Consider the following 132592-nt stretch of genomic DNA (forward strand, 5'->3'; position numbering starts at 1 on the left):
GCTCCTCATTCATGCTGCAGAGCAGAGCTGACGTTCAGTAGGCCAAACAGCCCGAGTAGCTGCAGGGCTGCACATATCCTCAGACTGCAGTTTCTAGGTGAAGTTGCCTTAAATAGAACTGAAGTAAAAATGTGCTATTATAGCGGAAAGAGGGATTAGTTTTTGTAGATATGCTAAAAAAAACCTCCAGCATTTCTGTACGTATGCGTTTTTATGACTGCTCTTATTCAGCAATGCTCCACCAGCTCCAACATTGGCATTAAACACAAGCATGCATACAATCAACTACTATGAAAAGCCACAAACAGCAGCCCACCCCATGCACAAGCATGCAGCTTGGCAAACATTTTAATCACCGTTGTCGTAATTTCTTTAAAGGATAATTTTGGCTTATTGCAACTCAGGTCTACCATTTTCATAGTTTTAGGGACATCCGTAAAAAGAAGTGAGGCGGGGCGAGGAACATGAGCAGTCACACGGCCATACAGGTTGTAAACAAACCCCCAGGGTTAGTTGAACTTATTCTAAAGAGAGAAACTGAGGGCAACAAAAAAAATATGCAACTTAATGTTTTATCTCCTTTGTTATAGAGTTACAGATAATTCCTTTAAGAAACAAGAAAAGCACTCAGAGAGCGCAGTACTCTTTAACAAATCTGTGGATCCAGATTATAAGCAGCATCGCTATCAAAATCTAATCACTTGGTCCTTGTGCCATTTTTGACCTTCCCTGAAAATTACATCCAAATCCGTTAATCCTTGTTTGAGTAATGTTACGAACAGAAAGACAAACAGATTAACCAACGCAACAATCTAGCTAATCTAGCGGCCATTGTCCTGATTTTGTTGTAACTTCAGTGCCATGTATGAGCACAATGCTGTCAAAGTTAAGAAAGAGGAAAACAAAGCTGGAGAATTATCCATTAACTGAGCTTTATGTCTGTAAATAGACACTATGACAAGCATATTGCATCTCTGGATGCACCTAAGAAAGTCTGTCTGTTGAATAAAGTTTGCAGACAACACAATGTTCATCTGCTTAATCTTAGTAATGAGTCTGCATACAAGGGATTAGTGGAATAGCTGGTTTACTGGTCTGCTCAGCGGCGTAGTGGTTAGCACTTTCGCCTTGCAGCAAGAAGATCCCCGGTTTGAATCCCGGGGTGGGCCTGGGATCTTTCTGCATGGAGTTTGCATGTTCTCCCTGAGCATGCGTGGGTTTCCTCCGGGCACTCCGGCTTCCTCCCACAGTCCAAAAACATGCTGAGGTTAATTGACTACTCTAAATTGCCCGTAGGTGTGAATGTGAGTGTGATTGTTTGTCTATGTATGTAGCCCTGCGACAGACTGACGACCTGTCCTGGGTGTCCCCTGCCTTCGCCCGAGTCAGCTGGGATAGGCTCCAGCACCCCCCGTGACTCTAGTGAGGATAAAGCGGTGTATAGAGGATGGATGGATGGATGGTTTTCTGGTGTAGTTACTGCGACCCGCAACTAAACATACTCAGAACTAAGGAGATGACAGAGGACTTGAGGATCTACATTGTGTCCCCTCTCCATACCCAACAGCACCGTGTTGACTGTAGAAACCTTTAGGATTATTGAATCCATAATCTCCCAGGATCTGAAATGAACATAGACACAATCAGCTAAAAGGTTCAGCAGAGGATGTACTTCTTACACCAACTCAGGAAGTTCAACCATCCCCAGGAGCTGCTGATCTAATTCTGCACTGCAATAATTCAGTCTGCGCTTCAGTTACTGTCTGCTTTCAATCCATCACTAAAAAGGACAGAGACAGACTGGAATAGACAGTCAGGACTGCTGAGGAAGTCTTTAGAGCTAACCTGCCTTCCATTCAGGACATGCACGTGTCCATAGTTTGAAAATGGGAAGATAACATCCTTGTTGACCCATCAAACCTTGGACACAACCTGGCCCGATGCTAATAGGCGCTGCAGACAGCTAAAAACAACACAAGACCCAAAAACAGTTTCTTCCCACAGGCCATCATTACTCTGGTGAACATTTAAAGTCAGGAGCAACTCATCTGTAACCCCAACCTGAGCCACTGTATATACTGTACATAATAATAATAATAATAATAATAATGATAATAGTAATAATAATAATAATAATAATAATAATGGATTAGATTTATATAGCGTATTTCTGGGCACTCAAAGCGCTTCACAATGGATCCATTATTTATTCACTCACACATTCTCCCTCGGGTGGTGGTAAGCTACATTTGTAGCCACAGCTGCCCTGGGACAGACTGATGGAAGCGTGGCTGCCAATCCGCGCCTACGGCCCCTCCAACCACCACCAACATTCACACGCATTCATACACTAGTGTGAGAGCAGCACTGGAGGCATCACATAGTTGTTTAGATTCCATCCCAGCACCACTGCTCTCTGTTCCATTACATACATGAGGTAAGTAATCAACATACTTCACGTACACACGTGGACAAAATTGTTGGTACCCCTCAGTTAAAGAAGGAAAAACCCACAATTCTCACTGAAATCACTTGAAACTCACAAAAGTAACAATAAATAAAAATTTATTGAAAATTAAATAATCAAAATCAGCCATCACTTTTGAATTGTTGATTAACATAATTATTTTAAAAAACAAACTAATGAAATAGGGCTGGACAAAAATGATGGTACCCATAACTTAATATTTTGTTGCACAACCTTTTGAGGCAATCAGTGCAATTAAATGATTTCTGTATTTGTCAATGAGCGTTCTGCAGCTGTCAACAGGTATTTTGGCCCACTCCTCATGAGCAAACAGCTCCAGTTGTCTCAGGTTTGATGGGTGTCTTCTCCAAATGGCATGTTTCAGCTCCTTCCACATATGTTCAATGGGATTCAGATCTGGGCTCATAGAAGGCCACTTTAGAATAGTCCAACGCTTTTCTCTCAGCCATTCTTGGGTGTTTTTGGCTGTGTGTTTTGGATCGTTGTCCTGTTGGAAGACCCATGACCTGCGACTGAGACCAAGCTTTCTGACACTAGGCAGCACATTTCTCTCCAGAATGCCTTGATAGTCTTCAGATTTCATCGTACCTTGCACACTTTCAAGACACCCTGTGCCAGATGCAGCAAAGCAGCCCCAAAACATTACTGAGCCTCCTCCATGTTTCACCGTAGGGACAGTGTTCTTTTCTTCGTATGCTTGGTTTTTGAGTCTATGAGCATAGAGTTGATGTGCCTTACCAAAAAGCTCCAGTTTGGTCTCATCTGTCTAAAGGACATTCTCCCAGAAGCTTTGTGGCTTGTCAACATGCATTTTTTGCAAATTCCAGTCTGGCTTTTTTATGAGTTTTTTTCAGCAGTGGTGTCCTCCTTGGTCGTCTCCCATGAAGTCCACTTTGGCTCAAACAACGACGAATGGTGCGATCTGACACTGATGTACCTTGGCCTTGGAGTTCACCTTCAATTTCTTTGGAGGTTGCTCTGGGCTCTTTGGATACAATTCCAACGATCCGTCTCTTCAATTTGTCATCAATTTTCCTCTTGCGGCCACGTCCAGGGAGGTTGGCTACTGTCCCGTGGGTCTTGAACTTCTGAATAATATGAGCCACTGTTGTCACAGGAACTTCAAGCTGTTTAGAGATGGTCTTATAGCCTTTACCTTTAAGATGTTTGTCTATAATTTTTTTTCGGATGTCCTGGGACAATTCTCTCCTTCGCTTTCTGTTGTCCATGTTCAGTGTGGTACACACCTTTTCACCAAACAGCAGGGTGACTACTTGTCTCCCTTTAAATAGGCAGACTGACTGATTATGAGTTTGGAAACACCTGTGATGTCAATTAAATGACACACCTGAGTTAATCATGTCACTCTGGTCAAATAGTTTTCAATCTTTTATAGAGGTACCATCATTTTTGTCCAGGCCTGTTTCATTAGTTTGTTTTTTTAAATAATTATGTTAATCAACAATTCAAAAGTGATGGCTGTTTTTGATTATTTAATTTTCAATAAATTTTTATTTATTGTTACTTTTGTGAGTTTCAAGTGATTTCAGTGAGAATTGTGGGTTTTTCCTTCTTTAACTGCGGGGGTACCAACAATTTTGTCCACGTGTGTATAACAAGGTGTCAGTATCTTTGTATTTATTAATTGCTGTATTTTATTCGCTTCTCTCTGGTTCACTGGTAAACATGGTCCTTTACACATATCCATATCTGTATGTTGCCTAGTTATTTAAAGAATGGACCCACAAGGACCCAACACACAGACATGGGAAACTGATGTAAAACTGAACAAAATGCAAGCTTTAATCCAAACTGAACCATTGTGAAAAACTGCAATCTAGAACTAACAAAAGCATCAGTAGCAAGCAAAAGATAATCAAGAATCCAAAAACAATGAAGAAACACAAACATTAAAACAAAAAAACACACACAAAAAACAGACTCACTGCTGGTTTCCATTTCGACAAAGCCTAACTTTGTGTTTTTTTGGGGAAAATTGGCATAAAAAAATGGATTTCAAAGCCAATATCTTTTCTCGCTTTCAGGATGGCTTCTGTGTTGCACTGCCCACCGCACATGTGCATTACTCTTTTGCCTGTTGACTTCACAAAAAGAGAACCCACCTCTATCCTGGAGCTGAAGAAGTTTCATTAAAGGCATTATGGAGGATGTTTTTTTTTTTTTTTTTTGTATTTGTCTGATTCACATAAAATGAATATACTGACCTTTAGTGAACTTGTATGTATGGTCTCTAAAAGAATAAAAATAAATAAATAAATAACTGTGGACATGGCAGGACCTGAAAAACATCAGCCAATCAATGTGCTCGGACCGAGGCGTTTGTTTTGCTCCCTTTCCTGTCAATCAAAAATCTTCCGGCTCAGGCCTAGTTACGTAGATTACGTATGCCTTGGACTTACGTGTTTTCTGTATGTGTTGCTTTGGTATAGCTTCGTAGTTAGCTGGCGACTTGTTTTGCTCATCTTTTTTTACATAATGGCAGATAAAGATCCAGGGGGACCCAGCCGTAAAAGACAACTTCACGAGTCCTACGCAAGTTTCTGGAGGGGGGCGTTTCTTCGTAAATGTTAAGAGGGGGGAGGTTAGAGGGGGGTGAGGGAGAGGTTGTATGTGCGCATGCGCATGCTACTTTCAAAGTCGTAGGAAATTAAATCTCCTCTAATGCCTTTAATATAAAACCTCTAAGCTTTTTTTTGTTCCAATATCCTGAGTGACCAGTGGTACAATTGGTAGCAAGGTTGAATAGTGGCACAATATCCTGATTCTTAACATTTCTATGAGATAAAGAGGTAATAACATTCATTTGGTCATAATAGATTATGCAGCTGATAGATTGGCTGGCCAAAACCTTGATATTTTTCTTTGTTTCATATGATACTTTTAGGAAGATACAGTTTTCTCATTGTTCCCCACAAATATAGTATGTTCCCATGCTGCTGTTGTTTATTTCAACGGATGCTGATGCTTCATCGTAGAATTCTAAAATCTGCTTCCATTGCATTTTGCTGCCTTAAAGGCATTATGGAGGATGGTTTTTTTTGTTTAATTTGTCTGATTCACATAAAATGAATATACTGACATTTAGTGAACTTGTATGTATGGTTTCTAAAAAATTAAAAATTAAAAAAAATAACTGTGGACATGGCAGGACCTGAAAAACATCAGCCAATCATTGCGCTCGGACCGAGGCGTTTGTTTTGCTCCCTTTCCTGTCAATCAAAATCTTCCGGCTCAGGCCTAGTTACGTAGATTACGTACGCCTTGGACTTACGTGTTTTCTGTATGTGTTGCTTTGGTATAGCTTCGTAGTTAGCTGGCGACTTGTTTTGCTCATCTTTTTTTACATAATGGCAGATAAAGATCCAGGGGGACCCAGCCCTAAAAGACAACTTCACGCGTGCTACGCAAGTTTCTGGAGGGGGGCGTTTCTTCGTAAATGTTTAGAGGGGGGTGAGGGAGAGGTTGTATGTGCGCATGCGCATGCTACGTTCAAAGTCGTAGGAAATTAAATCTCCTCTAATGCCTTTAACCTTGTAATGATACACTAGCTGTTGAGCAGTTGGCAGTTGGACCAACGTTATCTCCTCAGCATGGAGGATACCAAATTTGTAGAGACATGTTTTGTCATTCTTCAGACACATTTTTTCAGCTGCTCTTTGCTACAGGGGATGCTCAAATGTATTCTATTGAATTCAACTCAGTCAATATACTTGTCCAGATCATGTTTTTCTCTTTGTTGAGAGTTATCATTATCATGCAAGAATATTTCTCTTCTGCCAAACTTTTACAGACCAGAAGTCATCTTGTCAGCATTCAAGGTTCCATTAATAAATGTCATCCACCCAACATCTTTTACATTAATGCAGCACCACATTGTCATATCAGATTTGTGCTTCACTGTTGGGACTATGCTCTTACTATGGTTGTCCAGACCAGGTTCCCTTCAAACATGCCCGTACTCCTCTGAATCAAATAAATTTACTGTGGTCTCAACTGACCAAGAAGGTCAGCCACTATGCCTTTGATTGTTTGCTTATTCTATACCTTACTGCTGCAGCTGTTCTTTGACTGACCCTTCTGTATCCTTTTTTGTTTTTCCTGTGGTGCCATGCTGCTGAGATGTAAATAGACAGCCAATGGGTTATCTACCTTGTGACTCAGAGATCATGGATGTGTTCACTTTTCTTGTATTGAACTTCTGCTATGGTGCTTATATTGGTATTTTCAGTGCAGTCTTTCAAAAGTGTCTGTTTGTTCTTAAGAGAAAATGATCCAAGATGATCCAATTTTGAGTCATTTGACTTACAAGTGATATTGCACATGAGTGTACTCACATCTGTTTGTATACAGTTCGTCATTGAGTTAAAAGTGCCAAAGATTAGTGAAACCTGATGAGGGAATCAGAAAACTCAGGTTTTGCCCCAATCCTGTTCACATTTTCTACTCTTTTCAAAAGAGATGTTTGAAGATAGATGTAAAATAACATTGTGTTCTCAGAGCAGAAAAGCAAACAGCTGAACGGCATTTCTGCTGCGATATTAATCTTCTCAGCATGTCCCTGTTGGGTGTCTGCTGAAATCACAAAGCTCACTCACTTCTGTTGTGAAAATTCACTGTTCATACCTGTTCCAGGCCTCGGGGCACATGCCTCCCTGCCAGATATACTACACTGCTCAAAAAAATTAAAGGAACGCTGAAAACACATCATATTTCAATGTGGGGAAAAAACAAACTGAATATTTACATTGATATGGACTGGTTAATGTGTTAGGAATGAAAAGATGCCACATTGTTTGATGAAAATGAAAATTATCAACCTCAGGAGGGCTAAATTCAAGACATTCCAAAATCAAAGTGAAAAACTGATGTGGCAGGCTGAAATTCCTTGGCAGCAACTCAAAATGGTATTCAGTAGTTTGTATGACCTCCATGTGCTTGTACGCAGCCTGACAATATCGGGACAAGCTCCAAATAAGACGATGGATGGTGTCCTGGGGTATCTCCTCCCAGATCTGAACCAGGGCATCACTGAGCTCCTGGACAGTCTGAGGAGCAACCTGATGGTGTCGGATGGAACAAAACATAATGTTCCAAAAGCGTTCTATTGGATTCAGGTCAGGTGAGTATTGGGGCCAATCAATGCTGTCAATTCCTTCATCCTCCAGGAAGTGCCTGCATCCTCTTGCCACATGAGGTCAGGCATTGTCGTGCACCACAAGGAACCCAGGACCATTGCACCAGTGTAGGGTCTGACAATGGGTCAAAGGATTTCATCCTGATACCTAATGGCAGTCAGAGCGCCGTTGTCTAGCCTGTAGAGGTCTGTGCGTCCCTCAATGGATATGCCTCCTCACACCATCACTGACTCACCACCAAACCGGTCATGCTAAACCATGTTATAGGTAGCATAACGTTCTCCATGGCTTCTCCAGACCTTTCCATGTCTGTGACATGCGCTCACGATGAACCTGCTCTCATCTGTGAAAAGCAAAGGGCACCATTGGCAGACCTGCCAATTCCTGTGTTCTATGGCAAATGCTAATCAAGCTCCACGGTGTCAGGCAGTGAGCACAGGACCCACTAGAGGACATCGGATCCTCAGACCTTCCTCATGAAGTCTCTTTCTGATTGTTTGATCAGAGACATTCACACCAGTGGTCTGCTGGAGGTCATTTTGTAGAGCTCTGGCAGTGCTCATCCTGGTCCTCCTTGCACAAAGGAGCAGATAGCTGTCCTGGTGATGGGTTGAGGACCTTCTGCAGCCCTGTCCAGCTCTCCTCGAGTAACTGTCTGTCTCCTGGAACCTCCTCCATGCTCTTGAGATTGTGCTGGGCAACACAGCAAACCTCCTGGTAATGGCACGTATTGATGTGCCATCATGGAGGAGGTGGACTACCTGTGGAACATCTGTAGGGTCCAGGTATCGCCTCATGCTACCAGAAGTGACAGTGACCCTAGCCAAATGCAAAACTATTGAAAAACAGTCAGAAAACACAAGAAGGGAATAAAATGTCAGTGGCCTTCATGTGTAAAAACAATCCTGTTTTGAGGGTTGTCTCATTGTTACCCCTCTAGTGCATCTGTTGTTAATCTCATGAACACCAAATCAACTGAAGCTGACTAAAAACCCCCTCTTTTACTTACTCGACCAGATCAGTATTCCACATGTTTGACTGATTTGATGCAATTCTTAGATTAAAAAGTGTTCCTTTAATTTTTTTTGAGCAGTGTATTTGCACTGAGAAAGACAAATGTCTGCCAGTAGATGGTGATAAGTTCATTATTACCTCTTCAGATCTAATAGTCACAGCTTCAGTGCACATCTATAGTTGGAAGTTCACTGATTCTGTAATTCTTCTGAAAATTTCAAAGAGGCAGACATTGTTGCTGAGGGTATATAACATTTCCTACTCCATAAATCTTCAATAGTCTCTGTATAGTCCATGAAAACCTGCTTGATAAATAATCCATATATCTTTATTTAAGCTGCCTGTCACCTGCTCCATTTGTGTATTCAGGGGGAACCCATTCATGTGATGCGTTGTGCTTATATTTTAGTCCACTGTAAGTGTTTATTCTTTCTGTGCCTGAATTCAAAAAGCGCCACCAAGGATGCATGTGAAAGAAGTTCATTTAGAGTTCTGAGTCTGCTTTAGATGATCTGTCTCCATAATGACTTGTTATCAATGACTCCATTCAGGCAGTCCATTTTTCACCAGATGGCCAAACTGTTGTTCCTTAAAGACAATATTTTGGAGTTTTGAGGCTTCAGGAGCAGCTGTCACACAGAGTCTCCAGGTAACTGTCCAAACTCAAGCCCAAGTGTCCAACACAGGAGGCCCAAGATGTCTTAAAGGAGACACCTCTGCTTATACTCAGATCCATAAGTGGTAGATTGCTGCACCATTGTGTTCACAAAATAGTTCTACTGCAAACTTAAGCAAAGTCTACATTATGACTTCCCTTCTGCAGAGCGGTCAGTGACAGATTTACTCATGAGTCAGTGGGTGGCACTGATTAATCACTCTGCTTAAAGAGATTGCTTGAAATGTTGGGTTTGGGCAAGTCCTTGTCAACATGATGGAAATGGTGCAGACTGCCACATGGAAAGCTTGTGAGAAATGTATTCCTTACTGATTTAAATTAGAACTTTCGTAAGTTTGTGCACTTGTAAAACAGGAATTTGGAGTAGGTTATTATGAAAATCTAATTCAACTGACAAGAGAGAAACTGCATACTTTTATGTTTTGTCTTTAAATGAGGGATGTTCACAATGAAAAGGCCAAATAAACTGCCCAGTCATTACAGTAATGTAATGTGACATTTTAAATGCTTATTTTGTCTTAAGCTAGAAAGGAATGTACAGACGGGCAACAAATTAGAGCAAAAGCCAAGGTAATGGGCCTTAGCATTGATTCTCAAAGCCTAGGGAACTCAGTCGACGAGATAGAATACCATTCTTCTAAAATATATTTCCTTATTTGGTATTTTGAGGATGATAGGGCAGAGCACTGTCCAACACATAGGCTCAAAGTCTCCCACAGGTGTTTAGTTAGGTTGAGATGTTGATGACTGCAAAGGTCATGTGATTCACATCATTTTCATCAAACGATTCAGTGATCCCTGGTTCCTTATGGATGAGAATTCTGCCATCCTGGAGGATATCACTCACATCAGGAAATAAATGTTTCATCATAAGATAAAAATGGTTACTCAGAACAACTTGATTTGCAGTGACTCTTCCATCCAAGAGGACACAGTGGACACAAACTACGCCCACAAACATAGCATGATAGAGCCACCAGATCCCCTCAGTATCAACGTTTAGTGTTTTTCAATACATTGTTCGCTTATCTGGAAGAGCTGCTGAACCTAATAACTCACTGGTTAATGTGCAAGGATTCCAAAACAGTATTTATACCAAAAATGTCTCTCGCATGATTCCCATTGCATAGAAATAAGTGTAACTAAACATTTTCAGTATTTGTTCAGTTGTTTGGAGCATCAAAATTTTAGCCCATTTTTGTTTTTATGTACAGAACAGCTGCAACTCTGGGATGCTGGTTGGGCTTTCTCACATGATGAAGAAGGCTTTATTGCACTGGATTTGAACTTCTGACATTCTGGTCAGTAGCTGGCTAAAATTATGACTAAAACCAATAAAAATCCATTCGTAAACAAACACTACGGAATGGTGAGCAGTTTAGCATTTAGTTCCTAGAAATGTGTCAAAACAACTGCAAGAGGAAACTTAGTGCTCAAGTTGCCAAGGTGTTGTTATATGGGTGACGTTCTGTATTGCTCTTTCCCTGTTTCAGTAATTGCATCTAACAATTTGCTTGTCATACACCACAATGTTTGTTTTCATTTTTTGTTCAGTCTTTCCCTTAATACGCGTCAAATTGGATTCATCCAACTTTGTTTCCTTCATCAAGATGCCTCCAGTTAAGCAAAGATGGTAATACAAGAGGAATCAGCCAAGGACAATATTACATAAAAAGGTTAGCCTGACCTCTACTGGGCAGATTTTGTAACTGCAACTTCATTATGCCACATAATAATAATAACATTTCAATCAACCCTTTTACACCCGTGGTTCATGTTCCTGTGGCTGCCAACAGAAAATATGCACACCTATAAATTCCTTGTCTCCATGGATTTTTTTATACTAAATTTAAAATTTATAAATAACTTTCTATTTAACAAAACAAACAAACAACACAAACCAACACACACAAAAAAACCCCGCTGTGTGTAGATTTACCACAATTGAAATATGGTTCAAGATGCATATTCCTTTTTTAAGGGCTTCTTTTTGACAGACACCTAAGTTGGCACAATAAAATTTCAGCTCATCCTCTAAACTAAACACACTTGTTGGTCAGGCGACAACAGGTTGTGTAAAATGATAACTTTATCATCTGTTACCAGATGATAACAGATGTGCACCAGAAACAAAGTTATAAAACGCTCCATCCTTCATCAAGAGTTAATTAAAATTTATGTCAGGAAAAAAGCTGTTATGATATGATCTTATTATAAAACATGTAATATTGAAGTGAGCTTTCTATCTATCTATCTATCTATCTATCTATCTATCTATCTATCTATCTATCTATCTATCTATCTATCTATCTATCTGCCTGCCTGCCTGCCTGCCTGCCTGCCTGCCTGCCTGCCTGCCTGCCTGCCTGCCTGCCTGCCTGCCTGTCATCCAGATGCAGCAACCCATACCCAAACCATAATAATATCACCGCCATGTTTCACAGATGGAATAGGGTTACGATGCTGGAATGCAGTAACTTCTTCTCTCCAAACATAACACTTCCCATTTAAGGTAAAAAGTTACATTTCTGTCTTATCTGTCCATGTTGTGTTAAGCCTTCTGATTTGTTCATTTGATTTGTAGGAAATTACAAAATGGTATCAATGTCCTTTTCAGAGTGTGTCTCTCTTTGCAACCCTGCCATGAACTCCACTGGTGTTCAGTGTTCCTGATGGTGAAGCTGGAACATTACAGTTTTGCTTAGTCATTTTGGTACATCCTTCAGATCTGAATTGAAATTGTCAAAACTCAATGTTTAGTTTTCATATCATTGTGTCACCTGTGCACACCAAAAAAGCAGTTTCTCATTTCTTTGAACAAGTTGCATATGCTTTGCTACATCCATGCAAATGATTATGTACAATTCTCTGCTGTTTCCTACATTATCTATTGCTTTTGTCATATTGATCAAAATGTATTGTAATGGGTCTCTGTTGAATAATCTCATTCACCCCCCCCCCCCCCCCAAACATTTAGGCATTAGTTTATCGCGTCAGTCTTTACATGCAAAATGATTGAAGAAGTTGTCTTAATATGTCAAGGATATTTCTATACATTTCTATTAGATTTTTTTTTTTAGATCTGTCCTGAATTGATAAATTGCTCCCAAGTGAACCTTGGCTTTCTCTAATGAAGGGAAATGTGTGAAGGGTAAGAGTCTTCTGAAATCTCTCAAAAGTGCATCTCATGAACCATCAACTGGCAAATATAGCTGGAGCACAACACAATGTTGCAACGTCTGACAATGGAAGGACAAGGAATTGGACAGGATCAACAGCCAGCGAGGAGAAGAAGAAGAAGAAGGAGAAGAAGAAGAAGAAGAAGAAGAAGAAGAAGAAGAAGAAGAAGAAGAAGAAGAAGAAGAAGAAGAAGAAGAAGAAGAAGAAGAAGAAGAAGAAGAAGAAGAAGAAGAAGAAGAAGAAGAAGAGTGAGGCTGCATGGTGAAGGAGTTGGGAGGCAAAACTGAGAAAGAGACAGAAGAGACCGAGGACATATTGTGTTCCTGATGAGATAAGAGCCACACTTGTAGACCATGTTCTCAATCATGGACTTAAAATGGCCGAGGCTGGTCGAAGGGTTTAGCCAAATGTAAGGAGAACAACCGTGTCTTCAATCATTCAGACTTTTCGTTGACGGAACAGGTACGTATTCTGACAATAGGCACTGCACTGTAATACTGTATACTTTCTGTATTGCTTCATAAACATTTACAGTATTCCACAGTAAGTATATTTTATACATTCACATTTTATCTTAATCAATTTTGTATTTTGCATTACTGTGTTTTTTTCCATGTCAGACTGCAAGAGAATTTCACAGGGGTGGCAGAGGGCCCCTTTCACACCTCAACAGGAGGCACCATGGTTGTAGAAAACAATACCATAAGACTAAGGGAGATAAAGAGTGCCATTATGGAAGACAACAACGTCTTAGCCTTTGACAGGGTGCTGAAAAGACACCAAATGAGTATGAAGCAGTTGTACACTGTTCCATTTGAAAGAAACTGTGAAAGCGTGAAGGAGCTGCACTACCAGTATGTACAGGTAAAACATGTATGAGCATGCAGTAACTGTACCTCACAGTAAACACTACAACATCGTATTGTGATGTACAGAACAGTAAGTGTGACTTTTACACATTTGTTATGACTGTAGAAAAGAAGATGCACTATGGTCTTATCCATACATAATGATACAAGGACTTGTCATTCTAATGGCACTGAAAGGTTCTTGGACACATACATGCTTTTGAGAGATGAACTAAGGATTCTGAGCAAGAGACTGGCTTTTGTAGGTAATCTATGGTGTTTTGCTGTTTGTACAAATTGTTTTGAGAAATGCACGTACTCTTGCAAATCTAGAGGATGATTCGAGAAATGTACTAAAGCGACTGACAAAAACTTTAACATTAGTCAGTGTGAAAGACGTCTTTAGTTGCTTTGAAGTTACGTTATGCTCTCCAATGACCTTGCAGACCATTACAGGCCATGTTCGTGGAGTGATCTCTGTTGGTCGACCACTCCAGGTGAGGGTAACAGGGATTTTTCATCTCCTCCATTTGTACACAGTCTGTTTAACTGCAGATTGGTGGAGTCCAACCTAAACAGGACATTCACACCTTAATGTCGCCCCATTGATTGATAATACTGGAGACTAATTTCATGTTCAAACTAGCTGATGATCATGGAAGTACTTTTTCCATTTACAGATGTGTAATACTGGATGACTCTCTTCAGTCAATGGATGGCCAGATACAATACTGTGATCTTATTTGTCTAATTGGGTTATCTTTATCTACTTTTAGGACTTGATGTTTTCAATTTTATTTGTGTAGAAATATAGTTTTTTTTCATTTAAAAAAAGGGTACACAAACCTTCAAGCACCCTGTACCTTAAATTGATATTGGCAGTATACTGGCCTGCATTATGTAGGTCAGTGGTCCTAATGTTGTACTGTGGCCTGTTCTTTTAACTTCTGCCACCTTAATACGACTCTGCTTCTTGAATCATTAGTTTTATATCGTTCAAATCTGCAGCTGCTGATTCAGTTGCTTCTATTTGAGTTATTCTCATTTTAAACAAGATAAAACACTTCTAAGTCTAATGTGAGGTTGAAATCTGTACCAATGCTTTTACAGCTTTTTCCTTTATGTTTGCCAAAGACACTGAGGCTCAGTCCCATCCCTTCCTTCTAACACAGTGGATCATCATCTGACTAATTGGAATGAATGGAAAAAAAGTACGTATTAAAATATTACTAAATACTACTTGCATCAGGTCAAAGAAAAGTTAAAATTGCCTCAATAAGCTGGCAATTTTTGACAATATAATCTGCAGTCAACACAATAAAAATCTGCTCAAACAAATGTTGTGCATCCCATCAATGGATACTAAGTGGTTTATGGTACTTGGTTTAATTGGCTTGCACTAGATTGCACAAGTGTTTTTAATAAAGTGCTCAGATTGCATAAAGCAGCCTGAAACATAAACCAGCATATGACTGTAACTTCCCATTTTGCCCACAGGGTGGCTCTATTCCTTCAGCCTCTGTCGAGCAACAGGTGGGTTTTGTGAAGGATTGAGCCTTAAAGTTACAGGTGATACAGTCAAACATGGAGTTGAAGAAACTTGTTGATTCGAGAAATGCGTAAATACTACTTTTTCTTTTTATTCAGTTGGTGTGCAATGAAAATGTCTGTCTTGTTTGTTGCAATGTGTCAAACAAATACGTGCTCTTTTGCATTCTGTGCTGATTTGACTTTGTTTGACCAGACAGTTATGTGTAAAGCTGAAATTCAAATCCTCACCATAAAACCGGGGAACTGAACAAGCAAAACGGTCTCATTTACATGATGCTTTTTCTCAATGGTAAGAACTTTTTACACACAAATAACGGCTGTTTGGTCACATATTGGAGGCTACAGCTAATATTTAATAGTAATTATTATGTAAGGAGGTCTGTAATTTGGCACCAAATACAGGGAAAATAAATAATCAGGATGATTATGTGTAGTTGTTCTGTTTTTATTTCACTTAATATAAATAAAAAGACATTCTTGTTTGCTAAACTTCCAGAAAATTATTTGAAGACTGTAGACACGTGATGTTTTTACAAGCAAATATGGATTTCAAGAACAAATTTATATACAAGGGTTAATAAAACCCATTGTGCCTATTTTTTCCCACAATTACCACCAAAATATTAATCCTTAAAGAACATTCAAATCATAAAATACAGCCTTTTCCCCACATATGTTCTAATTTATCTTAAATTGGAATTCTTTTTCTTAGAAGTGTACCACTTACAGTTGAAGACAACAAGCCTATTTTCCCCAAAACTCAGAAATGTTTCCAGAAAACTTCTAGGAAATTACTTAGAAATAATTCTGAAATCACAACTCCACAAAATAAAACATATTCATGGTGCCAATTCAACTGCAATAAATCAACTTACTTTTGTTCTTGCTATGTACATAAATACACACAATAAAACAGAAATCTTAAATGACAGGAAAAGAGGAGATTTGCTAATCCACTCATGACTGTGCTTCATTCACTGCGGGCAACAATGGCACTTCTGTGGTCAGACACATTTGAATAGAATTTGTGTTTTGTGCTGCCTTTTAAAAAGCTTGTTGACATTTTGCTTAAATGCCTCCCGTCGGGATGAATTTGCTCTCAACTACTTCCTTTTTTAGCAGTTTATTCTCTGGTGTCAGAGAGATAAGCTGGGAAATTGGCAACGGGCTCTGTGCCGACTGCAGCCAAACCTGTGGGGCAATAGCCTGGCTTGAAACAGCAGAGTGGAACAGGACTGAGTACTGAGTAATCTAATTATTTTTGTCCTTAGAATTTGAAAAATAAAGGGGAAATGTACATTGTTTTTTACATGTGTTTATTTTGAAAAAAGCAAGTCTTGTTAAGGGAGCTTCTGTGTTCAATCCAAATGAGATAAAATTGTTTTGACATCTGTTTCATCCCAATCCTTGTTTGCAAATATTTGTCACACATTCTCTGAAGTGAATTGGGTCATTAACATTCATTACGCTTTCTTCCCTTTGTGTGTGCTTGAACATTTCACATGGCATGCTGTCAGTCAGCAAAAGGGAAAGACATTCTATTGAATCTCTTAATGCCAAACCATTTATGACACTGCCAAAAGTCTGAGCATCAAGTGGAATTTAAATCATGAGTAACTGTGCATGTGTGAAGCTGAAAAACAAGACAAACAGGAGGAAGAGGTGAAATATTCTCCCGATAACTTTGTTATGGAGCTGCAAAACATATAGAGATTCTGAAATTTAAAAATGTGTCACATTTTGGTTTGGGTTTGTCGTCTGCTTCTACCGTTTCAACAAAGACAAGCTACTTTTTATTGATAAATGATAGCAGTTTTGACTTCCATTGTGACGAACAACACATGTACTTCTCAGGGCCCGCTCCCCAGTCCCTGCATCAACCTCCACCCGACATCTCTTTATACTGTCATCCACACCGTGACACTACTCCGCTATTTATAGTTTCTCTGGTTACAGAGATATACTACTGTATGATAACATTCGCTTCCGTTTCTATATTTAAAGATACTTTATTGTTAGTGTTACTCTTTACTGTGTTTATATGTACAAACTGCACACAAAAGCACAGATTTCAGGAAACAGGGATGCAGGATGTAATGAAACTATATATTTGGTAAATTATTATTAACATACAATCATATTTACAATAAATTTGTTTCACTGCACAGAATTCTGACTGTGCGTTAATCATGTTAGAGAGCTGTACTATGCACATGAAATAAATGTAAAAACAGCACAAACATTTCCATGATTTATTCTTGCAACCTAAGGTGTCGTATTGCAAAAATGTTCAGCATATTGCAAATGGATTTTTACAGAATTTAACAGTGTTTATTTCATTTTGTGTTGTATGTAAAGGGACATATGATCAGTATATTATAAATGGCTATTTAAGACAGACCTGCTCTCTTGTTGTAGTATGTAACTTCAGATGTTCAGTTTGGTTGTCTTGTTTAGTCTTGTGATTGTTTAGTTGTACTATTACCTTCGCGTGAAGCTGTCTTTTATGCCGCAATAGTCTTAATTTCAGTGTGATTGTATTTATTGTTATTACTGCTGTATCTTATTTATTGTGCCTTATCTTCTTATCTTATCTTCCCTTATCTATCAATGATTTTGCAGTGTGTTGGTGCCAATATTCATTGTCATGCGTGTGTAGACGCCTTGTTGTGTTGATGAGTTTAAATTGTGTCACTTCTGAATAAATGCATCACTTCTATGTTGAAAAGTTAGATATACAAATTCAAAAACAAACCATTCAGATTTCCTACAGACAAATTAAAATAAAACCAAATTCCAAGGACACGTGATGAAGAGGAATCTTGCAATAACAGGCGAAATAGAAGGGAAGAAAGCAAAAGGACGCCAGAGAATGACATATATTGACAACATCAAAGATTGGACAAATACATTGAATGCTATCACTGTACTACATGCAATGTATGACAGAGAGAAAGTATAAAGGCATGGTCGTCAATGCAATTACGCAAGACCCCTAAGAATATAGATAAAACACAGGCACCATAGTAGAAACTCAATGCAACAAAAGCCGCTTGTTGCTTGGGTGATTTTTTTGTGATTTGGATTCTTATCATGTAAGAATATTCATCCACTGGCAAACTTCTGCAGACTGGCAGTCATCTTGTCGACCACTGTCTAGGTATATCGACAGGCATTCAATATGCATCTAAAGATGTCACCTCCCCATTAGCTTGTGCACTCATCCAGCCTCATATCAACACATTCCAACCTCTGTGCTTCACTGTCAGACTGATGCATTCAGTCCTGACGAGCTTCACTTCAAACATGTTGGAACCTGGAGTTTGTCTTGGTGTCAAATGACAAAAGAATGTGCTTCCAAGATTCATTAGGCTTCTTCTCATGCAGTTCACCAAAGCTTTATCTTGTAGCTTAGTGCTATAAAGCAAGCAAGGGGCTCTACTGGGATGTTGTCTATAATTGCTCATATTAAGTAGTGGTCTTCAAGCCGTCTTAGCAGTCACAGAAACTCTGATTTCTGTCTGTAACTGATGAAGAAAATAGTACACTAGTGTCACGTGACACCCCCTGTATTCCATTTCACATGGTTTTCCACAAATCTTTTATCTTTGTTATTTGTTACTGTCTGTCAGAGCCCTCCCCTTGTTTGCTAGATCCTTGGATTGGCTTACTCTTTGTTCTTTTTCTCTTACCCTCTATTGACCCTTGCATTTACATAAGGCCCCTCCCTACCCTCAAACCCACTCTCTGACCATCCCTATAAAATGGGTACTCTCAAAATGCTCGGCTTACCTTCACAGACTCATGCTCTATGTTGGTAAGCTCATTGTATACAGGAATACCAATAAATGCCCCACTACAGCAAACTTTGCGCAGCTAAGAGTGAAATTTCTTCAGCATATACCAGTTCTTACAGAGTTGATCTTGGTTTTTCAGAAGTTGATTGTGCAAGGAGCACACTTTCTCTGGGTAATTTTAGAAGGACGACCACTGCAGCTCTGATTAGGGGTACTATTACTCATTCTGTACCTTCTCATTATTTATACAACTGTGGTTTGAGTAGATTTTTAGTTGATCGCTGATCTTCCTGTAACCTGTATTATCTCTGTGAAGTCACACAATCAGATTTGTTAACTCTTCTGGCAATTTTTTTCCCAATATGAAGCCATGATGCAGACATGTAGCTAGACAAAATGCATGTAGGTCCAAAACTGAAAAAGGCATGATATTCACATGATTTTATAACCACATTTATGCAGTTAGGTTGATCAGAAATGACAGGTGTGCTTAAACTGTGATCACAGGTGTGTTCACTTTTGTCGCTTCTACTTTGGGGTCATTCTTAATAGAGTGTTTGTTTTTGATCATTCCAGAGATACTTGACTGCCTCAAAAATAGAGGCGATGGAGCCTTTGCAGTATTTGATGCATGTAAGAACAGTTTAGACTTCAGAAAAATGTTTAAAAAGCTGGTTAATACCCAAATTGGTTTGTTAATGTTTGATTTAATAATGCCTGATAGCCTGACTTCATCTATTATTGTGTAGTACTTCTAATTCTTTTAATTTGATCTATTTTTGTACTTTACTGTCACTGTGTTTTATTAGTTTAACTCTACAGCACTTTGGTTCAACTCTTGTGGCTTTTCAGTGTGTTTTTACATAAATTTGACTTCATGTGCTCAACTAACATATATTGATGATGGTGATGCAAGTTGAAATCTTTTGACTTTAAGGCGATTCTGCACATGTCTGTTGCAGTATCTTTTCTCAGTTATTCATTCTAGGTATTAAAGTGTGAGCAGTAATAGCATTTGCATTGCCATATTTTATAAGGGGCTTCCCATGCAGCTCCTGAAGGCCTGATGATTGGTGGTTTAATAAAAAAGCAACCACAAATGGCGCAATGTCCGGGAGGAGCTGGAAGTTTGTTGCAGCAGTTATCGTACTTTGCTGACTGGGACAGTCACAAACATTCCTTTAAACATTCCTCTCGCGGGACTGTCCGGCCTGAAACATCGCGAAGTTTCCGGCTGTTTAGTATTTTGGTGGCAGCAGCAACAGCAGGCGTCAAGGCATCCAGGCAGCCGAGCAGTGGAGGCAAGTCCAAGAAAGGTGGGGACTCCTGGTTAACTTCCTGTACAATAATCTTGAAGCACCACCAAGACGGAGAGCTGGGGAGGCTGCTGCCGCCGCTGCTGGGGCAAGGACGAATGGATACACGGCTCAGTTGACTTGTTTTCTTCGGCAGTCAATCGACAAAACAAGAGACGCTTTGCGGTTGTTTAATACTCGCCTACCTGGCTAGTAGCTAGCTAGCAAAGCGGCTGCTGGACGAGAGATTCCCAATATTCGGTCGCGAGCCGTTCCGAAGGACAGGAATGGGTGAGTTTTCCATGATGTGGCGCTCGTGTTTTCATTTCATTTTTATTTCATTTTGGTCCATTTTCCATTCGACCCACGAAGTAAGTTGAACCCGGTTAAAGCTCTGAAGCCGAATGTCCGTGTCTTAAATCGCGAGCTTTTGCCAGCAGGGAGTTAAAGTTAGCAAGCCAGCATGCTAGACGGTTAGCCTAGCCTTTTAGCTCCTCTAGTTAACTGGATAACGCCACCACCTCCATCCCTTGGATTTGGCAGCATTTCTAGCTAATGTTAACATGAGCTGCATCCGAGGTGATGTCAACATGGCCTCTGCAAAACCAATTACTGTCCTAATTCCACTGTAATAGCTCGAAATTCCCAACTCCCCCCTCTGTACTCAAAGTTGGCACCATGCACAGGAATAGCACCACAGACAGGAAACTTCTGGCAGTAAAGGTTAACTTCCTTCTTTTGGTATTTGATTTAAGGCTGATATAAGGAATCGGTTGTTTTAGTGTGCATTCTGCATCTTAGTGGCTTGTGTTGTTTCCATGACAGTGGCAGACTTGCTGCAAGTTCCCCACCCAAATTGCATGTTTCCACCCAAGTGTACAGTGGACCAAATGAGTTGAAAGTCAAAAGCATTGATTTTTCACATGCTTATTCAGTATGAGCAGTGAAATGCTAAGTACGATAACGGCAATGTATGATAAAACCATTCCTCAAAAGTAGAAGAAATATAAATACTCATAAGTAATGAGGAGTAAAGAGATGTGCAGCTGATTTTGAAGGCGATGGAGTCAGACCTCTGCAAGCATCATAGCCATGGCCAAACTTAAAAACTTCACAGCTCCAATCAAAGATGGTTGCCGTCTGCAGTGGGGGACTTTGCAACGAAGAGCAGATAATCATTTGCTGTGGCTGATTTGATGGTCATACTGCCTTGTTGTCAGCACATGGAGGAAATCCTCTATTCTTTGTATATTACAGAACTTCTGTACTGTATCACGAAACCTGCATACTACTTCTGGGTTGATGTGCAAACTGTGGTTTGTGTGGTTGAGTGCAGCAGGACTTGTTCAAGAAGTTTGCTATGTTGTAAAACAGGTTTAAGTTCAGCCTTGCTAAGCATTCAGCTATTGCAGATTGTGCTTTTGGCATTCTAAGTCACAGAAATGCATGCAAACAAAACTGCTTTGCTCGAACCAAATTGCTGTAGTCTTGTGTGCGTCTCATGAAGCTGTAATTAAATTATAAAGAAAATGTACAGAACACAAGATTGTCACACAACAATCTGGAGAGTTGTTATAAATGTAAACCCAGCTAAAAAAAATAACACTCCATAGGAAGAACCCACCAGCACTGTCTTCTTAACTACTGTTCATTTATAGTGGATTAGGTTCACATGAGTTGATAATACATTGTACCTAGCTTTGGTATGCCTTTCATCAGGTAACTCATTGCTGAGCATATCTCAGCTGTGTTTGAACATGTCCAAGCTGTGTGTGTGAGCCCCTCAACATTCAGTGTTTGCTTTCCCTTAACTCAGCTCAGGCTACATGCAACCAGCCACTGGTTGATTGACTAAATTCCACAAATTGGATTTTGTTTATAAGTATTGCGTGGTTGGAAAGGGTGGTACCAGGTGTGATCCACACCTCTCTGCCAGCAGCCGTTTTTTACTCTTGTGTTTTTGATGCATATTTTTGCCATAAAGCAGCTGAACCAGTGCAATAAATCTCAGTGCAATAACTGTTGAAGCTGTACATTTAGCATGGGCAGTGCAGTTTTGGGTGTGTTTGTGCAATATTTATTTATGTTGTTTATCAATTTATTTTCATACATGTATTATATGTATTTTGCACAGTATGTTATTTTTTATTTACATATTTTATCTTTACCTGTTGTTATTGTTTTATCTCATGAAGGAGATGCACTCAAAGTATCGTTGTACATATGTTAAACGATAATAAAGGCGTTTGATTTGATTTTTGATCGTAGATAATATAAGGAACTGAGGGGAAAGGCAAGAAATGAAGGTCTCCAGATAGGCATGAGCTAAACAAGGTTAATTGTAATTACATTGACAAAAGGTAATTACATTGACAACTGGGCCACCAGGATACTGCATTTGCTTTTCTATTTAGCTTGCTATCTTCACTGTGCGATTCTACTGAACCACTGAAACAAAGGCTGGACTTATGCCACAATGTGTGATTGAATATTAAACTCGACCTCACCTGGTCTCAGCCACTATTTACCAACCTGTGGTTAGTGTTGATTTCCCACCCTGTTGTAAAAGTAACCGTTGAAGGTCAGTTTATCAAGCCCGGTTTGTCTGGTGAGTAAAGTGTGATTATTTTCAACAAAATGCCAAAAAGGATATGGTTTTTAAGAATTATAGGTATCTGCAGTTATATAGTGTTTTATTGTGTAATTTTATACATTTATGGGAAAAAGATTTAATATCAAATGACTAAACTAATAAATAAGAGGTCATGGTTACTGGCTTGTACACCCCAGCAACTTGAAAACATCTTTTTTCTTGTTCTCTGATGTCAAAGTGTGACAGAACTTGTCACCACAGTTATCTTACCCTCTTTCTTTCAACTGTGTAAAACATCAGAGTGGATTATAACAATTTGAAAGCCTTGAAAAACACTCTTGCCTGGTCACAAGGTAGTGCTGAACACATTAGCCAGACTTTTCACCACATCTTTGCAGTTTTACAACCACTTCACTCGAACTTCCTTGTCAATCGCAAACACATTAAGCCCACAACAGTCGTTGGTGTACACAAAAGTTAGAGTGACAATATTTCCATGCCAGCGTATATACTGACATTATCTTGAAGAAGTGACGTTAATATTAACTGATAAATAACAAACACAGCTGCACATACATGCTACAAACTCTCTTGCAGTTTGTCTATCAGAGTGAGCTGTAAAGTTGATGTACTTGTGATTCTAAAAAATCATATCAGCCAATGTGTCTGTTTAATTTTTCTTTGACTCCCAAATATCAACATCAGTGTTGACCTTTTTAAAAGCCTGCATAGTTAGGGGTAAATTATTGATTATTTGATAGATTTTCTTTTGACTGTTATTGTCACTTTTACACTTACCATCTTTAAATAAATATTGCTGCGACTAAATTCAGTATCTCTGGCCAGTCTAACTGCTGACCCCATGATATAACCTAGAAATAAAGTATTCTAAGACATCTTTAGCATGGCAAATTAAAAAAAATTCAGTAGACGCGTGTATTTTACACACGTGGACAAAATTGTTGGTACCCCTCAGTTAAAGAAGGAAAAACCCACAATTCTCACTGAAATCACTTGAAACTCACAAAAGTAACAATAAATAAAATTTATTGAAAATTAAATAATCAAAAACAGCCATTACTTTTGAATTGTTGATTAACATAATTATTTAAAAAAAACAAACTAATGAAACAGGCCTGGACAAAAATGATGGTACCTCTATAAAAGATTGAAAACTATTTGACCAGAGTGACATGATTAACTCAGGTGTGTCATTTAATTGACATCACAGGTGTTTCCAAACTCATAATCAGTCAGTCTGCCTATTTAAAGGGAGACAAGTAGTTCCCTGCTGTTTGGTGAAAAGGTGTGTACCACACTGAACATGGACAACAGAAAGCGAAGGAGAGAATTGTCCCAGGACATCCGAAAAAAATTATAGACAAACATCTTAAAGGTAAAGGCTATAAGACCATCTCTAAACAGCTTGAAGTTCCTGTGACAACAGTGGCTCATATTATTCAGAAGTTCAAGACCCACGGGACAGTAGCCAACCTCCCTGGACGTGGCCGCAAGAGGAAAATTGATGACAAATTGAAGAGACGGATCGTTGGAATTGTATCCAAAGAGTCCAGAGCAACCTCCAAAGAAATTAAAGGTGAACTCCAAGGCCAAGGTACATCAGTGTCAGATCGCACCATTCGTCGTTGTTTGAGCCAAAGTGGACTTCATGGGAGACCACCAAGGAGGACATCACTGCTGAAAAAAACTCATAAAAAAGCCAGACTGGAATTTGCAAAAATGCATGTTGACAAGCCACAAAGCTTCTGGGAGAATGTCCTTTGGACAGATGAGACCAAACTGGAGCTTTTTGGTAAGGCACATCAACTCTATGTTCATAGACTCAAAAACCAAGCATACGAAGAAAAGAACACTGTCCCTACGGTGAAACATGGAGGAGGCTCAGTAATGTTTTGGGGCTGCTTTGCTGCATCTGGCACAGGGTGTCTTGAAAGTGTGCAAGGTACGATGAAATCTGAAGACTATCAAGGCATTCTGGAGAGAAATGTGCTGCCTAGTGTCAGAAAGCTTGGTCTCAGTCGCAGGTCATGGGTCTTCCAACAGGACAACGATCCAAAACACACAGCCAAAAACACCCAAGAATGGCTGAGAGAAAAGCGTTGGACTATTCTAAAGTGGCCTTCTATGAGCCCAGATCTGAATCCCATTGAACATATGTGGAAGGAGCTGAAACATGCCATTTGGAGAAGACACCCATCAAACCTGAGACAACTGGAGCTGTTTGCTCATGAGGAGTGGGCCAAAATACCTGTTGACAGCTGCAGAACGCTCATTGACAAATACAGAAATCGTTTAATTGCAGTGATTGCCTCAAAAGGTTGTGCAACAAAATATTAAGTTATGGGTACCATCATTTTTGTCCAGCCCTATTTCATTAGTTTGTTTTTTTAAATAATTATGTTAATCAACAATTCAAAAGTGATGGCTGATTTTGATTATTTAATTTTCAATAAATTTTTATTTATTGTTACTTTTGTGAGTTTCAAGTGATTTCAGTGAGAATTGTGGGTTTTTCCTTCTTTAACTGAGGGGTACCAACAATTTTGTCCACGTGTGTACATCGCCAGTTTCAGGCATTACAGCTTCACTCTGGAAAGCTAACTTAATGAAATCATGACTGTCACGGTGGTATGTCCTATTTTGTGCAAGATTAAGCATCATGCAAGTGAAATAGCCTGAGACTCTGAATATCCTGACTTTTGGACACCCTAACAGATGGCTTTTAGACTTTACATGTCCGCTTCCAATTAAAGCTGAACATTTAATTGGTCTCATATCAGAACTGAAACTATGCAATGGTTGCAATTTAGGAAGTGTATTATTCCATGTATCTAATCCAGGATTTGGACTGTTAAGCTGTCAGATTCATGCTTTGTCATGTTTCTGATGGTGTCTATGAGTAGTGCTTTACACATTTTAAATATATTGCACTGTAGATATTAAACTGAAATGTGTCGTATAGATCAGCAAATTCACACTTTATGTTTTCCCCAAATTGTTCAGCCCTGCATCCAATCTAAAGTTTGGAATATTGGTAGAGCTACGTACAGTTCGTGTACACTTGAGATATGCCATAAAGAAACTTGCCCTGTAGCTTGTTTATTCAGTCTTAGTGTCCTCCATCCGCTGTCTCATCAGTTAGTATCGGCCACTATTGCAACAGTGGTATGCAGCCGCACTGATGTCCTCTCCTTGTCGGACTTTCATGATATTTTTGGTCTTTCACGTTTGACTGCCATTGTTTGCTCACTTGATGCGGCTCTTTTGTTTGCTCACCAAGCTCTTGGTTATGTAATTTGCGAAGTTGGACAGGTTTACAAACGTATATAATGGTGATAGACACTGTTGAACGCTTGTTTGATTGTCTACTTGCCCGAGCTTAGCTTCCAGGTGTGTAATGTGTGGCAGGGCGTTGGTAGGAAAAAGTACACATATGCTGAGCTATTATCTTCACACTGTGCTGTGGGTACATAAAGGTGAACAGGAGAGTTTAATTTAGTAAAGCAATAACCTTCTCTTTCTCCCGCGCACTGGATTTCTCCTGGTAGCACTTTGCCCTTCATATCAATGACCTCTCAGATCAGTGGGAAGGAATGCAGTTATGAGTTTCCTCTTTACTGATTGTGTGTGATGACTGGAAGAAGCACAGAGAGCAGATTTTAGACAGTCTGCCTGGCAGTCAGCTCGCTTGCGTGGCCTTGTGTACCCCCGCTCCTTTCCCCCGTTTCCTTCCTTTCCCCCCCTCTCGCTTTTTCCCTGTAACATCCTCCTGTCTGTCATTGGCTTGTATAATATCTACATTGTACAAGGTCTTTACCTGGAAGCATTGTTCAAACAAAAACCTGGAAGTTCCTCTCCCATCTGCTGAACCGAAGACCTGGCACACAAGCAGGAAGCTCAGTGGAAATATGCTGTGCCTTGCTTTTAGGAGTTTGACTGCCATATTTTAAAGCAAAGTGATGATAGGAATTAATAACCTTAACAAAAAAGGGTTTGATAATATGTGGGGTCAGACTGAAACCGTCAACTTGAATACACTTGTTTCACTGTGAGTTGAGTAAATGAGGGGAGGGGAAAGGAAGATAAATATCTTCTGATAAGAAGATAACAACTCGAAGCAAGGCTGGACATGATGGAGGTATGCAGAAGACGCAACACACACACAAGTAGACATTCAGAACGGCACACAGGAAATAATAACCCTGTTTGTGTTTGTGTGTTTCAGTAAATTTAGTCCCAATTTAAGGAGTAAAGCATTTTCAAAATCATTATAGTTTAAAAAAAAAAAAAACATGTATAAGACAAGACATTGTTCGAAAAGGTTTGGTGCAGATGCAGGTCTGTAGAAACAGACAATTTCCCACCAAAAAAGAACACAAAAAAATGTTCTTTAATGTAGTAGCTCAGGGGTTTAAACAGTGTTTCATAGTCGAGGTGTCTCATCTTGCCTGAGGTAAAGATTTTTTATATTACATTTAACAACTTGTTTTGCTAGAGCTGGCCGATTATGGTCAACAGGATTAATCGTTCACGTTTAATGCTATTTATGCCATAATATTCATCAACGATGAAATTTAGATTGTGGGAATGCAGCCAAAGAAAACTATTTACAAGCTGGGGAAGTAATGAATAGCCTTGGGCAGTTTCGATTTCTAAATATACTAATAGCTTCCCAGCATTTCATCTGGGTTTAGGGTGGATGAGGATTGAAAGGAGAAGTTTTTGCCAGACATTTATGGTGTCATAATTGGTAAGTAATTGATAAGTAAGATGTAATTAATAAGTACAAAATGACCAGACGAGCAATCATTTAGACTTCCAAATAAGTCTTCTGTTGGCCCTCTGAGAAAAAAGAAATTGTTTCCTTTTTGCCGTTTGTAAAACAATATTTAAATATAAGATGAAAGTCGTACAGCAAAGTATCATATGCAGAAAAAAATGGGTCGGTTATTCAGCCTCACTGAATTTGCTGTATAATCCATCTTAAAAGTGTTGCATCATCCTCTGATTCAGCACATCATACAAGTTTTTGCAATGAAGGTGAGGAAATTTCTTTTTTCTGCTTTCAGTAATTTATGTTGCAGAGTGACTGTATACCTTGCTGTGCTAAATGTTCCTTGTAGTTGGCCAAAGTGGAATGAGTCCTTTTAGCTTCTCTCCCTTTCTCACCCATGTCTCAGCCACAACAAATATGTCAGGAATCCTCAACCACCACTCCCAAAAACCTACCTCACCTAGAATGTGTCTCTTTTTGTCCCGACTTTGCAGCATCATGTCGTACTTTTCTCTTTGCACCCACATCAGAGACAGTTAGCTTTTTATTTACTGTATGTGGATTGAAAACGTGTCGAACATTCAGGGCAATTTGTCAGAAAATAACCGGGCAGTGTGGTTTGTATTCACTGTGAGATATGGTTAAATTTAATAGACATTGCCGGTAGGTCGTAAGAAACAGACAAAACATTTTTTATCTGCGTATCATTTAGCCAAATAAAGGGAGCAAGTCCCTTTAAATGGAAATGTTGTGGTCAGTGTCTGCTACAAGAAAGAAGAAGAAGCTGTCCGCGAGAGAGAAAATTGTCTATTACTCATGTCTGTGTAATTTGTCAATTCTTTTTAAAGATCGGCTATATTTGACATCTTGGACAGTGTTGTTTTTAGGCGCTGTCACACTCGCACCTGTTTACACCCAGTTTTCACATGCTTTCTGCATCTATGCACGGTGGCTGGGTGCTGATTTTGCAATTATCTATATTAAAGTGAGTTCTTGTTTCTCACTTGTGCCACATAGCTAAAGTTACTGCTACTTCCTGTAGCTTTTGACCGGATTTCTTGAGTTAAATCTGGGGTGTGATATCGTCTCAACTTGTGGGACTGTTATTTTTTTACCTCAGAAAATAGATGCACTGTACAGAATACATTTGCTATCATGTGCCATGTGCATGCAGTAAAATTGTTGTGCGAGTGCTCTTGTTATGTCTTCAGTAATGCAAAGAAAATGCTGTAGATGAACACTGCAGCTATCAGTTTCTGCTACCATTACCAGGAAGTGCTACAGGACAGCCATTGTCCTATCGTCTTTTGATTGTATTTCACCCTCCTCAAGTACAAGCTTTTGACTCTTGCTGTAGTCTCATCATCTACTTGACAGCACATCACTTAGTTGATGCACTTTTGGCTATAGCTCTTAGCTTTTTGAGCTATTTCAGCATTTCTAGCAGGACAAAAGAAGAACTCTCGCAATGGGGTTAGGGTGGCTGCTGCCTGACACAGTGTTACTGTCTTTAAGTGCTTGGTAGATGTTTTATTATTCAATGATATCTGTTCTGATTAGTTTGGAATTCAAGGAAAATGTGGTATAATTAATTCTGCATCATTGAGTCTCTATAAATGTTGTGTATGTAACACCACATGTTGCACTTATACATAATCTGACGTCATTTGACCGTGAATCACTATAAGACCTGCTGACCTACATCGGTACAAAGGCAGCAAAAGAGACACGTACAGGCCAGTTACTGTCCTGCTTTAGTGTAAAAAAAAAACTGTTGGCTTCTTAAAAACTCATGTGGTTCATTACCAGCTAGCAGCGAGTGTAAGCTGTGTGCACACTTAAAAGCACATGCACTGCTCATATTTTGTCTAGCAAAGCTTATGATAAGCCAGGATGAATATCACTGTTCAGGCACAGTAGCTGATTCTGGGCCTGTGGCCAGGAATAGATGAACAAAGTAATTCTCCAGTCTCAGGAAAAAAACTCAAGGGTAAACCCTGATTGAAGGCCCTTACACAATCTGACTGCGAATAGTCCAGGTTCCTTCATTGTTAGGAGCCTTTTCTTCACTTTCATTTCTCAAGAAAAGTCTGTTTTACCCTTTGGGCCACTTCATAATTCAAAAGAACTATTTAGGCCGGAATCCTGCTGCTGCCTGACTGCAGTGAGTTGGCAGGAAGTTTTCTCCTGCCACACACAAACCACTTGTACACTGACTGCTTTTGGCCATGTTTAATGTATTTAGAAAGGCATTTCCTCTGAAGAACAAACCAAAAAGACTTTTTCCACATGGCCCACAGCTGGTATTTCACAGGCCAACACCTATCACTCACTGCACTCATTCAGACGCAGTGACCAGACTCTGTGGTTAAAAATGTCCAACTACTACAGAACTGACTGTCAGAGTTCGTCATGGCCTGCCTTCATACAAATCTATGGAAAAGTTACTGACAATCTCCAAAGGAGCGCCTTAAACAAATCTTTTACTTCAGTCTACTTTGCAGGTAAACTTGTATGCCTGTGCATTACAGTTAGTATAAAGGATTTCACTTTTTCTCCTCTACGGAACAAAATTCTGCAAAGCCTACATGTTGACAATATAGTGACCCAATATTCATCAAAATAAAGATTATAATCTGCCAAACATTTAGCGTAATTTAGTTTAGCTTTAGACAATGTGCTTATGCTATTTGGTTGGCTGAAAGATGGTGTGTTAACACTGGACTGCAAGTAATATAGGCAATTTTTTGCATATGTAGGTCTAAAGGCCTTTACACACTGTGCGATTTTAACATTCTTATAAGTTCACAGCTTGCTACGCTGTACGACATGAATCTAATAATCTTTGGCCATGACGTGAAATTTGCTGTGTGCAGATTGCAGGATGAAAACGTAAGCTCAATTGCAGCCTACGATGTATATAAGTCGATGTGAATGCGCAAGAAGCATGGCTCCTCACGTTGCGTCATTCTGCGTATGCTTGGCTCCTCACGTTGCGATGACGTAGCAATGTACACGTTCTGGACCTTTGTCGAGTTGTTGCTTCAAAATGACAATAAAAAGCAAAACAAACAGTGCCTGTATAGCTCAATTGGTTAAGCGGGTGAACCACGGGGTTTGATTCCCGCTCGTGACCTTTTGCTGCATGTCTTCCCCATACTCTTCTCCCCCGTTTCCTGTCAGTCTCTAGCTTTACCTATCACATAAAGCCAAAAAAATAACTTCAAACAAAAATAGAAAAATGTGCTTATTCGTTGTTCCTCCGTGTTGTTGGGGAAAAGAAATGCTGCGGCAAATGGAGTTTGTTTTCTTTTGGTAAACAGGGATACTCATTGTCCAATGAGAATCCTTTCCAACGCCCAAGCGTTACAGCGGAATTAAGGAAGGGGAAAAATGTGCGGTCCATGTAAACCGTAATTTGGAGTTAATATTTCCATGTATACTCGAAGAACAAAACTTTAATTCCAAATGAGTTAATTCCGAACGAAAAACTCCATGACTTAACTTCACAGTGTCGATATAAACTTTTACCTGTCGGCAAGCTCTGCTTAGCCCACTCCTGTACTGTTGCCTGGCTGTAGCTTAATCCTGTATGTTACTGAGAAGACAGTGGTGAGGACTGAGGATTGAATGGAGCCAGATTTCCATGTATTGGACAAACGACGCAAAGACGTTATCTACATGACTCTGACACTCTGGCAGCGTTTACTCTTTTATGACAAATTAAAAATTTGTTGCCTTTTAATTGGCAATACTCCAGCCTATGATGATTATTTTGAAAAGGGCCACAATCGGCCCGTTTAATTAGCCAGCCGAAAAATCGATCGGCTCCTAGTAAAACATTTCCTATGTGTGATTTATTGAACTCAACTCACAGTGCCACATACATTACAGTTAAAATGCTAAAAGTATTTCCTAGTTTGCGCCACTGAAAACCACAACACAATAACTTGAATTACATTTCATCTGGCATCATAAAGAGAAGTTTAGTGGTACAAAATCCAAAATATAATGTATAAGTAAGTGTACAGCAGTGTGCTCAGAAGTGATTTAGGTCACACGGACTTGGCAGACTGGCGTTCCTAAGGCAGGGTGTGTTTGTGTGGTCGCAGAGGTGCTGTAATCTGTGTGGTTGCAGAAAGTCCCTCTGCTTCACATCCAGTCATGTGGAAGATGAGGACTGCCTTATGCGTTGCATTAACTCAGCAGAGTGTGATTCAGTCTGTTGGTGTTGCCTCCCGTTTTGTTTACTGCAGCGGACCATATCTCTTCCTGTGGTTAAATGGACAGATAGCCTCAAATTGGAGTCTGGGGCCTCGGCTGAGCTGTTTGTGGACTGCTCGGCTTGCGCTGTGTGTTTGTTTTTTTCTTTGCTTCGTGTATTGAGACTATTAGTGTAGTGGCTGAGCAAACTAGTTTATATGTGTTTCATCTAAAGTTGCCCTGCAGTGCTTGTAGTCCAATCAGGTTGAAGATAAAGGTCACGGTAAAAAGAAATCGCTGTATAGTCAGGTCAAATCAGAGTTTATGATCTTGTCTTGACCACAGTGGGGCTTAGATGGTCATTTTAAGCTGCTTTTGCTTCGTGAGTGTAGCGGCGATGAGCTAGTGAACATTTAGACTTAGACTTGGATGCCAATGCCAATAAAAGCATTTAATGGACAATATACACCATGGCAAAATACGTTTTAACTGAAGTTGGACCAGTAACAGAGCATGTTAATTAGGGCTGTCAAAATGCTGCTGATTGCCATGGTGGGACAACTTACTAGAATTTACTAGAATGCATGTGAAGTTGCTAGAAATCACTTTGGAAGCAGAAATGTCAAGTTATTTGGAATACTTCAGACTGAATCTGGGATTATTTTGATGAATGATTACTTGCTTTGTCAGTTTCAAGCAAAAATCGAAAGAAAATGTGGTAGCGGCTTCTCCAATGGGATGATTCTTTACTTTTGTCAGTTCCCTCTCATCTGTTTGTCAAACTAGACCTGCGTGATTCCACCACCAACACACACTTTATCAATAGCAATATGAAAATTGCTTGATACAATGTTTTAGCTAAATGCATCACATGCAAAATGCTGTGAGTGCACCTAATGCACACTCCCTCCCTGACAAATGAATATTCACTTCTGTCTGTAGCGTCAGACGCAGTAAGTAAACGGAGGACGGAGCCAAATATTTGGCTCAGCTCTTAACGTCCGAGGGGTGTTGTGGGGGGGGGGTTATTCGGATCTCAAAATTAATATTCGGATACCATCGTCCGATATTCAGGTCCAGCCCTAGCTACAATAGTGAAGGGTTGTTCAGTAGGTCTGGGTAAAATCACCTAAAATATGTAGCAGAGTTAATTGTGGCGCTGATCTCAGTGATGATTAGGGACCAGTAATTATGTGATATTTTAAATGAATGTTAAAATTTGTGTACAGTTTGGGGGTTCTTGATTATTTGTTCTGAACAGTAAACAGAAATTCAGTGACGTTTATTTATCGTTAAATAATGACAACACCTTGAGTTTAGGAAATAATGTCATTGTTTTGGGGGAAAATGAAATCTCTTTTTTAGCCCTGACCTATTGTTAAATGTATGAAAAGCTTCACTAAATGAGAATTGTTATTTTTAATTACTGACTCAGATTCTCCTGTTACACGTTTGCTCGGATAAGAAAATACAACTCTGGGATTTAATTGTCTCGCCAGGCTTTGAGTCTCATTCACACAGTGTTGTCAGAGTGGAATGAACAGGAAAACCTCTGTATATTCTGCTTTAGGAGTGTGAACACCAATTGCCAAGGTTGGTTATTGCTGTTTTTAGCATTGCAGTTGTACAAATTTAGTAGGAGACTGATCTGAATTGGCATAATTTTTCCTGACTGAATAGTATGACGTGAATGTCAAAAGAGCTTTATGCAGGAACAGCAATTGGTTACTCAAAAAATAATCCTAACTGGGGCTTACATGGGTTGCAGCAATGTTGTGTAAAATGAGACCCCCTGCTTTGAGGACTTTTTGTGTGCTTACTGTGCTGGCAGATATGCTTGTTTTTTGTCAGCTAAACGACAAGCTAACAGGAGCAAGTATTTCAGAAAGGCGTTCAAGGAGGCGCTTCCCTTCACTTTCTCCTTTGTCTTGAACCGCGGCTCCTCGTTTCAAAGTGTTTCAGGTAGAAGGGAAAAGCTGGTTTGAGATCACTGGTCAGGGCCAATTTCTCTTTGGAGATTGGCCCAGGCTGCCGTCGTGTTAGTGCCAGGGTTTACTGGAGCCACAGACACAAATACTCAGTTGAGGGAGAGCCAAGTTTTATAGCAGTTAATCTTGTATTGCTGAATGACTCTGCCTGGGGGTGTGCGCGTATACATACTGTATATGTGTTGTGGAATTTGCATCATATGCATGTTTAAGAACGACAAATGTTTGCAGTGTACCCTGCATACCTTTTTTTTGTTTTGACTGTGCTTGGTTTGAAGCCAGTCATGTCAGTGGAGCCTCTCTTCTTTGAGTCATGAGTTAAGGGGTCACACCATGTAGTAAAATACCTCATGAGTCAGTCAGTCCTCTGCAGGCTAGTTGCACTGGATACAGTCAGGCAGTCTGTAAATCCCCTTCGGCTTTCTTATTCATTCACTGTTTGTTGTTCTGCATTTTGTTTTTAAGCCAATCAGAAGATGGCATTCTTTGCATACGTAGATAATGTACAGAACTGTTGGCAGAATCTATTTGTGTAGGCTATGTCTTTCCATGCAGGTGTGCTATTGAGGCTGTTTGTTCAACCAAAGCATTGAATACTCATGACCGACGTCTATGGTTTATATATATATATATATATATATATATATATATATATATATATATATATATATATATATATATATATATATATATATATTAATTGGCAAGACAGTGATTCATCAATATTCATATTGATTCTAACCAAAATTTGGGTATTTTACAGGCAATATACCACAAAGCTGCAGCCTCCATGCTAGTCCTTGTCAAAAAGAACTGTATCATGGTGGTATTTACAATATAAATGTTTGATAATTATGTTAGTGCTGTCAAAAAATGCTTTCAGGCTGACGCTGATTTCAATATTTGGCAGAAAAATTTCCTAACTGATTGATCTGCCGATTAATTTAGAAAATATGTAATGAATAAAATAACTTTTTTGAACAACAAAGTTATGAATTACAGGCAGAACATTTACTGTTTTACAGTGTTTTGTCCTTTGGTATTTGTTTAACTTTACAACAGAGAGGAAACACATTTCATTTTGACTGACACGTGCAAAATGAAAACAATTGATATCAATTAAAATGAATGATATTTAATTGTGATTAATAAAAATTCATCCACAGCAGTCCTGTGATTAATCTGATAAAAAAAAATAATTATTTGACAGCACTAGTAATCATTTTAACTTTGTGTCATTCTTTTGACTGTAATTTAACAGCTTTTATTTTATATCTCAATATTTTTGATAATTTGTCCTATTAACTATAATTTTATAGCTTTGACTTTTTAATCTCATTATTTTGACATTTTGTGCAGTCATTTCGACTTCAACTGAACAGATTTTACTTTTCATCTTTATATCTTCTCTGAAACATTTCCATTGATTGTGGACCAACAAAAAAGTCTTAGTAGCAGGGATGGGTTTCCAAAGACTGGACATAACATTCATAAAATGTTATGTCCAGAATGAAGTCACACTGTTTGCAATGTTATGTTGATATACTGTAGTTTTTTTTTTTTTTTTTACTAATTTCTGTGTCTGCTTTCCTTTTTCTTCCCTTTTCCTTCCCTAAACTTCCTCACCTTATCACATCTACCCCCATGCCCTTCCTGTTACTGCTGCTCTTTTCTTTTTCCTCATCTTTGTTGTTACTCTCTCCTGCGTCGGCTTCCTTTCTCTCTTGTACCGTTTGTCCCTCTTTTCCTCTGTGTATTTCCTTCTTCACCCTGTCTGGAGCAGAGGTTGTGGTGGAGTATGAGTATGACGCTCTTCATGATGACGAGCTGACTCTGCGACCAGGAGACATCATTAAGAACGTGCGGTACATCGAGGAGGATGGCTGGATGGAGGGAGAGCTCAATGGGAAAAGGGGCCTCTTCCCCGACAACTTTGTTAAGGTGAGGGACCTACTTTGTCACACCACTTACGGGATCATATCAAAGCGTATCAGAGCTGACCATGCATTTCTTCTGAGATTTTAAATGCTTTTGTCTGTTGTTGCACCATTAGTTAATCCTATTGAAGGCGTGAGCATTATCAGTCCATAGTAGTCTGAGGCTGAGAGCACTGGTCACACACGACATGTGTTGCACTCACTGAGTTGGATGCACCGCCAATGATATTACTTTGTTGTGTTATTTCAATGTTTTTGCAGAAAAGGGAAGAAAGCGCAAAATGGGTACGTGTGATTTCCTGCAGTGTACAGCTAACTCATTATGTTAGATTTTCTTTTGCTGCTCCTGTAAAATACAACATATGTGAATACAGTAACTCTGTTGCAAAGTTTCATTTGTAGTTGTTCAAAGCAAATCTTTTGGTGATTTTCAGTAAACAAATCTGCAGTATGTGCAGACGTACTGTACAGAGGCCGTCACTATTTTGCTGGATTTGATGAAGGACAAGGGTTATTTGATGGTAAAAAGTCAATCCAGCCTTTACTGAGATCATACTTTCTCTCACAACTAAGAACTGTTCAAAAGTGTCTCTAAATGTATCCTGCGTTTATGTCCTTGACCTACACATTACAGATAACAAAGCACGAGATAATGCAATTTTATGCTATCAAAAACAAGGAATTTTCTTTGTCTGACCAGCGAGGTTTTTTTTTTTTAAATTTAGTTCTAACTTTCGTTTGGTTTGTTAACTACTACTTCATTGTCTTTTATTTATCCTGGCTAGAAAAAAACGGCTTTGAGTGTTACTGTATTGTGTTCAGCTGTCAGGAGAGGGGCTGAGCAACATATTTTGAAATTCATACTAAGAAGGTTTGCCAATCTTGCCTTTATCCACTGAGGAATATTTTTAAAATCCAATCACGGCAGAGCTTCAGAGCAATTCTATTCCACATGCTTCACTAGCATAGTTAGATTGCTGCAATAGTCTCCTGGCCTGACCCGTCGTCTCTGGTGTTTTCACGCGGAGGTTGAAGAGCTTGCTGTCGTAACATTCCTTAATGCCATTCAGCTGCCTCTCCTGCTAGTCTCTCATCCCGTGGACACACTCAAAGTCCACCATCTTAGGCTTCAGTTAGTGGTGGTTGTCCACCTGCAGCAGGTGAACAGCTGATTCATGTGTCACTATACCAACTCATTGAGGCTACAGAGCAGAACAAGGACGCCGTAAAGCCAATGATGAGATAATTGACCACCATCGCCAGCTGTAGCCCAATACAGTGGGGGTGGAGCCTTCCCTTGTGGGACTCACTTAGGAGGCAGTTGTTTGATACATTTGTTGCATATACTACACATTTAGTGAACAAAAAACTATGTAGTGGTAATCAATTAGTGCTGTAATTAATCATTGTGCTCTGGTTTCCCTTTCTGCTCTCTGGAAATTTGCTGTCTTTGAGTGAAGATGAGCCTGATTCAGCTGCATTTTGTAGGAAGATGCATAGAAAACCCCGTTTTTACTGCTTTCTTTTATTAGACAGAGGATAGGTGCCAGTAGACAGAGTGCGCCGCCAGTAGGTAGTGACCCCAACATCCTGAAAGTAGCACGAAGCGACGACAACCATTTCTGAACAGAACTTTCAGAATAATGTTAGAACAAACACAGGCTGCAGAGATTTTAGAGTTGGAAGTTTTGGTCTGGAGCTGTGATGACAGGCTTTGCATTCTTGCAAACACAAGCTCAAATGTGATCACACAAGTTCAGCTAAATCTATGGAGTAAGTTGTGATTCAGATCATGATTCTGCAGGGGAGAATATTGTGATGTGATTTTTTTTTTTGGCCAGCCTGCCTATCCTCAAAGCAGCCAGATTGTGACAGAAACCAAGAAAGCAAATCATATTCTTTTGTATGTTTTTTATTTAGTTATTTATTTATTTTTTGTTACATTGGCCAGCAGTGGATTCCTGAATAGAGTAGGAATTTTCATGTTCCCAGAACCTTTCAGCAGCTAATTTATGTTCTCAACAACCTGCACTAAATCTGAAGTTTAAGTTGTTTTTCTTGTATTGTATTGTATTACTTCTCATACTGTTGCTGCTTCTCTTATTTAAAACATTTATTTCTATCTGTGTTCATTTTGGGGTAGTTTGTGTGTGTTTGTGTCTGCAGGTTGTTTGGAAATGCATATATATCTTGTTTATACTGTTTTTTTCACTTTGTTTTTTCATTATGTTTCTAAAAAACACTTTGTCGTTACTGGTCTGGTATTGCTCTATAAGGTGACAGACTGAAATAAGAGTGGATGCTTTTGATGAGGTGTCATCTGTGGTTCAAAGCCACTGGAGTTGACGGAACAATATGTAGATTCTACTTTGTTCAGTCTGTCACTAAACGCTCAACAGCTAACGCTGGCTAACAGCTACCTGCAAGTATTCGGCTGATATGAAAAATACAAAGTATCAGCAGCAGATGAATTAATGTGCAGACTTTTCTGCTCTCTCTGTTTTTAAACAGATTATAAAAGTCCATGTGTGCAATAGGGCTGGATCTGAATATCCGAATATTCGGTTGTTGTCATGGTATCCGAATATTAATTTTGAGATACTCGGACCAACCAACCCTGTCATCACGCTTCACTTTGCTCATGTTAGTAAACAGAAGACAAGGAGCCGAAGACACAGATATCCATCCAAATGCTATTGGACTAAGATCAAAATTCTCGAAAATGTTGCCCCCCCCCCCCCCCCCCCCCCCCCCCCCCCCGTACTTCATGGAAGCAGGACAGCAGCTTTGTTGTTATTCAGCAATGTACATAGTACACAGTTAAACAAAATGATGTTTCTCACATTCATTCACAGAGCAGAAATAAAGGCAATAGTATAAAAATTAAGAATAAATATGAGATAAATTAGATACAGTAGAACTGGATCATAGTCATCTCCTGTCGTTATAGCTTGGTAGTGAACTTGTAGCATCTGAGTGCTGAACTGCAAAATCTCCTTATTCTGTGAAAGATATTTACACAGGTAATGTGCTGTGAAATTAGTATCTTCTTTCCTCACTTCTCTCTCATCTCTCTCCTGTTTTTCCCTTCCAATAATCCTACATAGTAAGATAGGTAATCTGCTAAGCAGCCTGGCCCAGTCACTGAGCTTGGATAGTTAATCCTCTAAGGAGCCTGCTGGCTGTTGAACTTTGCTCCTGACAAAGCAATCATCTGACATGTTGCATTTCTTCTTCCTGCTAACTTTAATTGGTGTTGTAGCTGAGTGACTGGGGGACATGAACCATGTCTGACGAGGAGGTGGTAAGGAATTTAGCTACATTGAGGACTGACATGACAATCGGAGTGTCTGTGTATTTTTGTGATTATATGAGTGGTGTGTTAGGACAGGAGTTGAGACAATTTTGATCTGTGTTCATAAACTGAAATGTGATGTAATGAGTGTCTGTGTACGTGCAACCATTCGTTTTGCTTTTTTAAAATCTTTGTTTAGGTGTTTCTGGGTCTGTAAGATGTTATGGTACACATTGGAGGAACACGGCTAGTGATTTTGGTTTCTACATGTGTGATTTTTCACTCTTAGACGCGTTTATTGGTTGTACCGGCAGACAAAGTTCATGGTTCAATGTGGGATCAGGGTTTGGCACGGTTTGCCTGTCTTTTATTTGGGGGAAAAAGTTATGACTGACCTTAAGTTCTCCTTTCACAGTTGGAGTTCTCTGCTAGTGCATGTTGCAGATTCAGACTTATAATTGCATAAAATATTTTTGTCTTTGTCTTTCTCCTAACACTGATGGCACAGTCACCTTGTTTGAATAACCTTTATTAGAATTGTAACTGAACAACAGTAGCAGGAAGCTTAGTGTTGACAGTATCAGCTCCACATGAATGGCCAATCGATTGTTCGAACTGAACAGTGTTAGCAGAGAAGCAGCAGTTTCTGGTTGTATGTTGTTTTATTTTTACTTTTTTATACTGTGTAGTTTGCACAGGAAGCGTAGACATAGTTTTAAAATTTTGTAGCTGTTGCTAATTAGCAGAACATGGAGGCTAATGTCAAATTATGTTTTTCCAGTATCTTGTTTTGGGGAGTCTAAACACCATGAAAGCTTTGTATTCAAGAAGTTTCTGGTGAAAATGTAAGTAAACCTCAATGTAAATTTGATTGTAGTAGAATATCCATATGTTGTCTCAATGGATACAGGAGAGTTAGTGTTTGAGAGATACAATAATAAGTCATTACAATATTTTTAGCCTTACTGGCAGAACATATCATTACTCTTGTGGTCAAACTATGAGATGGAGACACTTTTTCTAGATTACCTTTAAAATTACACAGACTTTGCTGCATTGCAGTTTGTTATTCAATAACTAACATGTACAGACCAATGTATCGAGATGCAAGTATATCAGCCTAATCAAGTTATCAATGTTTCTCTACCAAATAAGTGTTGAGGTTCCTTTCTAACAATACATAACCTCCTTTTCTTTGTTTACATCCTAGATCCTACATCATAGAATTGTGTTTTCATTAGATAAAATTACTCAGGAAATCGGGGCCTGATCATAAGTGCAAATCTGAGTGTATTTTTGCCACAACAGGCAGGGAAACGTATTCTCTCCTCAGAGCTTGATATCAGCATGACTCTGCACCATTTCCTGGATGTGCTGTCCTGTTAACATAGGTGGGCAGTGCTTCTCTTTGTCCGTCTGAATCTTGTTTGGTTGCAGATACTTTCAGAGCTGTGTTCTGTTAGAGTGAAATACCAATATCTGTTAAATTGAAAACACAGACAGCCTGTGAACTTGTGATCATATGTGTTCCCATGAAATGAAATCGCCCTTTCCAGCAGCAACCTCAGTGTAGTCCAGTCAGACATTGCTCCTCACATGCATAAGCAGTTTTAAAATCCTACTATGAATATCTGGCCTTTCTGTCAAGGTTTAGTCCAATCTATGGACTATTACAAGATAGAGAACACTAGACTGAGATGTTGGTTAAATATTGAATTTGTGTTCAGCAATAAAAGTAACTTTTCTTTGAAAATGTCAAGACAGAGGTACTCCTTACACGTCTGTTTTATGAGAAAAGTGGTAGGAGGGATGGGCGCATTAGTTTCATACAGACTCTCACTCACTGTTTAACTTGCAAAAATAGATTTATTTAGGATGTTTTGGTATCAGGCAAATGGTTTGTGACAAAGAGAAGCCATGTTAAGTGGGAGCAGTCCAAGTAAGCGTCAGGAAACTATGAATCCTGTACTACTGCTGTATGATGATGTACCAATGACTGGGGCTGTACCTGAGTTGAACCAGACTTGTTCACAGTCATTTTAATTAAATGCATTTAAACAGGAATACATTAACAAATCATTGAAATAAGTTTAATATTGTGTTTAAATTCATCAAAATTCTCCCAAAAAATTGTGTTTATCGGAACTAATTATATCAAAACATCCCAAGGGCTTCATTTGTATATTAAAGTCACTTCCAATTTTCTTTTATAGAACACCTTGGGAGCCCTCAACTCCTTTTTTTTTTTTTTGGTTTTAGCTTTGTATGTCATCGCCATTTCTGCTGCTCTAAATCAATTATATATCATGCATTTATTCAGTGGAGACTCACAGTTAATTGTTGCATTTCTTCACTGATGAGCATAGCGATTCTGAAAAGCAGACTGTCGGGGAAGTTGACTGTTTATTATCATGGGAGATGAAACAACGAATAAACACAAACTAGAGAAAGGCCTGTTAGCTGAGTTTGCAGCAAACAGGGGTGGTATTCCTATTTTATGTACTCGCAGTGTATATAATCTAATTAACACCCTTGGCATGAGAAAGGAGTGTGGAGTGATGTGTGTGTATATGGTGAAGTGTGGTCTCACTTTTTAAGGGCTCAGCAGAGATGCCTTTTCATGCTATAGAAGTGTGAATGAACCACACACAGTTAACTAATAGTGTTCTTTGTTCCTGTTCTACATTGAAATCATCCTCTTCATTTTTATACTCTGTTGGCTTTTTGAAGCAACCAGAACTATGCGTCTTTTCTGTTGTTTTTGTCTCTTTGAGGCACACACACACACACACACACACACACACGGAGAGAGAGGGAGCTGTGGAATTACAAAGTCAGCGTGTGTGAACCAGGAAGTAGAGGGTGAACTAAAGCTTGTTTTATACTTGCGAGGTCTGTGTGGCTCTGTGTGGATACATTACGTTCTCGAACGGAAAATTTCCACGCCATGCACCTCCAAATTTTTCTAACTACACGGACAGAGATGCATGGAAAGCTGGCGGAAGAACAGGAGCTTCTAGCAGTAGAAATTCAGAAATACAAGCATTTACGATTCATCACACAGAGATCAACAACCGGGCTATGAACAGTTCATGGTGTGAAATTAAAACTAACTGCCGAAACACAACTATTTGGTAAAATGCCATGTTCTCAATGGTGTAAACAATGGCAAACTTCTTCTACTCTAGTTTAGTACTTGAGTTGACTAGATAGATGTGTGTTTGCGATACAATGCCCTTCCAGTTTGGGAGCAGACACCGCCTGGAGTGTAAAGTCACACACGTTCTCTCGAGTGGATTTGCAAGCGTCTCATTCCCACGCGGCTTGTTGGTGCGGAAAACATAACCCAACTTTAAGTCATTGTTTCACACACCTATACCCACATGCACATTTAATCACTACAGCCGTAAACTCCCAATGTGTATCTTTTTTAAAAGTTTAGTCACAACTCCCAACCATTCTGATCTGTCTTTCTTGGTGTATTTAAGTTATAACTCTAGTTGTTTATTTATTTACCTCACTTACCTTTTGACCAAGCTACAAGTCGGTGACTTATATGAGCATCAAAGGTTGTGGTTTGTCAGCTAGTAATATGGGCTGGGGCCTAAATTTGAAATCCCTTTCATTCCCCCCCCCCCCCCCCCCCTGGTATTCACTGCAGAGTCACCAAAGTAGGTGTAGTGTGCTATTCAGTGCAGTGTAAGTTAAAATTAACAATGAATATCAAACATGTTGCATTCAAGCCTCTTTTTCAAATTTAGTACAAATACAGGATGTTGCATAAGTCTGAAATAAAAAAAAGTGTGGGGGAGCTTCTCATCTCTGCAAAAATCTTTCAGTTTTGTCAGCTGCAGACAGCAGTAATGTACCACTCTCTTGACCTAGTTCTTAAAAATGTGATGACGGCTAATATTGTTTCAGAGGTTTTCTGCAAAAAGCTTTTCGGAGGAGAAATGAGACTGCATAAACCATTATCCAAACACCAAGTTTGGGTAAAAACAAATAAAAAATCTGATTAAAAAAAAAATCTGCCAATTTTGAGACAACAACCACATGATTACAGTTGTTAGTCAGTTCATGTCTCTCTCCAAAAGCCATATTTTGGACATGTTTGTGATTAATTGTTAATTGATTAATTGCCTTTAGTAATTGTTTTAAGAAGTTATTAACCAATAAGACAGAAGATATAGGATGTGCAGATCACAAAATGTATTGTAGATGTATTGGTTTCATGAAAAAAGTTACTTGTGTGTTTGCTGACCGCCCATGAGGCTCACACTGAACAAATGCACCTCTCTGCTCTCTAACTGCTACCTATAGCAGTACTGTTGATGAACTCTGCAACATCTGTCTGCTTTAGCTAGCTATCTAAGCTTGGCGCTAACACTAAATTAGGAGTTTCAAACGCTAACATAGGCAGAAAGCGTGTGAGTGAGCGATTATTGGTAATCAGGAAAGGCCAATAACCAATATTTGGAGTTTATATCCATTAAGTGTATTGTTTTAACAACATATGATACTAGAGAACCTGTCATTATAACTAGGCTTCTTCATTAATAAGGCTAGCTATAACTGAATATGTAAAATAAAAAATAGAAGTAATTAAATTGGGACGCTCTCCTCTGTTTAGTGAGAATCAACTAAGATTGATCAGTTTGTCTGCTGCCATTCTGTCCCTTGTTCTTCTCTGTTTTTTAATCCTTTAATGTTGTCAGTTTTATTGCCCACTCAGGTCCATATATTAAATCATTATTAATTCTTTTTTTAGACTCCGTTTCAGCATAATTTGTTGCTGCCTGCTAACTTAGCTGCTAGCCACTCATAGCCTTAGCCATTGTGAGAGTAGCTAATTTCCTGGTTTGCAGTTTCTGCTTGAGTCATTTTTGAGACCACAGAGTGACTAGAGACAAAGAGAGGAGGCTGCATTAGAACTGAATAGTACATTTAATTAATCAATAATCAGTCGATAAATCTATGAATGCAGATAATTGTCAAAATGCCCAATATCAGCCACAATAATCAGGTGGGCTGGCAATCTTTCTATTTTATTATCCCTTATTAATCACACACGGGGAAATTCTGATTTTTGCATATCCCCCCCATCTGGGGGGAGCCCATTAGGGTCAGCCACGGTATAGCGCCCCTGGAGCAGGAAGGGTTAAGGGCCTTGCTTAAGGGCCAGACAGTGGCCGCGTTGAGGTTTGAACCACTGACCTTCTGATGAGTAGTCCAGAGACTTAACCATTGCGCCATCACTGCCCCGCCCTCACTAGAGAGGACACACATTTTAAAAAGCCCTTTTTTGCATCTATGGACAAAAAAAAAGAAAAAAAAAAGTTGACAACAGTAAAATAATTGACAATTCTCTATTTGCTGCCACATTATGAACCAAACTATCTGCAGAAATAGCAAATGACAATGAACCGCTGAAGAACCAATTTGTTTGATTGTTACAGCCCATCCTCCTGTTGATATCTGGTGAAGGTGTAATGTGGACTTTGTGCTGTTGTCAGGGAATTTCTCTGAGCTGGGAGAATGTGGTGTCTGTTTTACAGCCTGACTGTGTGATGTGATTGGATAATTAGCAATAGCTACATTTAGCATGAGTGGGCTGGAAGTAGTACAATGCTGCATTGAGTGCAGACACAGGTTGCCTTATCTGTGGTTTATTTTGTGTCTCTTAAGCTGACCAGAATGCTCAGTGTTACACACGTTTTTGTTTCTTTATGCTGGAAGTGACACACCTTTTTTTCCCCCTCATTCCCTCTCTATCCCAACAATGTCTTGATAATCCTTTTTTTGAAAGCATATTACTATCTCAGCTGCCAACTTCCTGCTGGTTTTGAACAGAAACAAAAGCTTAGCCGGTGAAATCAGCAGTATGTTTACATTTTCATTTGTCTGCAGGAAAATAGGCTACAAAAAATGCACCATTTGTGAAATGGAACTTATTTCAACTCCACTGTCTTTCTTTCTATTTTTAAAATGATTTTAAAGAGGTATTTTTTTTCTTTGTCAAACAAATAAATTGTCTGCCCTTGAAAAGAATGTTTTTCTTTATAAATAAACAATGCAGTTGGAATTAAGAAGAGAATCAACAAATGTAGGATGATTGTAGTTTGAAGATATTTTAATAATGTGATGTAGAAGTATGTTGCTTAAAGATGGAGTGGGAAAAAATGCTTCCTACTTATCCTCCTCTGTCTTGTCTATACTTTCTTTAGGAAGTGAAAAAGGAATCCAAAGAGGTCAAGGAAACAAAAAATGAGCCAAAAGAAGAGACCTCTCAGCCCCAGAGGAGGGAGAAGAGTGCAGGAAATGTGGCCAACCTGGTTCAGAGGATGAGCACTATTGGCATCCCCACTGGTGGCTTCCAGCCTCAGCCACCAGCAGCTTCAAAGAGTAAGATGCTGCAGTTTTGTGTGTGTGCTCAGATGGAGAAACCTTTTGCTCAAATATTCTTCTTTGCTTGGTGTCCAGGATGAGTGTAGCTTATATTTCTCCAAATCCTGTTCATGTGATCCCAATGGGGCCAAAGTTGCTCAGGGTTTCTCCATTGTAGGAAATTGCATGTTTTATGAAGTGAGCTCAGACTGTTGCAGCATCTTGTGGTGTAAATGTTGTGCAATTTTATAAAAGTGTCGTTTCTTTACACCATCAAATAAAGGATTACTTCTTTTTCTTATTTCTGAATTTTCATAGCTTTGCTTGTTCAGTAGGATGTGTCTGTTTTCTGCCACAGAATCACCTTGCAGAAGAATCCCGGAGTTGTTTGTGGGGTAGAGCTCTTGATTGCTCTTCAACCTGTTAGATTTACATTTCATTTGCTTTCTCACCCCTCTCAGTTCTCACAATTCTAACTTTGACATTTTGAAGGATGCAGTGACGGACATATACACAAACCACATTTCAAAACAAAAACACAGACTGACACACACTTGAACAGCTGAGCGTCAGGTTAGACGACTAACTGGCTTTTTTTCTCCACAGAGCCTAAGAAGAGACAGTGCAAGGTGCTGTTTGACTATCAGCCGCAGAATGAAGATGAACTGGAGCTGAAAGTCGGAGAGAGCATAGAGATAATCGAGGAGGTATTTTGAACTCTTGATTTAATGGTCATAAATGTCCCAGATAGCACCCCAGGCCTCATAAAGTGTACTTTTCAGTTTAACTATTCTCTTTTGGAATGGTGAAGGTTCAGAAAAGCAAATAGGAATGTCATTTCCCATGTTCTCTGCTCATTGTAGTTTCTAATTCCTGGCGTTTTACTATTTAAAATAAACAGCACACAGTTTTACAGATGTAATGTTACATGTGTGTTCTCGTTTAAAGCACTGAAGATACACTGAGGGGTAGCTGGTTATTTGTGGTGCAGTCAAGTCAGAACAAGTAAGATATTTGAGCAGTGTAAAAGACCTTGGGTGTCTTTGCTGTGCATTCTAGACAGTGTATGATTTTCAGACCTTTTTGAGGAAGAAGAGCGACACCTTAAGTTTTGCACAATAATGTAACTAGTAAGTAGTACAAATAAGTTTTAAAATGGTTGGTTGCACAGTTTTGTCTTAATTATTTGCAAAAATGACCACTAAAGACTGATCTCTTAATATATAAATCTGTGTTTTGATTTGGAGATATAAATCTGACATATGATGTGCCGGATGCATCGTTCATTACGCTTTTGTGTTTAAGTTTAGGAGGAGGAACCCCTATGGGTTTTTTTTTCCCTGACCAAACCACTAGCTCTTACAGTATGATAGTTACATGGAGAAATTAAAGCTGCAAGCAGTGTTGAACGGATCCTTGCACACTGATGCACGTTGTGATGTGGTGCACTATGAATTGTGGCATATGTCAGAGTGTGACACAAAAGTGAAGGTGTCGAGATGTAGCTGACCAATTTCAGTGACTATATCACAAAGTTTGTAGAAATGATACGTGCGAACATAGAGCAATTTTCAGAGTTAAAGTGTGCTTCATAACAAGGCAAAATGGTGCAGACAAGTGTAAGAAAAATCTTAGGGCTCAAATTGGTGTTTAAAGTGGAGGACAAAATCTATTGAAGACAATGAAACATACTGGAAGTCAGTTTAATAGGCTAAAGCATACCAATAGAGAGAGGATAAAGCATACCAAGAACCAGTGTGTCAAGGTTGAAAGCCACTATAAAGAGGCAGAATAGTATATAGTACATCAAAATGTAAAACATGTAATTTCCTCTCCAGCAGGTGGCGCCATCACTGTGAGTGGAGATTGGCATATGGATGTGATCACGACAGGACTGTGATCAAACATGTAAAATTTGAGTTAGATTGCAGCATGCAGACAATAGTTAGACCACAGCTGATGTTTCATGGCGAAACATCAAAATTCTGGAGGCTGCCTTGCTCACGCCCTTTGTCTGATGCAGAGGATTTTGATAATTTGTCATCATTGAGGCCTGTTTTATATACTGTCCAAATGCGATCTTTTTGGTCTATTGGAAATATCCCCTATGAGTAGTTAACCACTGAAAATGAACAGAATTCCCCCCTCCCCCCCAAAAAATGTAAAAAAAAAACCCATGTCAAAACGTATTTACTGATTTGTCGAGAAGTATCAAGTTTCCAGGGGACAGCATGGCCACACCCTCAGGCTTTTTGGTAACTTTTCATCACTACGTCCTGTTGTATATACCGGCCAAATCTGAGATCTGTAGGAGTTCTCTGTTTGAGTTTTTAGCTCTTGAAAATGACAAAAATCACCAAAAATTGTCCAATTATTTCAAAATGGTAGACTTCCTATTGGGTATTGGATATGGATCCAGGAGACTCTTTTGTGCATCCTGATGTCCTACATATGCCTTCCCAATTTCATGGACATAGGTGAACCATGCTGCGGAAGCTAGTTTTTAAAATGCTGCAGTGGGTGCTATGGCGCATGCATTACCGAGATGCATACGACTGTGATGTGTGTGGCAATGTTGGTGTGGTTTTGAGCATTCTTAACTTGTCAAAAACTACTTTGTTTGTCACAGCAAGGATGCGCTGCCATGGCAGCAGTGTTCAATGAAATGTCAGTATCTTCATACTGTAGCATTGTCACGGTGTGAAGACTAAGCTGACCATTTTCCAGAATGATCTGACAAAGTTTGCGGCCATGGTAGCCTAGCCGCGCTAGACAACCCACGGCAGCGAATTTAATTCTCTGCCAGGGTGGGTCTAGTTACCCTCCATAAGACTTGAGGCTGGATTCTTCTAAAACTGGCCGGACGAATCACCATGAAGTGCAGAGTCAGAAGGCGGGCATAACTAAGTGACGACAGAGGCATGACGATTCTGACAGAAACAACCGGCGCACAATGAACAGTTATCTTTCGACTTGGCTTTGGCCACAGCCCTTAAAGATTTGAAGCTAAAATTCAACTTGAAAGATAAACAAAGGACGGCACTGAAGTGTTTCATTGAGAAGAAAGACGTATTTGAACTTATGCCGACGGGATATGGCAAATCCTTAATATACCAGTTGGCTCCGCTGGTTGGGAAGCTAATGGGACTTAGCCACAATCCGCCGGCGCTCTAGGAACTACGTCAGCCTATTCGTTGCGCTGATTGGTTGTATACCTACCCAATTGCTGCAGAGTGATTTGAAAGACAACCTTTTAGCCCCCTCCCTCCCTGTCGAGCGGCCCTAGACCCTTGTGCCTTCAGAACATGGGTCTAGCGCGGCTAGGCTAGGGCCATGGTACATACAAATGTAAAGCCTAGACTTCCTATTGCCAATAGGTGACGCTATGACTATGACTACATTTTTGAGTGTAGATGTCTTCAGACTGGGCCTTGCGTCCAGCATGTGAAGTTTTGGGGCAGATTGGATAATCATGAGAAATAAACACATCAGTGGTCATGGTAAAACATTGAAATTCATCGTCATAGACACACATTTTGATGACTCGTTAACATTTTCTTCGTGAATCATCATCACCACATCTGAGATGAGTTTGGGCAACAGGCTAGCAACAGTATATCAAAGTGTAAAAATGACATTTCCTTTTGGCAGGAACGTGGCGCTATGACTGTGAATGTATTTTATCATATGGATGTGATCAGGGCAAGACACTGATCATACATTTAAAATTTCAGGCAGATTGGAGCATATTCAGGGCATTTACACAGCACCTGACGTTTCATGGCGAAGGATCAAAAATCCAGAGGCTGCGACACCCCCAGACTTTTGATAAGAAAATCTGAGGGTGTGGCTATTTGAATAGCTTTTCATTACGAAGGCCTGTTAAATGTACTGGAAACATTTGAGATGAATTGCAGTTACCTCCTAGGAGGAGATCGCTCTTAAAAATTATCAAAATCTGACAGTCAGCACAAAATGGCAGACTTCCTGTTGGGTTTAGAACATGTCCACCACTGACTTTTTCATTCAGCTTGATGTGCTGCATATGCGTACCAAATTTGGTAGCTGTAGGTGAAATGTGCTGCCTGTAAGAAAGTGTAGGGGGCGCTATGGAGCCATTTTGCCGCACACATGTGGAATTGCCCTAAAATATCAAAATTTTTGCCAGTCCTGATGTATGTGCAAATTTTCCCAAGAGTTTGAGTTTCAACCTTAAAAAATATGTTTGTTCCGGCCGTAAAATAAAGTATAATGATTCCTTGCATTCCAGTAGGATCTTCACATCATTTAATGGTCAGATCGTAAAAATGCAGAATTTAATTTGTTCTTCTTGCAGGTTGAAGAGGGCTGGTGGAGTGGCCAATTGAATGGTAAATCGGGCCTTTTTCCTTCCAACTTCGTCAAAGAGCTGGATCCCGTGGGAGAGGACGGAGAATCCAACGACGCCACAGCAGATGAGACCGGTAAAGACTGGATGCAAACATACCACACATCTTCCAACGCCACCAAAATGGAGCGCTGCTTGTAACTGCAGATACAACAGATCTGCCTGTAATGTTTGCTGATGGAAACCTATTTTAACACTCAATTTCACACCACTGAAAGCAAGGTTTTTGCCCAATAATCCTATAGTGTTTGTCATGCCAGGGGCAAAACAAAAGGACCAACAAATAGTTTTCAATTGTTCATTTAATTGCAGACCATTGCACAGAAGAATGCTGCAAAACTCGGTAGTTTTATAATTGGCTCTGTTCAACGTGTTACAGCAAGTGCTAACACTTTATTCTGGCACATATTTAGAGCATTCCAGTTTAGTTGTCTTTGTGGTTTTTGCTTTACAGCCCATACTTCAGTGTCAGTAGATTTAAGTGTGGTAATGGAGCTGTTCTAGCATAGCTGCAACCTGGCTGAAACAAGAAGTCATTCAATTAAGAGCTGGATCCCTCTGCCAACTGTCTGCATTTTTGCCTTATGACTAGGAGGTACAGCGGCTATTAAAAATAACCCAAAGATGGATGTCAAATAGTAAATGACAATATAAAATGATCAAATGTCATGTAAAAGTAAATAAATTCTCCATTGTCCTGTTATCGACTCTTCATGAATGGAGCTTTCCATTTATTTACTTGAGATAATCTTGCGTGTACACAGACACATTTGCAGTACTTTCTCGAGGCTGAAAATGAAGTAAAATGTAGATCGTTCAAGACACATTCTGTTTGAAGTAGAGCAGTATTTGCTGTAACGCAGCGAAGTGTAATACTCGCGAATTGCTTCACCTTCTGTCTCGCTCTGTTGTATCTCCTCACCAGATGGAAGTGGAATGGAAAGCACGGCCACCCCCACATCGCCTCAGTCTGCCTCAGGGAACGGTGTTATCACTCAGCCCAAGAAGATCCGAGGTGTCGGCTTTGGAGATATTTTCAGAGAAGGGTCGGTCAAACTAAGGGTCCGACTGCCCAGCTCCGAAACAGAGGAGAAGAAGGAGAAAGTAAGTGTGATGCTAACAACAAAGCAAATGTGTTCTATAAATGTGTTACACATAATGCTACAAAATGTTAGCAGGTGGTGAAACAAGCAGAGAAGTTAAGCTCTGTGATTCACGCATATACACAACACTGCAAAACCTTGATAAATATCTGGATTTGATTTGGAGGTTGTTTTTGATAAACTAGTCCTTTATTTACTTTTCCAAGAAGTGTAGTTTCGGAAATGTGAAAATTGCACATACACCTGATCTAAGGGTGATTATGGCCTCAGTTTTGATGGTTATTTGTTTGACAGTTCGTCAGTAATATTGTGATTTGGGCTGCAGGTATCAATAATTTGAATAATTATTTAGTATTCTATTAAATATTATTTATTTATTAGTGATTATTCAGGTGATTAATCGACCAATCAAATTCTGCACTTGACATGCGCATTATAGCATCAAAAGCAGAAGTGAGCCCACTGTGCAACAGAAATAGCTGTCCTGGCGGAACATGGGCCGACATCTGCGGTGTATTGTACATGTAGTATAGTACAGGGGTATTAAACTAAAACTCAAAGCCATGAGAACCCCACATGTATTTACTTATAATATAATGCAGAAAACTAATAAATATGTTTTTGTTTGGTTCATTTAAACTGCTGGTACTGCAGCTGATAAAACACAAATAAGAAAACTGATCAGTTTATTAGTATTTATTGCAGAGTATATTCAATCAGTAACATCTGTTTCACTTTGATTTGGCCACAAATGAAAGGGATTTCCTTCTTTATGAGACAGAGTCAGGCCAACATGCACTTCAATCCAATATCATGTTTGAATATATGAAGTGTGATAGTTTTATTGTGCAGCTGTTAGAAATAATCAGCTGCATTGATTGATTAAACAAACACATTATGCACGTTTAACAATTTTTCTACCATTCCTGTCTCACATAATTTCCAGTAGCAGCTTTCTAATGTCATACCTTTTGATTTTCCTCTTTGTTTTTCCATTAAAACAACCTGTTCGCGATCGATTCATTTGACGTGTTAAACACTTTGATGTGTGGACGAGTTTGAAGCAGAAAATCTGAGTGAAAGACAGTTGATGAACACCTTCATACCTATTATCCTTGACTGACCTTTTAGTTTTTCTTGACTCACACGAAGAAAGCCTGACGATGGTGAACTGCCTTTGTACCTCAGATCTGCTAAATGCCATAAACACTAGAATAGCCCCGCCAGTTAATATAAATAGAAGTGTCTCGTCAAATTAAAAATCCCCCTATATTTTATTGATTAATTCAGGTCTGTAGAGGATGAAGTCTGGATCCGGAGTCAGACCGCGTTACGCCAGTTATTGACCTGGAGTTTTGTATGTAGTGGGTTAAATAAAGCCTCGATTCAGAGAATTTTGCCTTGAGGAATTTTAGTAATTGAATTACTCAAATACACACGTGGACAAAATTGTTGGTACCCCTCAGTTAAAGAAGGAAAAACCCACAATTCTCACTGAAATCACTTGAAACTCACAAAAGTAACAATAAATAAAAATGTATTGAAAATTAAATAATCAAAAACAACCATTACTTTTGAATTGTTGATTAACATAATTATTTAAAAAAACAAACTAATGAAACAGGCCTGGACAAAAATGATGGTACCTCTATAAAAGATTGAAAACTATTTGACCAAAGTGACATGATTAACTCAGGTGTGTCATTTAATTGACATCACAGGTGTTTCCAAACTCATAATCAGTCAGTCTGCCTATTTAAAGGGAGACAAGTAGTCACCCTGCTGTTTGGTGAAAAGGTGTGTACCACACTGAACATGGACAACAGAAAGCGAAGGAGAGAATTGTCCCAGGACATCCGAAAAAAAATGATAGACAAACATCTTAAAGGTAAAGGCTATAAGACCATCTCTAAACAGCTTGAAGTTCCTGTGACAACAGTGGCTCATATTATTCAGAAGTTCAAGACCCACGGGACAGTAGCCAACCTCCCTGGACGTGGCCGCAAGAGGAAAATTGATGACAAATTGAAGAGACGGATCGTTGGAATTGTATCCAAAGAGCCCAGAGCAACCTCCAAAGAAATTAAAGGTGAACTCCAAGGCCAAGGTACATCAGTGTCAGATCGCACCATTCGTCGTTGTTTGAGCCAAAGTGGACTTCATGGGAGACGACCAAGGAGGACACCACTGCTGAAAAAAACTCATAAAAAAGCGAGACTGGAATTTGCAAAAATGCATGTTGACAAGCCACAAAGCTTCTGGGAGAATGTCCTTTGGACAGATGAGACCAAACTGGAGCTTTTTGGTAAGGCACATCAACTCTATGTTCATAGACTCAAAAACCAAGCATACGAAGTAAAGAACACTGTCCCTACGGTGAAACATGGAGGAGGCTCAGTAATGTTTTGGGGCTGCTTTGCTGCATCTGGCACAGGGTGTCTTGAAAGTGTGCAAGGTACGATGAAATCTGAAGACTATCAAGGCATTCTGGAGAGAAATGTGCTGCCTAGTGTCAGAAAGCTTGGTCTCAGTCGCAGGTCATGGGTCTTCCAACAGGACAACGATCCAAAACACACAGCCAAAAACACCCAAGAATGGCTGAGAGAAAAGCGTTGGACTATTCTACAGTGGCCTTCTATGAGCCCAGATCTGAATCCCATTGAACATATGTGGAAGGAGCTGAAACATGCCATTTGGAGAAGACACCCATCAAACCTGAGACAACTGGAGCTGTTTGCTCATGAGGAGTGGGCCAAAATACCTGTTGACAGCTGCAGAACGCTCATTGACAAATACAGAAACCGTTTAATTGCAGTGATTGCCTCAAAAGGTTGTGCAACAAAATATTAAGTTATGGGTACCATCATTTTTGTCCAGCCCTATTTCATTAGTTTGTTTTTTTAAATAATTATGTTAATCAACAATTCAAAAGTGATGGCTGATTTTGATTATTTAATTTTCAATAAATTTTTATTTATTGTTACTTTTGTGAGTTTCAAGTGATTTCAGTGAGAATTGTGGGTTTTTCCTTCTTTAACTGAGGGGTACCAACAATTTTGTCCACGTGTGTAACACGAGGAATCGTTTCAGCCCTAATTGTGATCTAGTTGAAGAGCTGACAGCATTAATTAATTCACCATTGAAGTTGCATATGCCCTCATTAATTTTTGACACACAAGGAGCACTGCAGAAAGCTCTGCGTTTTTGCTCGTGCAGTGTTTTTTTAAGTGCAAAACATGGGAGGAGGCAATGGAAATTCATGCTTTAACTACTCCACCTGATTTATTACCTCAGACTGAACACTGCAGCAGAAGAAACGGTCTGAAATGTAATGTCTGAGAACAGCTGATGTAAAATCTGCAACACTGGATGTATGCACGCACGCACTGAAAAGGACTACAGCAGGGGAAACCACTGAGTCAGACAGAAAAAGATACAGACAGACACTGTTCCTAGAAACTGTCACACCAGTAAAACCCCTTTGACTTTGAAAATGAGACATAAAGCTGCAACTTCTAGGGGGATTATTACTCTGGCAGAAAATTCTTTACATAGCCAAGTATATTGTTCAGGAACAGATACCAAATATGTGTTCATTTTAGCCTCTCAATTGTGACGTTTTGATGCCTTTTTAAAGGAATATGATCGGAAATGGAATATTTGTGGGCTTTAACCCTTTAAACTTCAGTGTACCGCCGGCGGTACACCTACTAATTTGCATAGGAATTTCAAGAATGTCCGACGGGTGCAAACGCGATTATACAAACACTATACACCGATGGAAAGCTTAGATTCTCATGAATCCGCCGGTATAAACCACTTTCAGATGCGATTACCACAGCGGGTGAGAAAAACACATTTGTCCGACAAAAACAAATATTCATCCATCCGTTCTCTATACACGGCTTCAACGCACACAGCGCGACTCACATTTCCGGGTTTATTATTACACACACAAAAAAAGATTCCACAAAAAACGGCCATAATCCAACCTTTTACGTCCAGATGACACAAGCCAGTAAACTATTTTGTCCAAAACATGTCCTGAAGTCGGTATAAAATCCCCGAATCGGTCGTTTTCAAGGAAATGCACCTCCCGATGCGCGTCCAATATTCCCCGTATTTTTCGTAATTTTTTTTTATTTAAAAATAGAATATTAGCGATTTTTTTGTACTGAAAACGGCTGGAATTGACTGAAGCTTAAAGGGTTAAACTGTTGGTTGAAAGAAATTTGACCTCTAAACACATCATCTACAGCTGTAGGGTTTTGCAGTTCTGGGAAAATTAGTAAGTAGTACAAGTAAACAGAACTTCAGTAAATTTATAGACGCATCATACATTTCATTTATAGTGGCTGTCTATTCATTGTCACAGCACAAACAGCGACACACCTACATTTCTTTCATTTACACTGTATATTTAAATCTTTATGATGTAGTATATTATCCACATTCTTTATTTCAATGTGCTTGATAAGTTCCGTCATTCAGCCAATGTTGAGTGGTTTACCAAATGGGGTTTGTGAGGTCTATTTATCTTTGTTTACTGTTAACACTAAAGGAACCTGCCCTGATATATATGAAGTTTCTGTTTGTTGTGAATACACTTTTTTTTTGCCATCATCAGCACATGTGGGAAACACTTAATTCAAGCAAGAAATACCTTCATCTGACATACTGATTTAGATCACACCTCAGTTCTGTTAAGTATCATTTTAGAAAGTGTAGAAACAGTAAATATAAAGTTTAAAATGGAAAACCTCAGGAGCCTTGCTTTGGAAGTGACATTTATCACAGAATATGCAGAATATGATAACACTAATATAAGGCATTTAATAACATAGCTTCACTGCTTAATTAGCGTAGCGGTTAAGTTCGTTCTGAAACTCTCCCCTCTTTTCCTTCTCTTTCTTCTTCACAACAGCTCTCACACTCTTTCACCACTAACTCAGCTTTCTTCGTGCTCCTTCACTCCTCACGTACCACCACATGTAGCATGTTCTTACACTCTCCTCTTCACAGCTACAGATATCCTCATTTGGCCTTGACCAGCACACATAATCCACTCACTACTCTCTTCCTTTGACTTCTTGGGGCCTTTTGATTATTTTCTGCCTATCTGAAAAGTTTTATACCTGTCTGGCACCTGCAACAGGGCAGAAAAGGTATGAGCCTTCTGTGTACGCAATTCTTTCTTCCTTTCATATCCTTCAATCCTGAACTGCTAACCTCATAATTAACAACATCCAACTTCCATAAGAAACCAAATTATTCCACTCTTTTCGGTTCAGACTGTCTCATAGATGGGAGTCCTACACACAGAGCCACATTATCCACTCATGACCAATAAATCATTCCCATCTGTATGGTTTGCTTCATTTTAGCCAATCCCATCATTACCATCTGCTGCAAAGCCTGCACATCCCAACATGACAGACTCACAGAGAGCAGATGGAGACAGCAAAGTCAAAGGTAAAATACTACAAATGTGTTTTATAATTTTCTGGTGCAAAGCATTTTATAATATCAAATTATTTATCTAGGTGAGAGTAACGGCAATGTTATTTTTTTGAGTTTGGACTGTCTGACCTAAGTTGTTAACTTTGCTTGTGTCATTTGTATTGGAGCTCTGTTGTGTACTTTAATATGAAAAAACAGATAATGCTCAAAACACTGTGCCACAACCACAAACTTTTAAAAAGTGAGCCATTAGAGTTATCTGTATTTATTTATATGATTAAATATTTCAAAATCTTCAGTTACATAAAAAATGCATTTATGGATCCAGTGTGTTTTAAATACAGGCAAATCGTATTGTTCTTATTCTTACTGAATACATCATTTAAACAGGAAACTGGAAAAGGTATGTGAACCTCGAGTGTACATTTTACATCATCTAAAATAGAGATTAGATCGAACAAAACTGGTGTCTCATCGATTAAATTGGATTGCAAGTGTGAGTTACTTTCACTTGTTAAAGACACTAACACTTGTTGCACAACTTTGCACAAAAGAGATTTAAGAAAACTTGTGATCAAGAACTTTTTATTTGAATAAATGTAGAAACAGTTACATTAATTATTCAGTCCCAAAGTAACAGCTAAAGGCATAAAGGGAATCACTGAGCAGACATGGTGGTGACCTGGACAACATTCGAAATACATTGCTCTCAAAATATAAAAGCATAATTCAAAAGGTGAAGTATGGTGGCGACAGCATCATGATTTATAGCTGCTTTGCTGCCTCTGGGCCTGTCCAGGTGTCCACCTTTCCATCATTGAGGGAAAATTAGTTTATCAAGGTGTCTTGCAGGGTGGCCGTCCAGCTGAAACTCAGTAGAAGGTGGATGTTGCAGCAGGACAAACACCCAAAACATCCAAGTGAATCTACATAATGCCTTCAAAGAGAATTCTGCTTTTTAAGCCATTAAGTCAGAGCACAAACCAAGAAAAAGACAATAGTGATGCTGTGCAGTGACCTTGGTCACCATTCACACCAGACAACAAAAGCAGCTGGCTGAGCCAAAGTCGGTCTATAAAGAACAAAGAACAAGAACTTCTCCTGAGGGTTGTGCAGGTTGGATGTGCAGCTACAGGAAATGCTTTTTCAAAGCTGTTTCTTGCCTTTGCTGGCTACTCACTTCATGTGGTTGGTTTCTGAAAAGTATATTAACTTCATTTAAGTTTAAAGCTCGTGTCCGGAGTTTGAATCACAGCGTCTCCCAAAACCCTGTTGGTCCCACCCTCCCTCTGATTTCACCCCTTTATTTGTGCACGCGCGCAGTACCTGACAGGAGTGCTGCAGCATCTCGCCTGTTTTGCTGTTTTCCACTCCTCTACATTTAGTACATTTAGTAAATAATAAAGGAATTACGTTAGAATGCTGTATTGAGTCTAACTTGTCCTAATACCAAAATAACATGAATCTGCTAGGACGAACGAGTAAAGTTTCAATATGTGATTACACTCGTGTATCCCTCTCGATGACGTTGTTTATCAGACTTAGTGCATTTACGCGTGTATATGTGTTACATTGTTTATTTATTTCTATCTAGAGTTCAGAATTGCATGACTCCTCTGACGAAGAGTATGTCCCAGACGCCCCAACATCTTCCTCCAGAGGTCGGGCATCTAAACGAAGCCGTCAGGCGGGCTATGGAGGCCGTGGTCGGGGAGCGACGCGAGCACCCCGAGGCCACAGTCCTGCAGTCTCTTGGCCTGACAAGCCGTGGGATTGGTAACTTTTCTGGAAGTTGCTGATCCCTGATGCTCTCTCCTCCACAAGCAAAACAAATGTGCTCGCGGTTGCGTAGTGCGTAGCTCGCCCACCTCTGCATGGGCTTGCTTGCTGTGCGCGTAACCGTTGATTGACAGCATGACAAAGCTGAAGCTCGAACTTGATTGGTTGGCAGCAACCGGCGCTTTTTGGAATAACATGGGGGTCTATGAGAGGAAGGCGGAGCTCAGGAATAAATTTTCATATCGCGTCATACTAACATTATATCATAGTATCGAACTAGACTAACACATTTAAGCTTTGTTAAACAATGATACATAAATTGAAAACAAACGGAAACTCCGGACATGAGCTTTAAGATCAACTTAGATTTTTGACTATTTGTGCTAGCATTAAATATACCAAGCTAAGTAGCAATCTGGTGACTTCTCAATGCGCTTTTTAGATGTAAAACCCTGTAATCTGCCCCCCCCCCCCCCATTTAATGGATTCCAATATTTTGGTTTCCTCAGCAAAAGAGTACTGTAAGGTCACGTTTGCCTTCGATTCCACGCACGAGGACGAGCTGAGCCTGAAAGAAGGCGAAATCATCCATGTACTGAGCAAGGTAAGCTTCTGGGTGCTTTTTACAGTAAAACTGTGAAATAAAATGACAAAAAAAAGAAACACTGGGCTTTTTTGAGAGTCTGTGAAACAGAGTGACTTCCTGATGTGAACCAGAGAAACACATGACAGCACTGATTTATAGTAACTAAACACCCTGCTGGATTGGTTATTTTCTGTCATCCTGCATAGCTGCAGAAATGATGTTATAAGTTCACCAAACACCCCAGCCAACATAAACCTGGACACTCCTCACCTGACTCTGACTGCCTGAGGTTACGTTGGATAGTGGCTGTGCTTCAGATTTACATGAAACTGCTGAGTGATGAGCATATTATCAAGAAATCTGCAGTGATCCGCAAACGCTGGAAAATTTCAAGTTACCTATCCAGCAAACTCAGTTCTGAATACATTTTAGGCAAGTTCATAACCATGGAGTTACAGTTATCTGTCCTAATTATATATCAATAACACTCAATATACATTTTATGTTGTCAACCAAATACATATGCAACAAATCTATCCTTCTAAGGTTAGTGAGGGAAGCCAAAATGATGAAATAGATTTCTGTTGTTTTGGAAATGGTTCGAAAACATTAAAGACACCAGCAAAGACTTGACACCTTTTTCGTGAAGGATTGATTTTATTTTAAGCTGAGAAATGGAATCCAAACGTGACATTTACCTTCATAGGCCCTTTGTCCTGCTGATAGCTTTGCATTTTGAGTCTACCTTCAGGCCAGAACAGTATCTGTCATCACTGAAATTTGGTGTCTTTTACCATTTTTGGTACTGAGGCCTTGTAAGTACTAGCAGAAGTCCTCACAATGTCCAACAGCAACGTTTATATGGAAAAATAAATCAACTATTTATTGCTACCAACAGCAGCTGTCTATGCTGCTTTGTATTCACCTTTGCACCTCAGTTATCAAATGCAAACTACATTTGATAGATTTTTCAACTCATTAAGACTCTGCTATGTATAAAGTAGAAACTTTGCTAACATCAAACCTACACTCTCCAAAAATAGTGTTACGCAGCTTTTTCACACTTTCATTTTCTCCCACCTGGACTATTGCAACTCACACTTGATCTGTCGCAGCAACGCAGCAATCATCGTGTTACAGTTGATTTAAAACGCAGAAACGAGATTGGTCACAAACACTCGGAGCAGGAAACACACAACCCCAGTCTTGTCTGAATTGCATTTGCTCCCTGTTCGTTACAGAATTTAGTTGAAGATTCTGTTAAACTAATTTTGAATCACTACATGGTATGGCTCCATTGTACGTCTGTGAACTTATGAAAGCTTCTTCTGTACCTCGACCCCTGACATCTGAGGTTAAGTTACTGTTAGAAGTCCCACAGTCTAGGCTTAATACAGAGCTCGGCTAAGCTTTTACATGTTTTGAGCTCCAACGCTGTGGAGCAGGCTCGTCCTTACAGTCAGAGCAGCTCAGTCAGTCACATGTTTATTACCTTTCTGATGCAATACTAAGGTATTGCACTGTTTTTGCTGATGTTTTGTTTTGTTTTTTAAATGTTTTATTGGCACTTTCTGATGCTTTGTTTATTTTTATGCTTTGTGAAGTGCCTTCAGAAATGAAATTGAATTTTGTCTGCAAATCATTGTTCACAAAGTGATCAGCGTTCTTTCCTTCATCTGTTGTTGGCCTTAATGTTGTGATTGATCAGTATGGTCAGAGAGGAAACTGCACTTAATGCATGCCTCAAGGAGCGTAAAATGATGTCAGTATCTCTTTAGATATGACTTTTTGTAACGGGATGCCATTGTTTCCAGCTGAGTTGGAGATTAGAGAATCCTTCCTATATTTGAGATCACAGCTTATCTTTTGGTTCACCTTCAACAGCTCTTTTTTTTTTTTTAGAGCAAGTTAATAGCTAAAAGTTTGAGTCTATGCTGAAAAATTGCAAATAAACCTGTGTTTGCAGCAGCATGTGTCAGATTTATAGAGCTGCTCTGTGACTGTGACGGATGTTTGTGCAGACTGCAGGAGAAAGATGAAACATTTGGTTTTTCTCACAGTTGCATGAGCCCTTCGAAGACGACACTGTATGCCTTTGTTTCTTTCTTTCATAATTCTGGAGGCATTTACAAACAATAGATGGGATTTCCAGGTTGCACAGTTTTTCTCTCCAAACCTTTATATATGACATAAGTGTGTGCCTTCTAAAAATACTCATGTCAGTGGTTAAGCATCATTCTTCATCTCAGTTTACTGATTCAATACAGAAAACTTGCCCAGAGTCCCCCATTTAGGGATATTTAGAAGTAAACCATTACAGGCAGCCAAGCAGCAGATGAAGACACCTAGGCTGTGCTAGCTCAGCTCAGCTGCCTCTGACATGTTGCCAAGATCTGACAAACCTGACTCAAGGGTTTGTTATTTAATAGTGAGCGGTGACACATAATCATGGGGTTTTTCGAGCTTCACTCAGATTGTATTTTGGAGCGATGCCACCATCTAGTGGAGTTTGCAGAGAAATGCTTGTAAAGTGAGCAGTTTTTTTTTGTTTTTTTTTTTGTGCAGCGTGACTTTGCAAATTGAAAGATGCTTTGTTGCTTTAAATTTGGTTCTTCCAAATCTGTGTGAACAAAAAAAGAAACATCAGGCATCCTTTTCTCCTTGTTGGTTCTCTTAACAGGACACAGGAGAGCCAGGTTGGTGGCGAGGCGAGATCGGAGGCAGAGAGGGTGTCTTCCCTGACAACTTTGTAACCATGGTTTCTGAAGGAGACAAAGAGGTGAGCTTTGAAAAGGAACAGAATGAGCTATTAGACAGCAGTTGGCTGAGAAATTAAGCATTTAAGACAAAACATTTTGCAAATTTCCTGTGGTGAAGATCGAGATACCTCAGAATTTAGAAGTAAATGGTTAAAGCCTTAGGTAAGTGGACACAATCATTCCCAGTTTTTCAATCTAATCATCATCTGAATGCCATAATGCTGGTATGTGGAGGTGGTTTATATGTGTGTGTGATCTAAAATGGAACACTAGTCATTATCACTGATGATAGACAAGAAATATATAAGCCCAAATTGTAATGTAGACATAAGCATGAAACAGCTTGTTTCATTTTGTCGCTCAGTTTATTTGGTCAAAACGGGAAAATTTTTGCATTCCTGTATATTTGAGTTGTTACTGTGGGATCACTTTGTCATTTTTAATGGACTTTATGAGCCCGAAAAGTCCATAGATAATCCAAACAGCAAACTGCTTCCAGTTGTCTGAGTCATCAGGGTAAAAGCACTGCAGTCACATGCCGACATGCTCAACAAACTTGTCATGTATATAAAAACATAACTTAGAACAATAGGCACAGATTACAGAGGGGGACAAAGTAGATATGTCAGCCGTAACATTTATGTGCATTTGTCATCCATCCAATAAGTACATAAAGGAGGCAGAAGACTTTAAGCAGGAGCAAGTCTTTTTTCTTTAGCACTTGGTCTTTATTTACTCCCAAAGCATGAGTTATGAGCTCATACCAACACTGGACCTTTTGTGGCAAACGCAATTATCCCTCACACACGCACACACACAGATAGTTTTGATTTCAGTCAGCAGTGGTACAGCGTCAATTTTTTTCCCTCTGGCACTGTGCAGACAGCAGGCTGATAAACACAGAGGAGTCAGGAGGGAAAAGGAGGTGGATTAAATTAGGGCAGTTTCTCTCCCAGAGTCTTAAAATGTAGTGAGCTGTGAACCAATAGATAAAGTTTTCCCAGTTTTCTTTTAAAAGTGCGAGAGATATTAACAAGGTTCCGCTCTCTAACATTGGTTATTAGCGATTTAATCAGGTATGGCCAAATTGTGTTGTAATCTTGTCTTCAGTTGGCGCCATTATCACATTTTAACTGTACATGATTCCTAAAAAGCATTCTGAAGTACAGGAATTTTGCTGAAAGACACAGATGTTATTAACGTCCAGGGGCTAATAAGTGAATGTAAATGAAATAATTGTCACATACATATTTAAAGAGGTTACTTCCCAAAACAGAAGACCAGTAAGAGGACTAAAACAATAAATCCTGCCTGTAAATGTCTTGACTCAGCCGGAACAAAAAAAAAAAGAAGTTGATATCCAGGAGAATAACTATTTATAAAGCAGTACAGAATGCCTGAGAGCTTCACTGTATCATATTTCATTATATTCTAAATTGCCACATGTGCTTGAATATTATGTTTTCTTGTCCATAAATTGATGTGGAGAAGGCACAAATTGGTGCATGAAAATTCTCCACAATGCAGGAAATGAACTGTTTCATGCTGAGAAATTTCCTGGAGGCAAGCTCCCCACTCAGTGTGTCACCATCGGTGTTCTAACAAAACCTGTCCATGCTTATAGTCAATTATAAGACAGCTTCCTGAGCAGATCTCCGTGTGCAGGTGGATTTGCATGTGGTTGAAACACATATCTTCCATCACAAAATGATGTGGATTCTTCACTGTTTCAGATAGAAAGGATCAAATAAAAAAACAAAAAACTAATTGAGCAAAAAGACCAGAGTTCCTTCTAACTGAGCCAAACTGATGAGGTGTGAAAATTCTCAGAAAATAAAAATGAATGGAATAGAAAATGAAGCCATGAACCATAAGCCATAAACATCTAAGTGCACTGCAGGTGAGGGTTTACTTGTGGGTAAATTCCTTCCACAGTGAGCAGCTGTGTTGAATGTTCACCGATCGCTCAGGGGATTCCCACAGCCTGCTTCGGCCCGAGGTTGCTATGGTGATTAATATTCTCTTTAATCAGCCTTTTCCACAGCTTCAGCGTCAGGACTCACTGTTTATTGAATGACAGTCTTTGAGGGTTTTTTTTATCTATTGGTGAATTTGAAGCAAGTGAATTTAATTATGTATTATGTCACCTTGGGGCTCACTAATTTCAGGCATCGTATAGACCAAGGAAATGATTGAGAAAATAATGATTGGAAAAACTTTAAACATGAAAATATTCACTCTCTTAGATATTTAGAATTTAGAAGTGGTTTATTAACCATTTATTCTGAAACTCTGTATTACGTGCATAATTTTACAGCATTTTACTAATTTTCTGCATAAGTGGAGTAAGGAACCCTTGAAATATTTTGTCCATCTGAAAATGTTATGTGCTGGTGGTAGACCTGCATTGACATCAGGAAGGCCTCTTGAATTTACTGACCAAGTTTGATTTCTCCCTGACTTGCCTTCGATGAAGAACTCCTCTCAAACAGATTTCACAGCTAATTCAAATTGGCCGACTTTCTCTTGGGTTTAGAGAATGGCCGTAATCGACATTTCCGTGTGCCCTGATGTGCTGCGTATGCCTACCAAATATTGTAGCTGTAGATGAAATGTCCTGCTGGTTGGGCTAATGACCACATTTTCAATTTTGCAGGGGGCGCTATTGAGCCATTTTGGTACACAAATGCACAACTCCGATAAAATATTAATTTTTTTTGCCAGTCCTGATGCATGTGCAAAGTTTCATGCATTTTGGGGTATGTTTAGTCTGCCAAATCTGCAATTTTAAATGCGACAAAAAAAAAAAATAAATAAATAAACCCAAGGATTTCAATAGGGTCTTTGCACCATTCGGTGCTCGGAGCCTAATTATATCTACATGACTGTTTTCTTGATGTTAAAGCATTTCTTAAAACATGGTTGATTCCTGTAATGTTTCTCTGTTAAGAGGAATGTCAGTATTCGTACTTTAATTGTATGATATTTCAGTGGGTCTTATGTTTTTTCCTCCACCAAAGTTTGCTTTTAATGTGAAAAATACGTTGAAGTCTGGAAAGGACATGAAAGTTTCATCCGTTCTTGTTCTTCCACTAAGATTTCTTTAGTTAGAAATTAGATTGAGTAAAATCAGTTAAATTGTACTTGTACATGATGATATTGAATCCATTCCTCACATTTGTCAGTTCATCTGAGCCTTGACATAAGATATTCAGTGTCTCACAGAATCAGCAGACAGGTGACAAATTATTGACAAAAGCAACTTAAAATGTCTTTGGAAGGTGATGGGCTAGTGCTAGCTGCTCTTCGGTATTGATTCCCCAAATCTCTGGAACTGTACTAGAGGGATGAGACACCATTCTTCTGAAAGATATTCCCTTGTTTTCTGTCCCTAGAGCCTTTCACCGTAGAGATTAAACATTCACACGTATATTATACATCACACAAGTTCTTGCCCTCTTGTTGAGAATATGGGGGATGATGGGTCATCTGACTTCAACACTTTTTTTCCCACACCTCCGTAGCACTGTAACCAATAGGTTTGCAACACTGGATTCCCATGTGCATTGCCTGTCTGCATGTATTCAGGTTTTTCCTTTAATTTGTAACCTGTTTGTAATTTATATCATGGGGCAGTGAGTACAGTATAAGTTTGTTACCTCCTAAATGCAAAAATCCTGTTTGATTTGTTCTGAAAGCTTTTTCATGTTACTAAAAGGTGTCTTGATAATCAATCGCATGTATTTTGTATGTGTATTTTTGGTATTAAGAGCTTTTTGCTAAGAAGTCTCTCACTGGTGTTTTTAATGATGAGTACAACAGCTTTTTAAGAGCATCTTCAGGATAATGGTGTTTTGAGCACATGGTGTGAATGAAAACTGAGTGCTCTGTTGTGAAAGCTTAGTCTAACTGATTTCTCACCCCTGCTGTTGTTCATATCATATGAGGGACATCAAAGCCCTCTGAGGTGTGATTAGTGGAAGTCATTTGAGTTTTTATGCAGATATTAATCTTTGTGTTCATGTTTCAGGCTCCCACATCAAGAGGGTCAGTGAAATCATCACTGAAGCAGGAGTCAGAAGAGGTAAGCCCCGAGAGAGAGAGTTGTTTATCATGCACTTTCACAGACAGAAGGTATCTTGACACATCTAGCAATCCAAAACTCCTTTGCTGATGGGAATCTGTTATTTCTTGCAGCTGATTATGGTTTCAGCCTTCTGGCTATATGTGTAGTCCACAGAAACGAAAGATCTTCGTGCCTCATGTTTGCCATCCGTTGTTTTTAAATATTTTAAGGCTACAGCTGTCACTGTCTTTGTTGTGTACAGTTACTGTGCTTATGGTTGTCGTTCTCATCTGTCATGAGGTCATTGGGAATGTTGCTGTTCATGTGTTTGCAAACTGGATGTTGGTGATACAACAGCTGGACCCATTTGTTGTAACTGTTATTGATTAGAGCTGCTCTCTCTGTCATTCCTGCTCACCAGCTGGAGTCACCACTCCAGGTTAAGTTGAGATAAGAAGCCAAAATGTCTGATCACCTCCTGTGATACTTCTTTAGCTGCATCTAGATAGAAGAGAATTACTTGAGGTTTCACCAGTCTATTTGGTTCCTTGTAACCGATACCAGACCCTGGACTTGAGTCTAGCCAGGTTGCAATTATATTTATTCTGGCTCTGGGTACGATCTTGGCCTAAAGAAATGTCGAGACATCTAGCACCTAGGTTTACTGTGACTCAAGATGAACTGATTAGATTTTAGTGGTCAAAGGTCACTGTGATTGAACAAAACACCATACTGGACTTCATACACTAAATATGACAGGATTTCACCCAATAGCATTTTATATCTGAAAAGTCGACAGGTCAGCTACACCGTGACATAATGTTGTGTGTAAACATTTACATAGTGTTATAACTCAGGAACAAAAGGGGAGGCTATGACCACTATTTTTGAATGTCCACTGTGAAAATGTAGGGATTCTGTTGGGTTACAGTTTATTCTTTTATCTATTTGCTGACTTATGCAGGTCAGCATCATCATCACTATGCTCTTAGGTCCTTTCTACAGTGATAAATAACTATAGCTATGTTCCAAATTGAATGTACCCTATTGAATGTAAACTGTACGTACTATTTAACGCAGCACTCATCCAATTGGTAGGTGCTACTTTGTCATACTATTGAGGTCTGTAATGTAAGCTGTCATCAGTTTGTATATTCTTGAGCCCTCTTCACACGGGATTAGTATTACCTTGGGACCAACAGTGATTTGCAATAATTGCAGAGGATGTCTGTGATCTTATTCCTGTGCGAATGTGCCATGTCTGTTACTTGTAAAGTAAAAATTCCACTGCAAATTACCTACCATATTTCGTGAAACAATGGCCTATGATGATACTAGTTCCGTGCAAGTCTGCATATCTGACTGGGGGGGTATTTTAGTTACTGTTTTTTTTTCTATTTCACCCCCTTTTCTACCTCATTCCCGGTTGAATTCTGGAGGCTGTGGTGGAAGTTGACTGCATTTTAGGTGCAAATGCAGGAGTACGCATATACACAACAGGCCTATGGACCACTGGCAGAAATTTCATCTCTCAGGGTAACCACAGTGTTTACTGTGTGTATAGTTCCTGAATCTTGGATCTTGAAATGGCAAAATCAGATCTACAAGAAGAGGGACATTTCAGAGGATATTGAGATAGATGAAATGCGTAGCAGCATGCAGTAAGACATTTTTTTTCCCAATAGGCTTAATACAAACACCTTCACAGCCTGTTATCCCCTCAATGCTGCCCACTGGGGTAATTTACAAATTACCAGAGATCCTCAGGTAACACTAATCCCGTGTGAATAGTACTTTGGTTGCTTAAGGTTGTTTATACTGAGGAGACACAGTGACGTAAGTGAGGATTGTTATACCTGCCAGATATACCTGCCAGCATGGGATCACCATAACTATGACAACATGTGAACACTATCAGTTACCTGCATCAAATCACTCGACTCGCTGCATATTTTGGTCAGGCAATTCGACATCTGTACATAACGTACGCATGCACAACACATGCCTGTGCTCATGCACGGTAATTTTTTATTTATTTAGTTAGTTTGTGTGTCGATCTGTACTAAATGGCCAGATTCCTTTTCCTCCCAGTCGCTTGCACCTCCCCTTGTCATGCCTCTGTTCCCCCACTGGGTGGCGTGCCCCTCTATTTGAGAAACACTGCCCCAGTAAAACAGAAAGTCACAGCTTACCACTTAAGATTTTCTAATCAAACAGATAAACTTAAATATTGAAAAACAACAATTGAAAAATGAAATTATATTTTTTTTAGCTATAGGGAATATGACAGGCACAGGTGAAACCAGTTTTTATGTCATCTGTGGAAGCGTTCAGTGTTTGACAGTAAAGATGTGCTGTAGCTGCACATAGAATACTTCATTTTGTTAATTAGACTCTAGGGACTTAGCTTATTGTAATTTAATACTAATCACGCAATGCTCCACACCAAATTCAAACAGTGAATGTTTGTTTTCTGTCTTGTGAAAAATCACGAATTTGCCCTGGTAGCAGGATGACATTTTAATAATGACAAAAGCTATTGTGTGAATGTGAGGCGGTATGCACTGGGATTAGATAATATGATTGAATTTTAAATGCCTTGTTGTTTAATTACTGTCAGCAATCATCCCATCATTGCTGATTACTTGGCCCACAGGGTCTCTCAATTCTATTTTCTGTTGAATGAGATGCCATGGATGGATATTAAGACAAAATGTCCAAGTGATTAAGTGTCAAAAAGTAGCAGTCTTATTGACATATTGGTCATCACTGTTTGATTTATATTCACACCTTGAGAATTCAAATGTAGTTAACCCCAGCAGATCATTTAATCATTCTATTATCCCTTTCAGACATATACAGGGGGTCCTCGGTGTACAACGTCATCAACCTACAGCGTTTTGTCATTACATCGGAACTGGTTGTGGGCCCATCCTTGATTTAGCACATGACGTTTAGTCGTTACGTGAAACTAGTTGACGAGTGCCACTACAAGACAGCTTTGTTTACATTTGCCGGTTGTAAGCCACCTTGGATTGTGCTACGTTCGCTACCTTTTTGCCCTTCATTAGGACCCCCAAGTGAAGTCAGACTCTTCTGATGGCAGTGCTTTGAGGAAAAGGAAAGTCATCTCAATGGAAGTGAAATTCGATACAGTGAAACACTCAGAACAGCGTTAAACATCAGTCAAGTTGTAGAAACAGTGCAACACATTGTAGTGACCCTCAGTGATTAATGAGTGAGACTTTATCTTGTTCACTGGTCGTTTATTGAACTTTCACACAGGCTACTGTGGGCCATAGCCAACGCAAAAATAAGTACACAAACCCTATAAGTTAGCTCCAGAATTAGCCACTGTTTCCACCTCTACCAATGCGCACACACACACACACACACACACACACACACACACACACACACACACACACACTACTGCTGACTCTCAGCCAATCAGAGGTGAGCTAACTAAATATGGCATGTCCTCTGACATTAGGTAAATCTTGAACTGAACAATGAACATTGAAATCTCAACATCAACAACATTATCAGTCTGTTGCGATATTCTGTTTTCTTCTTGTAAAATGATTCATACATGCATAAAAATCATTGGTATTCATGACTTTTCTGAAGAACTGATCAGGTTCCATATGAGTATCTTCACATTGAAAGCTTTGTGAGAATTTACATGTGATAAATAATAACTTCATAAATTCCATGATTGGTCAGTATCAAATGGTAAATTACATTTTCATCACATGTTAGAAAGTTACAGTTCATTAACTGCAGTCCGGTCATTTGCTTAATTGTTTGAGCTATCTTTGAGCATCTGCAGATGTTGAATACTCGAAGCCCAAGAATGGAGCATTGCGGATCACCATGTATCATTTGTGTACTCACATTACTAATCAAAACAGTGTAGTGTCTCCCCCTTTGAGTGGGATTTTTGATTTTTTTCTTGAAATCAACAGATTTAATCCTGTCATAGAGATAACAAAGCAAAAGCTGCTGAAATAATGACAGCTTTGGAGCTTTCTTCATGTTACAGTCTGCTCTTAGCATGTGCACTCTTGCTGTTAGTTCCTGTTTTCTAAAAAACAATGATAAAAACCTTATTTGTCATTACTGAATTGCCTCAAATTGGTTTCAACTGACAACCATGTTAATGAAGCACTCAGGTTTTAGGGGCGAAGGCTAAATCTGTAACTTTTTCATGTGCGACCTGGTAAGCATTGGCTGAAGTCAGTGTCACATGGTCATGTTAGTTTTTCAATACGTGTATATATCTGATGTGGCATATTTGTAGCGAACTACATTACTGACAAAACTGAGGTAAAGCTCAATGAAGCATAATTGTAGGTGTGATGTAAATTGCTAAAAAGTGTATGTGCTGTCGGTCATAAAATAAACAGCGTCAGCAGAGATGTGCATCTCAATTTATTGATCAACTGAGAACAACAAATTAGATTTTCCGTATTTAGACAGAACCTAATTTGTTGCCTTTTCCCCTCCAGGCTGGGTTTTTAGACTTTGAGAAAGTCAATAAAACTGTATGTTAAAGCCTCGTCTTCCTCTGTGCTGTCACTGCTGACCTACTTTTTCTGTCTTTTTCTTCCTGTTAGAAACCGAAGAAGCCACCTCCACCATCAAAAAGTGCAGGTAAGGAGGACTTCACACAGTGTCTTATTAAATGCACTGAAATGCGTGAGAACAGTTCGATTTAGAGTAGGTTGTGTTTGAGAACCCTTCTTCTGAAACAAAATGCATTCCTCACTGCTTAAAACATGAAGAAGTGCACTGGAAATATCTTCTATGGGTGTATCCAATACTTGTTGGTGTCAGACACTGTGAAATTGCATGGTAATAAATTTTCTTATTTTACCACTTAAAAACATTTAATTTGCCAACCATGAACGATTTAAAGAACAGTTACTGAGAGATAAGGAAAAGGTCTTCTGTTCATATACTGTTCAGCTTTAGAATAGCATTATTTTTTAACAGATAACTGCGTAAGGAATTCTACAGTAAAAAACAACAAAATGGACATAATCAATCTACTTTTCAACTTGTTACATCGTAATGGGTTGAGTTAGTATAGTGATTTTTTTTTTTAAGAGGAATTCTTTATGATTTCTGCAGAGTTCACCAAGTTCAGTTTTAGGCTTTTTAAATACCAATTAGAATGCAGTTTAGTGCCTTATTCACAATCATAATGATCAAAGTAGAAAACTATTTTAGAAAACCAAATGAACAAACATGGTGGAGAGTTATTGTTGGAGTCCAAGCACTGAGTGGTGTGAGAACCCTCTTAAAATGCAACAATTGCATTTTTGTGAGCCCAAACATGCTCAAAAACTCATGAAAACTTGTAAACACTCCAGAACTGGGAAAAATTGAATGTTTTCTGGGAATTGCATGTGTGTGGCAAAATGGCTCCACAGCACCCCCTGCAAAATTTATAACGCCCACTGTCGGCAGCACGTTTCAACTACATCTACCAAATTTGGTAGGCACGTCAGGCTGAACACAAAAGTCAGTGGTGTCCATATTCTAAACCCAGCAGGAAGTCTGTTTTGCATTAACTGTTAGAAATTTGACGATTTTTGACCATTTTTTGCTCATTTTCAAGAGCTATAAACTCAGAGGTAACCCCAAAAACAATCAAATTTGGCCAGTACATACAACAGACCTTGGTGAAAAAAATTATCAAAATGTTCTGCAAAAGTGTGAGTGTGTGGCAGTGGCAGCTTCTGGAATTTTGATCCTTCTTCAAAATGCTGTGTAAATGCCCTGTACATGCTCCAATCTGCCTCAAACTTTACATGTTTGATCAGAGTCCTGCCCTGATCACATCCATATGCCAAAACATTCAAAGTGCCTGTCATCGCACCTCCTGCAGTATTTTAACAAATAGACTTTGCTGCACATGTCACCTACATCTACGAAATTTGGTGCCCCCTGATATGTGGTAGGCATATCAGGGGCCACAAAAAACCCATTACCAGTGCCTTTTGCTTTTTGTCACTACATCTGAAGTAAAGCAAAACCTGCATTACAACAACATATGGGTGGCTACAGTTTATTGGCAAATTGTACAGCATTACATTAATCACTATATTTCATGAAAAGTTACATGCTTATTTATTTTTATTTTGTTATTATTGAACATATATATAATTAAGTAATTAGCATATATGATATATTATATATGAATCCTTTAGTTAAGCTGTGTAAGTATTCTGTCTACTTTTTTTACTTGTAAATGCTGTTGTAATGCAATAAAAGAAACATCTTTCCGATAAATACTAATGTTGTATTTATTATTTGAATATAATATAAACTCTTAAAGTAGAAATGCTGAAACAGCAAACGGTTATGTTCTCCATCATGGTTTCCCTCAGCTGATCACCAGAGTGATCAGCTGAGGGAAGAAACCATCAAAGGCCTTGTCAGTATAGATAAGACCTGGCTTCCTGGAAAGCTGAAACTGTGGTGCCTGCAGTTCGGATTACTTCCTCGCTTGATGTGGCCTCTAACAGTGTATGAGATCCCCATGACCAAAGTCGAGAAACTGGAGAGGACAGTCAGTTCATACATAAAGAAATGGCTTGGGCTCCCACGTTGCCTCAGTAACATCGGTTTGTATGGACATGGTGCTTTGGAACTGCCCATTTCTAGCCTCACAGAGGAGTTTAAGTCCACCAAGGTGAGGCTGGATATGACCCTGACTGAGTGTCAAGATGATGCGATCCGAGCGGCTGCTCCCAAACTGGCAACTGGGAGAAAATGGATCCCATCTGAGGCCGTGCAGCAAGCAAAATCTGCTCTCAGGTATGGTGACATTGTAGGACAGGTGCAGTATGGAAGAGGTGGATTCGGACTTGGTACAAGTCGACCCACATGACATAAGGCAACATCAACCCAGAGGAGAAAACTGGTAGTGGCTCAGGTGCGGCAACAAGAGGAGGCAGACAGATGAATAATAGCAGTCGCACAGTCTAAACAGGGCCAGTGGACTAACTGGGAAAATTTGGAACATCGTAAGCTCACGTGGAAGGATCTTTGGGAAATGGAAGGAAGCCAAATCAGCTTCATCATCAGAGCCACCAATGCACACCCAAGAACCTAAACCAGTGGCTTGGAGAAGATCCCTCTTGTCCACTCTGTCAAATCCCTGCAACACTGAAGTACATCCTCACCAACTGCAACACCAGTTTGTCCCAAGGTCGCTACACTTGGAGACACAACCAGGTCCTTAGACAACTGGCGAGTGCCCTAGAAGAAAGGAGAATTTCCAATAATGCCCTCCCTCCCCGATTGCCTGGATATGTAAATACCACCTCATTCGTAAAAGCAGAACATCTCCCAGCAAAACCATCTGCAAGAGTGATTGGCAACCCTTCTGGACTCTGCCAGGGACTGGAGGATGCAGGTCGACCTAGACCAGAAACTTATCTTTCCACCTGAGATTGTTACAACTAGTCTCAGGCCGGACCTGGTCTTGTGGTCATCCTCCCGGAAGTCTGTGCGCATTGTGGACCTGACTGTGCCATGGGAGGCGGCATTTGGTGACGCATATGAGCGCAAACGGCTGAAGTATGCGGAAAGAGCAGCCGAGGCCGAGCAGCGTGGCTGGCATGTACAAGTGCTTCCAGTTGAGGTCGGATGTAGAGGCTTTGTAGCTACATCCACAACCAAGCTTCTGAAGGAAATGGGAGTGCGAGGACAGGCCTTCCGACGGGCTGTCAAGTCCTTATCAGAGGCTGCCGAACAAAGCAGCAGATGGATATGGATTAAGAGAAAGGACCCCAATTGGGCTGCGAGGTGACCATCCAGGGGTAACTGCAGAGGGGAGCACACCTGGGACACTGGGTGTCGCCGTTAAGCCCTTTGGAGGTGTAGTGGGCTTAAATTAATGAAACGCCAGTGAAGAGGGGTGCCCACCTGAAGACCCCACAGTGAAGTGTTTGCCCTTGGATGGTCACTTTGAACCCTTCCTTCCCCCTCCCCCCATTTAATAGCAAGTGCTGATTAATCTAAGGGATTGTACCATCTAGTCCTATGAGCTCAATTAATCTGTGAATCAAACTCGGTTGCATATGCCAACTAAGCCTTGTCATTTAAAATAAAGTGTTATAATACAGGAACCAATCTCTTGCCTATTAGTTCTTACTTGCTTACTTATTAATCCTCTGTCCTCTGTCAAAAAACATTGCCTGCATGTCTTGACCTTACAGCATTACACAAGAAACTAAACCTCTTGCATTTTAATACTTACCACATAATTATTACAGTACCAATACTGAAACAAACGTTTCTTCATATGTCCTCTGCAAAAAGTTGTGCCTGCATGTCTTCACACGACAGCCTTACACACTGTCGTGTTACTAGGCCATGTCCTTAAAACAACAAATAATACCCTCGTGGTCAAATATAGTCCACACAATTGAATCAGCTTCATATTGTGTTGTTTTACCATGCACATGGTCAATTAGTGTGCCTTTCTCTGTTGTGGGTTGTGTCACAACTTGAATATAGCATTTTCTTGTTACAAATCTCTCATGATGGCCACGGTGTTACTTCGTGGATATAGCCAATCAAGTAGCTTACCAAGATGCTCCTTAAACAAAGACATGGAATATGATGGTGATCGATAAATGACTGCTACCAGTAGGTTGTAAATTAAATAGTTTTAGACCAAGCATTCCAAATTCATATCTGGTACTTGGATGACATTATATGCCACATTTTCTACTGTATGCATACCTACTCCACCATGTTGTTGGGCTTGTAGTACTATTAGTGCTTGTTTTCTGACTATTGTGCGTTAATAATCGTGGACTGTTATTGAAGCTGTAGCCATCAATGTTTACACTATCAAATGAAGAGCCAGAAGCCAGCCATGTTACAACAATACAGTTAAGCTGCAAATGCTGTGTGGACATTTCCAAATCTCTGTCGTGCATTTACTCATATCTTTTGGTTAACCTGACTTACACAAACAAAGCCCGAATATGTCAAACTGTCTTTGCAGTTCAGTCCTCCACTGTATATGCTTCGTTTCCACATTCGTGCAAACCATATGCCACATCTTATTTAAATCCACAGCAACATTTTGTACACTTCACACAGCGGCAATAAACACTTTCAGGCAACATTCTCCAATCAATGTCTAATTACTGTCTCTACCATCAGACTGCAATAGATACTCTGACCTGTGAAGAACCACTGTAAACACCTGGACGCTTATCCTTTGTAAAATAGAAACGCCTTGGTTAGTAGTTGAAACTAAAACTCAATCTCTCCATCATACATCTGTTTTACATAAACAACTTAATTTCATAAAAGTTCACAACACACAAAAGTGCAATACATTTGTATTCCTAATAAAAGTTTTACGTCCTTTTGTTGCTTACACCACATTTATTTAACATTTATTTCCTTTTCATGTCATGTACCATTATTGATACTGCAATAGAAAAAACGAATCCATTCTATGAGGTTACTGCTAATATAAACATTTTCCTTGACAAACACATCATTTACCTTGCAGCCATTCATCCCTTCAACATCACAATATAATACTGTTTATTAGAATGTCTTTAACTAAACGTGTATGCATGTTGATTAAATATGATATCATGACATTCCTCATCACTACACTTTATTTGATTACAGAGAAATCTGTTTTTACGTTTTACAACAAACACATCTGCAGGTCAAATGTTCATATTTTGATTTCAAACCAAGTACTGCAAAACTGTAAGATAAATCAATCCAACTTAAATTAATGCTTGCTATACTGCCAAAATTAACCAAGAATCAAACACAACACAGCACATGTGGAGAATAGTCCTATTTACATTCTAATATGTTATAACCATTCAGAGCTGCAACAATTACATTGTCTCTGTACACATTAATTACACATGAGCAAATAGCTTAGAATTGCAAAGAAGTCATAATGTCATTTTGTAATTCATTTTACAGCTCTCATCTACAGCAACAACAAGCTTAGACAACCCTGTACTTTTTACAACACCTTTGTGAGATTGATTTACACATGCATACCAACATGGCTACATTCTGTTTGCATGGAAGTACCGCATTTAGGGCTGCAACAACGAATTGATAAAATCGATAATCGATTATTAAAAGCGTTGGCAACGAATGTCATTATCGATTTGTTATGTCGCACGATTTGTGCGTCACTCACCATGTGGCGGAGCCCTCTACTCCACCTGTAGAGCGAGTTGAACAGAGCGAGGTGAAGGCAGAGCGGAGGAGGTATTTTCAAAGGAAAAGTACATTCAACAAATGAAACATGACCAGCACGGAGAAAACAGTTTGACCAATGTCCTCATAAGTGTGGGAGCATTTCACGCTTCACAAAAGAAAAAACATGCCGTGTGTCCACTACATGCGATTTTCTCGCACGGCAACGCACGCATCTGAAAATCGTACAGACGGTGGATGGTCAGGAGTGGACCCCTACGTGGGGTCTACTTTCAGCTTGACAGTCCGGCAGATGAGTCGATAAACACAGTGGCTTGGCCGCAAACCTTCTTGATTATTTCGAAAACACTTCAGTGTCTAGTGAACACGCACCATAAGTCACTACATTATCCTACGTTTGTTCCATTTTAAAGCGAGGAAACTCTCTGGTAGCTCACCTGATGCTAGCTAGGGTTGCAACTAACGCGCTGACGAGTCGTCTGAGCACGATACGTCATCAAAAGCGGAAGTGAGCGTGCAATGCAACAGAAATCACCTTCCGACTGGAGCGCGGAACACGGACGAACGTCGGCGCTGCATCGTGCATGTATTATGTATGCATGCTGCAGTTCTCTAAAGGACACCGTATGAGAACTTTTAGAAACAACATTTGAACAAACAGAATATAAACTTGCAGAAATGGAGCGTTTTCTTTCTTCCACCTCTTTCAGCCCTCATAGCCAGCTTGTGTTATACTTTTACATCACCACGTATACACACGTGGACAAAATTGTTGGTACCCCTCAGTTAAAGAAGGAAAAACCCACAATTCTCACTGAAATCACTTGAAACTCACAAAAGTAACAATAAATAAAAATTTATTGAAAATTAAATAATCAAAAACAGCCATCACTTTTGAATTGTTGATTAACATAATTATTTAAAAAAAACAAACTAATGAAACAGGCCTGGACAAAAATGATGGTACCTCTATAAAAGATTGAAAACTATTTGACCAGAGTGACATGATTAACTCAGGTGTGTCATTTAATTGACATCACAGGTGTTTCCAAACTCATAATCAGTCAGTCTGCCTATTTAAAGGGAGACAAGTAGTCACCCTGCTGTTTGGTGAAAAGGTGTGTACCACACTGAACATGGACAACAGAAAGTGAAGGAGAGAATTGTCCCAGGACATCCGAAAAAAAATGATAGACAAACATCTTAAAGGTAAAGGCTATAAGACCATCTCTAAACAGCTTGAAGTTCCTGTGACAACAGTGGCTCACATTATTGAGAAGTTCAAGACCCACGGGACAGTAGCCAACCTCCCTGGACGTGGCCGCAAGAGGAAAATTGATGACAAATTGAAGAGACGGATCGTTCGAATTGTATCCAAAGAGCCCAGAGCAACCTCCAAAGAAATTAAAGGTGAACTCCAAGGCCAAGGTACATCAGTGTCAGATCGCACCATTCGTCGTCGTTTGAGCCAAAGTGGACTTCATGGAAGACGACCAAGGAGGACACCACTGCTGAAAAAAACTCATAAAAAAGCGAGACTGGAATTTGCAAAAATGCATGTTGACAAGCCACAAAGCTTCTGGGAGAATGTCCTTTGGACAGATGAGACCAAACTGGAGCTTTTTGGTAAGGCACATCAACTCTATGTTCATAGACTCAAAAACCAAGCATACGAAGAAAAGAACACTGTCCCTACGGTGAAACATGGAGGAGGCTCAGTAATGTTTTGGGGCTGCTTTGCTGCATCTGGCACAGGGTGTCTTGAAAGTGTGCAAGGTACGATGAAATCTGAAGACTATCAAGGCATTCTGGAGAGAAATGTGCTGCCTAGTGTCAGAAAGCTTGGTCTCAGTCGCAGGTCATGGGTCTTCCAACAGGACAACGATCCAAAACACACAGCCAAAAACACCCAAGAATGGCTGAGAGAAAAGCGTTGGACTATTCTAAAGTGGCCTTCTATGAGCCCAGATCTGAATCCCATTGAACATATGTGGAAGGAGCTGAAACATGCCATTTGGAGAAGACACCCATCAAACCTGAGACAACTGGAGCTGTTTGCTCATGAGGAGTGGGCCAAAATACCTGTTGACAGCTGCAGAACGCTCATTGACAAATACAGAAATCGTCTAATTGCAGTGATTGCCTCAAAAGGTTGTGCAACAAAATATTAAGTTATGGGTACCATCATTTTTGTCCAGCCCTATTTCATTAGTTTGTTTTTTAAAATAATTATGTTAATCAACAATTCAAAAGTGATGGCTGATTTTGATTATTTAATTTTCAATAAATTTTTATTTATTGTTACTTTTGTGAGTTTCAAGTGATTTCAGTGAGAATTGTGGGTTTTTCCTTCTTTAACTGAGGGGTACCAACAATTTTGTCCACGTGTGTAACACCAATACAGCTTCTGTCTCTTCATATCAGCGGAACAGAGAGGAAGAAGGAGGAGAGGATGGATTCTGCCACAGGGCTTTTGGCTGGTTTGTTTAATCAAGCAGCCACTAATTACTTATATGAAGTTATTCCAATGGTTTTTGTGCCCTGATTGTGCTCGACAATAAGGAGATGTGACCTGTCTACATATTTATAAATAAACTCAAAAAGGTTTGTGGTTGTATTGAGAAAAACAAATATTGTTAATCTAAAAATATAGTTTCTCTTCATATTTTTGCATCTGTAGAACAAATTTCAACATTTGTCCTTGCTTCATCAGTTGTAATAAGCAGATAATTATCAATTATTATTGAGTCACAAAGGAACAAAAAAAAGCCTGTGTTAACAATAAAAGGTGCGATCAAAATGTTCCAGGACTGTGCGCACTGAAATCAGAAGTGATGATTTAGCTGCTGTCCCGGTTAGAATAATCTCCTTGTGCAGTGATGGAGCCCTTCTGTAGCACTTGTCGTGCTCCCTGGAAGTCCCACTTTGTAAACATGCCAAGCACCATCTGCGATGAGCGCTCAGTCTCCTAATCTGTGTCAAAACACTGATCCTTCAAATTGAATTTCATTTTGGGGAACAGGACGAAGTGACAGGCAGACAAATCTGCTGAGAAAAGTGGGTGAAGTGCGATGATGGTGTTTTTGTGCTGTGATACTGTGCACCTGCATGATATCACGCCACAGTCTGTATTGCTTCCACCTCAGGATGTCACTGTAGAAGTCTGCCTTGACAGTCCAGACCTGGGGAATGAAATCCATTTGCAAACCATATGAATGTTGAAGAAAATAACTAGAGTGCTCTTGTTGGCCTTCTGAGAAAACTGCTATTTCTTAACTTGGTGACAACAAACTTACTGTCGTCACCAGGGATGATCCTCCACTTGAGTGTTTGCTCATCCTGGATGCTTTCTGACAAAGAATGTGATTTTATTTTTTTTTCTATCTCAGTTTGAGGTCCCTGGAGGTCCACTCACCAGTATTCAAAAAACATCTGTACCAGAGATCCTGCTGTTACTAGCACAGTGCCATGTTGTCTCCCGATTTATTACTGCTCACACAGTCCTGAAACTTTCTGACTGCACCATGTATTACTTTTTAAATTATGTGTTTGGTGAAATTGCCTTGAACTAATTGTTCCCATCTCGTACTTAATGTTCTGATCAGTGTATTCTGTGATCCTGTTACTGTTGCAAACCCAAACGGTGTCCAAACATCTGCAAGAACAATGGCTTAACATGCAATTCTTGGTTGGAAGTACCTGGTTAAAAAAAGTCCATGACATAGATAAAGGTGCTTTGTATTTTCCTTTGTATCAGACATGAAAGAAGAAAACAGTTGTCTTTTTTTAAAAAGAAATCAGTTTAGTTGTACTGTAAATGTGGTGCTTCATATCAGCACCAGCATCTACAGTTTGCAAAAAGCAAACTTGCATCATTGTTTTCCTGGCTGCACAGGAAGTCAGAGTTTGCATTCATATCCTGCTACCACTGCAATGTGTTGTAGTTTGCTGTTTGCACATGTGACATAAAGATAAACCACAAATACAGTAGTTGTACCACATAGACATCAAAGTGAAACAATATGTGCTAAACTCGTGTCCATCTTTTTTGTATATGCTAGTGGGTGGTGTGTGTATGTGAGTCAGAGAGTAGTGGCTTCTTTGTGCAATTGCTCTTGTGAAAGTGTGCATTCCCTGTCAGTGTCTGTTGAATCTTCAATCAGTCGGGTCAGACAAGCGAAGTGACTGTGTGTGCACCATGTTTCATTTTTCAGCTCTCAAGCCGGAGCTCCCCAGTGCCGACAAGAAGCCTCATCTCATCCGACCAGAGGACAAAGGTAGAGCAGGACTTTCCATCTTAACGTGCATCCATCTTGAACCTCCCCATCTTGTCTCATTCCCCTATTTCGTTACACTGTTGACAACAGTTGAATGCACAATTGAACAGACATACCTCAGTACCACATTTGCTTTCCTCTGTGGCTGTCTTGTTTGTGTTCTGTGTGCTTGACTGCTTTTAGTGCATTCATCCTTCCTACTCTCTAAGCTTTGGCATGTGGTCAGGACACTGTTGGATTTGCAGGCTGTCCCTTTGCTATTGGTACCATCACAATCCTGTGAGAAAGGAACTGATGAGTATTCTAAGCTGTTGTATGAAGTTGTAGAAATTGGGACTGAAGTCTCCAAATCGACTGTTTTATCGGTTGCTCATATAATCTCATCTGACCAAACTGTCAGTCTCACTGGTATTTGTTATATAAGACAAAAGCACTGAATCAATAGCCTTTCAGAATTTATTCATTATTTTTGGACGCAAGAGAAACAGGCTATGATTTCCTTGCTCTGAACTCGACACACCTGACAGAACTGCCAGGTCAAACTTATTTAACCTTTGCTGAATGTTTACTTGCCGGGTTCAAACTTATCGACACCATGTCAAATAAGTCCTCAGAGTGGCTGCGTTCATTGAAGCAGAAGGCCAAGAAGTTCAGTGTACATTTTGCGTACTACAGTTTGCAAATCACAGCTGAACAACTGACTTTGACACATTACCTCAAAACGTAAGGCAGAGAGATTGTCTGCATGGCTTTTGTGCTCTGATTACCAGTTGATGCAGTTCTGTTTCCAGAAATCATATTGCTGCTGGTCTGTTCTGAGTCTGTTGCTATGATACAAGTATCAAATAACCAGATTAAAATGATTTATTATGCTGCAAACACTAGCTTTTGTCTATATTTATAATTCATTTTTGGCTAATAGCGCTAGCAGGTGGTGTGTTCAGTGCACTGTGACCAGCTAAGATTAACCTCGGGATATCATGCAGATGCTGTTTTTTTCTCATTGATTGATTGAAAAGGAGGTAAATTTTCTGTCAGCCAAGATGTTCTTTGGTTGACTAAAGCTTGTTCAAGTTCTTGAATAGACCAGAACAATGTCAATGAATGAAAACTCTCAAAGAAAAGCCATTGTCCATAGCTGCTCTTTTCCTGTAAAGCCCCAAACTGCACCAGGTAGGTGGGAGACAGTTTCAGCATTTTTAAAGGGCACACATTTCCTGATGTAACCCAGTGAAAGTATGGGACACATAAGTCTGTTGGAGAGGAACGTTTACTTCAGCTAAGACTGTCTACCTTGGTTCCTTTTAGCATAGTTTCTTTGCATTGTGATTTCTTTATTTTCAATTTTTTTTCCCCCATTAAACTTTTGCTATCTTACTTTGCTCTGAACTTCACAAATTAAGCTTCCTTTATCTGTTTCATATATCGAACCCCCAGAAGCTTAGACTGAAGATATGAAATTTTAAATTATTGTTGCTTTAAATGACAAAAAAGGACTCTCTCTCTCGCTCTCTCTCTCTCTCTCTCTCTCTCTCTCTCTCTCTCTCCATATATATATATATATATATATATAATGTGTGTGTGTGTATAATATTTGACATTTTCCACTTATTTAAAGGTATTTTGCTAATATTTTACAGTTGTTTTTGGCATATATTCTGATATTCTATAGATATTTTTTAACAGGATGGTATTTTTGAAGTATTTTGGGGTAATATTTTGATACAGGTTTCATATGTTCAAAATATTTTCTCAGGTTGCTCACTGCATTAATAGATAACAAATTCATTTATTCCAGAATTGGAGAAAACATTTTTTTTTCTCTATGTAAATAGTCAGTTTTTTGTTTTTTTTTCCTGCGGGGGCTGTTCTGTGATTGCAAGAAGCATTTACACCCAAGGACATTTTTTTTTTTTTTTTAAAAATGTAATCTCATCACATTTTGTGGCAAGATCTGTCACGTCAAGTCATTATTGTGCTGTCAGTGCTGTTTCTATCTTGCTGAGCTATACACAGGAAATGTGTATCTGTATGAGGCTGCCTGTACATCTTTGTCACCATCACATCTAATGCACCTTGCAAGAATTTCAAACACAATTAAATGTGCATTCAGGACTGAAGCCTTTTGTCAGAGAAGATAAGCTTCTACTGGCAAATGCTGTTTTTCTTTATTTTCTCACACTTAACTCTGTTTAATAGGTTTTCCATTGGTTCTGCAAGCTACAGTAACAGTTTGATTTGTAATAGGATGCTGTATAAGTCTAAAGTATTGTTGCTAACATTAAAAAAGAATGTAGAAGGCAAACTGGGTGACATGTACAGTGACGGAAAGTGACAGTAGGACCGGCATCGCCTCTTGCAGTTGTTGTGTTTGCAGCACTGCCACTGTTGTGCGCTTCTGTTTATTTTACCTCCTCTTCACCACAACGCCTGCAGCATTTAGATGTTGGCACCTTTACCCTTCTTTTCACATCCCTGCTTAAAGCTTTCCCTACAAGTTCAAATATGAGTCACAAAGTGCAGATGCAAAAGCACACTCTCTCTCTGTTTCATACATGACCTCTTTCTTTATGTCTTTATCTCAGTAATTGGTGTTCTTTCCACCAGTTAGGCAATTCCAACACCCTTCACTTTTTTGTGTCTTGCTCTTTGTACCTTTATTGTGATCTCTTAGTTTCTCCTTTAAAAATAAAAATTCACCTCACTGCTTCTACATGGTTCTTTTTCTTTTTATCAGACTTTGCTTGGTTTTTTTCTCCCTCCACTTTTTTCTTAAGAAGCCTCAGGGGAATAAGAACTCCTCTGAGTTCCACAAGTCTTGTTTAAGTTCTGTATGAAGAGACAAGCAGATAAACAGTAATGACTCATTCACGATGGCTGTGTTATGACAAACAACTAATTACTGCTCGAGAAAATGGTCTTTTTGTTGCCTCCAGCCTCTACATCCCATTCTACACTGCAACTGTTACTTTCATTTACGTGTGCTTACATGCTGAGATAAGTCACCATGAAACACAAGCAAACCAATTTTTTTACACTAGTTTTACTGTCTGACAACAGACGTTGAAGGATGAATGCAACTGTGGAGTGCAACACCGTGGTTTTTCACACATTGAAAATTGAGACCACACTTGAATGACAGCAGCCTCGGAATTATTAAAGAAACAAGCCTGAAAATGTCACTGTCATTTCTCATCATGGCATTTATTCAGAATCTGCAATACTGGACAAGTACTTCAAGTTATCTTTGTATTTGGGTGAGTTGATGAAAAAAGATCGAAGCTGTCATTAAAACTCTCAATTTAAAGCACACATTAACAAAAAAGTTGCGACTGCATAAGTCAGCTACTGAGATTTCCTGAACCATATGTACATAGTAGTGTGCAAGTTATACAAAACAAAACACAGAATATTTTTTCATGTAGAATACTTTCACAAAAAGGAAAAAATAGGAATTTTATTAATGCATTCCCTATATAACGCTGTTGTTTTGGATAATTATATAAAGGACTTGAGATGGATTAAAACTGGCAGGCAGAAAGTAAAGTCAGATTAAGAGAGCTGAACATGCAATACCATTTATTACCTAGACACTGAGTCATTCTGTTTTCCAGTGTAACATTCAGAGGAAAAGCATTATTTTCTGTGTCTAACAGTAACCTGTTGTAACACATCACTAAAACCACTGCTGTGATTTACTGTCACCACATCTTTAGCCAAATTAGAAATCATCAGTCTAAAGCAGAGGTCTCTGTTTATCACAGCATTGAATCAGAGAGTGGCTTCACTGATTGGAGGACTGAGAAACTCACTTCTCTCATCATGTGAAATATTTTTAACAGGTAGTTTGTATAGTTTTCTGCCCCTTCACAGCACGAAAGGCATGACGTAAGGATAAAAGAAAATCTTCAGAAAAAGGATGAATTTGTTCTTAGAGTTTTTAAAGGTTAGTTCCTTCACTCTTTTAGGACATTCTGAAAGTTTTTTTTATGGCTGCACTCTTATCACACAGCAATAAGAGCAAAATATTATCAGCAGGTTCATGGCTGTTCACAAAAGTTCAAGAAATTCAACAGATAAACTTGTCAGAGATCAATTTGTTCTGGTCGTCTTGGCTGCGCACAAAAGCAAGGCTGAAAATAATTGCAATCAGTTAGCCTCAGTCACTATGTCTAATTCAAAATTGGTGACAGGAAGGTGAAATTTAGTTTATTCAGCTTCATATTCTCCTCACTTGCACCGTTTTCAGTTCTTTGTCTTTGTTGTGTTTTTCTCTTTCTCTTCCCTACCTTTTTCCCAACTTCCCTCTCATTTCTTTTTGTCTGGTCTCAGTTGACAAGCCCACACTAGATCACAAACCTTCCAAGCCTGCAGCTCCTGTGGTCCCCCCCAAGAAGCCCATCCCTCCTCCAGGGAAAGGCAGAGCAGGAAGCATCCCACCAAAAAGGCCTGAGAAGCCTCTCGCTCCTTCGCCAAACCTTAAGTAAGTAAATTGTTACTACTCATCTCTTGGTCCTGTCTATATGTCCATCTATCGGACAAGCTCATGTGCTTGATACAATATCTTTATAAATCCTAGCTCTTGTATATTTATATTCAAAGCCACTTAACATTATTTTATATTCAAGAAACAGAATTTCATGAAAAAGAAACTACAGTTTCCACCACAGTGAATTTTAAGTGTTCAAACTTCCTCTGTCTTTCTGCATTTTATTGTGTTGTAGATTTAACTTTAAATCAAGAAAGTCACCATTTTTGCCCTTCAGTCTACACCTAAAAATGTGGAATAACCAAGTAAGAGCACATTTTTCAGAAAATTTGCTGAAAATATCATGATTTGAAGACTTCCAAGTATTCAGACCTTTAAGTCAATAGTTTGTAGAGGCCCCTCACAGCACCTGCTTCTTAGGTAACTCTGCTTAGAATCCAGGAGTTGATCAGCTTATCTCATTCTTCCTACCAGATTGGATGGGAAGCATCTGAAAGCGCTGTCTTGCACTGTATTGTTTAAATCTGAGCTTTGGCTGGGCCACTCAAGGACAGTCATAGCCGTATCCTGAAGCCACCACAGTGTTGTAGGCTTTAATTCACTGAATTGCTCTCAGGTGAACTGTCACCTCTGTCTCAGGTCGCTACACTCTGGAGCAGGTTTTCCTCTCAGACATTTCTATATTTGGCTGCATTCATCCTCTCAGTTCTGACCAGTCTCCCTGTTCCTGCAAGTCATCCCCATAGGATGATGATACCTCTGCCATGCCTTATTGCATTAATGGTGTGATATATTATATTCCATAATGTTTGGAGTTCTGGTGAAAGTCTTCCTTTTGGCAAATCAGACCAGATAACCTAATCCTCATATTCAGAGTCCTGTAAATGTAAAGCAGACTCTAAGCTGCCTGTCACATGCCTTCTTCTCAAGATGTCCCTCCAGCACCCCCTCCCATTGCATCTGAAGCTCTATTAAAGTGACAGTTGGTTACTCGGTTACCTCACTAACCAAGGACCTTCTTACTCTGTCAGCATCAACCCTTGGATCCCTTCCATTTCACAATTATTGAGGTCACTTTTCCTGGAAACACTAAAAACTCTGAAGTGGTTTTCTACTCATCCTCAGATTGATGCCTCACCACCATTTTTTTTTCTTTTTTGGTCTGCGGAGATTTCATTGGAATTCATTGCTTGGTTTTTGCCATAACAAATGCTCTGAATTGTGGGACCTTATATACACATGGGGGTGCCTTTGTAAACTATGTCCAGTCAATCCAGATAGCCACAAATGGAGTCCAGTCAAACTCTACACACAGCTTACACAGGGTCACAGCAAAGTGCCTCAATGCTTTTGTGTTCATTTTGCAATTAAGCTTGAGTTATATGGAAAAATGTTATAATTCATTTTATATGTGTGAAATGAAATCTGCAACGTATCGAAAATATAATGGATAGATTGTTCAGGTAGTACAATAATACTTTCTGAATGCTTTCTGAATGTACAGTATACTGTAGAAAGCAATTACTGATATTATTTGCACAGATTGGAAGACTTTAATCAACTTCTTTTTTGCTTCTTTCTTCAATTTTTCTATTTTAAATACAGGTACAATGGAGAGTTGCCTTCCACACGACCAAAGTCTGACTTTGAGCCATTATTGCCCACCAAGCCCAAAACACTTTCCGGCGACTGGGGGGAGAAGTCCTCAGACATTGGTAAGTGCAGATTAAGTCAGTCCACTCCAGCCACAGTTGAGTGATTAGTTTTGCTAGCTTTTGCATAAATATCTTCACAATATGAACAACAAAAGGCATTCAGGATCTTGTCCTGCAGAGACCTACATTCATATAGAAAATCAAAGAATGAAATTCGAAGAATGAAAGAAAATCAATTATAAAAATCATATATATTTATACACCTATAAATACCTACAATGGTGAATCTTCAAACAGTACTTTGTAAATTTAAGGAATAAGGAGAAATAAATATTTTTGTTTTTTCAAGGAAAAATTGGTTGAAAATGGAATCTATCAAATTAAAATTCTTGTTTATTGGATCAAACTGCTGCAGTTTGTGCTTTAGTCATTTGCTGAAGAAACCTTAATAATAACCGGTCAAGAAATATTTGTTTTTGTTGCACTGAAATGTTAAAGCTGCAATGTGCAAGATTAAAAAAAAAAAAAAAATTGTAATTGACATAGCAACAACTGTCTATTATGTGAAGATAAAGTGAAGCACTGGCATCCGTAGAAGACTGTGAAGTCACACTGTGTAAGTGTGTTGTAATCTGGACTTCTCTGCTCAATATTTTGGCCGCCTGTCTGGCACCTGTGAGTTCCCCACTTTGAAACCACCAGCGCTTCTAACGCTTATAAAAAGACTGAATGTGCTCGCCCAGACTGCATATATAATGCAACGTGCAATCCAGCTTTTGGCTAGTTCCCTAAAATCTAAACAATTCATAATCTAAGTATTTTATTTATGTTACTCGCCTAATTTATGTTTACTCATTCATTTCAGCTCAGTGTGAGTCGCTACTGTAATTCTGAGGCTCTTGTGAATAAATCTGCTGAATGTTGCACAGACAACCTTGAATATGATTTCATAGAAGTTGGTCTATACGTTGATATGTAAATGTAACTACAAAAAAAGCTGTGAATGACATCAGGAAGACATGTAGAGCTTTAGCTGGCATCACTTCTAAAATGAAAATACAGCTCATTGTAAGTCATCGAAGTCAAAAAATGAGGCCTGTGAAAAGGAGCAAAAACAGACATCTTTGAAAAGATTGATAGTTTATCACAGGGAAGACAGAAAAGGAGGCAGAAAGGTCACAGAGAAAAGACATCTGAGACGTATTTATTAGAGGCCCAAAGGTATTTCACTCAAGAGTACTCTGTTTGTGACGGATGCCTTGTGAAAGTGCTAAAGAGGTGCTAAAAGTCTACACAACTCTCCAAAAGCCAGTCTGTCACGCACTGCCATCCAACATGAAAGTTCAATCTTTTCGTGCAAGTACAGGCTACTGGCAATGCTTTCTAACTGCAGCAGTTTACCACTGAGAAGTGCAAAGTGCTGTTACACAACAGCTGCTAAAGTTTTTAGAGTTTCATTATGAAAGTGGAAAAGACTCTTTTTTTTCTTTTGCTGCGTTTTAGTTTGTTGCGTTGTATGCCCATCAACAAACTTTTTCCCAAGTTACCTCACTTGTATTGTAACATTTTGTTCCATCCACTCCAGAAAGAACAAGGCCTTGAATCTTAGTGGCCACTGTTATTATGGGTAAATCAGAATAGATTTAATCAGAGCCAAGGAATTTGGTTCTGGTTTTTCATTGTACTCGTGCAGGAATGGACATAACAACAATACGACAATAGAGCTGACAGATCCAAGCTTAAAATTCTATTCTTTAAAATCACCTCATGATCCAGGCTTGATTTAAAAAATTGCCAAAAATAAACAGTTTACACTGATCAAATGCTGTAAAAAAAGTAAAGATTTTGAACTCTTGTTTGCTACGATGATGCCATTGGAGACTATGCGGCAACTAACAGTTGACAATTGACACATATTTAGGGACACTTGACTGAAACTGTACTGCAAGACAAGAACTACACAAATTTAACATTCAAGCAGTAAAATATCTATAGTATGTGGAGCTACACTTTTCCCCTAGTATTGCCAACACCTGGACTCACATTAAACATGGCAGTAATCCAGATTGTGCTCCATTTATTCATTGCTGTCAGACTCAGATAAGCCACCAAACATGATAGGAAAAGATTATAGAGGTTTGTGTTTTTCAAGATCATTGTTAAGCTATTGTCACTGAATCTTAAAACACCATTTCGCGTTGAAAGCCTCACAGAAGATCAAGAAATAGTATTTTTCCATTTGCAGTCAGACTTTGAATGTGAAACAAATGCTAGAGAATTTTTGACTTTAGCTGTAATCGAGAAAACTGTAAAGAAACAATACAATTAATTTTGTCAATAAGAAAGTTTTGAACTACAATTTGGTTAAATTGTTAATCTGTCGCTCTGTGCTGCTGTTGGACATTCATACTACTTTCCATCTCCTCCAAGTCTGCATTGACTGCACTGACTGAACTGCCTTTGAAGCTTTCACCACTGATGTGGTTCAGCTCACTCACTCTGACGCCATATATCTGCTTTTGTGAGAATGTATATTCCCCTTAGAGAGACACGTGTCCAGGACAGTGGCGAGCTGTGATTCAGCCCTGAGCTTGACTAGATCCATAAGGCCTAAGAGGAGGCCAACAAGAAAAAAGGCAAAGTCTTCTATAGACAACTACAACTCAAACTGGACAAGGCAAACAGAACAGCTGGAAGAAGTCACCCCTGACAAACTGAAAGAAAGGCTGACAACCAGTGATCCTGCTGCATCTTTGTCCAGCACACAAGCTGTTTGAACTCCTCCCCACCAGCAGGAGTCTCAGATCTCTGAAAGTTGAAATCACTAACCTGAGAAAAGCTTTACTCCACATGCTGGTACCATTATGACCAGTTGCAAACTTAGGGGGAAACTTTGTCCTCACCATCTAGGTTTATGATTATATACAGTCGTGGAAAAAAATATTAGACCATTCTTGTTTTCTTCAATTTCTTGTTCATTTTAATGGCTGGTACAACTAAAGGTGAATTTGTTTAGACAAATATAATGACAACAAAAATAGCTCAGTTTGATTTAAGATCTGATATCGAGCCATTTTCCATGGTTTTCTTGATAACCAAAACCACTTAAGTTATGCATCAAGAGCTATGGCATTGTACTGCCAAAAATGTGCTTTAAGGCATTCCATGTTTTCTTTTCTGTTCGTTTTAGTCACATGATACCCATAGGAGTTTGTACTAGATTACATAACCATTGTTTCTGATGACTGCAGCCATGCATCTTGGCATGCTCTCCATCAGATTCTGACATAGTTTTGCTGTCATAGCAGCTCATTCCTGATTCCTTATTCAAACAAATTTACTTTGTTTTTGGACTTGTGGTTCTCTCTTTTGCATTTGATGATTTTCCACAATTCTTCTGGTGTTTGAGCAGGCCAAGGCATGGTCCTTATAATAGCTCCACATCTTCTGTGTTTTCTACCAAGCCTATATGAACATTTAGTCTGTATTTGTTGTTTGACACTTTTTTGTTTTACCAATTACTAAATCATTTAGTAGCTTTTTCCTTGTTTTCCAAAATGTTCACACTGACTAATATTGTACTAAAAGGTAAAGAAAGTATTTTCTAACAATTATCATGTAGCTTTGCGCTAATTCTGCTCTTTGCAACTGATATGATGGTCTTTTTACTCTGACTGTGAGTGAAAATACCTCCAAATAATTATCGCATGATTGCATTAAATTAGTAAAAATTACTATCAAATGTAGGTTTTTAGCAGATGAAGCGCATTTTACCATAAAGCCTGCAAGAAGGAAAGGTAACTTTTTCCTCAATGGAGATCAAGAGTATGACCTAAAAAAAAACGTGGCTGTGCATGGTAATAATCCATTTCATTATCCATTAAAGAATGTGCTCTGTATGTGGTCACAGTTTATACATATTGAATCCAAGTCTTTGGAATATTTGCAATGTACAATGCCACCTCCAAGGGGTGTGAATAATTAGAATAAAATAAAGAGATGAAGGGAACGAAGAGGAATCTCATGTTTGCAGAGCACATGTGACTTAATACGGATCGACCATTCCACCGAAGAGAAACTTGCCATGGTGAAGAGATTACCTCTCTGGTGCGTAAGTGGCTTAATGTCACTGGCTCAGACCAGCAGCCTAACGCATCACAGAAATTCTGCTTTAGCAAGTATATCTATGCAATTTGAGAACATGCAGTTAACGGAGCATTAAGGTCCAACCATAGAGAAACGAACATTTCCAAATTTCTGTGTTTTTACCCTTGAACATTAAAAAATACAGTTCAAATTTTTTCACCTGAATTATAAATGTGCTCAGTCAGTAACCTTTAGTCTGTTCATATTATTTAATGTGGCTGACTTTGGATTTTTTTTTTTTGAATTTGTATTTTTTGTATTTTGATTCTCTAAAGACAGACACCCTGATGGTACAAAGTTATGTTAAGCTTTGTGTTTGTCTCTACATACCATTTTGCACTTAAAAATGTGTTTGCTAATGCTATCAGAGTGCACTGATATTGAATGAAGTTAAGTGTTACCTCATCTGTGGATGTTTTTTTCTAGTCATATCTAAAAAATTCCACCCAAAAATAATTCCCTGTGTTGTTTTTCTTCCTCTGCCCATCTCCTCTGTTCTCAACAGATCTGATGAGTTTTGATGAGTTGTTGTCTACCTCAGAGAAGCTCTCTCACCCCACAGCTAACAGACCAAAGATGCCTGGCAGGAGGCTGCCCGCCCAGTTTGGTGGAGGACATTCGGTAAGGATGCACACAGATTCTCTCTTCTCGTTTCCCCAACAAGGCAAGATCTTATGTCAGATTTCTTGCCACTAAATAAATGTTAATAGATCTTTGAATCCTGTTTGCAAAATAATCAGGTTTGTTATTACTCCACCCAGGAACGTGGCAGAGTTAAATGACGATCAGCGTACGTTTATCTGTCTGTTACGCTGTCTTTCTGTGCACAACATTGCTCGAAAATGGAATAAAGAATTTGGATGAAATTTTCAGCGAAGGTCAGAAATGACACACGGACCACCTGATTAGATTTTGGCGATGGTGTGGTTTATAGTCTGGATCCATGGAATTTTTTTTTAAGATTTCTGTTTGACAGTGTCACTGTAACTATGACAACAAGCTAATGCTATGTCAGCTGCCTGCTGACGATCACATGATTGTGATCCTACTGCAAATCCACCACTGCGGACTTACCGGGACTTATCTGTCATATGAATGATACGACGACTGAGCGGCCTTGGCAGAGTGCTGTGCTCCCTGAGTGCTTTCTTGCTATGCATGTTATAGAAAGCATTAAAATTTTTGATATTTAGCTTGCAGTTCTCTTTGCTTTTGACGGTTAATTTCATAAGCATCACAGATGAAACATGAAAATAGAAGCTGCAGCTAAGAATTGCTCCTTTTTTACTGGCCATAGTGAAAGTTTAATTCCATTTTATTTAAACTTGATGCATTTACCAATTATGTGGTTGTTGTTGCCAAGTAAAATGTCCACTCTTAACCTTGATTATACGGATTCAAGGAAATAAGGAATCGCCCGAAACGGCTTGTAAACAGAGTTTGGCGGGCGATTTAGCATGAGCTTCCTGCAACTTTACAAAGAAATATGATTTCTTTTGTGAATTATTTGAAGTAAACACAGAATTAAATCACCTGCAACAGCCATTTGGCTAACTGTGCTAGATTTTCTTCATCATAATAAGGTCAGTCTGGTCTTGGTCTTTCCTTCCAGTTGGGGAGATAAAACACCATCTACAAAGCTGTACAGTCTGTTATCTTCGGTTCCACAACTGAGTTTGCTCTCTTTCATGGTCCAGTGGAGATTTTCCAAATCTGGTATAAATAGATTCCTCTCTGCAGCAATAATTTTCCTCTTCAATAAGCAATAGAGCAGTGATGCAAGAACACAACCAGTTTTCCTGAAGTACATTGTCTTTTAGGGCGTCCTTTTGCCTTTTTGGCTCCATCGTCCAATGGGATTGAGCCTCATCTGTGGACTTTGATTCCAGTAAATTTAACCTGCCATCAAACTGAAATGACCTGTTATCACCATCAGTTTGGTCATTTTTGCATTAACCTGCCGAGTTTCCTCAGAAGACAATATGATCACAGTGTAAGTCAGCCTCACATGTTCAAACAAACCAACATGCACGGATAAATATGCATGTGATTCAGCCAGCAAGGACCTAAGGATGGTGGGTGCAAGGGTAATTAGTCCACTTACCTTCAGTCAGACTCGAAAAACAAACATTTAAAATGATTCATATGAAAATGTGCATTTTTACAAAGCTTTTGAGAGCTTAATATATTTGCTTCACTGAATGCTTTTCATAAGCTGTTCTGTGTTTCCTTAGTCAATGCAGCAGAGGAGAAGAGTGCAAATGTGGCATGACCCACAGTAGCTACAATAATGGGAAATATGCCAGGGTAAAACAAATAGGAATTGAATCCTTTAATACTTGGACTACTATCTGGTTAGTGTGCTCTCAATAGGCTAATTTCTACATGTAAATGAAATTTGTGCAACAAAAAAACATCAGTCTGCAACTGTGAGTTTACTGTTTTTTTATAGTTCAGCAGAACAGAGAAATGCTCTTCCTGCATTAAATTGCAATACAATCCTTTATATTGTCCGTATTTTAAGCTGCTGTTTAAAACTTTATTAACCTAATCATTTTATTAAAATTTTAATAACCAACAGTATCAATATGATACCACTTTATCACTTCTACACCCCAGAAAGTGTCACTGTGAAGCTTCTAGGAATCTTGAGTTTAAAAATATAAATAAATCACAGCTTTGGTCCCTCCGTTATAGAAACACCACTCAATGAACACTACTTCTGAGTGTCATTTGAAATGTTTTGACATCAGAGTCTGTACATTACTGTACCCTGTCACTGACACACAAAGTTTAAGGACACTGCAGCTTTTCTAATGTTTATATTTTTTATTACCAAAAGGCACACAGAACACGAATCTACAGTTTGCACTCTGACAGCCACATCCTGACCATCATGGACGTAAACACCTACTCAGTCGTAGCTCTCTTCACACCAGGGTCTCATCTCCAGCCATGCTCTCCTGTAATTATCTTTCAGAACATTGACTTGTGTCAAGATGTCAGTCAGCCGCCCTTTTCCAGATAACTGTGAAAGATTAACTGTCAAGTGTCAAAGAGGATTAGCACTTTCTCCAGTGTTGGCAGAATATTGTCCGATTTTTTTGTTGTTGTTGTTGTTGTTTTTATCAGGAAAGACAGCAAGTCCAAAATCCAATAATATATTAATGTCAAAACAAAAATTAATAAATCTCTTCCCTTACAGCCCAGCAAGGAAGTGAGTGTTGAGAAATCCTTCAAGATCGACGAAGAGGACGCAGCCAAACCAAAGCTATCAGAAACCAGAAAGGTAATTAAAAGCAATACTATTCACCAATTTCAGATAAAGAGTAGAAACGGACAGCAGTCAGCAGGCAGACATTTATATGACTGTGTGGTTTAAGCAGAATTTTTGCAGAAATACAATTTCCAAATATGAGGTCATTTCATGATGTGTTCTTTTTATGTTTGTAATATTTTTGCAGGACAACAACTTCATTAGATGGAGATTAGAAGCATATTCAGATGAAACATAATTTAATCTAAAGGCAGAACAAGTTTGACTGTTAAGTTTGAAATTTTATATATTTAGAAATGGACACATGTAAATTGTAGGAGTCAACTGATTTGTGGCCTGGCCAGTTTTCAGATCAGATATTCTACATTTTTCAGAGTAACTATTATTCATTTTTCAGAGTAACTCTTTTTTTTTTTTTTTTTTTTTTTACCAATTTTCAATCAGATAAATTCATGAAAAATGCAATTCTTTGTCACTGATGCAGCCATGTCTCTCCATTGACACTACCATGTAGTCTCGAACAATGTCCTGCCAGCAGTACTATCGTCTTGGTTAAACGTTGTAAGTAACAATTAATCAACACTGATATGGAGGATAAATGTCAGAAGTCCATTTTACTTAAACATTTGTATAACTAAAATAAGCAAGGGCATCTTTACAAATATGGGCTGCACAGCGGCGTAGTGGTCAGCACTGTCGCCTTGCAGCAAGAAGATCCCGGTTCGAATCCCGGGTTGGGCCTGGGATCTTTCTGCATGGAGTTTGCATGTTCTCCCTGTGCATGCGTGGGTTTTCTCCGGGTACTCCGGCTTCCTCCCACAGTCCAAAAATATGCTGAGGTTAATTGATCACTCTAAATTGCCCGTAGGTGTGAATGTGAGTGTGATTGTCTGCCTGTATATGTAGCCCTGCGACAGACTGGTGACCTGTCCAGGGTGTCCCCTGCCTTCGCTCAAGTCAGCTGGGATAGGCTCCAGTACCCCCCGTGACCCTAATGAGGATAAAGCGGTGTATAGAGGATGGATGGATGGATCTTTACAAATGTTTTGTTTCAGTGTGGATTATTCAAAATTCTGATGCCAAGGTTTTCATTTTTATTACAAGTATATGTCAGTCTCCTACATCATGTATTGGTCTCATTGTTTAGTAAAAAGCTATATCAGTATTAGTAAAAAAAAAAAACATTGGTGGACTGCAGGTAAATACATGCAAATATATCACTAATATGCAGAATAGTTTATTACACAATCTAGAAACATCTAGAAACCTTTGGAGCTTCAACTAGTTTCCACTGAATATAATTGGGAGCAATCAGTAGCACTCCTTTGCCAGTTTAGATCTTTATTGGTTGACTGGGTAAGTGTATCCAAGAGTATGAAAGTAATATGGACAGACACAATGAGATATGGTATATTCAAGCAGGTGAAAATGGGGTATAAGTCAAGAGACAAACAAATGCATCTGTACTGATTTGTAGAAATAACCTGTTGTATGTATTTTGCGTAATTGTCCACCAGTCTCTGATATCTCCTTGCTGTGATTTTGGACAGCTCTTCCATCAGTTATAAGACATTTGAGGGTCTTCTTGAATGCACTGCCCATTTCAAATCCCCCTATAACATTGTAATCAGACTCAGATCTGTGCTTTGAATGGGCCATTTCATTCCCCTATGGATTTGATGTATGTTTAGGATCATTATCTTCTTGAAAAATCATCTTCTGCTTCCACACAGATACCCTTACATTATCTTCAAGCATTCTCAGATATGATACAGAATTAATAGTTGAATCAATGTATGCAGCCTGCTCAGTTTTCGAGGCACCAGAGTAACCTCAAACCATTTTCCACCAACGTGCTTCACAGCTGATATTAGGTTATTTACCAAACATATCAGCTGCTAAGTGACCAAACAACCTCATCTTTCATTCATCTGCCCAGAGTACTTGCCTGATCTTTGCCTGTGTATTTATTGACAAACTAGCTGTATTGAAATATTTTTGTGTGGTCTGCAAAGGCTTCTTCTTGGCACCAAAAATTGAAGAATTACCTGCCGGTGCTGAAATTACATTTTAAGGTTCTTGGAGACTTCCTATTTGCCCCAACTGGCCTGCTCTTATATCTGCTTGGGTGGTTGATCCCAGACAAATTGACAGTTGTTAGAAAGCTATATCACTTTGTTTCTTTTATTTCTTTTTAAATCTCTTTCCAGACTCACAAGCATCCACAACCTTTTTTCCTGAAGAGAGCTCTTTATATCTTGATATTATGACACCACACACTTGAGTAGTAAAGTGAATAAAGCCTAGAGGTGTCAGAGGTTCCACCTGTAACTCCCTATGGAGGTTCTAATCTAGTTTCATGGATTTGGAGACGTGATAAGGTTCGAGGGTGCGTTTTTCATATGACTGAGATGTTCTGTTCTTTTTGGACAAAAAAATGTCAGTGTTAAAACATCTGTTTGAATATACCACTTCTAACTGTAGGCACTGTTTCAAAGAGGATCAGTGATTTTCTTTGATCAGATATGTTGAAAAAGTTTCCTTAGAATGCAGTTATTATTACCCAATGTGGCTGTATGTTGAGAGAGTTACTAGTCACCGTAATCATTTTCTGCTTTCCATATTGACGGGGATAAGACTCTTTCATTACATAAATCCAACATAGCAGCTGGGGAGACAAAACCCATAGCTTTCTGTCCAAAAACAGTTAAGCTGAAGCTAGTGCTATCAGAATTAGCGGAATAAAATGGATGCGTTTGTTGTGGTGCTCATATGCACTCTTATTGCCAGTTTTTTTGTTTTTACCCCAATCTCTGAAACCTTCCTGTGACTGTCAGAATGTGTCAGTTCCGTATGGCTCTGCAAGGAAACCATCCATCCAAATACAGAGATTTTTGCAACATAAAGACAGAAACTGTAACAGAAGCTCTCCCAGTTTGGCTAGCACACCGCTGGCTACTCATAAAAGCTTTGGCTAAGTCTAGCACACAGGAAGCATGTGGATATATTTTTTCTCATTACAGCAGCTCAGAATTATTTCAGTGTTCAGTACATATGGGCATGTGAGTATTGGATTTGCAGACTTGGAAAAACAAACACATTCTTCATACAAGTATCATGGATGTTATGGACATCTCATGTGCTTCAGCCTTTAATCAATTATTATCCCAAAGGTATTTTTTGTGCGTTTCATTTTGTTTAATTCTGTTTAAAATAGTTTAGAACTCTTTAAAAGGAAGTCTTTAATGTGTTATGATGAATATTATCTTTTACAATGTTATATGTGCAATTCTGACCAGGGCTTCTTATTCTTTTATCAGGAGGGCAAGTGAAAAAAGATTTTTGTGTAAAACAGGTGTCATAAATAGATATACAGATGGCAGGAATTTCAGTGGCAAAGACTGCTCAACTGGCAAGTGTTTTAATAGTAGTAGCAACTAAAGAGACATCTGCATTTAAAGGTCCTGTATGCAACATTCGGTACTATTGGATAGGATTAGAGCACCAACACTTAAGATCAAAACTAATGGGCGAATCAGCCAAAACTCCTTCTACCTTCATGTGTTATTCATAACCGAAAAGGTTGCGTAGATCAGAGCCAGCAAAACATAATCCAGCGTCAACCATTAACCCACACATGCATTCTAAACTACATTACATCGTCATAATGAGTTGTGGTCAGCTCATTTAATGTTATCTCTTTTGCTCCGCTCTGTTTATGTCTGTTTTCACACACAATTCTGCTCCTGTCCAGTGTGTTAAATAATCAGACATATGGATACAGAGCAGATTTGTCTGAAAGGAAATGCAGAGGAGAGCAGCAGAACAGTAGCAAAGATTCTTACACTGAGCTAAAAAGAATTTAGGGCACATAGGAGGCCACTCTAAGGCCAGTATTATGCTTTCCATGACTGCTTGGGGTTCCTGAGATATGAATTTCGTCATCTTCCTAAGTCCACGACAGTCCATGTCTGCTTGCAGCCCAGCACTTGTGGGGGTTCACTAATTAATGTGAGAACTATGTAGATACTATCCACTGCACATGTATGGAAGCGATTCCCCTCAGCACACTCGCACTGAGCTAGAAAGTAGTCTGTTGTAGCTGTGCATGTGCCTGTCCACAAAGGGCCATAATGAAGACCTCAGCCTCTGCTTAAAAATGTGGATAGGGCCAGCACTTTCAAAGGGAGGACCACACATGCACTAACATGCCCACATTGTCGAATCAGCCCCCAAAACACATTGCAAAGAAATTTTACTCACTCACAGTTCTGTGTGAAGGACAAAGATATTGCTTCTCTACACCCTTACATTGCAAATAGGTGCTTTGATACCCCTGTAGTAATGTTTGAAATCTCACATATTGCACCTTGAAACAATGCATCAACTAAGCTTCAAAAGCACTGTAGGTAGACAACTTGATATTTGAAGGTGAAGATTTGCTGTGATGCTCTAGCCTTACCTGTCTTTCAAAGAAACAAAAAACAGAAACATTTGCTTAGATGATAAATGTGAATGAACTGTGTCAACCGCAGCACTCTTACTCACAGCCGAGACTATATTCTTGACAAATAAGTAAGTTGGGCTACAGACTTCTATGCTAACTGGCTATTGCAAATCGCTTATGACTATTCTGGTATCAGTTTCTCCTTGAAACACTTCAGTCCTGATGTAAGTGCTCTCTTTCAGTATGTCTCTCCGCACAGATTATTTTGAGTATGAAAATAATGCGTCATACTTGATGTGTCCTTCAGTCACTAGGAGTGTGAACCAATTATCTTGACAGGAGGTGTTAGCTTTCACATGTTTTGAAAATGCATCTTCAGCACTGATCCTGTGTCTGATATTTCTTTCTGTTTTATCTTCACAGCCTTCCACAACCACCTTATCCCTCTCACCGTCACTCCGCAAGTCCACCGAGGCCAAGCCAAGCCCAACAGCAAGCCCAAGCCCAGATGTCGGCGCTTCTCAGGGCAGCAAGACCCAAGTGGATCCCGAAGAGCCGAGGTCTCAGCTGGAGGAGCTCAGGAGCCAGATGAAGGAGCTACTAATGTCTGTGGAGCTGCTCAAGACCCAGCAAATGTAATGAAAGTGGATATGCATGATAACAGGGTTTGGTTGCTGACTTAAAGAGTCCTTTCGGGTTATAGCCTTCAGGAAGAATGTTTTCATATATATTTTGCATATAATTTGTGTCTTTTAAATACATACTTAACATTGGGCTTGTCAGTAGCATTATAAATTCATGTATTGCAGGCAAAATAATGGCATATACAATATTCATCACCGCCTTTCTGAATTAATAATATGTATGGATTCTGTCAAGCTGTTCTGTTGCCTCAAGCAATCTTCTGTCCTTTCCATCATTTCTACTTAGTCCACATCATTGTGAAGTTGCTTCCTAATACTGTTCTGCGTCATACTTAATCATGAAATTATGATGAATATGGGGCAGAATGGAACTTTGTAATTATGGATTACAATTTTAGCTGCATTACCTAGAAGTTCAGTTACGTAACTGAAATACAGCCCCGAGCTCTTGTAGAAGAAACGTTTCAGCTCTGTTTAACTTCGAGGAAGCTTTTGTCAGAACCTTTAGAGGAACACTTTGTAATCCTTGATGCAAACACTGTATTTAAATCATGGAAATGATATATATGCTGTAACGGTGTTCGAGTGCTAATAAGTGTATGCATGTGTGTGTTTGTGTATTTCCAGGAAAGAGATAGCAGAGCTACGAGGAGAGCTGGATGAAGAAAGGCTAAAGCGCGTGGCCCTGCAGGTAGTATTGATCGTGACAGAAACACATGCTGTGCTGTCTACGTTCATTAGTCTCATTAGTTCAGACAAATATTGATGCTTTTTAGACACACATGAACAGCAGAAAAACCACACTGACATGCATGCACATGAGTAGAGGACAATGATTAGCAGCCAGTAGATTTTCACCCAGCTGACAGTGAACTGCAGCAGTAAGAGATTGAAGAATGCACTTTGCTGCAGAGTGTTGTTGACAGAGCGACAGGAGACAAGATAGCTTAGCTAGCTGAAGTGTCTGTGATACAGTGAAGTATGTTTTGTCATTCTTGAGGAGCTTTCCAAACTCTGAAAAATATCCCTGATGCCACCTCCCATAAAAAATGTTGTTAGCGTATCCTGTTTTTTTTTTGTTTTTTTTAAATATATGCTAGACGGTGCACAATGAGCAAAATAGGCCGTCAACATCACGTCTGTGCATTGCCAACTTGAAATTGCAGTGTATCGATGAGTCTCAAAAACCTGAATTCAGACTTTTGGGGTTTCATATGTGGCAAATCTAAGGAACTAATCCTGTTTATGTGTTGTTTGGGGCTTTCTGTATCATTATTCTTATTTAGAATCAGATCCCAGGTGAATATATTTGGCTAAATGATTCCAAAATTACAATTTGCAGTTGTGTAGAGTAACAAAAATTTACGTAACAGTTTCACGAATCCCCGTGAGACCGTGTTGGTTCACAGTGTCTCAGCAGATTGCAGGTAAGCTGATGTGCTCCAGCTATAGTGAGCACTGGGTAGAAATAGGGAGGGATATCATACATCTGCACATTTTAGAATTACATTTAAGCATTATAAGACAGGAAGGGATTATTTTCATTGAAAAGCTTCCAAATGTAGCAATTTAATTCACATACATGAGTTTTTAGGGTTTAATTTATGAATGGAGAAGGACATTAGATGTAAGAAACTGCATTTAAGCTTGTGCGGGATTTGAGAAAAGTGAGCGTTTAGAAGGCAGGGAGGCTCCTATGAACACCATTAAGCCACAGGAATTGTAGAATATTGTGAATAATTTGCATCTAATTTAACATTGTGCTTTTGTAACACTGGTGCACTGATGCACTCAAACAAGACAGTTAAAACAAAGTTTCTAAATCAATGCAATACCAGTCTTTCATTCCACACATTGTCCTTCCATTGGTAAAACTTGACACCTACGTCACCCAAATTGCAGCTTGACCAAATGTTTGCTCTGAGATTTAACTCAAGGAACAGCAAGTGTGTAATTTGGACACAAAAGCTTCATTCTTTTTTCCACATATACAGTAGCACAACATAATCACACGTTTTAATGTGGTAAAATGCCTTTAAATTAATCGAGAGCCCACACATCAAACTGTCTCTTCTAATGCTGCTCCAATTTTGTTGTGAGTCTCCCATATTTTAAGTGTATTATTAAGTTACTGCCTTGAAGGGCTTAAAAATGTGGATTATCTACAGCTCAACAACTAGACATAAGCTATCTGTTGCTGAATGTCATCTGGTCTGATCAAAAGATCCAGAGCAGCTACTTAATGGCTGCAGTTATTTTACAACCAAATGATATTATCAGGGATGTGATTTTTCCGCGAATTCGCGGAATTCCACTTTTTTCAGGGATGGGAATTTACCGCGGATTTCATTTATTTGAATGCTGATTTCACAAGTTTGAACACTTTATTGTCGCTGATACTCCCGCGCAATGGTAACGACGTTAACAATAGCTTGTTAACGACGATTGTAAACGGCCCAGCGATTGGAAGTCTAAAATCAGAACTTGCTGATCCCATCCCTGTATTATTACAGTTACAGAACAGTTTGCATTTCTTAATGAATCCGATCCAGTGTTTGTTACAACTTCCATTCATGACATGGATGCCGTCATGTTCGCTTTAGCAATCCCTGGAGAGTCGCCCTCGCTACAGGAAATGCATTCAGCCTCCCTGTGCTGCTGATGTTTCATGTAGACGGACCGATTTTTCTAGGGAAACAGCGGCAGACTGGGCCCAGCTCAGCCTTTCCCAGCATGGCACCAATGTGCAGTAAATCGCATCATAGAAAGAGGGAACCCCCTGTGGAGAACCCCAGGCATACAAAGTCCACACACAAAGAAACAGAACTGCAGATTACTTTAAACCCCCTGCAGTTGACTTTAACTTACACACATGCAAAGTAGGAGGTGGAAAATCTGTCCAAAGAGACAGATAATGAAAAAGTGGAGAGACTGCCATCACATTTATTGTTCCTCATGACTTCAGAACTTTCCTCTCAGTTTGTTTTCCACATAGTGAAGCTGCATGTGGCTTGTAGAATCTGTGCTGTAACAGGGCAACCTTAACTTGAGGCAGATAGTGTGAGTGGACAGTTTATAGGACTGATTCTATACCATGTGAGTGCTATTTGTTACATTAAAAGTGATGCTAGGGATTTTTATATCTGTAAGTGTTTAATATGTATAGTGTATGAGACCGTTTTATTATTATTATTATCCCCCGCCGGCCGTAGGCACGGAGGGGGATATTGGCGTGGGCACGTCTGTCCGTATGTCCGTCCGTACATACGTCCACATTTCGTTTCCGGAGCATGTCTGAGAAACTACTTGAGGGATTTCATTCATATTGCACCCTGGCCATCTCCATATAGTATAGATGTGCCTTTTGGGGTGCATGACCTTGACCTGATTTTCAAGGTCATAGTGAGGCACTTCAAATATTTTTTTGTTTCCGGAGCAAATCTGAGAAACCAGTTGAAGGTTTTCCTTCATATTGCTCACACTAAGCCTGTTGGTAATGTAGATGTGCTTTTCCGGGTGCATGACCTTGACCTTATTTTCAAGGTCATTGTGAGGCACTTCAAATATTTTTTGATTCTGTTTCTGGAGCATATGTCAGAAACTACCTGAAGGATTTCATGTATGTATTTTTGGGATTTATGTAAAGTGCTGCTGCTATTCTACAATTTTCTGATACCCAGCTTTGTGATGTTGTGTTAAATAGTTAGCTATGACCACAAATAGCATCCATGTGCTACCTGAGTAATACGCACATTGTCCATATTTTCTGGATGTTTTGATGGTTTAATAGCTGGTGTACCACTGTAGTCAAGTGTGATGGCAGCATTAAGGTGGGATCATTCTGTTCCAACTTACCAGCAACAAGACGCTCACTGGCGAGTTTGATCTTATGTCGTTGACTCAGTAGAGTTGTTCGATGTTGGTGAGTTTTCTAACCCAACTGCCCCACTACAACTGCAGTTTAAAAACCATCTTCTACAATGCTGAGGTCCTTCCAAGGTTTCAACTGGCAGTACACTGGTGGAAACTCTTGTTGTTGTTTTTGGTTCATGAGTGTCTCTCCAGTTCTTCTGTGCTGCAGTAAATAATGAATTTGGCCCATTTGTCCCCAGACTGAGAGAAGAGGGACCATTTTTCCTGGCGTTTCATCAGGCAGTAACATTATTCTTCTGAGTCAGTTGAAAAACGCACAACGCCGACGGCTAATCGACAGTAAAATATGTTCTCCGCTAACTTGACTAGGTGACCGTGTTGATTATTTTTACCACCCCTACACTGATCTGGCTACCAAGACCTGGACTCTGAGTGTCCTTTTGTATCTGGCACCAACACATTAGCACTAGATGTTTAAAGTCCGATAATTTGCCCGTTAGAGCTGCTATGAATCCGAACTATGCGAGCACATCTGCTAACACCCTCTACTGCTGGTTTATGGCTTGTGCTTCCTCAGTCTACTGTCGGTAGCTGCTCACTGCTGCTGACTGGGAGGAACTCGGAAGCTTTAGCTGTTCAGAGGTGCTACACTCCATTTATCTTGCAGTAGCAGTTTGGCGTCCTGTCCATCTGTACCACATCCAGCAAGTTGACCATGAGAACTAACTGCCAAAAGTCGATATTATACTTTCTGAGTATGCATGAATTTAATCTTTTTGTCAATTTATACATTTATACATGGTTTGTAGTTATGTCTTTGTATATAATATGTAGTTATGACTTACTGTACTTGTATGCAACATAGTTTTCCCAGCAGTGTGTGAAGACAGAGAAGCACTACTATAAAACCTAATCCTCATTTGTGGGCATCCAGATCTATTCACACACACGTTTGCATTGGACTATAATCAAGATTTAATATATGCCAGATGGTTAGATGCACTTTAATTCTGCGATAATCATTATTTGTTTTGTCTGTGCTCATAGTGTTTTGTCTCATTGGTGTAACCTTATGACTGATAGTCTTTGTTCTTCACAGATGGAGATAGAGAAGCTAAAGCAGACTGTCCACTCGACGTGAAGCCCATAATCCAGCCAATAGCAAGCCTCGAGGTCAGCTGCCGGCCTGTCGACCAACCGGAGGGCAGGAGGGCGGCGGTGGACGGATAGCTAAATGGGCAGAGAGAAGGTGGACAATCACATGAACCACCTGGAGCACAATCTTATTTTTCTCCAATGATCTACAAAAACAAACTCTCCCCATATTTGTAAGATTTACATTTTGCACATATAATTTTTTTCAAGCTAGGTGTAATTAAGTTACAGATGTATATGTTTCCTTTTTTTTGTTTTAAATTTTGCCAACTCAAAAATTTTAAAAACTGAGGCCTTACTTCAAACTACTGCGCTGGACTCACAACTCTGCTACTCCTGCTCTCTCCCTTTCACTCTGGCGTTCCTCGAACTCCTCAGGATCGAGGTTCGCTCTCAGTACTACTGACTTTGTGGAAAGCCAGGGATGCTTGTTTTCCTCGCCTACTTTTCTTTTGTCATATTTTTTTATTATGCACAAATAGTAGATTTTTTTTAAAACAAATAAGATTGTTCAAGATGTTTGATTTGAGTTGACATCTTTGGATTTAAATTCTTCTTCTGTTTTTCCTACATGCCGCTTGTCAGCAGTTTTCCATCCCGTTGACTGCAGCGCATCAGAGAGAGCTTTCATCATTTTTCTTTGTCTTTTATATGTTTTCTAGCATTCCTATCCAGGGTAACACTACTGTGCCTGTAAAAAACAACAAAAAAAATCTATCAAATGTTTGTAATGGTATCTGGAATATTTGCAGCATGATATTGTATATCTATATTTTTAAATCTACTGACATGCCTAGTCAAATATTATAGAGGGCCTCTTCTATGCTGGTCTATTCTATTTTTGTCAGACTGTTTCGCCTGCTGGGAATGTTCTCAGAAGCTTAGCCAGAGTTCTAGTATGTAAAAAAAAAACAAAAATTATGCACAAACAAAAAAAGAAACACCTGAAAAGAAGAGAAAGGAAAGACAGATTGCATTCTTCCAAAAAGGCAGTCTCATTCCGATCATCTCTGCAACTTGCTTTCTTCTCTTCCTTTCAACCCAACCACAGTCCCTCTCTCAAATTGCTGTCCATTCTACCTCCTCCTCTCTTTTCTTCACATCTTTGACTTGAAGAGAATCGAGATCTGAGAGGAGCCTGGTCTTTCTGCTCAATAATGTGTTCTGCATTAGCCTGCACAGCACTCATCAGTGTAATTATCATACATGCATCCTCTTGTCTCCATCTCTTCCCACATTCCAGGTACACAACTTAAGCTAACTGGAAGTAGAGCTGCAACGGTTAATCAATTGGCAACTATTAAATTAAACATCAACTACTTTGATAATCCATTAATCAGTTTGAGTAATTTCTTTTAGAGAAAAAAAAATCTAAATTCTCTGATTCCACCTTCTTAAATGTGAATATTTTAAGTTTCTTTCCTTTTCTTTGACAGTAAATTGAATATATTTGAGTTGTGGACAATACAAGACAATCGAGGGCATCTTCATCTTTCTCTGACATTTTATAGACCAAACAACTAATCGATTAATTGCAAAAATAGTCAGCAATGAAAACAATTATCTTAACTGGAAGCACGCACTAAAGCAGACAGCACAATAAAATACACTCTTTTTATTCCAAGTTAAGCCCCTGTGTGTAAATTTTTACGTGTATTATAACATTTGAATGATTTTGATGGTATCAGCTGTTTGTCGACAATCCTGAAGAAAATTGGTACAGTTTATTTGTCTGCCACAGTGTCTTTTTATCAGTGTTTGCAGCTGATGTGGCAATTGCTACAAACAGCTGACTGGGTGACTCACTGCTTTGGTCCAAACTAAAATATATTAATATAGATGGATTAATGGTCCTCAGAGGATGTTTGTTTGCATTTTCCTTTCTTCGCTGAAATTCTCAACATCTGTGAAAGTCATAGGTACAAATTTAGCATATTTGTAGGTAACAGGCGATGTACCTGTGTAAAAGTTCATTGAAAGTGCAAAATTCAAAAGAACTTTTCCTACTTTGCAAAAAGAAAGAAGTTTTAATTCTCACTTTTTAACAGCGTTAATGCGCTTCTGGGGACATACTGTTTGGAAATGTATCTTGTTTGGAAACATATTATGGTCCATTTGGAGTAAAACAGACTTGTGGTTATCTTGTTGCTAACATGTCACTCTGTGTAGTGTCTTTCAAATCCCAAACTTGAGTCTTCAAAATGGCTGTCTGCAAGCCAATGGGTGGTCGAAACGTCCATCTTTGCTATACAGTTAAAGGTACAGCCTCACAGAACTCCTAACACGGCTAACTGCTAATCTTCAATTACAACACAGTCCAAAACCTTCAGATCCTACACATAGGGGGGGCTCCAAGTTAAAAAATCAGTACATGCAAAAGGTCGCTTGCTTACTGTACATTGCCTTTTTTTGTTTTCTCAAGCATTTTCAGCTGCACAGAACTGCTGCTACAGTTCAGGCTGCTAATCGCTCCTTTCATTCTGGGGTAACTGGATCCCTGTTGCTGCCGGGGAGGTTCAGGGCTACAGAAATGTGAAGCTTCTGCAAGTGGAACTAATGTGGGGTTCGAGTTATCCTCAGTCAGCTCCAACCTGTAGCCTCAAGCTCCGACTGCACAGTGCACACTTTGTGCTGATGAACGGCTTGGCTTATCTTTGTGCCGAGATGCTTTTAAGAAACCAAGAGCAGCACCAATTGTAAATCCCTCCAGCCCTGGTCCTGCATCACATTAACAGCAGGGTTTTATATTTTCAAGTTCAAAGTTCACCAACTGTTTCACAGCTGCTACTGCGTACCCAAAATCCTAATACTGGCTATTTCTTTATATTTTTTCTTTTAATTATCCTTTTACATATCTCACAAATGTCTTAAAAGAAGCATTACTTTTAAATCAACCTCAGGCTTGATTCTATGTGTAACCGCAAACATGATGATGTTAAATTCTGGGCTCCAGAGTGCTTTGACCAATTTGATATCTGGCTTAACTGAGCATGGCACTTGTGGAATGCCACTAAACATATTTCCTGTTAGTGCACGGCTCTTTAACAATATGCCTGAGCAATGAAATAATCACATAATGGGTAAAGAGGGACCTGGGGGGACATTTTTTGGGTGACGGCTCTTTCTGTGATATCTGTAATACGGCTTGGACTTCCACATATTGTACATTCCAGAATTTGACACCAAGAAAAGAAAATCTGTGCACATTTATAACATATTTTCAAGTGATTTTGTTTACAAGAGCTGTATCCTTGCATGAGCTGAGATTCTTTGCAAAAAATAAATAAAAGAATAAATATCGTCTTTATTTACTGTCCGACTCGGTTTGCTTCTTTCCCTGTTTTTTTTTATTTCTGCGTCATCTGAAAAGTTTTCATGCATGCACAACAACCTTGAGGCCCCTTTTTCATGCTTGGATTTTTCAAAACATTCTTGGAAAAACTGGAAAGTATTGACTGTTCTCAGAGATGAGAGTTTCTCAGGAAATGCAGCCCTGGGTCATGTTTTTATCTATTTGTGTCTGACTCCATTCTGGCCAGACTATGTGTGTCTGGTCTGTTAAAATATCAGATCATTGTTAGTCACATAAACTTGGGGTTAAAGCTCATCTTTACATTTTATGAATAAATCACCAAGGCCACCAGAGTGTGCAACATTTACAGATGAGGGGGAGGGGGGATAAAAAGTGTAGATTTACAACGCCCCCACAAGACATTCATTCTAACCAAACTCTGTGTCTTAATGAAATATTCTGTATGTGGGGAACATTTGGATGCTTTGCTGCTGGAGAGTTAGTGTGAGACTGTGTCTTAAAGATGCTAGTAATCAAGTCACCATCATTTAAATTGCAAGTTTAAAAAAAAAAAAAAAAAGAGCCATTGAGCCAAAGTGCAAGAAATATGACTGTTGTTCTGAATTTACCCAACAAGTTTCAACCTTCAGGCTAAGACTTTACAGCATAATTATGTAAATTTACCAGTTATTTAATTATAAAATGTAAGGCCCTACAATAATATATATACGGTTCAGCTTTATGTGACCAATTAAAAATAAAAGGTTAAGAGTGTCTGTGGAACACATGTATAGGTCCTGTTTGTAGACTTAATCACCTTCATTCCAACAAACTCATCAGCTGTGATAACCTCTACACTATGGAAATTGCACATCTACAGACGCAATTATGAGAAATATTGCCTTCACACAGCGCAAAAACCGTGGGACATTGGGTAAAATGTGCCTTATTGTGAATCAATGACCAGAAAGGCCAATCACAGTGGTGTCCGTAGTGGCTATTACGTTCACCTCCCATACGAAAGGTCCCTGGTTTAAAACTGGGTGGAAATATATTTAATCCTTAATACTGAATAAGAACATCAAACAATCCATGATGGTCTGAGTGGAAAGAATTGAACATTGACACAAGGAGGTGATCAGCAGCAGCAAATACTATTTCATTTCCTTCTATTTGAAAGCAACTGGTAGAAAAGATATACTGATGAGAGTGCAGAGAGTTTCCCTAGTCCAGGTCCAGTATATTAGGGCTAAGAGGTACCTCACGAAAATTTTGTAAAATCTCAAAACTAGCCATTGCTAAACAAAAATAAGGACAGATTCAGCAATGTATAGGTTGTCTATGCAGATTCTCAGTCATCCGGATCATGGTCATCATTGGAGCTTCAGTAGAAATTAACTGGACGTCTCTTGTAGGTTCCTAAAGACGATCTTTCCTTGTGCTTGATGTGCTCCATAAAGGCTTCTACTTCTTGGGCTTTGATGACACTGAGGTGTCATCTACATATCTGAACCAGTTGAACGAGGTCAGTGCTCTGTCTTCCACTTCCTCCATGTAGAGGATGGCCACAATGGCTGACACATGACACTCGAGAGCTGTAGAAACCTTCATTATATTTGAAGTGGTCAAGCAGAGGTTCAGCAGGGCGCATATCTGGTTGAGGATGAGGTTGGTTCTGTCTTACAGGAGTCATTTTCTGACAGCCTCCACTGCTTCGTATATGGGAATGCATGTGAGCAGTGATCTGACATCAAATGAAACCATGGTTTCATCCTGGGCCAGTTTCACACCCCCTAGTGCCCTGCTGATCAAGCGTACCATGTTGGGAAGTGACAATGCCTCACGTGTAAAACACCCCTGTCGAGACGGGCCATTAAAGTGTTTCTCCAGGCATCAGGAGTTGCTGGATGTAGGATGGAGGTTGGTGGATTGACTGGGGCAGATTATCGAGGATTGCTGAGTAAGATGGCCTGGATACTGGTTATACTGGAAGTAGCTGACTGTAAGAAATTGTAAGTACAGTTGAACAGATGTTTCAGTGTGGGTGCCTGTATCATTCCTGTATTATTGGGGAACTTCATTTTTTTATAGTGTTGGTGGTTTTGTCTTTGATATTTCGCTGTCTGGGATTCCTAATAGAAATCGTCCACCAGGACACTAGGTGTCCCCGTCTTTTCTTTTGCAGAGATCAGATGAGAATCATCAGCTTAGTGAGCCACACCTGGGCCCAGGTGGCTCTGCTATATAAGGCCTCCTTCATTCATTCTCTGTCTCTCACTCTTCTGGAGCGTCCCTTCTCTAGGGAAACAAGAGCAGTATGGGTTTTTTTTTTGTTGTAGTTGTTCTGTTGTTTGGTGCACTTTCTGGGTTTGTTTTTAGTTCAAGTAAATATATTTTAGAGGTATGTACACCAAACTTTATGGGATAAAAACCTGACAGGTCACTAAGAGGTGTTTTTAATGCCTAATAATGTGTTATTTGGATAAAAACCTGCTCTGGAGATGGTTAAAAGTTCAGCATAATTCCCCATAGTAATATTTCCCAGTAAATGGAAAACCACTGCCATTGGTAGGTACAAGAGCAAACTATTTGACAATGGGCAGAGTTGATGTCAGGGTGATTTAAAAAAAAAAAAAACATTTTCTTGCTTTTTACTTTATCATGTCAACTATGCTCATGAGCTCAACAATTATACAAATGATCATGCTGCTATGTATCAGCTGGATATATAGAAAAGCAACTGTTTGGCATCAAGTTTACTTTGAAGTCTGATTTTGAAAAAACTTTTTCTGCTGCCACCAAGTGATCTAAAAAGATCATTTGCTCTGAACCTAGCTCTTTCCTCCAAATTACATTTATGTCAGAATAATACTGGTGAATTACATACCTTGCTAATGCTATAATTACATAGGTGGTAATTGTACTGTCATAGAAAGGCCAGTGGGCTTTGCCATTCCTGTGACTGAATTGCATAACAGAAGCATAACGACGACTAAAGGAAAATGAATTATATGCCTTTTGATGATGTCTTTGTCGATACAGATCTCTGCAGGTTTTACTCAGACCATAACTCAAACAATGAAGGAAAAGTGCCTTCAGTCAGCTGCCTCACAGCTGACTGAAGGTTATTCTTGATCAAGATAGTCTAAATAATCCTGTTATGATGATCCTCCAGTAGACTCAGACTACAGCAGCATAACCAAGTGCTGGTCCAACATCAGCTCTAACTATAATATTTATCACAAACACAGAAGAGAGACTCGATAGCTAAACATTTTGCTTACTATTCTGCATTTGGAAGTTCTGGGATCACAAGTAAGCCTGCAGTCAAAGAGACAGAGTGGTCTATTGGGTTAATATTGTACTGTACTTTGTCTTTAAGATACGATGGAGCTTGGTCATTGAGGGCTTTGTCCGTGAGGAGAAGGATTTTAAACTCTGTTATAGATTTTACATCGAGCAGATAAAGAGAAGCTAATATGGGAGCAATTTGATCTCTCTTGCTGGTTCCTGTCAGCATTCTTCTGCCATCGAGGAGCTAGAGCACATGGATGAGATGTTTGAGGAGGACATCAGGGATCCAACAGTCTTCAGGCCAGATCTTGCCTCTATCAGCATAGTGGCAGCAGTCCAGTCAGGTGATCTAGCTGATGCACCAAGGTCCGAGTCGTCTGGTCTGGTCTGATGTGGATGCCCCCTCCTGCAGCCTCTTAAGGCCCTGCTCTCGAAAGGGTCACTTGGCAATATACAGATGAGACTTCCAAATACAACACTGGCAGCATTTTGTGTCAGAAACGATTTAGCAGCCAAGTCTCAAACTGTGAGGTCCTTTTGTAGAATGAAAGCTTAGACAACAAAACACTGACAATAAAAACCTCATGAGTTTGCGTTATTCACAATAAAGTGAAAGGCCACTGGGAATGGGTGGATGCAGGACGCTGGCCGCCTCAACGCGACTTACACTCCACCTTTTAGCTCATATTTGGATTAGCTAGAAATTAGACAGAGTCGGGCACCGCTATGGCAGCAACAACCAGAGCCTACACTCCGTGCTTTAAAAATCAGTCTCCAGTTATTGCAAGGGGATGTTACTGCAATAAGTTGTCTTTTTGAGGAGGGGTGGTGTTTCCAAATGTCACACTGAGGTGCCTTCTACCAAGTATTTTCAGCTTTAGTAATTTTTCTTTTAGAAATCAGGGTACACCATCATGGAGATGTTTAAAAACAACTACACCCTACTTTTATTTGTCTTCATAGCTGTTCCAACCTTCAGGAAGTTTCTTCTGCCATTGATTGGTAATGTTAATGTTATATTAATATATTGGTGCTTCGATTTGGTACATGCTGGTAAAGCAAACTGATCATAAGACATAAAGACTTATCTATATATTCATCTCTCCATCTATATCTATGTATATTTCTGAATACAGTACTTCTCATTATGTATGTAGTAGGTGCATTTTTGCTATGCATGGAACATATTAAGTAGTTGCAGGTGTTATTTATTTTTTTTTTGGAAGGATCCATCTGATGGAGCCATGAGAATCAAAAACAATCCTTCCCTTCTGAACAAGTCTCCCTCTAAGAGTTAAGATATTGTGAACATTAGTGTATTTAGAAGCTCCTTCAGCAATGAGAGGAAATGTTGGATTATTAGACAGTTTACTGCAAACTCAAAGTCCAATTGTAGCGATTATATTCAACATTTTAAGACTTTTTCTAAACTCAAGCACTTTCAGTGTCTTGAAAAATAGTCTATTATGAGATGGCTATACCGTTAGCAGGACAGTGATAGCTAAAGTTACAGTGCCTTGTGAAAGTATTCGGCCCCCTTGAACTTTTCAACCTTTCGCCACATTTCAGGCTTCAAACATAAAGATATAACATTTTAATTTTTTGTCAAGAATCAACAAGGGGGACACAATCGTGAAGTGGAACGAAATTTATTGGATATTTTAAACTTTTTTAACAAATAAAAACATGAAAAGTGGGGCGTACAATATTATTCGGCCCCCTTGCATTAATACTTTGTAGCGCCACCTTTTGCTGCAATTACAGCTGCAAGTCGCTTGGGATATGTCTCTATCAGTTTTGCACATCGAGAGACTGAAATTCTTGCCCATTCTTCCTTGCAAAACAGCTCGAGCTCAGTGAGGTTGGATGGAGAGCGTTTGTGAACAGCAGTTTTCTGCTCTGCCCACAGATTCTCGATTGGATTCAGGTCTGGACTTTGACTTGGCCATTCTAACACCTGGATACGTTTATTTGTGAACCATTCCATTGTAGATTTATCTTTATGTTTTGGATCATTGTCCTGTTGGAAGATAAATCTCCATCCCAGTCTCAGGTCTTTTGCAGACTCCAACAGGTTTTCTTCCAGAATGGTCCTGTATTTGGTTCCATTCATCTTCCCATCAATTTTAACCATCTTCCCTGTCCCTGCTGAAGAAAAGCAGGCCCAAACCATGAGGCTGCCACCACCATGTTTGACAGTGGGGATGGTGTGTTCAGGGTGATGAGCTGTGTTGCTTTTACACCAAACATATCGTTTTGCATTGTGGCCAAAAAGTTCCATTTTGGTTTCATCTGACCAGAGCACCTTCTTTCATGTTTGGTGTGTCTCCCAGGTGGCTTGTGGCAAACTTTAAACGAGACTTTTTATGGATATCTTTGAGAAATGGCTTTCTTCTTGCCACTCTTCCATAAAGGCCAGATTTGTGCAGTGTACGACTGATTGTTGTCCTATGGACAGACTCTCCCACCTCAGCTGTAGATCTCTGCAGTTCATCCAGAGTGATCATGGGCCTCTTGGCTGCATCTCTGATCAGTCTTCTCCTTGTTCGAGGTGAAGGTTTAGAGGGACGGCCGGGTCTTGGTAGATTTGCAGTGGTCTGATACTCCTTCCATTTCAATATGATTGCTTGCACAGTGCTCCTTGAGATGTTTAAAGCTTGGGAAATCTTTTTGTATCCAAATCCGGCTTTAAACTTCTCCACAACAGTATCTCGGACCTGCCTGGTGTGTTCCTTGGTCTTCATGATGCTCTCTGCACTTTAAACAGAACCCTGAGACTATCACAGAGCAGGTGCATTTATATGGAGACTTGATTACACACAGGTGGATTCTATTTATCATCATCAGTCATTTAGGACAACATTGGATCATTCAGAGATCCTCACTGAACGTCTGGAGTGAGTTTGCTGCACTGAAAGTAAAGAGGTCGAATAATATTGCACGCCCCACTTTTCAGTTTTTTATTTGTTATAAAAGTATAAAATATCCAATAAATTTCATTCCACTTCACGATTGTGTCCCAATTGTTGTTGATTCTTGACAAAAAATTAAAATTTTATATCTTTATGTTTGAAGCCTGAAATGTGGCGAAAGGCTGAAAAGTTCAAGGGGGCGGAATACTTTCGCAAGGCACTGTAGCGCTGGTGCTTACAGCAACAGGTTTTGTATTGACGTGATAGCGTTGGCTTGGAGTGCTGCAGTGATCAGAAAACTCCACAATTCTCTTTTCTTTTTGTGAGAGGAGTACGGGAGGAGGGGGGAGAGAGAGAAAAAAAATTCCTGTAAAAATGTATTATATATTTGTTTTCTTTTTCTTTTGTTTACTGTAATTTTGTAACTGAAAATATACCATTCATTCATTCATTCATACAATTTGCACACAACCACGCTTTTATCCAAGCTGCCATCGAGAAGATTTTTAAAAGAAAACCTTCTTCCCAATAAGCTCAACGTGGTCTCTTCTTCCTTCACTGTTCACTAAAACTTTCTTGTAGGCTGATGTCACTCCCATGCATTTTTCTCAGCTGGCAAACAGACTTCAGGTTCATTACTGCCACCTACTGGCCTGGAGTGTGCATCAGTGTTAACAGTGTGCCAGAAATTAGGAAACTGAGAAAGGTGCGATTAAATGCATTATTTTATTGTGTTATTTTTCTGTAGTTAGTTAATCGAAATGAATGCATTGAAGTCCCAGCTTAAGTTTGGAGCTCATTGTAGCAGCGACTAATGTTTTTGTATAAAGCATGATAACAGCTCACACAGAATTAGCCTATATCTGCAGGTAAATGTATAAAATACAGAACCCACCAGGACTAAAAACAGCTCTACCCATCATTACTCTCTGCTATTTTCATAGCTAGAATTACGTGCTACACAGCTAGTGTTGTTGCTGCTGTTTGTGCTTTCTGAAACTGTCTGCTGCACAGACAACAGCCCCAGAGACCATTACAGGTCATTCTTTGACTTGGGGTGAATTTTCAAGAAGTGGATCTAAAGGGCAAGAGATCACAGATAATGTAATAAATTTTAAAAAAAAAACTGCAGCAAATCTAGAAGTCAGGTCAGTTTGAAATGTATACAAATTAGGGGGAAAAACTGAGTGGACACGACCACATTACTATAAGCATGTTAATAATATTTTAGTAAGATCTCCTGAAGTAAATGAAATAATTCTGTTGGAATTAGGATTGTTTCGAAGTTGCAAATTAGCATTATATCTGATTTTTTCTTGTTTTGTTGCTTTCCTTTAGTCTCTGTTTGTTTGACCTTCTTCTCAATATAATGGGACTTTTGCTCGTCTTTGTTTCATTTCCCCTCGGCCTCGCTGATCACTTCTCAGAGGAACATCACAGTCATTTTTCCAAATTGAAGGCTTTTTGATTTTTACACAGCACATTTAACCATTAACTCATCTCTGTAAGTGCAGCAAAGTGCCCATGCACAAGATTACTACATGGAGGTTGTAGATGGTGTTTCTATATGAGGACTAGGATATTAAAAGACAGTGTTGCCTGTGGCATTGGCAGGCAGACAAAGCCGCCTGAAAGTACTCATCTGTTCAGAAATCAGAGTAGGGATTAGTGTCTGTCAGACCTCTTTACTGTTCATGGTTTGATCACATAAAATAGCAGCCGCGTGCACATTAAAATCCAGATCAAACTGTGCAGTTTTTCTTGTTTGTGCTTGAATCTCATCCAATACAATTCTTAAGCTGTAGGACGTCCATTTAGTCTCATGAGGAATACTTCATCTCAAGGGTTTTTCTTACAATTTATGCACACAGGCAAGTGGGAAACTGTCCTGGGTGAGATAATCAAAGTTGTTTTTAAAATGTTAAATGAAGAAAATAACAGAGGAAGTCTGGTTTGTACTGTTCCACTGTTTGTCAAATTCATACATGCCTGTTTCATATGCTGCATGAAATTTTTGCTATCTTATGACAACTTTTCTGCTCTTATTTTATTTTTTTGAGAAGAAATCGGGTGAAAATATAGTTGGATAATCACTGATATTTTCACCTCTGCAGAGCTTTATGGCTGTCCAAATCTAACCCCACATGGAACTCTGGCAACAAATCTTGTGCTTTGATCTGACTGTTGAATGTTTTGTCTGCCTTCTATCCGCCCCAACCTCCTCCTTGCACTTTCATTCATTCATTCATTTGCAAACCTGATACATTGCCTCTAAATGTAATCCAACCAGTTACGTTATACAAATGTAAAAGGTCGTTCCTTCTCCTCCTTTTGTCAGCTGCTCACGTTCTCTCGTCTTAGCTCTTTCCTCTGAACTACGTTTGTTTTGTCAGAATAGTGCTGGCCAATTACAGACACTGCTAAAGCTATAATTACACAGGGGGTAATTGCACAATTGCCATAGAAAGGCCAGTGGGCTCTGCCATTCCTGTAAATGAATTGGATAACAGAAGCATAGTGGCTGCTGAAGGAAAATGAATTATATGACTTTTGACGATGTCTTTGTAGATGCACGTTTTATTCGGAGCATAACTCAAACAATGAAGGAAGTGAAGTTATTATTACTGATTTTAATGACTGAGTGCCATTAAAATGGTTGCTGAAGCTGGCTGAAGGTTCTTCTTGATCAAAGTAGTCTAAATAATTCTCTAACAATGATCTTCCAGTAGACTCGGCCTGCAGCAGCATAACCAAGTGGTGGTTCAGAGTCGAGCTAACTGTAAGCTTCACAAAAAACACAGGAGACGAGGCTGATAGCAAAACACTCTGCTTCCTGTTCTGCTTTTGGAAGTTCTAGGAACTGTCACTGACTCTGCCTAGCCCCGCCCCCTTCTGGACATCTGCTCCTCTGCTGGTGTATCTCTGGTCTGTGTGACTCTCCACAGCTGCTGATCAGCGTGGTATGAGTTCAGCTGCGGGAGCTGCACACCTGCTGCAAATGTCTCCACCTGCTATAAAGGCCAACTTCATGCAACAGTCGTCGTTGGATCATTCTTGTTGTCTCGCTCTGTAGCAGTGGTGCACCACTGACCTGCTGGAGCAGCCTACCTTTCCCCCCAGGAATTCCCAGAATGAGGACCTGAGCCCCCCTAGAAGCCGTCCTCCATGAGTGAGGATATAGACCCACCACAAGGAACCTTTGGATTGAGGACCTTGGACCTCCGACTGTTTCAGTCACTCCCTGGACGCTCCCTGAAGAGGACTCGGCGTCATCCCTGGCTGCCGCTGCCACGCTCCGATGAGTGCCATGGGTGCCAGCATGTGTCTTCCCTGACTGCCGCCCCTAGGATTCTGCCTTTTTTGTTTCTTTAATAATAATTTAAGGCCGTGTAATAAATTGAATTGAATTGAATTTCTTTGATAATAGCCCAGATAGCAAAAGATGTTAAATCAATGTTGAATTAGGGTTAAGAAGGTTGAATTTCGGTTACGGTTGAAGATTGATGGTTGGATCAACGTTGATTCAACAACATTTTGTCAACATTGAAGTTTGTGTTTAAAAGATGCCATTGAATCTACATTGTATTTTGGTTTAATTAAAATGTTTGACAGGTCAATGTTTAATTAATGTTGAATCTATGTTTGCCCTTCTCTTTTTCTCCTTCAGCAAAGGGGGGTGGTTGAGGGAGGGGAGGTACTCTGAGGGAGACAGGCCTGACACAGTTATTACATGATCTTCTAATCACAATTATTTTACATGATTGTAATTCCTTTTGTTTCAAGCAGGACAATTTCTTGATATTTGCACAAAATCGCGTACTAACGTACTAAATACTACATACTCAATGAGTATATACTGTTGTTGACATTGATAAAGTGTGATTTATGGTTGAAAAGCAAACGTTAACTCAACATTTTATCAACCTTGCGCTTTCTGTATAATTTCTGCTTTAGGTCTCAACATAGATTCAACATTGATTCACCCATATTTTGCTATCTGGGAGGTGAGTGTCATCTGCATAACAGTGGGGATTTATGTGCTGTTTCCTAATAATACTGTGTACGGGATGCATGCCTAAGGTGAAAACTGTGGGTCCCAGCACAGAACCCTATGGAACTCCATGTCTAACTAACTTGTGTAAATGGCAGAGTGATCTCAAAATGAACAAACTGAAAACTATCTGATACATATGATTTACACCAATGCAATGTAGTTCACAATAATTTGGAGTAAACTGAAGCTTTCACTTAAGCCTTGGCAGTACCATCAGTCTTCCTGTAGGAGATTAGAGAATCCTGCTCTGGGGACTGTGACCATACAGTGTATAAGGAAAAAACGATCTAATACAGCTTTTCACAGGCCGTGTAATTGTTCACTGGGAAATTAAGACTTTGTGTTGGCTTCGGATGGAAAAGGATGGCCTTCAAATTCCTTTATGTCTCTTTTCAGTATATTTCTTTGAAATTGCTGAGAAACTACTGTCTTGGTGATGCTCTCTCTAACCATGATTCCACCTTTGTCTTTTAGATACATGTCTAAATGTGTATTAGTACGAGAATATCTATTAGACGGAGGTTAATTTTACTCACAGCCTTATGCACACACATTTATAATGTCAGTGCTACAGGCTTCCTCTTCATACAGTATATACACTGCAGTACCATCCTTCACCCAGAGGCCATTTTCTGACATCAGTCTGTATGAATATGTGTGGGGTTGTACACTTTGTGAGCGATTTCTGACCCTCACTATGATGAAATAATTTTGTTTATTAGTGCTCTTGGCATAGACATAATGGGGCTAATAAGACTCAATTCTCATCTCTGCAGTCAATAGCAGTTGAAGTCATGTCATGTAAACATCCGATTCAATTTATCTTCATTCGAAATGCCTCCAGCTGTGTGTCGGCTGCGCTGTTTAGCATTCCTTTGCTGTGCTGTCCCACATGTGGCGCTCTGCAGCAGCAACGATAGTAACATGTAATTGATAGAACCTGTATGGCATTTTAAAATCAAATTAAAACACATCAAATGATTAGTATTCAACACAAACTATGCAGACTGAAATCTTCTTAATAGCTGTTGACATGGGGGCAGGTACTGGCAAAGGAACTGTTTCCATACAACCACCAATTTATACCAATTTTTTTTTACCATATTTTTGTTTTCTTTGAATATAAACACAATCACATTTGGAATAGGACAAAGCATAATTAAACTGAAGTTCAGTATTTGACACCACTATCACACAAGGAGATGTATGTGTAGCTTACAGAAGCTCTTCCACATGACGGTGACATTATGAACCAAGCCATGATGCCTCCTGCAAAAGCCTGTGGTAAGGTTAATACTTAGCTCATGATTGAATGTTTGGACTAGCATTACAGATGTGAACAAGGCCATTGTGACGAGTTAAAATTCTGATCAGGAAAAACTATGTTACACAACTATTGTGATCTGTAAACCCACAATATAATGGAGTCAGAATATAAAGTGCTCTTTACCACAGGTAGAAAATTAAAAAAAACAAAACAAATCCCACTCATCTAGATGGAGTTGCCTTGTTATTTAAGCAAATGACTCAACCAGTCTTTAAACTAAACAGCATTACACTTACCAAGCACAAATTATTATCATATTTCTGTTTCTTTCACGCTTGAAGACACATTTGTCTTGCCTGCTTTGTCAACCCAATACATTCAGTGTGCGTGATGATTCTGTTTCTTTCAGTTTACATCTTGCCAAATGCAGTAATAGGATTGAGCGCGGAGCATCTCGTAGCGGTGGTAATCGTTTTGGCACGGCATTCTAGCTCAGTCCAGAAATAAAAAGACACAGGCACAACAAACCATTACAGCAACACACACAACAGGAGATGATATACTATAAATATATCAGCTATGTGCATTTAATTTCCCCTGCATATCAAATGTACAACCGACATGATTGATGTTCCATTGCAGTGCAGTCTGAGTTGATTCCACTGCATGCGGTACATTCAGTCAGTACATGAGCTCTTGTGAGTATGAGGGGCTAGCAGAGGGTATTAAATTGTTGTGAGTGCTGTTGGAAAAAAGCTGTGTTTGCAGTGAGAGATGATGGGAGGATTCATTCTATGTGTAGAAGTGGATCAGCAAGGGTTTTCTGATATGATACATCCCAAGCTGGCTGAGAAAGTACAGTAATTTATGGACCTCTTTCATCGTGTGTGTTGGTGCTTCATTTTAGTGTTCTGGATGTACCACCACCCCACAGTTGTGCAGGTCTCTCTTGTGCTGTGAGAACAGCTCTGAAACATCAGAGCATGGATATTAGACCCATGGGTTGTGTCCTATGGTGGCGCTGGAACCAGGATCAACAGTAGATCCTTTGGTGTGTTGGTTGCAGGTTAGGGCTTCCGAGTTTGGAGGATGGATCAATACCCTGGGCTCTTTGTTTTACTTAAATCACTTCTAAGCAACTTTTTATGCTCTGGATCCCGCTGGGGTTGGCTGTAGCTGTCATGGAGTGCTGTTGCCATGGGGCCAGGTGTGTGCTTGGCCTGGTCCAATGTTTAGGTGAGTGGTGTGTGTCAAAGAAACATCCTATTAAAAACAGAAATCACGGTTTCCCAGCACAACAACATATTGGAATGAGATGACCAGTGTAATGCTATTCACCTCATTTTGCACTGATTTTGCTTTGAAGGGGTCTGCTGGGTTATGAGTTGGTTGGAGGTATGAACTGGGGCCTCAATGTTTGATCTTTCTGTTGTTTTGGAGGTATTGAGTAAGAAGTTTTCATTACTGCTCCAATAAATTACCCAGTTGACCTCTTGGAACTGCTGAGTCTTTTAATTGTGACTGACTAGTCTAATCTTAGTGGTGTTGCCTTATAAATAATAAGGCGTATCTTTCAGCATAGTTGAATATTTTGCCTGAGCTACAGTGGATACGGAAAGTATTCAGACCCCTTGAAATTTTTCACTGTCATTGCAGCCATTTGCCAAAATCAAAAAAGTTCATTTTATTTTTCATTAATGTACACTCAGAATTTTTTTTGCAAATTTATTAAAAAAGAAAAACTGAAATATCACATGGTCAGAAGTATTCAGACCCTTTGCAGCGACATTCATATTTAACTCACATGCTGTCCATTTCTTCTGATCCTCCTCGAGATGGTTCTGCTTCTTTATTGGAGTCCAGCGGTGTTTAATTAAACTGATTGGACTTGATTAGGAAAGGCACACACCTGTCTATATAAGACCTTACAGCTCACAGTGCATGTCAGAGCAAATGAGAATCATGAGGTCGAAGGAACTGCCCAAGGAGCTCAGAGACAGAATTGTGGCAAGGCACAGATCTGGCCAAGGTTACAAAAGAATTTCTGCAGCACTCAAGGTTCCTAAGAGCACAGTGGCCTCCATAATCCTCAAATGGAAGAAGTTTGGGACGACCACAACTCTTCTTAGACCTGGCCGTCCAGCCAAACTGAGCAATGGTGGGAGAAGAGCCTTGGTGAGAGGTAAAGAAGAACCCAAAGATCACTGTGGCTGAGCTCCAGAGATGCAGTCGGGAGATAGGAGAAAGTTCCACAAAGTCAACTATCACTGCAGCCCTCCACCAGTCGGGGCTTTATGGAAGAGTGGCCCGACGGAAGCCTCTCCTCAGTGCAAGACACATGAAAGTCCACTTAGAGTTTGCCAAAAAAACACATGAAGGACTCCCAGACTATGAGAAATAAGATTCTCTGGTCTGATGAGACCAAGATTGAACTTTTTGGTGTTAATTCTAAGCGGTATGTGTGGAGAAAAGCAGGCACTGCTCATCACCTGCCCAATATAATCCCTACAGTGAAACATGGTGGTGGGAGCATCATGTTGTGGGGGTGTTTTTCAGCTGCAGGGACAGGACGACTGGTTGCAATTGAAGGAAGGATGAATGCAGCCAAGTACAGAGATATCCTGGAGGAAAACCTCTTCCAGAGTGCTCAGGACCTCAGACTGGGCCGAAGGTTCACCTTTCAACAGGACAATGACCCTAAGCACACAGCTAAAATAACAAAGGAGTGGCTTCAGATCAACTCTGTGACTGTTCTTGACTGGCCCAGCCAGAGCCCTGACCTAAACCCAATTGAGCATCTCTGGAGAGACCTCAAAATGGCTGTCCACCAACGGTCACCATCCAACCTGACAGAACTGGAGAGGATCTGCAAGGAAGAATGGCAGAGGATCCCCAAATCCAAGTGTGAAAAACTTGTTGCGTCATTGCCAAGAAGACTCATGGCTGTACTAGCTGAAAAGGGTGCTTCTACTCAATACTGAGCACAGGGTCTGAATACTTATAACCATGTGATATTTCAGTTTTTCTTTTTTAATACATTTGCAAAAAATTTCTACATTTGTTTTTTTCTGTCAAGATGGGGCGCTGAGTGTACATTAATGAGAAATAAAATGAACTTTTTTGATTTTGGCAAATGGCTGCAATGACACAGAGTGAAAAATTTCAAGGGGACTGAATACTTTCCGTACCCACTGTATGGTGAGGTGTTCAGGTCAAATTTGGCAGAGAGAATTAATTGTACTGAAAGCTGATTTAAAATCTATTGAGAGATAACTTTATATGATAGCTTAATAGGGCTGAAAAATGAAGTGTCCAAAACTGCAGTTTTTTAAGTGGCCACTTGAGGCTGGCTCCAAAAGTGAATTGTTCCTCAAAGATCCCCATGTTGAAATGACCCAACTTTACAGCAGAAACAAACATGTTCCTGAACTGGTACAAAAAACTGTTGTGGGCTCTACAACTAATTTATTCCTTCATAACAACTATACAGGACATTTTTTATATATATATAAAAAACTGTAACTTACCTTGTTGAATTAAATCAAGGCTGAAAATCATGCATAATCAGGGGAATGTTGTCATAGAACACTTAAAGAAGTTCGTATGACCCGTTTTTTTTCTTCCTTTTTTTGTAATTAAGTAGGAGTTAAGTGGAATCAGATCACCTCAGAAGATGGTGAGGAAAACCTAAGGATGGTGTCAAGAAGGTTTGTTCATCTTTATGCGCTATCAAATGTGTTTAAGAGTGACGTGCAAAACCAGATTTATAGCATTCAGTTTGGATCTATTAGTCTGGTAGTAAACTAATAAGAGTCCATCTCTGGACAACATAAATGAAAGTCTTGTTTTGTTTGAGGGGCTGAATTTAAAATTATTTTTGGATGATAATTGACATCCATCCAATGCCATATGCACATATAGCTGCCCTCTGATATGCCTGTCATGTTCATATGATGAATGTCCTCTTCAAATAGGCCCATGCATCAACCAAACTCATCTGCAACTTATACAGTGAGTCTCCAGTGTCTTAGATACAGGCCAGATCTCACTGATACGATCAAGGCACCTGACCCTGACATAACCTCAGCACTGCAGTGTTTCAGGACACAACACATCAGTGCAAACCAATCATCAGACTCCCACTGAGTGCCTTCCCATCTCAGGATTGAATTATCAACCCAGCCGGCCCCGCTGACATTCCCAGGAACCCAGCAGGTTAGCACATCTCTTTCTGATCTTCATCTTTCAGTAGTTATTAAACTGGCATTTATGCATTTTTAAAGAAGATAGATGTTGTTTGCTTATGTTTCTGGCAATGCAATGCGAAGCTGGTATAAATTAACTGGATGAGCAGCATTCCATAGAAAGTCTGATAAAAAATGTTCACATAAATATTTTTTCCATTTTTTTCCTAAAAATGTAGAGAGATGAAAAGCTTCCACAAAGTCACCCTACAGGGCCACGTAGTTCATTGTAGCATAACGTGCATGACCTGGTCTGTACATTTTCAGTCTAATAAATGGTCTATTATCAGATAATTCCATGTTTGCTGCTTTAAAACATATGGATCCTCTTGCCATGCACACCTGACTTGGATGTTGTCAGCTCATTAAATGAGCCAGTATCAGTGCATATAAAAACCCCATATATCTGGACAAGTAGGGACCTTCTCCACCTTGTACTGACCATGGAAGGGGCATTATCATCCATTCTTACTGTTGAAAAACAGAAAGTAACAAGATATTGTGGGCATCACTTGCATGTAAGATCTCAAGTTGAATTGTCATCCTGGAAAATGTACAAAATGGAGCTCTGTGACAAGGTGAATTTTAACCCAATTCATGATCCTTTTTTAATCTCACCATGAAATTTTGGTGCCTAAACTAAACACTGAATGAAATACAGCAAGTGAAAGCAAGACTAAAATCAAAATTTATTACTGTAGGAATGGATGGAGCTGATTTACCTCTAACCTCCCCAACATTGAATGTGGACTTTTAATCGCTTAGGAAGGTAAACAATACAATGACACCACGTTAAATGAAGTAACAGCTGAGCCTTCTAGAAGATAGGAGGTGGATCCTGCTGGATCATTTGTATGGGAATGATATGCGCTGACAATGGGTCATTGAATGGGCTAATAACATCCAAACTGGGTGGCTGAGGTGTGTTTTTCAGAGATGGAACACTTATTGAGTATTGATCTTTGACCAGTTACAGTCACAGAGTAACAGCACCTCCCTGTTTTTTTGCCAAGCTGCCAATTTCCCTCCAATTTTCACTCCCTTTGAGTCCACTTCCCTGTCTGCAGGTACATGTAGAGTCCTTACAGCACTGCTCCCTAACAAACTTTCTTCTGTAAATCTGCAGACGACCTTTAGCTGTGCTCAATTAGGGGCCTTTACCAAGAACAGAGGTCAGAGGGGGCTTGGAGCCCTCAAATTAGAGTTTGCATTTGACGTGAAGAGATTGTTATTAAGATGTCTAATTATAGTGATTAGTCAGCATGTGATGGATAGTGGACTCACCTGCATCACAGAGGAGATGATGAGGCTTGGAGGAGACTCCAGGATGCAGCAGCAGCAGGGAACGGAGTCTGGAAAGCTGGATCATGAGGATGATGATAACTGTGATGGAGATAGAGGCTTGGAACGATTTTCAGAAAATGGGCATTTGGACACAGAAAGATCCTTCAACCCCTGACTATACTATACTGTTTGTAGTCACTTTGCTGTAATTTTCTTTCTGTTCGTGGTTGTTTTGTGTCAGCTTTTCAGCCCAGTTGTGTGTCTGTATCCGCCTTTGCATCATTTTGGCTGTTTTATGTTTCACTTTGGTCATTTTTTGCTGTTGTTTTTGATCCTTTTTGTCTTACTGCTCGGTCATTTTGTACCTATTTGCAATTATTTTGTTTCTCTTGGGAAATGTTGAGTCTTTTCAGTTCTTTGGGCATTTTCTATCTTTTTAGGCATTTTACTTCTTTAAATCATTTTGTGTCTCATATTCATTTAATGTCTCATTAAACAGAATTTTCAGGTGTTGCTTCTGGCTATATGCTTCACTAGAACTACAGTGTTTTGTTGAGCTAAAGAGAGGCTTTTTGTTACACCCAATTCTCTTTGCCACTCTTCTGCATGGATGTCAGACTAAATGCCATAAAATATTACAGAGAATCATATAACATCCATCCATCCATCCATTCTACTGAGATGCAAGTTTGGTGTCCTGAATTCAACTACTGTGTTGTTTTTTACTATGTTAAATGGAATGTTTTTCAAGAAAGTTGTGCCGTTTAAACATGAACAGAAAGAAAAACAACTTGGTTAACAGAAACTCAAATGATAATTGCATTCTTACTTTTAATTGAGCTCTTTGCAATTAGTTGCATAATAAAGATAGTTGAGGTTATATGAGTGCAACTGAAATTGTGCTTCTTTTGTTTCACATGTTTCCAAAAACTGTTGTCAGTTTCAGAGTTGTTAATTAATTCACCATCTTAATTAAATGGAAACCTGTGCAAAGACGTTCAATTCTCTCATGTTGCAGTCATCCTGCATAGGGAAGAAGAAATCTATTTCTGAACATGTCTTACTTTGAGACAATCAAACTGTCACAAGCTTTGTGAGTGATTCTGCATGTAGACAAATTTGGTCAGATTAAAGCGTCTGTCAGACAAACTAATACACAAATCAGAATTTGGTTTATTGCAGTGTTTTCATCTCCAACAATGACAAGTAGAAAGATTTTAAAGGATAAAAGTGTCACAGGTCATAAAAACAGTAACTGTAGAAAATCCAGGGCTGAAAAGTTGAACTTCTATGGATTTTTTTATCATTGCATTTGCAGGATAGAACACTGAACGCATGTAAGAAATTCTCTTATTAATCATCTTATGCTCATGTACGCAGATAATGAGAAGCTTTTCTGACCATAAAGTGCTGGTCTCCAGCAGTTATTGAGCCTTTCTCTACAGTGTGCTATTGAATTTTACAGAAAATATATTGCAAAATGAAGCAAATTATGATTTTACAAGCAGGGAAGACAGAAAATTGGTATTTCCTGGGCATCTGCGTATTTACAGACAGTGTGGTCAGTTATACGCACAAGTAAATATGCTGACCTCTAACTCTGAAAGACCTCAAATTTGTATATTCAGTATATACAAGAGACCTTCCTGATGAAAAGTTATCAAAATGTTCTTCATAAGTCAAAGGGTGTGGCCATGGCAGCCTCCAAAAATATTGATCCTTCGCCATTGTTACGGCCACCAGTACTGGTGTGCCGTTTGTTTTTTGAGGTGTCTTTTTAGGGCCTGTTGTGTGGGGAAAAATTGCAGGAGTAGGTTCAGCTGTGGCTGTCGCTGAGAGTCTGCAACACCAGCTGCCAGCCATTGCACCTAATGGCCATGAAGATGACAACCTGCACTGCAGCTCTGTTCGCCCCGCCTTCAGACCTTCCTGATTGGGCCACTCTCCAGCTCCCCTCCTCCTCGGACCAACCAGATGCAGCCTTCAGCACACCTGCAAACTATATAGCTGCCACCATGTGATTAGTCTGGGTGGCTGGTAGCTGTGACCAGTCCACCCTGGTGCCTCTTTGTATGTGAAAATTTGTTTGTATGTTGATGTGTTTCGGTCTGCAGGTACTTGTGGTGGGTTGGTGGGTACCACAGACAATTCGGTCGGTAGATACTCGTGGTGGGTTCTGCCGACACTTTGGGTTTCTGTTGGCGGCTGCCACCTTGGTGTGGAGCCTACTGTCAAGTGGAGACTGAGGCTCCAACTAGCAGCCTGCCACCTTAGTAAAGAAGCCACTCTGTGTTTAGAGTCTTTGTGAACTGTGTAATCAGTGAGTGTGAGGCACCAGTTTTGTTTAGTTCATTTTGTGCACACCTTGTATTAGTTTTTGTTCCTGGTGGTGGGTGTTGCTGTTGTATTTAAGTTTGGCTGAGGAGTTCAGTTGTTTTGTTTTGGGTTTAGATAATTTGGGAACTCTGTTAGCCTTCGTTTTGTTTTATTCCGTTCTTTGATTTAGCAACACCCACCAGTCTTGTGTTTTTTGTCACTTTTATGTTCCTTATTGCTACTAAGCAATAAGTCCCTTTACCTAAACCAACTACACCTGATTATTTTGTTGCGTCCAGCCAACCCCTAGTGGTTGGATCGTAACAGCCATGACACGGGAAGTGCTATCTAACTCTCCTGTACATGCTCCAATCTGAATGAAAATGCACTTGGTTGATCAGAGGCCTGCTCTGATGCCATCTATATGATATTCATTCATAGTCATGGTGCCACTTTAAGGTATTAGGAAAATTGACATATTTTACACTTTAATGTACTGTTGTTAGTCCATTGGCCATATTCACCTGAAATATGGTGACATAAGCCTGAACACATTGATGATGATTCACAGAGAAAATGGTGATTTGTTATCAAAAGGTGTGTCTGTTTCGGCACGGTGAATTTCGATGTCTTGCCATGAAAATTTAAGTGTTTATATCTCAGCTACGCAAGATCCAATCTCACCCCAACTCCATGTGCTGAACAGCAATACCAAATTATGTATTCAAAAAATTAGGAGGAATTCATTTTTATAAAATTGACAAAATACCGATTCAATTGTCAAACTTCCATAAACAGGCGTTGCTCTCCTGGGGGCTGATCTACAAACGTGGCTTCTTGCCAACTAGCTGCTACAAATGGAACAACCAACATATACAGCACAGAAACAAAACAATTACAGGCAGTGACTGCAGTTGTTGCAGTAAATGATTGTATTGTTAGTAATACAAGGCTGTAATTGCTGTCATAATAGCCCTGTATTACTAACAATACAATCATTTACTGCAACAACTGCAGTCACTGGCCGACTTGGCTGGGGGCCGAGTTGACTGGTTCCCGTTAGGTGGCTATTTATTTGAAAGAGTAAATTTACAACAACACAACATGTGAGCAGAAAAATCAAAGTCTGAAGTTCAGCTGAAAATATTATTTTTTGTCTTTTTTTTATTGACCAAACTTTTCAGGAAGAGGATGAAGAATAATTAAAGCTCCCATGTAGAAGTCCAACTTATTTTGGATCCTTGTGGAGAGTTTAGTCTTAAAGTTTGTAAAGCTGTTGAGTTTTTAGAGTCACATGGATTGTTTTGACATTTAATAACCTAGTCCTGAAATAAAATTACAGTTGTGGAGGAAAAGAACCTCTTTGATTAAAAGAAATGGCAGGGACACTGAAGATGGGTTACCACAGAAAATCTGAAGCTAACTACTACTATAACTACTTTAGGCCTCTGTGGAAAATCTTTTAGGTGATGTATTTTGATGCTTAATTCCATTCTGAGTGTTTGCTCGTGACCTCATGACTGTTCTTAGAGCCTTGTATTTTGGATGTTTATCAGTGTTTCAATTAAAGGAAAAAGTTTATCGTATTTTCAAGTGTTATTTATTCCTACCTATTCCATTGGCCTACAGTAAAATATTAATATGTTTTTATTTGTTTGTGTTTTAACTTTGCTATTTTAAAATGCATGATGTTAGCGCGGGACGAGGATTTTGGTAATAGTATCGGCAAGAATTAAAAACACTAGCACCCCTTGGAATATTCCACCTGAAATGTAGACCTGAGAAGTTGGCTTGGAAGAATATACCATCCCAAACATCCTTAAATGTAGACTAAAAGGCGGTTTGGAAGAAAATGCCACCTAAAATCCTCCGATGTAGACCTAAAAGCTAAGTTTCATGGTATTCCACCTAAAATTCACCACTGTAGACCGTGGAGGTTGGTCTGATGGTATATTCCACACAACATCCTTGAACATAAACTTATAAAATTTGTTCAAAGGAATATTCCACCTAAAATCCTTCAAAGTAGACCAAAAAATCTTGGTGTAAAAGAGTATTCCACCTTAAATGTAGACCTAAAGGGTGGTTTGGAGTAATATTCTACTCTAAAATATTCCAATGTAGACCTAAAAGGTTTATCTGATGGTATATTCTACCCAACATCATTTACCTAAAAGGTTGGTTTAATGGTGTATTCTCAGGAGAACCCTTGAACATTGGGCTTAATGGTATATTCCACCCAAAATACTTGTCCAGTAGAAGTCCATGGAGTTGGTGTTGGCTTTGGACCACAGCAACCGGTCGGCATCAGGTGGACCGGCTCGTCCTCGTAGGACTCCTCCTGTAGCCTTGAGGGGACCACAGGAACATTCAGCAGCTGTTGGAGTTCTTCCTGTCAGGCTCGTGGTAGAGCAGTTCTGAAATATCTTGTATTTGTCTTATCTGGAACAGTCTAACAGCTTAAACTGTCAATAACGGTGTAAAGAAGCAAACACACAGAGATAGATTAGGACTCAAACTAGATTTATTTAAAAAAACAAATCAATTTAGAGGGGGCTGCACAGTAGCATAGTGGCTAGCACTTTGGCCTTGCAGCAAGAAGATCCCCGGGGTGGGCCTGGGATCTTTCTGCATGGAGTTTGCATGTTCTCCCTGTGCACGCGTGGGTTTTCTCTGGGTACTCCGGCTTCCTCCCACAGTCCAAAAGTATGCTGAGATGAATTGATAACTCTAAATTGCCCATAGGTGTGAATGTGAGTGTGATTGTCTGTCTGTATATGTGGCCCTGCGACAGACTGGCGACCTGTCCAGGGTGTCCCCTGATGGATAGATCAACTTAGAGGCATTTGTTCACACATGTGACTGAATAGGAGACTGTCCAATCAGGTTAGAGGTCTTCACTCTGTATGTTGTTTGTTTGGTGAGACTCTTGGACCTCCATCAGCTGACGTGGCTGTTTGATGGTCTTCCTCTCTAGTGCCAGATGATTCATCCATGAATTCAGCAGCTACAGACTGAAATGAAGCTCATGCTGCTGTTATTGAAGTCCTGTTCCAGATCAAATGTTCAGAGCTCACCTTGAATGCATGCCGTCTGCTGTCTGATAGTTTTTCTCACTGTAGTCTTCAATAAAGTCTTTTCCTCATGTCAGGATGTGGTGAGACTCTTTCTCAGTCACTGCAGATGTCCCTCATTGTGCATCTCCAGAGAAGACACAGAAAAACTGGTCACTGCTTCTGCATCACAAACGCTCTCCAGCATTCAGAGTGTTTTAGGAATTAATTTATGGTGGTGTGAACTTTGAATGAGCAGAAACATTACAGCTGCCAAAGATAAGAAGATACAATTCTGGATGTTTTAGGAAATGAAGTTCATCAAATGAACACTTGATTTTTGCAGATAACTCATTAAATTACTGAAGAAATCTAACATAAAAACCTTTGAACTCTCAGGCAGCTTTTGTTAAAGTTTGTCTATCATCATGTTCTGCAACCAGGACTCTGCAGAATTTCCTTCAATCAGATACTTGTGTGTTTCTATTTAAGGCCTCAGGTTTGAAAGTAAAGCAGAGGATTAGAAAGGAGTGATTTTAAACAAAAAATTGTCTCAGATCAGTTATTTCACCGGTAAGCAGCTGTGTAATACACAGGATGATGTAGAGAGCTGGTTAGATCATGGATAGAAGCCAAACACGGAGCTGATGGGGTTCTATACGTCTTGTCAGCGTTTATTTCACTCTAGCTATGACAACCTGCTAACAATATATTATTCCTTACATACATCTTACATGTGAAAAGTAATCCCATGAGCTCTTGTTTCCTTACAGCGCTCATTAGAGCATCCATAGGCTGAACAGAAGTCCGGCATCTTTCACGAAGCTCGTCTGCTGTTTAAATAACTATGCTGGAGTCAGAGGGAGATAGTGTGTAGCTTAAGTGTTGAGTGCCAAACCAGCATTGTAAAAAATATCCGAGCACCTTGTATAGTTGCTACACGTGTGAAGTTTCTAAAAAATCAAACAGTTTGGCAATCGGTTCAAAATTCAGCGAATAATTCCACTTTGAGATTCAGCAGTACCTCTTGCCTCCATAGATGTCTATGCACCGCTGCCTCCACTGGCCCCGTTTCAAGATGGCGGCGCTGTAAGCACGCCTCTCGACAGCCTATGAGGTGTCTATGGCTGAATCCCAAACCGCCCCCTACACACTACCCCTACACACTACCCCTCCGTTTGCGTGTTCCCGTGGAGGGTCCTCCATATTAAGGGCCGTCCCAAACCGCGTAGTGCGGAGGGGGAGTGGACTGTTCAGCCCTTAAATAGCGAGTCTGCATCGATGCTCACTTTTTCAGGAAGTGCAACGTCGAAATGGAGGAGGAAACAACATATCGATGTAAGTTCCACATGTGTCCATTATTTCTCCCACGCCTTTTTCACACTGACAGAACATCACAAAAAGAGTGGTGAAAAAAGATAAAGCAAAAGAAACAAATCTTCTTCTCTGCTGACGTTTGATTCAATTGTGCACCCCCTGACACCTTAAAATTTGAACACAACTGACAGAATTCATTCATTCATTTGTTGGATTTGAAATGCCAGATAATAGGATTGGAAAACATGTGAGTGAAAAAAAGTGGGATGCTTTCATCTTCTGGAAGCAGCAGCGATCCTTGTTAGTTGCAACCTGTGCCACAGCGCTACAGCCATGACAGTAGGCGTCTTTGTGTTACCATGGCAACGACGTCTTCCGTTTTCCGGTGAGGCGACAGGGCGTCCCATTCCTGACGATCATATTTATACCCTCCCCCTTCAACAATAGGTGCCCTCCACAGCTGCGAGTGTGACTTCTTTTGGAGTGAAATTCGGTAGTGGAGGGGGAGTGTGTAGGGGGCGGTTTGGGATTCAGCCAACATATTGATGTGAGTTCCACATGCGTCCATTATTTCTCCCACGCCTTTTTCACACTGACAGAACATCACAAAAGGAGTGGTGAAAAAAGATAAAACAAAAGAAACAAATCTTCTTCTCTGCTGACGTTTGATTTAATTGTGCACCCCCTGACACCTTAAAATTTGAACACAACTGACAGAATTCATTTATTCATTTGTTGGATTTGAAATGCCAGATAATAGGATTGGAAAACATGTGAGTGAAAAAAAGTGGGACGCTTTCGTCTTCTGGAAGCAGCAGCGATCCTTGTTAGCTGCAACCTGTGCCACAGCGCTACAGCCATGACAGTAGGCGTCTTTGTGTTACCATGGCGACGACGTTTTCCAGTGAGGCGACAGGGCGTCCCATTCCTGACGATCGTATTTATACCCTCCCCCTTCAATAATAAGTGCCCTCCACAGCTGCGAGTGTGACTTCTTTTGGAGTGACACTCGGTAGTGGAGGGGGAGTGTGTAGGGGGCCGTTTGGGATTCAGCCTATGTATATATGTCTATGCACTGGAGGTACATCCGTCAGTCAATTTGAACCCCAGCTGCAACGACCATGCCAATCACTAGTTCCTCCCACAGCTGTGGTGCATGATGGCTAATCAGCCGGTCACATCAACCTTTGGGATAAAATTAAATGCAATCAAAAGAGAAACAGTACAAGTTAAAATAAATAAAAAAGGTAATCAATCTCACATAATATAAAAATATACTAAAAACACACTTTTCAGACACACCCCAACAGACATCTACCTCCTAATAGTGCTGCTGTATTTGCACATTCATGATTATTTCATAGCAGTCTCAAAGATGAAGAATCTCCGTCTGAAACAAGCAAAAATAAAGCAGGTGTGTTTTAGTGGAGCTGCAGGTGACTGAGACAGAACCTTTGTTCTCTGGACCGCTGACACATCACAGCACAATAAGCAATAACTAAATGGTTAAAGTCGCTGCCTGCCGATCTGCAGAATAAAGGAGACACCTGTGTGTGCACGTGAACTCTTCACCGGTAAGCTCTGGTTCTACACACAGCTGGTGTTTGGTCATAGTTTGATTCACTGTCAAGAGAAAAAATTCTATCATGTTCTGTGTGTTCTGATCAGTTTGTGCACTGAAGGAAACATGCATATTTATGTTATCATGGCAGAAGCCTTCCTCTTTCATTGAGAACATGGTGTGACTATGTAATGCAATATACTGTCACTTCATGTACCACATGAACTGTATGTTGTATTTCTGTCATGAAGCATGGATTGACTGTACAGGATGAGAATACTGAGAGGAGATCCTTTGCATGTTAATTATGCATTCATGACATGTGACACCTCACAGTCCCCTTCATGATGTAGCTGTTTTATCTTTCTTTGTATGCACATTCTAAAGCAGGAGTGTCCAGCTCATTTTAGTTCAGGGGCCACATACAACCGAATTTGATCACAAGTGGGCTGGACCAGTAAA

General features: G+C 39.5%; 1 protein-coding gene across 1 annotated transcript; it reads left to right on the forward strand.

The window, feature by feature from the left end:
* The first annotated feature begins 19948 nt into the window (after positions 1-19948).
* cd2ap (CD2-associated protein) lies at positions 19949-106848 on the forward strand. The gene is made up of 19 exons (XM_051960670.1): positions 19949-20296; positions 35368-35525; positions 45041-45218; positions 45807-45907; positions 49537-49663; positions 50513-50691; positions 56075-56162; positions 58439-58533; positions 61196-61294; positions 65305-65358; positions 69960-69996; positions 79788-79850; positions 84183-84333; positions 85945-86054; positions 90646-90761; positions 93346-93429; positions 98288-98499; positions 99136-99199; positions 103481-106848. The coding sequence occupies exons 1-19, from the start codon at positions 20293-20295 to the stop codon at positions 103520-103522; spliced, it is 1962 nt and encodes a 653-aa protein (XP_051816630.1). The 5' UTR covers positions 19949-20292; the 3' UTR covers positions 103523-106848.
* The last annotated feature ends 25744 nt before the right edge of the window (positions 106849-132592 follow it).

This window comes from Acanthochromis polyacanthus, chromosome 16 (assembly GCF_021347895.1).
Source record: "Acanthochromis polyacanthus isolate Apoly-LR-REF ecotype Palm Island chromosome 16, KAUST_Apoly_ChrSc, whole genome shotgun sequence".
In the NCBI taxonomy this organism is placed as follows: Eukaryota; Metazoa; Chordata; class Actinopteri; family Pomacentridae; genus Acanthochromis; species Acanthochromis polyacanthus.

Excerpts from the sequence above, each read along its gene's own strand:
- cd2ap (XM_051960670.1), top strand. Across the intron at positions 65,359-69,959 it reads TGAAGCAGGAGTCAGAAGAG|AAACCGAAGAAGCCACCTCC; the intron begins GTAAGCCCCGAG and ends TCTTCCTGTTAG. Across the intron at positions 84,334-85,944 it reads GCTCCTTCGCCAAACCTTAA|GTACAATGGAGAGTTGCCTT; the intron begins GTAAGTAAATTG and ends TTTTAAATACAG.